The sequence below is a fragment of the Peromyscus eremicus genome, chromosome 22 (genome assembly GCF_949786415.1).
Source record: "Peromyscus eremicus chromosome 22, PerEre_H2_v1, whole genome shotgun sequence".
NCBI classification, from domain to species: domain Eukaryota; kingdom Metazoa; phylum Chordata; class Mammalia; order Rodentia; family Cricetidae; genus Peromyscus; species Peromyscus eremicus.
The window spans coordinates 30,967,886-31,073,033 of NC_081437.1; the positions used below are offsets into that span (position 1 = coordinate 30,967,886).

General features: G+C 39.3%; 2 protein-coding genes across 5 annotated transcripts; one reads left to right on the forward strand and one right to left on the reverse strand.

Moving 5' to 3' along the window:
- Positions 1-9,616: 9,616 nt before the first annotated feature.
- Gen1 (GEN1 Holliday junction 5' flap endonuclease) lies at positions 9,617-37,647 on the reverse strand. The gene is made up of 13 exons (XM_059248273.1): positions 33,243-37,647; positions 31,848-32,034; positions 28,198-28,374; positions 24,858-24,968; positions 24,000-24,073; positions 21,810-21,898; positions 20,560-20,710; positions 19,384-19,420; positions 19,212-19,292; positions 18,299-18,429; positions 15,511-15,572; positions 13,299-13,442; positions 9,617-12,738 (listed from the first exon to the last, which is right to left on the reverse strand). Exons 1-13 carry the CDS (start codon positions 33,401-33,403, stop codon positions 11,405-11,407), a joined length of 2,739 nt encoding a protein of 912 aa, XP_059104256.1. The 5' UTR covers positions 33,404-37,647; the 3' UTR covers positions 9,617-11,404.
- Positions 37,648-38,577: 930 nt separating this feature from the next.
- Smc6 (structural maintenance of chromosomes 6) lies at positions 38,578-97,696 on the forward strand. Of its 4 annotated transcripts, none has more exons than XM_059248613.1 (27): positions 38,578-38,691; positions 44,268-44,410; positions 46,454-46,571; positions 48,519-48,624; positions 53,244-53,380; positions 54,002-54,063; positions 55,850-55,930; positions 56,867-56,968; positions 59,362-59,481; positions 59,575-59,673; positions 63,766-63,912; positions 64,310-64,398; positions 64,573-64,737; positions 65,257-65,435; positions 66,071-66,275; positions 69,107-69,221; positions 69,535-69,695; positions 72,182-72,317; positions 73,591-73,671; positions 74,966-75,136; positions 77,148-77,285; positions 79,871-80,016; positions 81,932-82,057; positions 86,342-86,447; positions 93,591-93,743; positions 96,286-96,383; positions 97,201-97,696. In XM_059248613.1, exons 2-27 carry the CDS (start codon positions 44,273-44,275, stop codon positions 97,313-97,315), a joined length of 3,294 nt encoding a protein of 1,097 aa, XP_059104596.1. In that variant the 5' UTR covers positions 38,578-38,691; positions 44,268-44,272; the 3' UTR covers positions 97,316-97,696. The 4 variants fall into 4 exon arrangements, with proteins under 4 accessions (XP_059104596.1, XP_059104595.1, XP_059104594.1 ...); XM_059248612.1 differs by lacking the exon at positions 38,578-38,691 and adding an exon at positions 38,865-39,293; XM_059248611.1 differs by lacking the exon at positions 38,578-38,691 and adding an exon at positions 38,865-39,174.
- Positions 97,697-105,148: the final 7,452 nt, after the last annotated feature.

Genomic DNA, 105,148 nt, shown 5'->3' on the forward strand with positions numbered 1-105,148 from the left:
CACACAAAAGGATCTAACAAATGCACCAGGCTGGAATTCCTTAAAATGTGCATTATTTATTAGATTCTCCCCTGGATCTGTTTCCTTGACTAAGTTGTACCCAAGAATCAGAGTCTTCCCTTCTCCCTCTCTAAATGACACCTGTCACTCAAGGCTCCTATGGAGTCCCCTCATCTCTAGAAAGCAACCTCTTCCAGCAAGCATTCTGAGGCCATCTAATGCCATTCTTCCCAACCGGCATTTATTATGCTTGCGTTTATTTTTCTTAATTTATTTTTTATGTATATGGGTGTTTTGCATCATATGTATATGTATGTGAATGTCTGTGTACCATGTGTATGTGTGCAGTACCAGGGAGGCTAGAGAAGGCATTGGAGGCCAGAGTTATTGATGGTTGTGAGCTATCATGTGGTTGCTGGGAATTGAACCCAGCCCTTCTAGAAGAACAATCAGAACTCTCAACCACTGAGCCATCCCTCCAGCTCCTGTACTTGTTATTATTAAGAACAAATGAGTCTGGGGCCACAACTATGTTATAAATGGCTCAAAGAGAGACACCAGATATTATTCCTGCATGCTCTACCTGTCGAGCTCAAAATTCAGTCCATTTTAGAATTGTAGTACATTTTTATTTACTTATTTATTTTACATACCAACCTCAGTTTCCCCCTCCTTCCTCTCCTCCCATTCTCCAAAACAAAAGAAACATGTTAACTTTTGTGTTTTATAAATATATGAAATAGAGTCTGCTTATGCATTCTTTAATTATTGTTTGAATTCTTTTAAATTTTGATGTTAATATTTACTTTTAAATTTTCTTAGAAGGCCAGAGCTTGCTATTTAATAGTTTTGTTAGAAGAAAAATACGAAACGGGAGAAATAGTTTATTTATACATGTGTATGTACATGTAGTAAAATTCCATCTCTGTGTACCTATATCTATATGATTCATTTACCTATATTTATATATCTATCTAATATGGTGAAATACATTGGCATTAATATACATACTAATGAAAGCATGTTCTAGAAAACATCTCAATTATTTTTGAAAAAAATAATCCTATAAAACATAAGTTTATAGTGAAAAAAAAGATGGGAGTGTATTGGTGATCGAAGCCTTTGCTTCAGATAGAATTGAGTTCAAAGGTTAATGCACTCATTTGTTCCACAAGTACATATGAACTGGATCCTACCTGTTAGGTACTGAGGAATATAGCAAAAGACAGTTCAAAGCTTTTTCGCTGGTTTAGTTACCACATTGACGGAGGCAAGTGAACACACAACGAAATCTAAAAAGGTACAAAGAAAAGAACAAGATAAGAGGCAAATCTGAAGGAGCGGAGACGGCGGAGGGTGTGGTTGTTCAGTTGACAGAGGTACCCGCTGAAACGCTGGAACTAGCGTGGGAATACGGAGTTTAACGCGGTTTTGAGACATCTTGGGTGAGAGGACAGGAAGTCAAGAGCTGCACTATGGGGTGGGCTCGGCCTTTCAGGTAAAGGGACAAAATGGTGCTGCAGGAGCAAGGGGGGGGGGGAAGTAGAAGATGAGGTGAGGCAGAAAAGCATCCCCGCAGGACCTTACGGGCACCCCCGTAAGGGAGACTGGGGTTTGGGGCTGCCGATGTAGCTTTTGTTGGTAGAGTGTTTGCTCAGCACGCGTTCTATCTTCAACACCAAGCGAATCAGGAGTGCTGATGAATGCCTGTAACCCCAGCACCCTGGAGGTGGAGGAGGCAGGAGGATGTGTTCATGAGACCCTACCACCAAAATAAACCGCGGGGGGGGGGGGGGGGAGGGAGAGTCTGGGATTGATACTGAGTGTGGGGAGGAGCCATGGAAGCAGCTCACACAGAAGGACCTTAAAGTGAGATTTATTTGTAGTAGATTATCTGGCTTGTGCGTGTGCTACAGACTTCAGTGCCTTGAACCAGGAAGATCAAGTTTGAAAGCTATTTTAAAAACCCTACAAGAGAAGAGGACACTTGCCCTTCATAAGTAGATGTACAACCAGGACATTTGCCTCCTACCGATGTGGCCTTGGGCATATCTTTGTTTTGTTGTTGTGGATACATGTATTCTTTATTTTCTCAAAATATTTTTTTGTGCTCCAACAGTATTTTATTTTATCTTTTTATTTATTCTTCTCTCACACATCACACAGTCATATCCTTTTACTCCCTGGGTTGCTTTTAAGATCAGTTAAAAAAAAATCAGTTAAAAGAAAGAGAAGACTTACCATGAACAAAGGGCCCTCTCATCACAGGTCCCATGCAAAGAACATGAAGATGGAAACGGAGATAGTTTTAGCCATTGCTCCATTAGGACCTGACATGTGACCAATGGCACAGGTGGCGGAGATGCGGAGGAGGAAGGGAAGCCGAGGGGATTCGGGATCTCATGCACAGGCCTGTCATCACTCTCCCTCTATTTCCCCTTTACCCCACTCCCCAAAGACTGTGGTCATTATTTTGTTTAATTCTGAGAATTTAAATGAACTTATGAGTTCTTGTTCCTTAAGACTGGGTTTCTGAGCCGGATGGTGGTTGTTGTGCACACCTGTAATCCCAGCACTCAGGAAGCAGAGGCAGGCGGATCTCTGTGAGTTTGAGGCTAGCCTGGTCTACAGAGTGAGATCCAGGACAGGCTCCAAAACTACACAGTAAAGCCCTGTCTCGAAAAACCAAAAAAAAGGGCTGGGTCTCTGAGATTCTGAACTTCTTCTCTGTTAGTCAGTTCGCATATGAATCAGATGGCTACTAACAGTGCCGTCAGTTTACCCATGTGGACTATGGAGAGAACCAGTTCTTGGCTAAGAATCCACAGTGGGGAGAGAGGAAAGAGTGAGCTTTGGACTTGGAGTTGCTTTGAGTTCGAATCCTGCCTGACCGTGCTGTTTGCCAGATGTATAATTTGAATAAGCCCCTCATATGTAAACAGGGGACAGAGGGCCTGTCCCTCAGAGTTGTTGCAGGGCACACACAAGGGACTGGAAGACTGTGTGGCACACTGCAAATGTTTAATGTCTGCTTTCTCTCACTCTGGTGTAACACTTTCCAAACTCCAACCACCTCATGGTACTCGTTTTGCCTAGGTTCTATGTAGAGATGATCGTTGTGTCAAGAAATGCTACACGTTATAACCAGGCACATGTTAAAGAGATTTTTTTTTCCCTAATGCACAGATGTCACAAGTGAAAATCAGTGTGTTTGTCCTTAACATGTGAGAGTGACGAGATCTAATGCTGGCAGATACAGGAAGAGGAGCTGAAGACTTGTCTAGGGATGCTCTTCCACAGCAATGCTAGGGTAATTAATTATTCAGACCACTGCCTCATGGGCCTAAGGAAACGTCCTTTGGTCTGTTTCACAGGATGTAGACCTGCCTGGGCCAAGTCTTTTGACACTTCTCCTGGAACTGCCGCAGCTGTGAAGTGGTGGGGCCCTCAGGAGGCTTAGCCCAGCGACGTCTGGGTTTGAACAGCCCTGTAAAAATCAGCTGCCTGCCCTCAGACAGTTGGTCACCACCACTTCCAGTTGAACTGAAAATGTGAAGGACTTGCTTGCAGTCTAGCTCCGCAGAGGGGGTTTGCAAGCGATTGGTTGTTACATTTGGATTTAGAGTATCTAGGGCATCCCTTCCTGACTTTTTCTCCAGTGTGAAGGTTGGAAATCTATAGTGTATAGGAAGCCTTGAGTTAGAGAGATGGAAAACTTGAGTCTTTCTCTAGGTCTTGGAATGTATAGTTTTTGCCATTTTGAGGCAGCAGCGGGGGTGGGGTGGTAGTCAAGAAATATTAGGTCTTGGCACATAATTGTGCCAAAGACAATCATACACTTAATCCCTACGGAGAGGTTCTGCTTTGGTGTTTATAAAAGCTTCCAAATATTGTAAAAATAATGGTTACAGAAGGGCCAGCCAACTGCTGATGACTCCCCACTGCCAAACAAGCCAATTTTATCCTTCCTGGAGATAAAAACCACTATCCATTGACAAAAACAAAACAAAACAAACAAACAAACAAACAAACAGAAAAACACACAGTTTTTGGACTACTAGCATATCATGCCTTACATATTGACTCTGTAGCAGGTCCCTTTAAGGCAATGTGACAAGTCCTTTGAATGAGGCCAATGCAAGCTGTTAGCTGATAAAAGGTTTTTCTGGCTAAGAAGGGGATAAACACTACTATGTTAATCTGTAGATGAAAGGAAGTGGCCCCAGGGATGTCTTATTTAAACCCTTTTACCCCTATGTGCTACAGAGCAATGGGAGTAGAAGCTGATTTAGTTCCCCAGAAAGCACCTCCCAGGGACACCTTGAAAGAGCTGAAGGTGACTAGTGACCAAGCCAAGGGAGGGAGCCTTTCTTCAGACAGATTGGGTTTGTTCTTTCTTCAGGCATATTGAAGAAGCCAGACTCTGGCTTCACCATCAGTCAGTAATCCAGCACCCACTCACAGAATGCTTTCTGTCCTAGTCCTTCTGTGGATGCTAAAGATTCAGAAATACGAGATGCTTGGTGTAATATGGAAAGGAAAAATGCAAGTAAACCTCAAACCATTGGCAGGTAACACCTCAAAAGTCTGTAAGGAATAGCAACAACCCAGAGAAACAATGTTTTTGTTAGAGTAGATGGTGTTTACGCAGTCTTCCATGAGTCAGCCAGTTGGCGAAGAAGAAAAGGCATAAGGTATCATCAATTCCTGTACAGGGTTCTGAGGGATCCAAAAATCAGGTTTGATTCCAGCATCTGAGAGGGCAAATGGAAACATTTTTAAAAGACAAATATTGTACTTCATGGAGGTGTGGGTCATTATCTTGGAAATACAAAGATCAAAATCTGCTTGGAATGAGAAGTGATTCCACTTGAGCTGATTCTCAAAGGACAGACTCTAACAAGCTCTCAGGGAAGGTATGTTTTTCATGAGCAAAAACATTGATTTTTGCTCAGTAACTGAGTGTTCTTGGGTGGCTAAAGCTGCCGTCTACAGCAGAGCATGCCCCGTGCTGAAACTCTTGTGGCCTTCTGAGTTATGCTGGAGTTCCTAGGCTACATTCTACAAAGAAAGCATACTGCTGATCTAGGCTCCGGTGGCATAGGGAGAGGCCATGCACACACTAACTACTAGTAATTACAAGCAATTTCCCAGTATTCTGTGAACATAAAACTGGAAGTTCTTCCCTTTAGTATGCATTCTAGTTTGGGAAATAGACAATGAGAAGCCACAAGCAAACAACTGCACATTAACATCTGACACTATTATGTGCGAAGGATAACACAGGGCTGAAGACAGCAGCAGAGTGACGCTAAAAAGTCAGGAAAGATGTCCAGGTGAGATCTGAGGCAAGAACTGAGTATAGAAACATACTTACAAATACAGGAATCTCCTTCACTAAGTAGGAAATCTCAGTTCTAGCTTTAGCTTTAGTATTTTTCTAAATTAAAAATAAAATTGTGTGTTTGGGTATTTACTCTGCAAGTCTGGCTATGCACTGTGTGCATGCCTGGTACCCCTGGAGGGCAGAAAAGGGCATTAGGCCCTTTGAAACTGAGGTATAGATGGGTGTGAGCTGCTATATGGGGGCTGGGAGTTGGACCCAAGTCCTCTGGAACAGCAGTCAAGTGACCCTAACCAATGAGTCCTATCTCCTGTCCAGCTTTAGCATTTTCTAACTGAACGGCCTAAAGGAATTCCTTTTAAACTAACAGACACACCATGAGTCGTCACACAAAGTCCAAGAACTCTGCAGGAAGTTGGTGGATAGTAACTACGTTGGGTGACTGGATTAACATTAGTTACCAATGGTATTTCTGTAAGTACATTGTTCACTTTCCAGAATTAGAACCATAGCTCAAATCTTACATTCTTTAGGATCCTTTTTAGAGTGCTAACCCAGTGGGCTCCCCTTTTCCAGGTATTTCTACCTCACACCTCCTAACAGAGGGTTGCAGTGCTCACATTTTACTTAAATGCAGTGTTTGGGCTCAATTTCGCTTGAAATTAAATCTGAAACGTTCTTTCAAATGACAGTACCTGATCTCTATCATTTATTAAGTGTCTCAATGTGCCAATGGTTGCAGTTAATTTATAGATATTAAAACAGCCTCGCAGGATCCATTCATCACTCTATCTCGGGGGCCCAGCAATGTCTGTCACATAGTAGATGTGACAAAAATATTTCAATGAGTCTCTGAAAGGTGAGGAAGTATCTGGGGAAATCTGTAGCAGAAAAGCCCTTGAAACTAGGCATATCTAACCAAAAAGTATTCATCATTGCTACCCCAAATAAAGGAGTCTCCCTTAATGTGAACTGTGGAATGAAAACCCTAAGGACCTCAGAGTGACCTCACAAAGCCTATAATAGATATGTCAGAGCCGGGCTCAGGATGGAGGAAAGAGGAAGAAATCAATTTCCAGGGCCCAAGTTACTAGACACAGATTTTTAGTAGAGTAATTGAGAGACAACACAATGAAGAGACAGACACAAATATAAACAATAATTCATGAGGCCAGTCTATGCACAAGTGTCGTGAGCCTATCAGCAAGGAACTACAACATACAAGAATTTGAGTAATAGCCTGGACAACAAAAGACACCATGAAGAGGAAGTGAAAGCTGGTAGCAGACTGGGTAGACTGACATCCACAGAAGATTTATAAATAATCCAGATGAGCTATTCCTAACCCATCTTGTTGCATTCATTTCATAGTATCTCAAGAACATCTAAGATATTAAGTATTTCCCTGGAATGCCTGGTCCTAAGCTATCAGCCCAGAACAACGGACTAATCAAGATGAACAAGACACTTGGAAATTTTTTTTCTTTTTGGTTTTTCAAGACAGGGTTTCTGTGTTAACAGCCCTGGTTGTCCTGGAATTCACTCTGTAGACTAGGCCGGCCTCAAACTCCAGAGATCCGCCTGCCTCTGCCTCCTGAGAGCTGGGACTAAAGGTGTGCGCAACCACTGCCTGGCAACACTTAGAAATTTTTAATGGATATTTTCTTAAATATTCACAACTTGGCAATACAGTTATTAGGGTTGATAGAAACTGTACAAAACCTAGCTAAGTACTTACCACACCATTGACACACAATGTATGTTAGTTTTCTTCCCTTGGCAACTTGGGTGGTTTCTACTTTGTGGCTAGTGTTAACAGTAATGTTAGGGGCATTTGTACACTGATTTTTTTTTTTTTAATATGGCTGTGTTTTCATTTCCCTTGAGTATATTTCTGGGAGCAGAATTACTCAACAACTGTAATCATTTGAAGAACCGTGAGACTTTTCCAAAGTGCCTTCTTAACTTACACTTCTATCACAGCAGGTTATAAAGTTACAGTTCATGTTCTTAGTACTCTCTTCAGTTTAACCATCCTAGTGACTGAAATGGGAACTGCCTGTGGCTTGGATTTATATTTTCCTAGTTGATATAATGATTGAAAAAATTTTCATATGCTTATTGGCCATTTTTATGTCTTCTTTGGAGCAATGTCTATTTAGGTATTTTGCTTATTTTTAAAACTACCTTTTTACTACTGAATCATAACAGCTCTTTGTACAGGTCCTTTACAGCTATGGTTTTGAATGTTTTCTCTCATTATACTGTCTCATCACTTTCTACGTCATTTGAAACAAGTTTTGATAAAAATCCAGTCATTTTATGCCTATGCTTTAATGTCCTATCTAAGAAGCCTTTGCCTAATGAAATACCAAATGTTTTAGCCTCTTTTCAGAATTTTAAATTATGTATGTATGAGTATGTGCACGTGTGTAGGTATTTGAGAATGGCAGTTTGTTATCCCCTAGGCCTGGAGTTATAAGGGCTTATAAGCCACCCTACATGGGTGCTTGGAACTGGACCCCAGTCCTTCGCAAGACCAAGTACTCTTACTGGCTGAGCCATCTCTCTAGCCTTCAGGCTATTTTCTCTTACAGTTTTAGATCTCAAGTCATTGATTCAGTTTGCATTTAAAAAAAATATGGTATAAGGACAACCATGCCTCCGTAGAGGCCCTAGTCCCAGGGTACTTCACTTTAGTTGTATCTACTTCAAGCACAATAATCATGCTACTCAGTGTGCATTTGCCAGTGTGCTAACTACCTAAGGTCCCTTTGACACAGGCCTGTCGGCCCAGCGGACTGTGGTGTCTTACAAGCAGAGTGAAGGAGCCCAGTGACCTTAAGGCCAAGTTTGTCCTGTGGAAGAATTGCTCTGTCCTCTAACACAAGCCATCAAGAGCTTGCCTTGCTCTTCTTGGTTGACTTGTATTCACTGGAGTCTGTCAGACCTGGCCAATTGGCAGGTGAGATAAGGCCAGCACTACTTAGACAACCAAGTGTTCCAGTCTCCCCTTGGGACAGAGGTGAGAATTGCCTAGAGTAGAGGCATGCTGTCCTCCTACAGAGCAATAGTTAATAGGATTCTACCTCTAGAACACCTGCACCCCTCAACTAATTATCATAAGTTTTCCATAACTTCCTCTCCTCTCTTGAGGTCCCTCATACCTGAGCTTGCTCCTGCTGTATCTCTGATGTGGACCTCTGTAGCATCCATCTAGAATGTCTCTGTGAACCTAAATTCTAGAGTTAACTACTCTACCCAGTCTGCTACAAAAGGGATCATGTTTCCATCTTAGGAAAACATATGGAGCTTCGAGCCCTTGGTCTTAGTCTTTTTCTAACTGATATAGTAATGGATAGGAAAGAAAACCTAACTTGCATGTTCGCTCATTATCTTGCATTACTAACATGCAAATATCACTCTTGTCTAAGGTCTTACAACTACTTCCTCACTATTGGAGACATCTATTGCTCAAGAGTCCACCTGTTCTAAACACCATAGTTTCTGTACCCTTCTTGGTTATGAGAGCAAAATGGGGCAGACTGAATGAACCTGAAACCTGAAAGGGGACAACTCTCATGCTTACCTCTTTGGTCCACCAGTTGCACAGATATTTGGTAATGATCTGGCTTGTGACTTGAGGATATTGCAGGCCTAGTTGTGTGTATTATGTTAGTGTCTAGCAGGTTACAAGTATGACTGTCACCGTCTCCCCATAATTGGCAATCCATGTATGCATCAAGCCCTAGATCTGAAATGTTGCTGGTTACCAATAGGTAGGTGGAGACTTCAAGAATTTATTTACTATGAGCACTCTTTTTTTTTTTTTGGTTTTTCGAGACAGGATTTCTTTGTGTAGCTTTGCGCCTTTTCCTGGAACTCACTTGGTAGCCCAGGCTGGCCTCGAACTCACAAAGATCCGCCTGCCTCTGCCTCCCGAGTGCTGGGATTAAAGGCGTGCGCCACCACCTCCCGGCTTTAAAGTGAGCACTCTTGCTACTGGGTGCACGAAAGAGAGAAAGAGAGAGGGGGGGGGGAGGGAGGGAGGGAAGGAGGGAGGGAGGGAAAGAGGAAAATTAAAGAAAAAAGGTGAGGTAGGGATTAAACGTCATTCTTATGTGAACAGTCAAAAGTTCCAGCAGCATTGAGACTTTCCCCCACTGAATTGTCTTCATAGTGGCTAAAGAGCAATGGACAGTAAATGTGAGGGCACATTTCTAGACTCTTGATTCTATCCAACTGACTTAACATTTATCCACACAACTACACTTATATCAGTACAAGGTATTTCATTTATACAGCTTTGTAGTAAATTATGACATCAGGAAGGATGAATTCTCCAATTTTCCCAAGATGTGCTATTTTGTTAAATTTCTATCTAAACAATGAAATCAGCTTGCCATGTTCTGGGGGAAAAACAAAACAAAGTAAACAAACATGAAATTGATGGGATTGGATTGAAACCATAGTTTATGTATTTGTTTTTCCAGACAGGGTTTCTCTGTGTAGCACTGGCTGTCCTGGAACTCAGGGATTCGCCTGCTTTTGCTGCCTGAGCGCTGGGATTAAAGGCATGTGCCGGCACCACTTGGCAAAACCAAACAGTTTAAACAGTATCGCCATCTTCTGATCCATGAATCTGAGATGTCTTTTTACTTATACTTTCTTTCCTTTCATCCACTGTTTTCCACTGTTAACTCTAAGTTTTGCCATCTTTATTGTGTTCATTTTCTTGATGTTGTAAATGGAGTAATTTTAATCTTCACTTAGTGAAATTTCATGTTCATACAGAGTATAGTTCATACATGTTCATACAGCTTTATAGTTAGTATTTTACAACCTTGCTGAACTCACACTTCACTTTTAATAGGTTTTTCTTTTTTTCTTTTGGTTTACAGATTTTTTTTTCACTAACAGGGTTTCTATGTAGCACTGGCTACTCTGGAACTAGCTCTGCCTACCAGGCTAGCCCTGAACTCAGAGATCCACCTACCTCCGCCTTCCAAGTTCTGGGATTAAAGGCATGTGTCATCACATCCGGCTTGCTTTTAGTAGATTTTTTTAAATGAATTCGTTAGGATTTTCTACTTTCAGGCTCCAGTCATTTACAAACAATTGTACTGTCTCTTTTAGAATCCAGATGCCTCCAGAATTTTTGAGTACAATTTATGCAAGACTTAATGTTTATAGGAATTAAAAACTAATTTTTAAAGCAAAAGGGAACAGTTTCATAGATTAAAAACAAAACAGAAAAATAAAAACACAAGGTCCAAACTAGAAAGCAAAGGTGGAACTCACACCCTTGCCATTACTAACTGTGTGATCCCGAGTAAGCTTCAGTCCCCTTTGGTTTTACACCTGATTTGAAGAACATTTCCCACTTGTGGTGCCTGTGAACTTCTGAATGCACATAAGGAATAACTTTCCTTATCCAGACTTTACAAACACACTTTACTCCACATCACCCTCTTCTTCCATTTTCATTTCTCAAACACGACAATACTAAAGTGGAAGAGCATGCTAATGGTACTTTAACATGAAGAGAAATAGAGCCATTAGGAAGGGCCAATAAAAGGCACTGGATACAATTACAAAGTGTTACCCTCTTGGGAATAAGCTAGATTGTAACAAATGCTTCAGAGGCTTATATAAGAAGAACTAAAAACCGGTAACGCATTTACTCTATCAAAGAATACACTAATATGTTAATGCTAGATACTCAGTAAAGACATTTCAAGAATGGTAAAATAGGTCCTAAAAATACATTATTTGAAGCTGTCATATTTTGTAATCAAAGTTTTAGTTCTTTTTCTTCCTTAGATAAATTAGATTGTCTTGAAACTCTCCATATATCAGAGGATAACCTTGAACTCCTGATCCTCCAGACTCTATCCACCTCCTAAGTGCTGTGATTATAGGCATGATACATGGCTGTTACCATCTTAAGTTACAATTTTGATTAAAATGGCACATAGTCATGTAAATTTTCTACCAAACATGAACTAGACAGCACTGCCTGGCTTCTGCTAATGCTGACAACACCCAAATAAATTAAACTTAAGTATTTTCAAATCTACTTCCAGTGTTCTGGAATCTGAGTTTTAACCTCTGGCTTAAAGGGAGAGGACTTTCCAAGCAGGCAGTGGAGTCCTCATCCTTTTTACGATATTGTAGAAAACTCTGAGTCCTTTTTGCTGGGTCTGAGAACCAGTTTTCTTCACCTCCAGCTGTTGTAGAAGACTTTGTGCACAGTTGGGTTTCTTTGGTGTCTATTTTGGGATTGCTGAGTTTGCTGTGACTACTGTCTCTGACCTGGGCTAGGCTATGCTTCTGAGAACTGTGTTTCATTTTTGGAGCAGCACACTGAGCTTTCCAGGACACTGGAGCACTTTCTTCATCTGAGGAATCTCTCTTGAGGCAAACACTATTCTTCACAAGTTTCTTAGTAGTTCTCTCATCAACTTTTAGATTATGAGGTAGAGCAGTATTTGGGGGCCCAATGTGAAGAGTGGACGTCTTTACCACTTTGTCATCAAACGAATAAGGTATGGAAGTATTCACCGTAGAATTGTCTTGAAGGAGTTGGTTGTCTAGTACTTTCAAGCTTTTGGACTCTTTGTGCAGATTTGTTCCTGGAAATTCCTTTGAGAAGTTTGATAAACAAACAGAACTACTGTCAGTAATACAAGAGCCTTTTACTTTTAGGGGCAAACTTTCCAGGTTAGCATTTGCTTGTACATTATACTGAGGGCGTGAGGATTTTACCTGTATTCGTTCCTTTAGAGGCAAATCATGAAGACATAAACCAGTGACTCCAGGAAGCAGATGTTCTTCAGGACTAATCTTTTGAAGATCTCCACCCAACATTTCATTGTTTGTGGTGCATTGTTCTGATTTGTATGACAATTGTTCTGGGGTATTTTCAAAGCCAGGAAGCATGGCTGATGATTCAAGTTCTGGTTGTAAATCTTGAGACAAAGTGTGTTCTTGAACAGCTGGAGAATTACTAAAAGAAGTCTCTTCCCAGTCAATGGTACTCAACTGAAGATTAGCAATCACAGAACTAGTAGCGGATAAAGAGCCGGGCTGACTACATTCTGAACCTAGAAAATCACTGACATCTTTAGTTTGCTTTCCAGCCAAAGGTCTCGGAGAAGGCATGAAATGTTCTTGCAAATTCAAACAGGGAGCATTTTCTGAGAAAACAAAACTACTCAATGAGGGAGAAGTAGATTCCTGTGGTAAAATAAGATCTGGAGAAATTTCCAAACTAATTTTGGGATTATGCTCAGCGAAAACTTCACATGTAGGTTTTAAAGTCATAAGTGATTGATAACTGATTGTATTATCTGATTCTGGTAAACTGTTTTCTTTAGGCTTAACTTTCACACCTGAAAAGAAAGAAAAACATATAATAACTTGGGTTAAAAAAAAAAAAAAACTCAAGCAAAAATAAAAACAGTACTCTCAACCAAAGACTTAAACCATTAATTTATGTGAGGCTTTTTTCCCCCCATCTCCACCCACTACCTAGGACATTCCTAGAAACACTATAAAGCGTTTTCCTCTGGGAAATGTCATATCGAGTTACTTTCTGTACTGACTTCTGAAGGACAAAGAAAATGCACTTATAACACAAGGTATCTCCGCAGTAGCTGCTCTAAAGTCTGTTAGTGTCAGTGCTACAGCACACTACTACTCTGCACTTAACTTAGTCAAGGTAGTAAACACAGCAGAATGGTGGAGTCCCAGCACTTCAGGTTTAGAAGGAAGTGTGTGGGGCTTGGTATGCAGTGCAGTGGTAGAACAGCTGGCTGGCATCTGGAAGGCCTAAGGTGTGATCCTAGCCCCGCAGCATTGGAAGATAGAGCAGATGAAGACACAGAAACAGCCCCGTTCTTATGCTTGACTTACACAACACTTGTACACAGCACAACCACTCAACACTTACTCTTCTGTTTCTTCCCTTGAGTTTCTAACTGTTGTTTCTGGTAGACAGCAACCACCTCAGGATAGGCTGCTTCAAACAAGGATGCTTCTTCGATGGTAAGGAGATCCAGTGCCCCAGCCTCTGTGTCTTCCACAGCAAAATGTTCTAGAAGATGGAAAATACAGCAAAGCAGACAACTAAAGGTTTAACAACTCAGTTTTCCACGTAGTTACCAGGAAAACTACACTGTTCAAAGTGGGCAGATAATTCACCACAAGTCTGTGCTACAACTGTCATATATCTATTGTTGATTTCTGATAATCATATACATGCACAGAATGTCTCCTGGTCACTATTACCACCTCATCACTCCTGGGGTCTGGCTCTTTTCTCCCTCCTGCCCCCTCATACATTTTGTTTTTGTTGCTGTTTTTAAACTGACTTTATTTTCTTTTCCTAGAAGAGCTGAAAGGGAGATTTCTTTTTATGTTAGAACTTTCAATTCTCTTGTTTCAGAAATAGTAGCATCAGTTGAGAACAGAAAGCTTTCTTTAGATAAAACGTTAAAATTACAGATAAGGAACAGAATAAACAATTCCGTAAGACAAAGGGCTTCCTGTGCACTAGGGAAGCCACACCTCCATACTCTTAGCCCTGGTTATCAACTTGAAGTTACTTGCAGCATTAGAGGACCCACAAACTGCTGAAATGAGAATGTCAATATGGAGGTTTATAACAAAATATACACAGGAAGGCTAAAAGCTGGCATTAGCGTCTGAGAGAACATGTGTTGTTTGTCTTTCTGAGCCTGGGTTGCCTCACTACTGTCTTCTTCCATCCATTTTCTTGAAAATTTCATAATTTTATTTTTCCTTAATACTGAATAAAATGCTACAGTGTATATGTACTAATTTTTTTCATTATCCATTCATTTACTTCCAGATGTTTAGTCTGTTTCCTTTCTAATGTGAATACAGCATCAATAAATATGTATGTGTAAGTATCTCTCTGGAAGGACAGTCCTTTGAGAATCTGCCTAAGGTTGATATAGCTGGGTCCTATGGTGATATTTTATTTGTATTAAAATGTTATTTGTATGTTAATAAATAAAGTTGCCTGTGGTCAGAGCTATTAGCAAGCCATAGGAAAGCAGGGCAGAGGTGGTGTACGCTTGTAATCCCAACACTTGGTAGGCAGAGCTAGGTAAGTCTCTGTGTGTTCAGGGATACAGCCATTACTGGATACACATGCCTTTAATCTCAATACCAACCATACAAGACCTGGAGGTCTATACAGACAGGCCGTGATGAGGCGGTCATGTGGTTGGGTTTACAACCAATGAGAAGGCAGAACAGGAACTCTATATAAAGACTTTAACACAGGGGTAGCTCTGGTTCAGAGAGGTAGGACCACCACAAGAGGAAGGGTAAGGTTTTAGCTCTTAGCTCTGACCTCTTGGCTTTCTTCTTTGCATTGGTTCTGTTTCTTATTTAATAAGAAGGTTGGTTACGCCGGGCGGTGGTGGCGCACACCTTTAATCCCAGCACTCGGGAGGCAGAGCCAGGCGGATCTCTGTGAGTTCAAGGCCAGCCTGGGCTACCAAGTGAGTTCCAGGAAAGGCACAAAGCTACACAGAGAAACCCTGTCTCGAAAAACCAAAAAAAAAAAAAAAAAAAAAAAAAAGAAAAAAGAAGGTTGGTTACATCTACAGGGTCCTGTTTAGTTGTTTTTTTCCTAACTTTTTTGAGAAACCTCTATACTGATTTACATGTGGCTGTACTAATTTATACTCCTCCCAAGAGTCAATAAAGGGTTTTTCTTTCCTACATTCTCACCAGCATTTGGTGTTATTTGCTTGCTTGAAGGTAACCCTTCTGACTGGGATTACATGGAATCTTAAAGTGGTTCTAATTTTTATTGTCAAGGGGCCTATGGCAGAAGGGGAAAGACTTTAAGGAAGTGGGTTGGGGAGAGCAACTGAACACGTGATATGAAAGCTGAAAGGGTAGTACTGGAGGTGGAATAGTATAAACTGGGAGTTGGAGAGGAGAGACTATCCTTGTGTGTGTCTGTGTGAACCAGAAAACAAAGTATGTATGAAAATGCCATGAGGAAACATTAGTTTGTATGTTAGTTGAAAGAAAAAAAAAAGACATATAAAGAGGATGGTGGTATTGCTTTGACAGATCTGACCATCTTGTTTTGGTGAGGACTGTGTATAATGAATACATACCAGGCTTTTCCCATTCTATTTCAAGACAACGAACTCCATTTCTGATTCGAGGCTTAACAATTCTGAAAAATAAATTCATATGCTGAAGTCTAACTGTGCAAGTTATTTGTAAAATTTTAATTTATGTACTTCAATTTCCATCGATATTTATTCTAAGTAAAGATATAAGGAATTACTGCCTAGATATACCTTGGACTCAGTTGAATAATTTCATTGTGAGGTAGAGTTGAAAATTGTTGGATTTACTCAATATATATGTGTATATATATATATATATACATATATATGTTTTCATCATATATATTCATTTTATTTTATTTGTGAGTGTTTTATCTACATGTATCAAGATGCACCAGCTGCATGACTGATGCCCACAGAGGTCAGGAAAGGGACTGAGATGCTCTGGAACTGGACTGACCGATGGCTGTGAACCACCATGTGGGTTCTGGGAATTGAGCTCAGGTCCTCTGCAAGAGTAACAAGTACGCTTAACCTCTAATCCATCTTGCTAGCCCCTCAATATTTTTTCATTATTATGTAGTATTGCTTTTTCTATGATTTCTCTTGTTAAACTACTTTGGTATCTGCCTATTAAATCTTAAATTGTTGTTTCTGAATATTATATACTACTTTGTATTTTCTTATGAAAATTTTTATCTCCATTTACCCAATGCAATATGCGCTTTAATAAATGAATTTAACCCACTTATATTTATTATGACTAGTGAGAGTTGGACTCACTCATAAATTTTATGTTTTGTTAGCAATTTTTTTTCTTTGTACTCACTTCCTCCTTCCTATATACTCTTGGTTTGATAGTTTTCTTTCTTTTTCTTTTTTTTTTTGGTTTTTTGAGACATGGTTTCTCTGTGTAGTTTTGGTGCCTATCCTGGATCTCACTCTGCAGACCAGGCTGGCCTTGAACTCAGAGATCCACCTGGCTCTGCCTCCTGAGTGCTGGGACTAAAGGCTGTGCCACCGCTGCCCAGCTGATTTCTTATTTCAACTGTAATTATTTGAATGTCAGACATTGTATTTCTTTTTTTGTTATTGTTTACAGTGCTATTTATTTTTCTTCTAACATAAATTCTTACTCATTCTTTGATAATTTTATCATACATGTATACAATGTATTTAGGTCATATTAACCCTATTCCCTATTCCATTTTAAGCTCCTTCTATATCCTCCACCATATGCTCCTCCCAATTTCACAGTTTCTTTTCATAGCGTCCAGTCACTGCCCTCTCTATGTGCATGTGTGGACCGTCCATTGAAGCATGGACAGTCTAATAGGGGGCACTTCTCTGAAGAGAACTGACTCCTCTACCTCGGAAACTATCAACTGCCAGAGCTCCCTAGCTAGGAGCGGAAATCATGGTCCCTTCTCTCACCCCACTGCTTGATCTTGTGTAGGTCTTATGTGGCTAACCCTATCCACCGAGTGTGATGGCTCTTACCTGTCTGTCCAGAAGTCAACCTTCCTAAACCTATCTCTTATCTTTCTGTCTTCTCCTTCACAATGTTCCCTGAGCTGTGTGTGTGTGTGTGTGTGTGTGTGTGTGTGTGTGTGTGGTGGGGAGACGATAAAAATATCTTATTTAGGAATGTGTACTCCAACATCACTCATTTTCTGCACTCTGTAGCTGCAGGTCTATGTTAATTTCCATCCTGCTGCAGAATTCAGCTTCTCTGAGGAGGGTTGAGTGCAGCACTACAGATACTGTATTTCTGGTAGAAAAACACATCAATTCACAAATATAAATAATACTCTCAAAGTATTATGTAAAGATTTAAGACTAACACTTGGAATACAATCCAAAATGAAGCTTTAGTTTATCATTTATTAATCATGAAAATTACCTGAGTATAATTACTCAGGTGAATAATTTCACCCAGTTCACTAAATTATTGACAATGTTTAGTCCACATCTTCCTCTGGCTTCACTTTGCTTCCTGATGTGTACTTCTTAATAGCTCTTCGCGGGTATGTGTGTTTGCTTGTTTGGAGACAAGGTCTCACTATGTAGCCCTGGTAGGCCTTACCTCAGAGATCTGCTTGCCTCGGCCTTCAGTGCTGGGATTAAAGGACTGTGCTACTATGCTTGGCTTAATAGTGCTTTTAATGTGAGTCTTGTGTGGTAAAATCTCTTAATTTTCAAGCGTATGAAAGAGCCTTTTGTGTGAACAATGTCTACTCTTCAATGTTGCCAGTCATTTTTACTTTAAAATACTACTCCATCACTTTCTATTTTTCTTCTGGTTCACTGAAATAGTTCTTTGTTAAGCTTGGTTCTTTTTGTATTTTCTGTTTATTTTTGTACTTTTAAGTAGAAAAGTTGAAAGTATGTCACTAACCTGGATTTACTATGTTGTCTTGAGTTTGAGGCCTGAATATGATTTTAATTTCTAGGCTTTCCTCCATCTTTGGAAAACAGCTGTTATACACACGGGAGAAAGACTAACAATTCCAGTCAGCAAATATTGAGGTGGGAACAGTCTTCATCACTAAATTATTTTTTCTAATAGTTTTAAAAAATTATACTTTAGATTTATTTAACTTACATGTATGAGTGTTTTGCCCACATGTATGTGTTACCACAAGCATGCACGATGCCTTACAGAAGTCAGAAGAAGGCATCAAATTCCCAGAACTAAAGTCACAGATGGTTGTGAGTGACCAGATGGCTGCTGAGAAGTGAATCCAGGTCCCCTGCCAGAGCAACAACTGTTCTTAACTGCTCAGCCATCTCTCTAGGCCCAACCACACAATTCCTTAAACTACATTACCTAATTGGCTGTAGTTGACTAGAGTTCTTTCTCCCAAGTTTTCTTTCTGTCATATCATAGCGAGTCAATAGCATCAACAATTTCTCACATGCATAGTGATTGGGCCACTCCATTTTCTGAATGGTAAATCTCTATAAAACACAGTAAAGATAAGTATTAAAACTTTGCAGACAAGAAATGCTCTCAGACATTATCTTTTCTTTAATAGTAATGCTAAAGTAATACTAATGAGACTATTCTGTGCAAAAATGAGCTTCCTAAGGATAAAGTGCCAAAGAGCGACGTGGTTGGGAGGGTTCTCTGTTCGGATTGCCAGCTTATGTCTGAGATGGTGGGCTAAGTGCCTTGACCTCTCTTAGGCCTTTTCTCCATCTTTAAACTCTGAGAATGTAACCCTGTTGACAGATTATGTAGATTAAGTGGGAAGGCATTTAATTCATTCCGTATAATAGCTGTTAACAAGGCAGAGTGTAACTAGATTTACTCAGCCATCCTTTCTCCCTAATTACAACATCAGGGTTTAAAATAATCTCATTTAAAACTCATGGTAACTTTATGAAGTGGTAATATTATTTCTATTTTAAGGATATTTCATATTCAGGGTCATAGTATATTTGACCATAGCACCCCTTGTCCCAAGCCCTTCTTTCCAGACATAGTCCTGGGCTCAATGTGTCTACACATGGTGACTGAGAATCTTCTGAGAAGCAGCCTGTCTTTGCCTTCTGGTCTGGAGAGTATGGATCTTGCATAGCCAAGGGGTAAAGTTTAGAAATGAATGCTAAATAATATAGGGATAGTCAATAGTTATCTGTTTTAGTTTTGAAGTCTCCTCTCATATACTGAAGCTAATATCCTTCCGATCTTCCTCCTATCTACTGTTACTATTAAGTAAGAATTTATTTTCAGATACCTGAAACAATAATAAATCAGGTCTTTGGTACCTGATGGGTTTCAACATTTTATCCTTATTCAAAAGGAATTCTTGGATGACCTAAGTATAAAAAACAAAAACAAAAACAGGAATCAGGACTTTAAAACTCTAACAATTTTAAAAAATAAATAGATAATTGGATTATTATTACCTCGTGGAATGGAAATCCTTTGCAACTGCAAGCTTTCCTAGAGATAAATTATACATATAATCAATACAATCAAATTAGACGGACTGAAATCTCATCCAATTTCATTTTATAACAAATATCTACATACAGTATCTTTCAAGCCTTTCTCTGAAAAACTATTAAACTGCTATCTTCTCAGATAAAATTTTATTTTGACTTTTTTGTAATATTTATTTATGTGTGGGTGAATTTGTGTGGGCACATATGAACAGTGTTATGCCCAAGTCATGAGCTCCCCAGAGATCACTAGTAGTCTGAGTTTGCATGCAAAAGCAAAGAGCCTTTATTGCACGCTTAAGCTTGGGCTTCCCGTCCATTCCCACACAGTGGTTGAATCAGGGAGAGCATTGAGCTCAGTATAGCAGGGTTTTTAAGGAGTAAAGGATGGGGAGGGGGAGTGGTGGTGAGTAAGGGAATTCCAGATTCAGATGGGGGTTGAACTCCTGATTGGACAGGAGTGAGGTAACAGAAGTCTTCTCAAACAGGGATTGTTCTGGAGTTCTGCAAGGAAATTGGGAATCTATATACAGATTATGTAAGCTATCCTTTATGTTCTAGAGCATTTAGTATTGGTTTGTCTCAATTCTGATTGGTTCCCTGCAGGGTACGGTTGGTGGGTTTTCCTGGTTATTGTAATGGTGAGGCCTAGTCCCAGTATTGTTAGTCTGCAGCCTGTCATGGCCGCACTAATGTTGTTAGGCCTCTTTAAACAGCACATGTGTGAGGTCAGAGGACAGCTTGTTGAAGTAGGTTCTCTCCTCTACACGTGTGTTCTGATGACTACACTCAGGTCACTAGGCTTGGCAGCAAGCGCCTTTACCTGCTAAACCACTTTGTCAGCTCCTTAGAGGGATGCTTTTTTTTTTCCCTTTTGGTTTTCTTGAGACAGAGTCTCACTATGTAACTCTGGCTGGCCTGGAGCTTGCTATGTAGAACAGGCTGGTTTCTCTGCCTCCCAAGTGCTGGGATTAAAGGCGTGTGCCACTGTGACTGGACCAGATGGATGAAATTTGCTTTAACAGAAACGAAACACAGTATGTGAGGCATGTGGGGGAAGGTTCTTACTGGGGAAGTAAGTCAACCTCAGGTTTCTATACAGGTCATAGAGAAAACACTAAGTGACTAAAAAGAACTTACCTTTTAATACTGTTTTCTACTTCACTTAGTTGCCTATTATGGTCTGTCTGGTGCCATTCACAAGGACAGCGGTATTCATAATCATGCGGTTCACAGTATCTATCACTTTTACATAATGTGCATCCATTACGCTCATGATCCTTAGGTGAACCTTTGTGGAGACACAAAGATGTGTGATTTTTATTGCTTTGCAGAATTAGCTTCAATATGCACCTTTTCTCACTATCAAAGATTCCAGAATTAATATTGTCTAGTACAGTTGGTTTCAATACACTTAGGTTGAAAGAATAATGTACACCAAAGTGGTAGGACAAATTATAACTTACTATCATGACACTGCTCACAAAGTACTCATTTATTTGAAGTATTAATTAATTTATGTCCAAGAATGGAAAACCTTTTGGTTTATATAGTAGCTACAAGATAAAAAAGTAAAATGTAATTATTAGTAAGATTTCTTAATATAATAATTCATGAAATGGTTTCGTCACTGAGCGCATGAGTCCTCTGGCAATGTGCACTTCCCATTTACCCGAGAGCTGTCTTAGACTATCTTAGAAGAGGAAGACCATCACTGCAGCACAGGTGTGGCTGGGCCTCATTCCTTTGAAAGGAAACACACTCAGTGATACTTTTCGGGTTGTGTGTGGTTGTTTTTTGTGGTTGTTGTTGTTTGAGTCAGGGTCTCATGGAGCCCAGGGTGGACTCAAATGCCTTATGTAATTGAAGATGGCCTTGAACTCTTGATCCTACTGTCTCTATCTCCCAAGTACTGAATTACAAGTGTGTACCACACTCAGCTCATATTCAATGTTATTCTTTTTGAACTAAGACTAATGAAGATTCAACCTATTTTCAACAAGAATGAACTTGTATTGGAAACTAGTTTTAAGTCATTATTTATAGAGCCAGTAAATTAGGTTGATAATTAAACATATAAACATAAAACATTGATTAAAAAATGAATAGTTTTAGTTCCATTTTCCTTTAAGACTTATATTTTGTTATAAAAATAGATTCATATATCAAAACATGACAACACTAAAATCTAGATAATTTGGTAACAGAGTATGAAATTTTACTCATTCCATATTGCTTATTGCATGCTCACGATGTCTGTGTAACTCAGCCTCTGACTCTAAGGCATTTCCAAGCAGGGTCTTGATAACGGATAAGAACATATGAGGAGCAGGACTGTAAATATGCACTCAGGCTCCAATACTCTGTGGGAGTTTCCTATGCCTGCTTACCTGGATGGGAACACACAGAGCAGTGAGCCACTTTTTTAGCTGCTGGTTGTGGAATAGAGGAGCAAGGTTCTTCAATCCACTGGTTAAACCTTTATTAGAAAATTGTTTTTAAAAAAAACAGAAAAAATTGAGGTCATAAAAATACGTTCTTAAATGTCAGTTTATCCTATTCCCTTTAATTTGTCAAATTATTTTCTCTTTTCTGGTTATAAAGCCAGTTGCCTGGCCTGGAAAAATGCTTAGTTTTCTATAAGCTTTACATGTGGTCCCAGGTGGAGAATAATTGCAAGGGGGCAGAGTGTGCATATGTGTCCGTCTGTACAGATGTATATCTAACCACAGCCATTCAGCCCTCTTTTTTTTTTTTTTTTATGAGTTTGCTTAGGGAGCAATACATGGGGAGAATAATTTGTGTATGCCTTTTCCCATATCTTTTCTGTGTGCCAGAGTATAAAACAAGCAAAATTATATGCAGGATCATTATTTTTAATCAGAAATAAGGGTAAAGAGTAATGTTTATATTCAAATAAAACGTTAAGTTTTTAGATAAAATTTTAAAAAATGCGGACGATTTAAAATGTTAATTGTTTTATTTTTTTCTTAATCTGTTGTATGCAAATGGCAAAACATTCTTTGTATAATGCAAGGTTTTAAGAAACATGTATGTAACTGTTAAGATTTTGAGTAATAAAAAGGTTCACATAATACCATCAAGAACACCTAGATATTACTCATCAAACTTTGAGTTCACAGGGGAATGTGTAGTACTAAGGTAATTAATCAACTGTTGAAAATTTTGACTCATTTACTGTCAAGAATAACTGTAAAGTATACTAAAAATCCACATTAATAGCTTTTGGATAAATCACAGAGCTTCAAAGATTAAAAAATAGGGAAAAATAATATAAATTATTAAAATTAGAATTGATAATTATTTTAAGAAATCTGATCATTTTCAAGTGTACAGACCATGTTTAAATGTTGCCAAAAAATACTTATTTGCTGACACTATTTCAATGAGAGTAGCTTAGAGTTAGAAAAGTACCATAATTACTTGTGTTTCATTCTTTACTTTATTGTAAAGACAATTCTGAGACAGTTCCTTTATTCATTCTCATGCCAAATTAAACCATTTCTTCCCTGTTTTGGCACAATAACCACAGAAGTCCACCAGGAACTTAGTGAAGACTTAGGTCTACCAACAGCTTTACAGCTAAAAGAGAAGCACTGTTGAAAGGGTAGAGTGATTTGCAAGATTTTTCAGTCACTTCTTATTTCTGTCCCCCTTAGAGCTTCTTTTGAGGCACATACCATCTCAGACATACTGAGGGTTGGTCAAGACTATGTTTAGATTCTCAGCTCTCTTTTCTTTCTTATTTTGTATCTTATTGTTATTAATTTTAATTTTTATAAACTATTGCTTACATCAAGCACATATAATTCACAAACTTTTAAGAGAATAAGTAGTTTGTAAATTTCAATATAATCTGTATCTTAATTGGATCCTCAACTTGTACAGCTCAAATTAGAATTAATATATTACTAAATATATAACAGCAAGACAAAGAATAAAGTCAAAGTTTTTTGATATTAAGTTTTAACTTATTGTATTGTGTGCATATGCCTATACAGTGTGTGGGTATGTGCGCGTGTGAGTTTAGGCAACATGTATATGCCACAGTGCACATGTGGCAGTCAGGACAATTTTTATGTGTCAGTTCTCTCCTTCCATTGTGGTTTCTAGCAATCAAATGAACTCAGGTGGTCAGGCTTGTACTGTGAGTCCTGTTACATGCTGAGCCACGTAGCTGGCCCAAATTAAAAGTCCTTTATCCAATGTTACTTATTAAATATTTTCAACACATTATAAAGTACTTTATTTATAGAAATATAATACCAAAGCATGAAATACAAACTTATTTTAATGTTATATTCATCTTAACTGATACTAACAATCTAACACAGCCTATGGAAAAATGCCCATGGCTATAAGTTACTACATTTGACATTGTACTATGTGTATTCAAACAGAAATACATACTTCATAGTATGCTTTGAACATATATTCATTTCCTTCCTTTGGAAGAGTTCAAGATAAGCAAGAATTAATTACTGAAAATGAAAACACCAAGTAGTTCAGAGTCTAGCAAGAGTGTGTCCAGCATGGAGGAAAAAGCAACACTTAGTTACCTCTGAAGCAAACTTTGACCTTTTAAAATCCGCACAAGTTTTAATGCTTGTTCTTTTCCAACGCCAGGCACTCCCTTTCATAAAGTGGAAAAACAAATGTTAATCTGGAATGATGGGGACATGTATAAAGAGTTATAATAGTGATCATGTGCATTTTTACACAGCGTATTTAAGAAAAGGTTGTCCTCATAATTCTTATCACTCTGTCAAGAAAATCTAATTCAATGCTGAGAGGCAGGGAGGTATGGACGGCTACCTCAGTAATGACGCTGCTCAGCAGCAGCGACAAGAGCATTGCACATGTGTGCAGCTGGACAGCTCCGATGAGAACAGAGAGCTAAAACATAGATGAGGCCGTAACAGAAACTAGCATTGGTATAAAACAGGCGAATCCTGAAACTTCTCTGATAGGCTGGTCAAGCACGCTTGTCAATCCCCTGAGGCTGTGGGACCACTTACAGGATTTGCTTTTGTACATTTGTTGTCACAAGGTAGCTCTTTAGGATTATGAGTTGCTGATTGTCTTTAGATTTATTTACTCATGATTTCATGTGTGAGTGCATGATGTGTGTGAGCATATGAGCCATGGCACTTGTGGAAGGTCAGAGGACAATTCCATGGACTTAGTTTTTTTCCTTTCATCGTTACGTGCATCCCAGGTACAGACCTCAGGATGTAAGGCCTGCATAGCCGTACTTTCCCCAGTCAATCATCTCATCAGTCCTGCTGATTATCTATGTTAGTGAATGGACTATACTTCAAGTGAATTCATAGTTATATACCTATACAATGTACATACACACACAAACCATGTGAAGCATCCAAAATACTTAAAAAGACATGATGAGCTCAGCTTGCCTTTGGAAGATAATCACACCCAAGAAGCACCGCCAGTCCAACCAGGGCATCGCGATCCAAGCCCAGCTTACTCTTGATAGATGATACTGTGTAACAGTCAACATGTGGATCCTAAAAAGAGCACAGAGGTTTCATCTTCAAAGTGTTTTATGTTAAACAGTAGAAAGAATGAGTTGTCATTTAAAGTCTTTTTCTAAAAACTTGGAACAAGAAAATCATCCTGATCACAACAATATCTACAGAACGTGACATTTCAATAGATGAATAAAGTGATACTGAAATTTCTTCCTTATTGGCTGTGTTTCAAAGTACCAGAAGGTGCTGTGCCTGCTGCTGTGGAGAAGGAAAAGTCATCAACAATCTAACTCAGCTGTGAACCCTGTGAGCTAAAATAATGACCAGCATGGCAAGATTTGCCCTGGGTTCAATAGTGGAATGACTGTCATAGGTTATGAGTGTAAAAAACTGCTTTATGATTGGATTTAAGGACCACTCTACAAGAGGCAATGCATGCTTAGTACTGGATATCTGGCCAAGAACCCATGCTTGGGGAGCTCATAGGCCCCAGGGGTGAACCTACTACTATTATTTTGCTAAATGGACATAGCATCAAACTGCCCTCTAAATTTGCATCTCTATACCCATAGATTACAGTTCTCAGACGTCATTAGAGAAGCAGTGGGTGTTATGTGCAGAGAGTAAGTATATGAACAGTGTTCAGACATGCACATCACATTTCCTTTCCCCAGGGCTCAGGGATCATGGTGGAAGAGTGGGCAGAAAGATTGTAAAGCTAAAGGCTGGGAGGACAGGAGCCAAAGTGTGACTTCTGGACATGACTGAACCACTGCATTCATGAACTCATAGCAGCTGTGTGTGCCTGCCAAAGATCAAGGCAGTTAAGATTTCAGCACTGAGCAGGAAGAGGTTTAGGAGCCCCCCAGCCCTAGCTGAGGAACTGTTGACAGCTGATGGCTTCTATGGGTGGAGAGTCAATTTTCTTTAAGGGGGTTAACTCTAGTGGGTTGCCCATGCTGTAAGTGGATAGCCTCATATCCAATAGTATATGGGCGTTACAAATTGGAACCATAGACTATAAAAAATAATAAAATAAAATAAAGAATGTGAATTTGGGAGGGTGTGCTGGATTTTTGTTGTTTTGTTTTTGTTTTTTGTCAACGACACAAGCTAGAGGCATCTAGAAAGAGGGGTTCTCAATCAAGAAAATATTTCCATAAGATTGGTATGTAGGCAAGTCATTAGGGGCACTTTCTTGATTAATGACTGATGTTGGAGGACCCAGCCCACTGTGCGTAGTGCCATCTCTGTGCAAGTTTTCCTGGGTTGTACAAAAAAGCAAGCTGAGCAAGCCAGAAAACAGCACTCCTCCATGCCCTCCGCATCAGCTCTTGCCTCCAGATTTCTGTATTGCCTTCCTTCAGTGATGACAGTGACCTGGAAGTGTAAGTCAATCAACCCTTTCCTCCCCAGTCGCTTTCGGTTGTGTTGTTTATTATAGCAACAGAAAGCACACTGGGTGGGGCTGGAAATTAGATCTGCAAGGAGTAGGTGGGAAATATGATGGAAATACATTGAACTCATATATAAAGTTCTCAAAAATTGCCAAAAATACTACATTTAAATTAGAAAAAACCTTCATGGTGGGCAATTTCTTTTTCTCTCTGTTGTTTTTGGTGTCTAAAAAGTACAATGTATGGTGTATACTGTTGAAAATAAACATTCACTATAATTGTATTACTTAAAGTTAATTATTAGTACCTTAGTATACATTCTTCTAAAAATAATCCTTTTCTCTGACATTCATTATTAATATTTACTATTAACAATTTTTTTTTTTGAGACAGAGTTTATTTGTGTAACAGCCCTGGCTGCCCTGGAACTCCCTGTGTAGACCAGGCTGGCCTCGAATTCACTGAGATCCACCTGCCTCTCTCTCCCGAGTGTTGGGATTAAAGATGGGCACCACCACCTGGCTATTAACTTTATTTTTAATAAAGGCAGAGATATATAAAAATACTGTTTTGCAACGTTTCCCCCAGTAATGTGCCTGGGTATCTTTTTTATGTCAGTAACACATCTTCCCCAACAGGGTTTCACTGAATTTGCTATGTAAACTAGGCTGACTGCAGCTCACAGAGATCCTCCTGCCCTGCATACACTGTGCTGGGATTAAAGGTGTGCACCATTAGCTCTAAGACACACTTTTACATGACTGCTTCGTATTGCACCACACAAACTCTGTGACAGCACTTCTTGTAGGAACCTCCTAGTGTTTGGAGAGAAATGGCATGAAGCTTAGCCTTGCTGGTACTAACATACCAAATGCTGAGGTGGAGACTACCTAGTCTCCTTCCCCGTGATTGCTGCAATAAAAATGTTTTTATTGGCAAGAATCCCCAACTAGGAATCATAACTGGGAAACATTTAAACATTCCCCTACAAGCGTTTGGTTTGCTAATTTTCATAGTTACTAATACCACAACAAAGAATTTCCTGTCCTCTCCTCGTACACTTGGAGGTGTTTTGAGTATTAAATACCAAAACTAGAAGTTCTGGGACAAAACAATGCATTCACACATAATTCTGTGCTACGTTAGTGAGAAATTCACATTTTGAAGAGAATAAACTATTTGGCAATGCTTTAATTAAAAAATTAATTATCTCATTCATTGGTACGGGTATGTGTATGCCGTGGTGTGTGAGTGGAACTCAAAGAACAACTTGTGGAAGTCTCTTCTTCCACGATGTGGGTTCTGGGACTCAAACTCCAGTGAAAAGCCTTTATTCATTAAGCCACTTTGCTGGATCACGATGCTTTTTAAAACTGTTTTTTATTTTTTAATAGATAATCAGCTTTATTATCGCCATCACCTCTAAATCCTTATTTACAGGATTGGAAAGATAGCTTAGTGGTTACTCATACTACTCTTGAAGAGCATCTGAGTTTCATTCCACGCACCACGTCAGGCGGCTCACAGACGCCTGTAACTCCAGCTTCAGGTGGATTCAGCGCTTACACTTGTAACTGCACATACTCCCCACCCCATACATACAAATCATTAAAAAATTTAAATCTAAATACACACACACACACACACACACACACACACACACACACACACACATTTATGGTGAAAACTTTCAAAATGTTTTCTCGCTCCTTTAAATATATAGCAATGATATTTTTAATTAGTAAACATTTTATGTAGCAGTAACCATTTGTCAGGCATCATGGGAGCATTTTTCACATATTATTTCAGTCCTGCTCTTTAAAAATGTACTGTATAAACAGAGACCAAGAGAGAAAGAGAAGAAGTACCTTTGCGTTCATAGTGAAATTCCTGTAAACAGTCTGGGCTCCATACAGGAAAGCGTCACCATCGTTGGTGAGGCAACCATCCACATGGCCACTGGCATTAAGGTAAGCACACATGGCTTCAGCTTCCCCAGCAGCCTGGACCCAGGGGATTCCTAGGCACTCTAGCATTGTTAGGCACTGAAACAAAGAGCAGGTGCAAGACACTGAATTTCCAGTTTTTACGTTACTTCTACATTCAAAATATCAGTAGTCTTTTGGGTATTTAAAAAAATATGGTATTGAAGAAACACTTGGAAATTTGGACACTGAGTAATTGATGGTATTAAGAAAGGATTGTTCGCCTTTTAGGTGAGATAATTAAAATAACAATATGGTTATGCCTATTTCAGTTTTAAAGTGTTACCTTGCAGAAAGCAACACTAAAATACTGAGACTTCTACAGTATTACGGTTGGGATGACACAGTATGTTTTAGAGGGAGTGAAAACATTCTTTCTCGCAGGGAAGATCAACAAGCTCAGATCAGCAAATAAACACCTCTGAGGGTTCAGGAAGTCCCTCACCTGACCACTGACACTAGGCCCCTCCCTTCCAAGCATAGGTAAGTAGTAAGGACTACTGAACAACCTTCTTAGATCAGCCAAGACACTCAAAAATGACAGAGACACACACAGAGACAGAGTGCTTGGCCACCTGGAAGCAGACCCTGCTGAACTACCTCCAGGACACTCAGAAACTGAGCCACCTGGAGAGGACACTCTCACACCTCCTGAACTGCAGCAGGTTGTGCAGTGCACTCTGGGTTCCAGCTTTCACCAGCTGCTGCCTATGTGGGATGGAGTTTTGGTGACACAGTTGTGCCTGCTCCTCCAAGTGCCCCCATACCCATGTTCCTGCAAGTAATCCCAACAAAAGTCTGGCTCATAAACTGGGTTCTGGTGGTATGCTTAGGCTGTCATAGTCCCTACCTGGTAGCATTTCCCAAGGAAGAGTGTCATACAACAGTATGAAAACTCTCACAAAGCTACGTACAGTCTCCTAGGAAATCAGATACCTGTGCAAGGTGATTTTATCCTTTCATGATGCATAAATAACCCACTGTGAGTTTTCTTTGGGTTATAGCTTTGATTTCGTGAGCAGCCTACAGTTTAGCCACACGAACTATAGCAGTTCACGTTCCTTGCCATTTATGGTTCTTTCCAAATCGAGGAATGCTGAATATGGAGACAAGAGGCTCTGCAATGCACTTTCGACAGACTGACAGAAATAACACCTCTTACCCAGAATCTTTAATCTTGAATCATTTGCTGCCAGATGTAGCCTGAAGCCAACAGTCGCAAGACTCTGGTGCAGTGACTAGGGGAAAACATTTTTGCAACAAGCATGTCTTCTCTTTTTACCCTAGTTAGGGATGATCTTTTCACACTAGGCAAAGTTATTTCAGCTTTGTGTGCCACTTACATTCACAACTCCTTTCGTAGCAGCGGCACACAAGCTATGATATGGCTGGTTGCAATTTTCCTCTACTTCTATTGGATGGGTTTGGTGTTGAAGGAGGATTAATTTGTATTTTTTGACCTACTGGGAGTGCAGAAATATGAAAATGGGTGATAGGTAAGCAACGCTGAATCGACACGAAATGCCTATAGGCACCATAGTGATTGTGATACAGAAGTAGGAATAGAGCAATTCCCTTAAAAAGGCATAGATAAAGATACAGTCTTTTTAATGTTCTAAGGATGAGACTCATAGATATTTCCAGGAACTAATTTTACAGGAAACTGTTAGACCCCAGTACAGGTGTTTACTTCAACTACTAAGTCATTAAATTTGACTACTCAGAAATTGGAAATTATTTAAAACACTTAAGATCCGAAAATGGCAGTTCAGGAATCATTATCTTATGCACTGTCTTCTAAAATACATCATCACATTAAATACCCAACTTTCATGATTTTTAAACACAAGGTTTCACTATGTAGCCCTGGTTGGCCTTAAACTTGTAGACATCCTCCTGCCTCCCAAGTGCTAGGACTAACCATGATTGGATTATATGAAATATTTTTGCTTCTATGTAAGAAAACATCCAGAGTTCTTTTGTGAGCATCAAGATTGCTCTCACACCTGTAGGAAAGTATTTCCAAGAGTTAAAAAAAAATCATTCTAGAACTTTAATTTGTCAATTCTAGTTTGAATAATTTTATTTAAAATCTCAAATGGTAAGAAAAAGTTACACAGTGAGAAAGTTCATAATTTCATGTATAATGAAGGAAAGTTAAAATGTGATGATATACACTCATAAGAATAATTCACAGCCCCATACATGTTACATAAACACTCTAAGTTATAATTTTGAATGGAAAGCAACAACAGGGAACCATGTCTGTGATGTGTTGTGAAATGTCAACAATAAAATTATTTATACACTACAACTCCTTAAAAATATACCAGGAAGTTGGCTGTAAAAGCGCCTCCTAGGAATGGCAGCATAAACCAGACTGGAACATTGACACTATCAATAGACATGTTAACTCAAATGGGGGGAACCTTATGGGTCCCACGCCTAGACAAAGAACTACAGGCAACTAATGACTGACCAGAGAGGGAGAATTAGCCTCTTCCAGAGATGAGTTCTCTAGTTGGCTATCTCATACAAAGTAGTCAGCCCTAAAGCTGTGCTCGTGTACACACAGACAGACAGACAGATAGACAGACAGACAGACACACACACACACACACACACACACACACACACACACACACACTAATAAAGTAAAAGAGGCTATCAATATGAGAAGAGTGTATGGAAGGAGTTGGAGAGAGAGGACTTGGAGGGAGAAAGTAATGTAATTACATTTTAATTAAAATAAAAAAAAAATCTAACGTGATGAGGGAGGATCATGAATTTAGGACCACTCTAAGCTATCTAGCTAGTTCTAGGGCAGCCTAGGCTATATAGCAAGATACCGTAAGAAACGAAATCCCCTAAGTCCTGCTGGGTAGCCTTCAAGTGCCAGGAGTGCCCATGCATACAGCTGGGGGATAAAGCCCACCTGTTACAGTCTTCCTTAGACTTTGCATGCTACAATACCAACTTGTAGGCAAGAGGTACTTACTGGTACAATAGTGACTCTTAGTGACTGCTAAGAGGACAATGATTTCTGATGAATTTGAGGTCCTTTCCATAAAAGCTTCTGGTACTGTAGTTCTGGTAGAGGCCCATAACTAGAGAGGTCACTGGCACAGAACCTACTTTATTAAATGGACACGTTATCAAGCTGCCTCCTATTTATGTTTATACCCATAACCTTGATCAAAGCAGCCAACAACTTATGGCTCTCATGCATTCTAAAACCACTGGAGTTAAAAGGAAAGACAGTTCAGTTCCTACCATGGATTATTTACTGTAGACACATTTTTAAAGCATTTAAAATCACTGCAGAGTATTACTATTCCTATTTCACTCAGAATTAAAATGCAAATTAAGTTATCTCATAATTTCTAAATGCTCATGCTAAAACTTGGTTTCAGGTCTGTTTTACTCTAACATAAACTCTGCCCCTGTGACCATTAACATGGTTAACAAGCGTAAGTTTATAAAATTTACTCTTTAATTCAAACAAGAATTACTCGTTGAATCCAAATGCTCACCTCTCGTAAGACTGACTTAAAATGTGATCTCCCTGTTTTCTGAGAGCATGTTTTTCCAGAAGGCCCATAACGAGTCTGAGTCCTCTTGCTCATGACATCAGCTTTGAGCTTTGGTGGCTCCCCTTCCATTACAAACACCAGTTTGACATTCATTTGAGTTAAATATGAAATTCGAAAAAACAGGTTTCTGAAATATAAAAATGAGTGATGTATTAATCATCATATTGATAACAAGTCCAAATAGCAGTATGAAAAAAGGTTTAACACCAGGCTAATACAAAAAAATGTTATGTACAATAACATTTTCAAACACATGCGTGTGCGCACACGCATTCATGAGTGGTATATTTGAGTGGGCACGAGAACACCTCCATACTTGCATGGAGGTTAAAGGACAACTTGCAGGAAGTGGTTCTACTGTCCCACCATGTGGGTTCTAAGGATCACACTAGGGCTGTCAGGCCTGGTAGCAAGTGTATTTACTTACTGAACCGTTTCACCGGCTATATTAAGATCTTATTTTAAGGAAAATGGGCAAGTACTTGACATTTTTAAGCATGGGTGATTTCTCACTATCCATACTGCCAACTGGTTTGGAGAGAAAGGCTACGAGCAGGCGAAGGGTATAAAAATGCCATTCCAGCAGCAGATACAGATAAGACATGAGGTTGGCACAGGCTGATGTGGTGTCCCTGGACATCAAGAGAAATTTGTGAACACATAGGTATTTTGAAAGCTGAATGAACAAGAATTACTGATGGACTACAGATGAGAGATAAAAGAGGAAGATAATGGCCTCTCAGTTTCTGGCTTTTAGTACCTGAAGCATGTAGTGAAGATAGTTATGTGAGCTTGAAGCTTGGAGTAGGAGATGCATATTTAGGTCATTGCTATAAAATGGTAGACTGTAAATGGACGTTTCCTGTCCCAAATAACCGACTCAGAGGTTAAATGTAAATTATAAATGCTCAGCTGATAGCTCAGGCTTGTTACCAGCTAACTCTTACACTTAACCCATATTTCTATTTATGCTTTGTCATGTGACTCATGGCTTGTTACCTCATTTTTTACATGTCTCGCTTGCTTGGTGGCTGGCTAGGTAACTGGCTGGCTGGCTGGTGTCTCCCTGGACTCCACCCTGCTTCTTCCCATCATTCTTTGTTTGGCTTTCCCACATAACTTCGTGCCCAGCTACCAGTCTGTCAGCTTTTTATTAACCAATGAAAGTAATAGATTCATAGTGTAGAAAAGGATTATTCCACAGCAGTAGATCAAGATGTTAAATATATCTTAAAATCTCAAATAAAAGACAATTAAACAAAGGTGGAAACAAAGCCAGGATGCCAAGACTGGCTACACAATCACTCATCTACAGTCACAGACCCTTTACCATACCTGAGGTGGGGCTTCATGACAGTTCCCATCATTTTCTTCACTGTCTGTGCCTCGCACACCCAGAGACTCAAGTCAACCGCAATGGTTTTCCCACTGAGGTCCTGCAAGTGGATATGCTGCTTTATAGGCTCCAAAACCTGCCACAGGTCATTCACTCCCATCCTGGCGATTATCTGCTGTTATCCGAAACACACTTAATCAAGGAACATGGGAGCAGGCAAACAGCTAAAGAAACAAACAAAACAAAAACCCTCAATGACCTTAATCCAGCCTAAAAACCCAAGGTAGAAGGCAAAAGTATATTAAACCAAAAGGCCATTATTTATATGCAGAAACCTTATGAATAAAAATTCCAGTCTTTTCTTCTAAAAGTACATTCAGAAAGTCTACTCTATCAAATTTCACACAGAGGCAAAGAAAACCATTGCTGGAAAGGCTGTTGTATATAATTATCTGTTTTCTGAATCTTGATTTTATAATGTGGCCAGTCCTACCACGAGTGTTATTTTGTGCACTCATTTTTGTGAAGTGCATAAACATACACGGTTAGATTACTTTACAAAGATAAACACACAGAGTGAACACAAAGTATTAAGAAGTTAATAGTAGGCCAGCGCTAATTTTACTATACCTCAACAAATTCTACTGGCTGTAACACTGTGGCAACAGACTGAGTTAATGTGAAAAGTTGTACCTAATCCTGGAAAGAGCAGAGGCATATATATTTCCTAAGACATTATTATGAAGGTAAATGAGATTTGTCGAGTATTAGCCATCAGAACACATTAACACCAAATAATAATTTGAGGATGAAATTCTCTATATTTTTGCTTTTATTTGTGACTCACACTGGATATCTGAAAAGACTCATTTTAAAAGGAGGAATAAAAAACACTAAAGATGTCTTAAATAATGATAAGGAATCATTTTGTGGCTACTTAAAATTACATATGAAATATAATGCATATGTTTACATATATATGTATTAATTAAAGTCACACCAATTGGAGTGAGTGTCCCCCCATAAAACAGGCTCACAAAAATCCTACTGCCAGACCTTGTTGGTCAGGAGAGTCCAAGAGGTCCCCAAAACAATATAGACTATAACTGTCACCCTTGGTGCCTCTTAGGAACTTACAATAAATTTCTATTAGAGCTTCTTGAATTTCCTATAAAGCCATCAAGCATCCACTAGATAAAACTACAAAAAGTATAGATCAGAACTACACTAAGGGATATTAAAAGAACTAGAAGTAGCCACAAGAATTAGAACTTTTATTTGCTAGCCTGACCTCTAACATTATTAACCCCTATCATTAGCTATATTCTTTGAAGTGACTACTCAGCCTACTTATTTCCTTCTTGCTGGATGTATGGTACCCACCTGTCTTCTCTGTTTGTTTCTGACAGGGTCTGGCTGGGTACACTGGTCTGCAACCTGTGCTTTTGGCTCAGCTCCCAGGTACTGGAATTGTCTGGTTTTTACCAAACTCTTTAATCCCATCTTTAATCGCTGTGGGATGGTCTGTATGTCAAATTGCTCTGATTGGTCAATAAATAAAACACTGATTGGCCAGTGGCTAGGCAGGAAGTATAGGTGGGACTAACAGAGAAGAGAAAAGAAAGAACAGGAAGGCGGAAGGAGACACTGCCAGCCGCCGCCATGACAAATAGCATGTGAAGATGCCGGTAAGCCACGAGCCACGTGGCAAGGTATAGATTTATAGAAATGGATTAATTTAAGATATAAGAACAGTTAGCAAGAAGCCTGCCACAGCCATACAGTTCGTAAATAATATAAGTGTCTATGTGTTTACTTGGTTGGGTCTGAGCGGCTGTGGGACTGGCAGGTGACAGAGATTTGTCCTGACTGTAGGCCAGGCAGGAAAACTCCAGCTACATTTAATCTTTAAACCTCTCCTTAAAACTGTCTCAGTCTTAGTGTTTACCTAGTATGCTTGCTTAAGCTTTGTTCTCCAACAGCCAAGTGATCAGTACATTTTGTGTCTACAAAATGCCTTCTTAATCCCCCATTTCTAACAACACTTCACTAATTCTGCTATATACAGTTTTAAGTCTGTAATAAGATTCCCAGCTTCTTTTTATTTCTTCCCATTTGTATACAGTTTTTCTCTCCATTACAGCCTGAGTAATCACATTGAAAAAACCAAATCATTAAAATACTGTTTTCATCCATTTATGGTGGCTATTTTATAAGGAAATATAAACATTGAGTTATTGCAAAATTATGTATTGCAAGTGTAACATCTATATGCGCAATTACATTTATAATATGTTTATATCTACTATACACATGTATACATATTTTTTTGATTTTGAGACAGGGTCTCACTATGTAGCTCTAGTTGTCCTGAACTCAGTATGTAGACCAGACTGGCCTTGAACTCACAGAGATCTGCTTGGCTCTGCCTCCAGAGTGCTGGGATTAAAGTCATGTGCTATTATTGGCTATATTTTAAAAATACTATTTTAGGATTTTCTCTAATTCTACAATCTAAGTTTAAAAATCCATATTGTCTATGAAGAACGCCCATTATAGTGTATTAAAAAGTACACACAACCTGTTTTAAGAAAGCTGTTAATTCAGAATCATTAAATTAAGCCACCATACATTGTGCTCTCACTCTCTATGTGCTCTTAGTACCAGTACCACCATCTCTGAGGTGATATTACATGAAAATAGTTAAAGATTCTAAAAGCTTGTGAAACTCCAAAAACAGACCAAATGGAAGTGTTCAAGATATATAACTACACTAAAAGACAGTAAAGACAGTTCTTGATTAGGTCATATTCCATCCTTGAAGAAAGATTAGCATTAAGTAAAACTTAAAAATACTACATCTATTAAATCCTCCAAAACTATATAAATTCATGAGTCTCTATTCAAACCTCTTATAATGTTATAACTACTGCTGTCCTCTCATGATGCGATCAACATAAATGTGTCTCCTAACATATTTCTAATTTTTAAGAGTTAGTTGTGTAACAAGGAAAGAGTCAACAAAGTCAGAATAAATAGCAAATAGTTGTATAACTTATAATAGCTTCAATGTATCTTGTTTGGTGGAAAGAGCACTGAATTTGGAGTCCATAAGGCTAGGATTCGGGTTTTGGATATACTAGTGATCAACTGTATAACCTTAGAGAGACAATGAGCCTTTCTAGAAAATGAAACACATTAAACCAGATAAATGACGAGATTCTAACATCCTTTGACTCTCAAGATCAATTTTAGTAGCAGGAATATCCAGATTATGGCTTGCTAGAAAAGTTTCTTCATTAACAAAGGGCTGAAGAATCTACTTCAAGTTAAAACAAAAAACCAGATCCTTTGAAGTAACCATATGGTGCCCATAAATCCATTTATGCTCCTAAAGCTTCCTTAAAAGCTATTAAGTTTCTATTGGTTAATTATAAAACTGAACGAGGTGAGAAAAACACAGACCCTTGCTAATTCCACTAATGAATCAAATGTAAAGAACATAAAAAAGAAGTCAATAGCTTGATTTATGCAAAAACACGTCGTATTAAGACAAAATTTCTGCTCTGTCAAAGCTTAAAGAAGGGACAGGAAGTGGTTAAATTTCCAAATTCCCATTTAGTCAACTAAGTTTTCGTATAAAGTTTGGCAAACAGTATAAACTTTCATCGTGTGGGACTGTATCTGCATGGGATGTAACATAATTTCACCAAGTCGTGCTGTTCGAAATTTCTTTCCGTTATCCTGCCATATGAATTTAATTTGATGAGTTTAAGACCCATATTTAATTTACCCACTAGCATTTATTAGGAATGTGCTTGGGTGCTGTAGATACGATAGCGATGAGGTTGTGGATTTAAATATCTTGGTAGAGTGAGGTTGTAGAGGGACAAAGTCAGCATTTTAATAGGACGATAGCACTGCCAGAGGATGTTTCTCAGTTACTAACGGGGATGATTCGGTCCCACATTTCAGTCTTCGGCTAAGTCACACTTTTCACTAGTCCGTGATAAAGGACACAACATATGACTATGAAGTGAACGGTGACTTTGAACGAAGGAATTCACTTCATTAAGCGGAGACCTGAGGTTGTACACCAAGGTTGGGCATGGGCAAACCGAGACTGGGGTGACAGTCAATGCCATTTCCCGCCCCCCCGATACAGGAGGGAAAGCTGTGGCACAGCGAGTTTCCTTGGCCAGGCGGGCATACGGATGTGAAGTTGTGTAAAGACGGGACGGATGGCTAACATCGGGTCGAGACGTGAATGGAGAAGGCCCAAGAACAACTCTAACTGCCGTTGATTTAAGGCGATGTCCACCCTCTAGGGTGGAGCGGCGAGGGGGAGAGAGGATCACACGCACAACCCCAGAGGCACACGGAAGTGCCTGCGGCAAGAAAACTTTTTCCAGTTGCAACCCTTAATGCAGAGCGGTGTGTAAAAGGGCACCGGGGAAGGTCACCCGGACAGCGTGGGGGCGTCCTCGGGAAGGGCCGCGGGGGAGCCTGCAGGGCGGCTGCGGACGGGCTCGCCCTCCCGCCCCTGTTCTAGAAGCCTGTGCGAGCACCGGGCAGGCGGGCGGGCGGCCGCAGCCGGTCCCGCGGGACTTACCGGGACAGCCCCTCCTCGCGGCTGGGGAGGGAACACTCCTGGTCATTGACCAGTCTGGCCTGGAGTCTACTAAGTACCGCCGCCCTCGAGCCCCCGATCCCCTCAAGTCAACGTTAAAACGAAGAAAACAAAACAAAAACCCAGAAACAAAACAAAAACAAAACAAACAGCCTCTCGCGGCCTTCCCCGGCACTAAGCCACGGGCCTCAATTTCGAATCCAGCGCCCTTGACACTAGTCCCGCCCCTTCCGGGAAACCGTTTCCTTTCCTCCCCATCGACCGTCCTCCCCGCCCCTCCCTTTCTCGCGGTTTCTCTCCCCCCGCTCCCCCCCCAACCTCTTGCCAGCGGCCCGGCGGACGCATGCGTAGACCTGTTGCCAGGGCGCCGGGAGCTCTTCCCACCCTCCTCCCCCTCCGTCTAGCTCCGCCGCTGAGGGATCGCGTGCCTCTCCGCTTCCTCTGCTCTTCGCCGCCCCCCCCACACCCTCCCCCCCCCCCCCCGCCCCAACCTCCCGCCCGCTGAGCGCACTTCCGGTTCCCTCTGGCCCACCAGAGCGGCGCGAGAGGCCGGCGGCGCGCAGGCGCGGGCGGAGTCCCGGGGGCGGGGAGGGGCGGGGCGCAGGCGCGGACCGTCCCGCGGCGGGCGCCTGGCTGCGGGGCTCCCGCCTCCTGCTTCTCGGGCGCGGGTGCGCCCAGCTTGGCGGTGCGGGCCGGGCGGGGCGGGGAGGGCGGCGGGGCTGGCGAGCGGGAGCCGAGGTCGGACGCCGTGAGGTTGGCCTTCGCGTCGTGACAGCCGCGCCGACTCCTTTCCCCGGGGCGACCGCGACTTGTTGGAGGTAGAGTGAGGGCGCGCGCTTCCTCGCTCCACGCCCCGGCAGCCCCCCGTGCCTCGGCCGCCCGCTCGCCTGGCCGCCCGCCCTCGGCCCTCCTGGAAGCTGCGGGCTGCGGGTGCTGAGGGGTCGGGCCTGCGCGCGCGCGGGCCGCAGGGGAGTGGGGTGGGGGTGGGGGACCTTCGCGCCCTCGGCCGGGGGACACCCGCTCTCCGCATCGGGGAAACTTGGCCGTGGGCGCCCGGCCCGCCCTCGCGCGTCCCCAGGCGGCCCGGGCGTTGGCGGGCAGCCGCAGAGGTCGGGTCGGGGCTGATCAGGGCCGGCGTCGGAGCTTGGGGGACTCCATGCGCAGGCACCACCGTGTTGGGGGGTGGGGTGGGGTGGGGGCGACTGGAAATGCCGCCGAGATCTGAACTGGTCGTTAAATCCAGTTTCCCCTAAACGCCCCGGGGATGGTCCAGGCGAAGAGTAGATCGTCGCGTTTGAAAGGTTTGGGTGGCGTTTCTTGCCCTTCGTGACTGTGGAAATTGGAGGGAAATCTCGATTGGCAGCGCTAGAAAACAGGACCTCAGGGGTAGAGAAAGGACTCCAGGAGAATAGGGCGTGAGGTAAGACTCCTGATCCCTAGAAAGAACAGCGAATTGACATTTAAAAGCCTGAAGACAAGTTACGTGAGCACTTACCTTATACTTGCTTTACTTATTAACTTTATAGTTAATGAGTAAAAAGAAGACCAAGCTTGCGTCTCGAGCTCTTCTGAGATGTCTATTCTAAGTTAGAAAAGGCCATATTCCCTGACTCTTAGAAGGCTGCTGGATTCTTTAAAAATGTCTGATATGCAGTGGCCAGCAGCTAGTTTTAGGGGAGGTGTGGATGATGAACTCTTAGACTCATCCAGTTAGCATGTGAAAATGATCTTTTTCTTCATGTCGAAATCTGTACTCGTAATTATTTTCCTGGGAACTGAGGCAGGTAGTGCTGATGGTAGGTTGCTTGCCTAGCAAGCCCAGAACCCCTGAGTTCAGTCCTCAGCAACACGTAAAATTCTGTCGTGGTGCAGGCATGTAATCCTAGCATCCAGGAGGTGGAGGCAGGAGCATGGAAAGGTCCTGTGCTGCATTGCAAGCTTGAAGGCAGCTTGGGTTACACGAGGCCCTGTCTCAAAGAAAAAATTATTTTTCTGAGCTGGGCATGGCCTGTCTCAGTTCTTAGTAGGAGCTGAGGTGAGATGGAGACTTAGAGGAAAATTTGGTATATATAGTGAGTTCCAGGCTAGCTCAGGCTACAGAGGAAGACTGTCCAAAAACAGAAATCATTTTCCGAGTGTGTGTAGTAAGTTTAGAGACCACTTGTAATTGCTTAAAAACATGTTTTTGTTCCACACAAGGCAGGTAATAAGACTTTTTGAAAAGTAATTCCACCTCTTTACCTCTCAGTTCTAAGTCACAAGATTCCTGAGAGATTAATTCAGTATGAAGTGTTCAATAAAAAGTGTTCAGTATAAAGAGCTCAGTAAAAAGCCAGTATAAGCAGCATATTGAATGCTAGTGTAAAGGAAGTTTTATTCCCCAAAGTTTTGTTTTACTAAGTGCCCAAACTAGAATTTTATGTAAAAGTTGCCTGAATCTTGACTACCATTTTAATTGTTAGGACAGTTAATCAAGATGTAGTAGATAGTCTAGGAGTACCCTTTAGTGGTAGATTGCTACTTTAACATGGAGGGACCCTGGATCCAATCTTCAGTGACTCCCCAAAAAGTAGTTGACTACTTTCAAGAAATAATAACTAAAAAGTTTACTGTAATACTATATGCATTATATTAGAAATACTTAAATTTTTTATTATTTATACGTATGGGTGTTTTGCTGGCATGTATGTCTGTGCACCACATACATACCTGGTGCCCACCGAGGTGTTAGATCCCCTAGTATTGGGGTTAAAGACAGTTGGAAGCTTCCATGTGGGTGCTGGGAGAAGAGTCAGTGCTCTTCACCTCTGAGCCACCTTTCCAGCCCGTTTTACATACTTAAATGTCACCAGCAAATCCAGGTGACTTGAGGGTCTAGTGTGGTCAGTTGTACTCTGTGTGTGTGTGTTTTGCAAGTTAAATTAGTTCTGTCCTTTCCCAATCTACATGCTTTTCTTGGTCACCAAATTCAAACTACTTGATGTAATTTTCTTTCCTCCACTTGTAGATTGATTTCTATTGCAGAGTATCTTAGAGTCTACCCTTGGAACCCTTCAAACTGAAGTGTTTGCAAACCAAACAAATACATCATCCTTTCCTCTTGACAGATCGACTGTCTGTTTATAGTGTTGGATAGCGTTAAGTGAGAAAATGAAACTTCATGAAGCAAGCTGGAAGGAACATTTAGAGGAACACTTTAGGATAGAATTCTTTTTCTCGTGTTTTGGGAGGCACACAAGAAGACAGCGGATTGTCAGTAACTGAGTGTGATGCAAGTGTTGGCTAAACTCAGTTTATGCCGGTAGGAACCTGGACATAGCGGTTTGACTTTCATTTGGGAAACCTGCATTGGAGTCTGCACTGCCAGCATCTGTCTGCATCTAGTGACTAAGTTGGCGTTACATAAGTTGAAGTCTTACATTCGAGCCTCAGTTTCCCATGTTGTAAAATAAGGGCATGATTTATATGATAAGGAGATGAAAGTATATAGTTCAATCTAGGATTAACCATAGGTTACTCAACAAATGTTAATTCTACTCAATTGGACTTAAGTCTTTTTAACTGTTTGGTTTGACCACCACTCATTAATCCCTGATCCTGCTCTAGTTTTTGTTTAGAATTTTATTAGAAACTGTCTGCTTCGGCATTATTAGTGTATCCCAGATTATGATATGGTTTCAACTCAAATTTGAGTTTTCAAATTGTACTATCTGGAATACCAAAAGTAGAGGGCTTCCCAGTTTCTGCTGGTCTTGGATTTGTTGGTGTTTGGACTTAAAATGTTTTACTGTATTATCTAGTTAGCCTCATTTGATTTTGTAATATGTTCCAAACACTGTGCTAAATTAATTCAATACATTCAGATTGTTTAATGTAGAGTGAATGTGTTTTGTAGATGGGAAGAGTACAATTAGGGATGTGGTAAACACAGTTCAGACCAGATACCTGAATCCATCACTTCTGCCTCAGAGTAGTGGTATTTATGTTTACTTAAAAATGTTTAGGTCTAATAGTTATAGAATTAAGTAAGTCTAATTCTGTTATGCTGGACACTGCTTTAGCATTAATTGGAAGTATGAGTTATATATAAAAGCTCAAGAGTCAAAATTTTATAATCCTGCTAAAACTTGTAGGATCCCATTAAAATTTCTATGTATCTATATGCTGCATTAAGCCCTTAGTTACTGATTTTTCTTTTAAACTTACTTTCTTTTGGATGTTCTTCATTGTTCCTGCTTTGAAATTTACTTCGTAAAAGAGGTAATACTATTCTGTATTTTTTTTTTTTTTTTTTAAAGCCTGTGGCACAGACCTATAATCCCAGCACTCAAGTTCCAGGACAGCCTGGGCTATATCGCTAGGCCTTGTTTTAAACAAACACACAAACAAATCAAAACAATCAAAATTTTAAAAATTGTTTATAATGAAGTAAAATGAACTATACTGCTCTTTCAGTATACTCAAGCTCTCAGAGGAACCTTTCCCTTTCTTGTATCTGTTGTACCTTTTATCTTGTTAGTAATAATGGTTTTAATATTTATTGCCTATGTCTCACACTCAGGACATTCATACATGTTTTTTGAAAGTCTGTCATCTTTAAATCTCAAAATGATTCCTATTTAAAAGTTAGGAGGATCCTTCTGTATCTCTCAGATGCAAGTTGCCTTGACAACCTAGCAGACTCCAAATCCCACGCTATACCCAGCAAATAAAAAGCAGCTTCATTATGAAGTATTGAGTGTATGTAGTATCTTTTGTGTAGTGTAGACTAGCATACATTGTGAGTTCATCACACTTAGCCTCATGTATGTAGTATCTTTTGTGTAGTGTAGACTAGCATACATTGTGAGTTCATCACACTTAGCCTCATGTACCTGCCTCACCCCAGTTTTATTTGCCAAACTGCTTTCTAATGATGAAGTACTAAAGTCAACCAGGCTATTTCTGAGTGCTTTCTGTCAGATCGTGTATTAATCATTAATAAAAACAATGCCTCTCTTTCTGTAGTAATTTATAAATTATTACTAAGTAATTGGTAAAGGAATAGAAAGTGGAGGAGACAGAAAGTGTTGCCGGGAAATAATGACCTGGTGGTATTTGGGGAATTTAAATTAGCCACAAACTAAAACCAACATAAATTGATTCTTGTGATTAAGTGATTAGAAAAAAAGGTATTTGGTTTTGAAGTTTTGGCTTCTATAAGAGATTTGAGATGAATAGTAAACTATTTGTGCCAGACAGTGGTGGCATACACCTTTAATCCCAGCACTTGAGAGGGAGAGGCAGGCGGATCTCAGTGAGTTCAAGGTCAGCCTGGTCTACAAAGAGAGTTGCAGGACAGTTAAAACTGTTACATGAAGAAACCCTGTCTCGAAAAAACAAAACAAAGAAACCGAAAAAATTAAACTATTTCAGATAAAGATGCTAATATGATACAGTTGTGATTAATGATAATATTCCCTGGAAAGGTATTAGTTTAGGTTAAATGTCCTTTGGATGCTAATATGTCTTTTATTAAAGATACATGATGTCAGAGTGGCACAGAGTCCAAGTCCTTTAGAAGTGTGATTTACCAGTTCTCAAATTGTATAAAACTGCTTTTGTGTCACCTGAAATCTTACTAAGGGTCTTACTCACATGCTCTGACATGCAGCCCAGGACTGGGGATATTTGTGCAGTTCCCAAGGTACATAGACACTGCTTTCTGATCTTTGGACTGCGTGCTGAACATCAAGTCTACAAATCTTATGTATGTCTCCACTGCTCTAACTTTGTTTTTTACAGTTCATGACTTTAGCGAGGGCAGTGTCCAGTGTATTTTTTAATACTTGGTTTATGACAATTGGAATGCACTATCTAGGGAACAGGGAAACTACTAGTGTGAGGTATCGCTGCTTCAAAATGTGTTCCTTTGGGAAATAATGTAAAAATTAGCTTATTTGATTAATATTACTTTATAAGTTATAAAAGTTGAATGTTGTAATAGTTTCAGGAGGGAGTGTGTCCTGTCTACTAATAGGAAACCAGGAGACACCATTTTACCAATAAAATGTTTTCTCTTCAGTGCGTTTGGGAAGAAGATATTCAGCTAGGCTCTTAACGATTTATAGCCATGAATAATTATGAGGTAAAAATCAGCCGATACGTATGATCCTGGTGATGGTGGCTTTGTTCTCTAAGACACTGTAAAATTACTTTCTTACCTGTCTGGAAACTAGAGGTCTAGCTCAGGTCTTGAGGGACTAACAGCATCAGTAGGGGTGCCTTTCTTTCTGAATGTTCTTTTTCCTTAAAATTAAAGGAGTTTTCTGTGATTTATTTTGTTCATTGTTTATTGAATAGTTTTTATATGCTATCATTGGCTTATATTATGTTACTGTAAATATTTGTTCAGATCTGATGGCCAAAAGAAAGGAAGAAAATTTCTGCTCTCCTGAAAATGCTAAAAGGCCAAGACAAGAAGAACTGGAAGATTTTGATAAAGACGGAGATGAGGATGAATGTACAATATCTTTCACTAATGGAACCTCTACTTTGGTAAGCACAGAATTCCAAAATATTGCATTTCAATTGGTTTGTTTCTCATGGCCATTTTGTATATAATATTTAATGATAATTTGTAGCCTGGTCATAATTTGTAGCCTGGAGAAAGCATAAGCATTTTAAAGAGCTGGGTAAAAATAGCTTCGGATTTTGAAGTTGTTAATAATTAGAAAACTTAAAGAAAATAACAGGACAAATAACTAAATCTTTAAATAAAATGAACAAACCTGTAGTAAGACCAATAGGGAAACAAGACATAAATTACCAATGTCGTGAATAGAATAGAGGCCACAGTTACTGACTTGACCCCCTGTGAGCTTTAAAAGAATAAGGAGATATAATTGTCCTTCACATTTATATCTGAGATATTGTATACTCATCAGAATGATAAAGTATAAAATAGTGATATCACCAGATGGTAAGAATGCATTGAATTGGCCAGGCGGTGGTGGCACACGCCTTTAATCCCAGCACTCCGGAGGCAGAGGCAGGCAGATCTCTGTGAGTTCGAGGCCAGCCTGGGCTACAGAGTGAGCTCCAGGAAAGGTGCAAAAGCTACACAGAGAAACCCTGTCTCAAAAAACCAAAAAAAAAAAAAAAAAATTGCATTGAATCATTTATACGTTGCTGATGGGAATGTTAAGTTGTTACCACCACTATGGAAAGTTTGTTTCTGTGAAAAGCAACATAAAATTGCAATATAACCTAGCATTTGTTCCCAAGAAATGAAGATTTATTTTAGTACAAAGCATAGTATATTTTTAGTAGCTTTCTTCACAACAAGTTAAATTAAAATAAGTCCACATGTGATTTGCTGAGTATCCTGTGGTACATCCATTCCATGAAATAATGCTTAGCTGTGACAGAGTCAAAAGCAGACAATTAAGCTGAGTGAAAAAGCCAGTCTCCAAAGATTATGTTTTGCCTAAGTCCATTTATTTGACATTCTTGGAATAATATTTACAAAAATAAAGAGCAGATTAGTGGACAAATGGTTGATGTGGGTTGAAAGGAATGTGATGGTGATTATGATCCTTACAACATAAGGGATTGCTTGTGAGGGTAACACAGTGTATCTAGACTGTCAGTGTTGGTGTCTTACCTTAGATATCATGCTTTATTAAAATGTTTGAATTGGCAGAAGCTGGGGGAAGAGTACATAGGGTCTCATTTCTTAATAATTGCATGTGACTCTTCAGTTACCAAAAAGTAAAAATTTGTAGAAATTCTTGAATCATAATACCTGATAATCTACTTGTACAATGATGTAAATATTTTCTGCTTTTTAATAAGGTATGTGGCTAGAATTGAGATGGAGTTTCTAAAGAACCCATTAAAATTGCTGATCACATTAAAATGGTCTCTAAAATGTTAGGACTGACAAAAATCTGCTTGGTTTATTCTAGTACTTAATATCTATGGGGTGCAGGTGAGTACTATTGGCCAAATACCGATTAAACCATTTAATAATATTAATCCTGACGTTATTTATAATATGGGAGCTTTTTCTGCTTACGGATTTGGGAATCCTACTTTTTCCTCTAGAGACAGGGTTTCTTTATATAGCCCTGGCTGTCCTGGAAGTTGCTCTGTAGACCAGGCTGGCCTTGAACTCACAGAGATTGACTGCCTCTGTCCTTAGTGCTGGGATTAAAGTTGTGCAGCACCACTCCTGAGCAAATCCTATATTCTTTCTACATTGCTAAAAGTCATTTGACTCTTGTAAGTGCCTGAGACAGACTGTCAGAAGAAAGGCATCTGTACAATGCTCTTTGAGTTCTTTATTATGAAAATGGAGTGCCATGGCAGAGAGTGAATTCCATGGTCAAACCTTGGGCAGATAGTGTGTAGAATGACTGATAACCTAAAAAAAATTTCCATTTTATTTACTGATTCTCATTAAAGTTATTGTTGCTCACTTGATACAGCTTTTCATTGATAAATACTACTAGTCTGTCAGATGCTTGGGTATTTGTAATCATTGGATTAGAGAGATTGATTTTTTTTTTTAATCCTCAATTTCTTTGTTGTTAATAGACTGCAGCAGAAGTTGGAATAATTGAGAGCATTCAGCTAAGAAACTTCATGTGCCATTCAATGCTTGGACCTTTTAAATTTGGTTCTAATGTCAACTTCGTTGTTGGCAATAATGGAAGTAAGTGCCTTTGCCCTCTTTATACTCTGCTTTGTGATGACAGTGCATGAGCTTTTTGAAATAGGTGACTATTAATGCTGATAAATATTTGGGTCTAAACTTTGTGGCTTCCCAATATATTCTCAGTTTACACTTCAAGGAAATACTGAATTAATTTCAGATATGTTATTTAGTAGGTATAAACATTTCCTTCCATAGGTCCATACATCATTCCTTTCTGCTTCCTTTTTTTTTTTTTTTCCTTCTTTTTCTTTCCATGTTCTTAAGATAGAATCTCAGTTATTTTGCTCAGGCTGTCCTCAAACTGCTGGGCCCAAGGAGCCTCCTATCTCCTCAGTATAAAGGCACCACAGCAACCTGGTGTAAACACTAGATAGGGCACAGATGAAGTGCCTTAGAAATCCAAAAAATGGAACTGACAATCCATTGTTGTGATCAGTGGTTTTTATGAGATTGAATTTTTGCTGGTACTTGGATGAAATTTAGAGATTTCTTAAGACTCATTTTGGCAAGAAGCTGAGATATTCTAGGCACAGTTGGCTCATTCTCAGATGTTCAGAGGATAGAAGATGTATATGGAGAATGGGGCTTAACTTTATGTTGTATCATATGGAACATGGTGGGAAAGGGCAGAGTATGATGGAGAGTTATTTTGTATATAGTATTGTTGAGGGTCTTAAAGGCTTGATAAAGATTTTAGAGTTTTATTCAGTTGACAGTGGGTAGTCAGTTAAAAATTTTTGAGTGATGGGTTGACATGGGCAAGATTGTTGTGACAGACTAGCTCCATTGTGGCAGTTGATGGTAGACAAGCCAGGTGTTGGGTGACTGAGATAGTGTACAGTCTACCACCTAGTGACAGTACTAGGCAAGGAAGTTAGATCTATGTAGCTCCATAATCCCTTTCTTTATTGTTGCTGCCTCTGTCTGAAGCAGGAGAATGAACGGAGAAAAGGATCATTGTACAGGGAGGGTGCAAAGTACAAGAAGTAAGGAAAGAATCATGGATTCTCAAGATGTGAGAAATTTGAATGGTTTCTTTTATAAAACTTAATAAAGGTGAATTAACTAAAGCGTTTTACCTGGTAGTAAAGAAAAAAGAGTAAGAACTTGAAAGGCATTCCAGGAACTAAATTAAGATAATCATTAATTTCTGTTGGCTAATTTGGTGGTATGTTGTAGAAGGTAACAAACTGTTGTTGTTAATTGATTGGTGGATGATGAAATTCAGAAAATGCTTACTGTATCTGTGAATTGCTAAGAGATTTTCAAAGTGGAGTTTTTGATGTTTTATATCTTTTAGAGTAAAAATAATTATACTTCAAAAATTAAACATAAAAGAGCTAGAAAAATGAATATTAAAATTAAAGGTCAAATACTAAAATTTAAAAATATTGAATTAAAAATTGCCAAAATATTAAATTACAAATATATGATTTTCCTTTTTTTTCTATTTAATATGTTCAATGAAGACATGTGCTGATTCCAGGATGCATCATATAGTGAGACAACATGCCTTCCCATGTGGAATTTCTTCCATTTGAGAGCTATTTTAAAGTTTCTGTGCCTAAAAATTTATGATGAAAGGAGTAGCCATAATTAAATTAGAATGTAATGGCAAATTATGAAAATTAATTACATATGTAAATGCAATTGGTAGTTGATGCACCAAGATGATAGACTGAGTTTCCGGTTGAAAGGGTAGTGACCATTTCTTCCTTCCTTATTGTGGGTACAGATTTGGTAACGGTAATGTCGAGGTTTTCCTACTGGTGATAGTGAGGTAGTCCTTGATGTGAAACTTTTCTTGATTTACCACCTTAGCACTGGAAGAGAATGATAATTGAATTTGTAACAGTTCACTTCAGGTTGGGACAAATTCAGCATCTTTTTGAATAACGTTGTCAAGTCAGCATTTCTCTTCATGAGTTTTCACTGTTTCTTTAGGTGGAAAGAGTGCTGTACTCACCGCTCTCATAGTTGGTCTTGGTGGAAAAGCAGTTGCTACTAACAGAGGATCCTCTTTGAAAGGTTTTGTGAAAGCTGGACAGAAGTAAGTGTTGTGCGCCGAGCTCTTACTCTCTAGTACGAAGCATGCTTTAGAGCCCTGGAGAGCGGGGCTCTCCAAGGAGAGGTTTCATACGGTAGGCCTTTGTCCTGCCTTGTTGCCAACATGGCCTTCCGCTTCTGTTATCATCTAGGCAGATAGCCTGTGTTACCGGTACTGTGCACTGCCCGCTTAAACTTGTTACTTGTATGGAAAAATGGCAGTGGCAAATTTATATATTTTTTAAACAAATATTTATAAATATTATACCTTTGTGGGTTTTGGCCTAAACTTAGTATCAGCAGTCATACTATCGGGTAGGGATGAGAGCAAAGTCAGTGATGGCCAACTTGTTCGCTGAGAATTTCTTTAGGCTTTGTGACTTCTAGAAAAGTGTGCTATCTCTGGCTCTGTTTCTCTTATTCAGTGAATGGGATTTTAGGACCACAGTCACAAGTCTACTGTCTGGACCCTTGATGAGCAGTCATAATACTGCTTGGTGGTTTAACATTCATTCTTCTGTTTTTAAAATTTTTTTTATTGAAACAGGATACTTTGTAGCATAGGCTGTCCTTTAACTTGTTATGTAGCAGAGGCTGGTCTTGAACTTCTATCCTTTCACCTCTGCGGTCCCAGAGCTGGAATTGTAGATATGTTCAGTTGTGTCTGGCTACATTCATATTTCTGTCAGACGTTGCTTTCATATAAATAGCTATATCAGTGGTCTAATTTCAGATCATTGCTGTTGGAGCCCTTTGCCCGCTAACAGCCCTTTTTTGGGGGAGTCAGGTTGGGGCTGTCCTCCCTCTTCCTGCTCTTCCTTCCCTTGCTTACCGTCTGTTAGGCAAGGACTGTCCGCTGAGCAGCACTCCCGGTTCCTCTTGTTTTTGACACTACCCAAGATACCCTCTACAGGAGTCTTAGTTTTTCCTAATAATGCCCAACTTTGTTACATTCTCTTACAGTGTGTAGATGTTGATTCTGTCTGTTGAAAACGTGGATAGTTGATACTAATACATGACAGAACATGAGACAGATTTTTTTTCAGTTTGGTGTTCTCTCCATTTTTCTCTTTATTTTAATACTTAAAAGTAGAGGAGGAATACGATACAAATGAAGAATGCTAGTTTCTTGCATATTGCTGAGGAACTTAGAAATCTTAATCTTAATCCAGGATTCCCAGTTGCTACAAGAGAAGAAAAGTTACACAGGAAGTCATTTCTCATACTTGGCTTAGAAAATAACTATTTGAAGACAGTTTTCTAGTATAGTTTTTGTTTTTACTTATCTTACTGGAATTCTGTCCCAACAAATATTTCACCTGGCCTTCTTCTCTAAACATGTTGTCTTTTGGACAACCTCAAGATCATGCCGGATTGACGGACCAGGCTATTATGGGACAAGTGTATAGATTTCAGCTATAGATATAGTAAGGTAGACTTGAAATCCTCAGTGGAGCAACCCATTCTGAAGAAATAAGAGTCATTAAAAAGCAAAGACAGTTTTATGGGTACTAAATGTTTCAGAGGGGGAGGAAGACAAGGAGAACTCTTCGTGAGGTTGTTTGTTTTTGAGACAGGGTCTCACTGTGTAGCCCTGGCTAGAATTTGCTGTGTAGCCCAGACAAGCCTCAAATTCACAGACTATGTGCCAACAGTTCTGCCCAGCAACTTGGTGTTAGAGGCTCTTCTTTTAGCTCTATTTAAAGAAAGATTACTAAAGCTACATTGTGGCCCATACCTGTAATCTTGGCACTGGGGAGACAAGAGAGGGGATGTTTGCTGTATTTCCAAACCAGCCTGGACTGGTGGTGATTCCAGGCCAGCTAGGGCTGTGTAGTTAAGACTTGGTCTCCCAAAACAAATTATCATTTGCTGTTATTACCTCCGCTTTAGTGCTTTAAGATATATACATATTCTTTTTTAAGGCAATTATCCTTGAAAATCAGCTATTGTGTAAGCGATTAGTTTTTCAGCTGTAGTCAAGACATGTCTCAGAAATTTATGCTTGGGTCCCAGTACTTCCCAAATTGGGAGGAGAGGTTGGAGTATTTAATGAGACATAAAACATTGCATGGCTAGTTGAAGGAAGCCAGTCAAACACTCAGTCACAAATTCTATACAGTTTTATGACTCTATGTAGTTAGAATGGCTGTTCTAAAGCATTGGAGTTCTGCTTAGGGTTTTGTACTTAAACTAATAAAACTTACTTTTTTTTCTAGTTTCAGTTTTGCTTTTTTCCTTTTGTAGTGGCAGGTAAGTGAAAAAAATGTAATTGATATTGAAAGTGTAAGAGCATGGTACATTAAAAATTTTGATTGAACTTTTATTATATCAGTCCTTAACCTGTGGGTTGAGACCACTTTGGGGGTCGAACAGCCCTTTCACGGAGGTCACCTAAGACCATTGGAAATAGATCTTTACAATTCGTGACAGTAGCAAAATTACAGTTATGAAGTAGCAATGAAAATAATTGTATGGTATTAAAGGGTCCCAGTGTTAGGAAGGTTGAGAACCACTGCTCTATTAGAAGATGCTGGTGTATTACCTGGGCAGGCAGGTAGAGCAGTCCTTGAGAAGTAGATAGCTAAGAGTAATGAAACAGTTGGGCCATTAATTTAGAAGTACACATGGTTATTTCAGACATAGTTTCCATTTTGTCTGGCTGTTTCTTTGTGTGTGTCTTTGTAGTTCCTTCTTTGGTTCTCCTCTGCCACCTTTCCTGTCCTTGCTTGTTTGTTTTTGAGACAGGGCTTCTCTGTGTAGCTCTGGCTTTCCTGGAACTCGCTTTGTTGACCAGGCTGGCCTCGAACTCAGAGATCTGCCTGTCTCTGCTTTCTGAGTGCCAGGATTAAAGGTGCGCCACCACCGCCAGTCAGCCAGTCCCTTCTCTTGGTTGGTTCTGTTTCACTGTGTGCGAGCTTCCTTCCCTGTTTCTTTGTGTTGACTTGCGTATATTTAGCCTAATTTTTGGAGATGGAAATGTGGACTGATAGGTGGCTAAGTCCATCTTGCGAAGAGGAGGATGGGGAGTAAATACAGCAAATGCTGAGGTATATCTCCTGTCACATCTGTGGTGTACAGAGAAGCTCATCTTGAATATTTTCCTGCATTTCCTGTAAATGTCTTGTGGATTTGTCAATAATTTCATTTTATTAAAATAGTTTTATATGAGAAGGCATTAGTATTTTATCAGATGCTCACATGAATCAGGAAACACTGCCTGCTTTTATGTGTCAATTACAAATATAATGTCTTTTTACCAACATGTTTTTCTGCCAACTTTTATTTTAATGGCAAATAAGATTGATTTTAATGTATATCTTTTTATACACACATGCACACACGTGTCTTAGTTATTCTTTACTGTTGTAATAAAACACCATGACTGTCAGGTGGTGGTACATGTCTTTAATCCCAGCACTCAGGAGACAGACACAGGCAAATCGCTTTGAGATCAAGGCCTGGTCTACAAAGTGAGTTCCAGGACAGCCAGAGCTACACAGAGAAATCCTGTCTCAAAAAACCAAAAACCAAACGAACAAAAAACCCACCATGACAAGGCAACTTATAAAAGAAAGCATTTAGTGGCTGTGGTTTCAGAGGGTGGAGCATAATGGTCGAGCAAAGGCATGGTGGCACCAAGAGCTGAGAGCTCCTCATATCTTGATCCCGGATAGGAGGCCGAGATAGCACCAGGAACCACACAAATCATTTAACACCTCAGTGCTTTCTTCAGTGACACACTTCCTCCAACAAGGCCATACTGTGTAATCCTTCCCAGACAGTTCCTCAAACTGGGGACCAAGTATTCAGACATGAGTTTGGGGGTCATTCTCATTCAGAACACCAAATTCTACTCTCTGGCCCCTATAGGCTCATAGCCATATCAGTGCAAAACACATTTAGTGCAACTTAAAAATGAGGAGCAAGCTAGTAAGCAGCACCCCTGCATGGCCTCTGCATCAGCTCTTGTCTCTAGGTTCCTGTCCTGTTTGAGTTCCTGCCCTGACTTCTGCAATGAAGGACTACATTGTGGAAGTACTTAATCATAACTTAATCAGCTGCTTTCTTATAGAACCCATTACTACCAGTTTAGGAATGGTACCACCCACAATTTCCTGGGCCCTTTCCCATCAATCGCTAATTAATTAAGAAAATGCTGTACAGCTGGATCTTATGGAGGTTTCAGAGGGGAATAGCAATAGGAGCCTTTATAGCAGGTTGCGGGCCAGCCAAGGGTTACATGCTGAGACCTTGTCTCAGATGGTAAAAAACCCCTTTTGTTAGTGTGATCTCTGATTATGTAATTCACAGTTGTCAGGAAGTATAATGCCAATTATATATGATTCTTGTGCTAAACTATAAAATGTAACTTGAAATAAAACTTCAATGTTTTCTACAAATAACGGTATTAGTGTTATGCATACAGTAGTCAATTTTTGATGAAGCTTCTCAGCTTTATTTTTCTGTCTGACACAGTGTCTTTAACATTATGTGATAGACTATGACCGTTAGTTAATCTTCTAACACATTAAGCAGATTGCTTAAGGGATTTGAAAATTGCTGTAATCTAACGTGTTGTATTGTGCCATCATGTAACTCAGGTTAACCTCATTGTTTCAGCTCAGCAGACATCTCAATAACATTAAGGAACAGAGGAGATGATGCCTTCAGGGCAAATGTGTACGGTGACTCAATAGTTGTACAGCAACACATTAGCGTGGACGGAAGTCGATCTTACAAACTAAAAAGTGAAAAAGGTTTGTTGATTTTTCTCATTTCTTATAAAATATTAGTCAATAGTTGAAAGTTCTTGTGATTGTCCCTGTGATATCCTCCTAGTCTCTTGAAACCTCACTTTGTAACCTGCTTGGTTGTACAGGTAGACACACACACACACACACACACACACACACACACACACACACACGAGAGCGCGCGCGCGTGTATATAGGTATGTGTGTATATTACACTTAGTTGTTGCAATAGAACATAAAGTCAACACCATGTTCAACACTTAATTTGAAGTAGACTGTGTCATTTTGTTTTCAGCTGTAGGTTTCCTTTCTTTCCCTTGATTTCTACAGCTTAGAGCTAGCAGAAGGTAGGAAAGGGCATGAAGGAGGAGCTAAGTGTGCAGTTATTGAGAAGATGCTGACTGGCACTCATAGGAAGACACATGCACTGTTACTGCTTGTGGAGTTTTTCTTACTCTCTATTTGTGTAATGACTTATGTGTTACCCTGAAACTACAAGAATTTACTGGTATTTTGTTGTTGTTGTTGGCCTGACAATAGCTGCTTAATATTTGCATTTTATAGATAATTGTACATTTCCCCTGTATTTCATGAGGAGTCTGGTCTTTGTATTTTTATAACCAGGCACTGTGGTTTCTACTAAGAAAGAAGAACTGATTGCAATTCTTGATCATTTTAACATCCAGGTAATTGCTAAATTTGTTTTTCAGATTAATTAATGAAAGTATTATTTTATTGGTGTGATTTTTTTTTTTTTTTTGCCTGTGGCATGTGTATAAGTAAATAAGATGGCTTCATAGTAAATTGATAAGTGGAGTATGTGTGCTCCATTTTTAGTTGCATTGGTTTTTTAGCATAGTCAAGAATATCTTGTTAAAATGTATTTTAATAATGGTATAAAATTTCCATGCTGTATAGGGAATCACAGGCCCATTTCATAACTAATCAATGATATGAACTTTGGTGGTGCTGCTAATCTGAGGTTGGTGGCCAAGTGTCTGACAGTATTACCAGGTCTTATTTTCAAGAAGGCAGATATAATTAAGGTCTAGGGAAGCGTTGTGAAACATATTTCTTGCTCCCTTCCTCTTTTTCTTCTTTCCCTTTGAAGTAAGGACTCACTGTGTAGCTCTGGCTGGCCTGGAACTTGCTATGTAGATCAGGCTGTCTGAGATCCTTCTGCCTGCCTTCCCTCCCAAGTGCTGGAGTTAAAGATGAACACCACCACACTGAACTGTAAACACTTTTTAAAGCAATAAAAAGCACCAGCATTTACTTAAAGGGGGTGTTTTTAAAAACGTTGTTTTACTTAAAAATTTAATAGTTGTCATTTTAATGTTAAAAATGAAAAGTTTAGTGTCTTTGTTATACTAGTCGTGTATAATTAATCTGTGAGTATTTAGCATCATAAATTGCTTTGTTTGTAGTACCATAGTTGTTATTAAATAATAAGCACCCAGAATCTTTTAAAGCAGAATATGTATTTAAAACCTTTTCACCTTATACATTCTGGCCGCCAGTTGTACTTTTGTTTAAGCTATAGCTTATTTAAAATGACTTGTGCTCCAAATGTTAAACAAGATTATGTTTCCATTGGTTTTTCTATTATCTTCACAAAGTTATAAAGACATGAGAAATCTTAAAGCACTGGTGTGAAAAATAAGTATTGCTGTCATGGTTCTGAAAACAGGTAACTGGGCTGAACTTTGTGTACTGAAAAAGCTCACTGACTTGCCCAACGCTGCATAATAGTTGTAAGGACAGAGTTCAAGTAAGAATGCAGGAAAGCTGACTCACATGCAATGTATTTACCTATATTGTCCTTTGATGTTGGTGACATTAAGTGGTAATCTATATGAAAGTGAAAAGCCTATTTTTCCTTTTTTTTTTTTTTTTTGTGTGTGTGTGTGTGTGTGTGTGTGTTTGTGGTATATATGTACACGTGTGTGAGTGCTTGTTTGTGTGGGGGGCTAAAGTTGACATTGGGTATCTTCAATTGTTTGTCACTATTGAATCAGGTTCTCTCACTGTGCCTGGAGCTCACCAATTGCTAATCTAGCTAGCCAGCTCGTCCTGGGGATCCTTTGTGTCTGTCCCCTAAATTCTAGGGCTAAAATTGACTGCCATTCCTGACTAGGGGTCTGAACTTGAGTTGTCATGCATGCATAGCAAGTGTTTTACTCAGCCATTTCCCTAGCTCCTGAAAAACCTAATAAAAGCACGTAAGAGGCTTCTTGAGTACCTTCTGTAGGAGAATGCTAACTGTGGCTACAATGTATTTTGGTATTCTATTTTGAAGCATTATCTTGTGTAAATGTATAATATTGCTTTTTGTATTTTAGTCCTAATGCTATAAGCTTTGACTAAAGCTTAACTTTCTTGATCGACCACTGGTCATTTATAATGTATAGTTTGGTTTAAAGCATTAAAATAAAATACTTTTTAATGCCTTTTAAAAAAAATTTGTTTCAGGTGGACAATCCAGTTTCTGTTTTAACACAAGAGATGAGCAAGCAATTCTTACAGTCCAAAAATGAGGGCGACAAATACAAAGTAAGAGAATAAACTAAATATAAGCCTAAGGTCATGCTTTCAGATACATAGAAACTTACTCAGATAATGGGTACTGAGATTTTTTTTTCCCCTTCAGAATCACCCACTTAAAGTAATATTGTAAAGTAGATTTAATTAAACATTGCCAAGTAAGCTGTAAGTACAGTTTTTGGTAGTTCTTCATTTTTTTCATTTTAAGAGAATACATTATTATTTTTTCAAATAACCTTCAAGAAAATACAGTGAGCCAGGCGGTGGTGGCGCACGCCTTTAATCCCAGCACTCGGGAGGCAGAGCCAGGCGGATCTCTGTGAGTTCGAGGCCAGCCTGGACTACCAAGTGAGTCCCAGGAAAGGCGCAAAGCTACACAGAGAAACCCTGTCTCGAAAAACCAAAAAAAAAAAAAAAGAAAGAAAGAAAATACAGTGGAATGAACAATTGGCCACATATAACCTAATACAAACTTTAAACCATTTAAAACTTTAAAGCTAAGGAATTATTTCATTACTTCTAAAACTTAGTAGTATGTAGTCTTCTGAATGAGTTTTGATTCTTCCTAGTTTAGAAATTTTAGATGCATTAAGATCAAAGGTAGGAATGCAATGCCATATTTACTTTGAAAATAGAATTTGTGAAAAACGAAGGAATTTTTTAAATTTCTAAGTTGTATTATTTTCATGATTAGAGGTATTTCTTTCATGGGATATTAAGAGCTTTTGCAGTTGACTGTGTAGATATGGATATAGCATGTTCAGTAATTTTAGTGTAAAATAAGGTTTGTTCCCTGTGTTTATATATATGTGCTTACATTTTTAATGCCTTTTATATAATTGGTTTAAAAGTTTTGGGAGCTAAAATTGCCCCTCTCCTCCCCTTTTTTTTTTGCACAGAAAAGCCTACAAAGTCCTAAGTATATTTTTCTTTTTGTTGATGTAGTTCTTCATGAAAGCAACCCAGCTTGAGCAGATGAAGGAAGATTATTCATATATTATGGAAACAAAAGAAAGAACAAAGGAGCAGATAAATCAAGGAGAAGAGGTTTGTAAATACTGTAAATCTTTTTGAGATGAGCTCAGCCCCTAGATTACTTAAGGTAAAAGTATCAAAATTACATTCCTGTGTATAATAAATATGTCTTCTTTAAACAAATGGTATTTTTTTCTAGCACACTGAATTATATGACATTTAATTAATGTGAGGATTTAACAAGGCAACTCCTTGTAGTTAAAAAGAGGTTTATTTTGGGGTAACTTACAGCCAGTAAAGGGGTTGGTTACAGGATCCAGAACAGGTGAGGTGCAGTCCAGCGGGGTTCTCTGGAGAACTCTGACTTGGTCTGCCATCCAGCATCCAGGATCATGAGGAACCACGAGGGCCAGCAGGGATGAATCTCAGGTCTTAAGGGCTCCCATCTTGGCCACGCCCCAGGGGCAGGTCATAGGTGGTAGGCATGGCAGTTACTGGCTGCCTCACTGAGGCAGTGCTTCAAGGTCAAAGCTGGAACAGCTACCCACTAAATTAAATTTCTATAATTAGGCATTTAATAACTGTAATTTTGTTTTGTAATAAGGGATATGTATGTCTTTTTCCTCTGTTAGACTAAATGAGAAGATAAGGGTGTATCTTATTTCATATCCCTTGTATAACTAATTGGTTGTACAAGGTATCATCGATTCTCACTATAAGTAGTTTAAAATGTTAATATAACATTTATTTTGTTGGGTACAAAACGCAAGGTGATGTTAAATATAGTATGCGTTTATAGTAGATGTTTCATCATATCAGCAAGATATTAACATTTTTTTTAAGCAGACAGTGGCTTCTTAGCTGCTGTCAAATCATACGTTAACATTTTGGCCACCTGGCAAATTACTTGAATCTTTAATTTTTAAATAACTTCTACCAGTCATGCCCGGTTTCATTCTGTTTTAAACAAAATTTTGAGTGGCTTTTATGTTGTCTTAATAGGGTTATCAAATAGGAAGTTGGTTATATGAATTAGAAATATAGGAGTAAAATCGGGTCTTGATAAAATATTGAGTCCAAATATGTAAAATATTTTATGTAGATCACTAGGAGAGCAGGAAAGGCAGACCCAAGCCTGAACTATGAGAAGAGGTCACGGGAGCCATATAAGACAAGGGAAGAGAGATTTGAAAAGGAAGTGGTCATGGCTGAGAGATGTAAAAATTGACAGAACTTCTCTCTCTGTTAAGTTGCAGAGTCTTCACGGATGTTTATGGCAGGGGCAGGTTTCAGTAGTGAGAAAAACAGGAGTTAGGAAATGGAGCAGACATAGTTAGTTTTCTTGAAACTTGGTGAGAAAGGAGAAATGAAACTGTAGGGTCGGAGACGACCTATTAGATAACCAGGCCACCTCCTCTCTTCTGCAGCAGTCCGTGCAGATACCTTCTTTAGGTTTGTAGTAAGAATGTTGAGAATTGTTGAGTGTGTCCATCTGCTGACTGGTACAGGTTCTGAAGGCAAAGGCAGGGAGGAGAATCGAGGAGGCAGGGAAAGTAGTAAGTTGGAAGGATTTGGTAATAGATTGAAAGAATTTTAGCAAAGGGAAGGTAAATTGGATTGGATAGGGAGTCAAAGTAAGATTACAGTGGGGCTTGGTTAAATACAGAAAATGACTGAAGGGGACTGTCCACACAGGTGTAAAGAACATGAGGTCTGGGAGTCCTGTAATAACGTATTCTAATGACATGATCTTTTTTATTTGTTTCATTTATTAGTAAAAGAGAATTAGGACTTGTTTGATTTGGGGGAATCAATTCCTTCTCTTTCTGGTATCTTGAATAGTTCTTGGGTAGTTGTTATGCTTTGTCTGAAGATTAGGGGAATTAAGAGATAGGGATATTTAGATAGGAAATTAAGCGGGAAATGAAAAGGAAGCTTGAAGACTTGTGTGGTCTTGAGCCTATAATCCTTTGCTCGTAATATTTGATCATTTTTATAGTGCAGAGATTAGCAAAATTATTGTACTTAGCACCACTGTAACAAAAGACTAAAGTATTGTGTGGTATTTGATCATGTTCTGACAAGTAAAACTTGCTTGTAGTCAGAGGGTGTTGCTATCCACTAGCTGACCAAAATTAACCACAGAGGTTTTGGAGGACTAGATAGATAGAACAGGAAGTAGTAAGGCAGAGCGAACTGAGATCTTGGCCTTTTTGGAGGAAAGAATGGAGCAGGTAGGGAGGACTGGTGGCTTCTCTGATCTTTTGTGCTCTTACCCTGATACCTGGCTCCTGAATTTTTATTGATAAGAATAATTAGAATAACCCGTCACTAAAGTCTTTTACTTTAATGAAGTCATTTTCTAACAAGCTTTTGTGTAGTACCATTTTAGGCCTTGTTTTAAATAACATATTCACAAAATGTTTCCTTCTGTTGTTTGTAAAATTATCTGTTTTTCTTTTAAGCGACTTACTGAACTAAAGCGCCAGTGTTTGGAGAAAGAGGAACGTTTTCAAAATATTGCTGGTTTAAGTACAATGAAGACTAATTTAGAGTATTTGAAACATGAAATGGCTTGGGCAGTGGTAATTTTCACTTTATTCATCTATATTCATTTGTCACTTTCACAGACTTCATAACTGTTCTTTATAATAATTTTGTATATGATTGTATTTCAGGTCAATGAAATTGAAAAACAATTGAATGCTATTCGAGATAACATCAAAATTGGTGAAGAACGTGCTGCCAAACTTGACAGGAAGATGGAAGAACAGCAGGTACTTAGGGGCTCTTCTTACAAGGATGTAGTTAGTTAGGTCATGAGATTGCTGGTGCTGGTTTTGACCCACAAACCACCTGTGTATTATCCGTACTTAAATCTGTTAAACTTGAACCAGATCTGTACTTTTCCAAAGACTGTGTAGCAGCTGCAACTGTTTGAAATTGAATTGTATTTGTCTGTAATAATCCTGTCTGAGACTTGGCTCCTGACTTTTCATGCATGTGGACAATAGGACTTTGTTAAGGAATTGAAACATAGAGCCCTTGAGAAATAGGGAGGTCCCGAAATAACTGTCAAGTAGATTCGCCTTCAAGTTAAGTATTAGTAAACTGAAGAAGTTAGAAGTGAGAACTGCCTAGAGAAACTTTAGGGTCCTATGACTCATGATCTAGAATCTACATTTCCTATTGGTAGCGTTTGTATTAGATAACTTGTTAGGCCTGGTCAAGTGTAGTTCAGTGGTTCTAGTATATTCACAGGCTGTGCAGCTGCTCCATAGAGCTTCCTGCATTGTCATGCTCAAGGTGGAACTCAGCTCCTTTGATCTTTATAGGGAGAGCTTCTTAAAACCTCTCCACTCCCACCCCTTTATCACCTGCATGTAGGTACATAAATATGTTTGTAAATCAAACATTTACTGATACTAAATCATAAAGGAATTTCAGTTTGTCTTTTGAGACAGGGTTTCTCTCTGTAGGGCTGTCCTAGAACTAGACCAGACTGGCCTTACACTCAGAGATCCTCTTGTCTCTGCCTCCTGAGGGCTGGGATTAAAGGAATGCACCATCACTGCCTGACAAAGGAATTTATTTTAACATAATTCTTTGGTGAACATATAATTTTACTTTAAAGACTAATGCAAATTTATATACTAATAAGATGGGTGTACATTTTTTTAACATAAAGAATTAAATCTTTAGCTCAGTATTTGATACTGTGTGACATACAATGTCTTTAATGTCTTTTTCAGAGCTGATGTTTTTAGTTTTATAATCGTCAGTGTTGAGAATGCCACTTTATATAAATACGTAGTACAAAGTACACTATGAGTACCAAGTAACAGAAGGCTTTTAGGCTAATTTCAGAAATTGTTGGAAATTCTATTTTAATCTCAAGGAAGAATTTTTTGTTGTTGTTGTTTTTTTGTTTTTTGTTTTTTCGAGACAGGGTTTCTCTGTGTAGCTTTGCGCCTTTCCTGGATCTCGCTCTGTAGACCAGGCTGGCCTCGAACTCACAGAGATCTGCCTGCCTCTGCCTCCCAAGTGCTGGGATTAAAGGCATGCGCCACCACCGCCCGGCTTCAAGGAAGAATTTTTTAAGCATTATTTTGCTTTTGGAAACAGGAGGATTTCTCTGTGTATCCCTGGCTATCCTGGAACTCGCTCTGTAGACCAGGCTGCCCTTAGAAATTCTCCTGCCTCTGTCTCCCGAGTGCTAGGATTAAAGGTGTGTGCCACCATGCCGGGTTTAAGTAATGTTTTGATGTTTTTTTGTTTTTATGAAACTGGAGTTAGAAACTCAGAGCAGTTTTTAAAAGCAAACATCCTAACACAGTAATAATCCAGAGATAGAATAATTTGATACAAGCTATGGAATGATGGTAGGAAAATATTAAAAGTCCTTGTTCTTCTTAATTAAACCATTATGTTACTCTAACTTTATATATGTAATAAAAATAGTGCAGTTCATAACATAAAACTCTCAGACCTGAGCAGAGGTGTGTTTTAGGCAGGTTTGTGATTGTTATGTGACATAATGGTGTATATATAGTGCAGAATGCTCATACTCATACTGTGTTCACAACCAAGGCTGCATGCAGTGAAGGTGCATGATACAGCATGGGCAAGTACTCCAGGAACACCTTGAATTCATTATGAATTTGATTTTCCTTTCATTTTTCGTCATTCCATTGCATGCTATCACATGGGTACAGTTCACTTTAAGAAGCAGTGCTTTATAAGATGGCCTTACTCATCTTACTCTGTGCGTCATTGTGGATTACTTATGTCTTAGTATTTTATTCTCCTTTGCTTAAGGAATTTCTGCCCCCAAGCATAGTGATAGTTTAGGATGTGATCTTCCCCAGCTTACTGCTTCTTGTCTGTCTTTAAGACAACAGATGTCTTTACTTTTAAGGCTTCTGTTGTTAATCTATCTATGGAAGCAAATAGCATATTTGCTTTGTGATCTCTAGGCAAGGTTTCTCACTCCCTCTTCAGGTAATAAATGGAAATTTAACCCTTGCCACCACTTGTAGGTGGAGTTTTCTTTCCTGGCCACCAGTTCCAAGTACCCTCACAGAGGCTTATATTAATTACAAATGCTCGGCCGATAGCTCAACCTTATTACTAACTAGCTCTTATAACTTAACCTATTTCTGTTCTATGTGCTGCCCCTGAGGCTTTTACCACTGTTCCATTTTGTGTGTCCAGCTCATTCTGTGTCTGGCTAGCGACCCTCTGACTCTGCCTTCTTCACCCCAACATCCTTAGTTTGGTTGTCCTGCCTATACTTCCTGCCTGGCTAGTGGCCAATCAGCTTTTTATTAAACCAATCCAAGTAACAAATCTCCACAGTGTACAAAAGGATTATTTCACAGCAACCACTCTCAACTCAAATTTTATTTCTGACATAATAGTCTATGTTTTTTTCTCCAAATATGTTTATCCTCTTAGCCTTATTTCTCAGCTTGTTGTAGAGGAAGTTTTTAAGAACTTTCCTTCAGAGGTATTTCCCAGTCTAATAATGAAACCCAATTTGAGTAATAGATGCTCACCTCTTTTTCAAAAGTAGTTGTTATGAAGAAAGCTGTAGGGCTTTCTTCTGTGTAAGCATTTTGGTATTTCTGTAGTAAATTATAAACTTTTGGAGGGTAAGGACTATCTTACAGTTACAGTTATATCCTTCCTACCATTTATCTTTTTAATTTTTAAATTTATTTGTATGAGTGTTTTTCTTACATACATGCTTGGTGCCCATAGATGCCTAAGAAGTTGTTGGATCCCCCTGAACTGAAGTTACAGAAGGTTTGAGCTGCCATGTTTCTGTTGGAAATTAAACCTGGGCCCTCTGTAAGAGTAGCAAGTGTTCTTAAACTGCTGAGCCATCTGTCCAGTCCCGTTCCTACCATTTTTTATGCAGCACTTTTGACACGACTTTATTATTGTTTGTAGACTGACATTTGAATAGGTCTCTGAAGAATTAGTATATTATACAAACTTTAAATTTTTGTTTGCTTGAAAACCATTTTTAGCCAGCCAATGGTAGTGCATGCCTATGTCCAGGCACACTTTACCTTTTCTGTTGCCAGCACAAATGCTTCTTTCTCTTTGAACCACCCTGATGTTTCCTGGCATACCTTTAGTTTCTTTTTCTATGTTTTCATAATTATACGTAGATATATTCTACCTAGTATCCAGTTTGTGTGTATTCTCTGTTACATTGTGTCTTTTTTTAATCTTTTTCATTTAAAGACATTGTTTGTATACTCAGAGGATATCATCTATTGGGTAATTAAATGGGTCAAAATTAGTATTTTATGTAACTGTTTGATTGCCTAATAGCTTTCCTTTTAACTTCAAAGGCTTCATCTCATTTATTTACTTGTTTTGTGTGTGTGTGTGTGTGTGTGTGTGTGTTTGTGCGCGCGCACATATGTAAGCTTTGGCATCCATACATGCCTTGGGTCATGCCAAGAGGTCAAACAGCTTAAGAGAGTCAGTTCTTGCTGGGTGGCTGTGGCACACGCCTTTAATCCCAACACTTGGGAGGTAGAGCCAGGTAGATCTCTCTGAGTTTGACGCCAGCCTGGTCTACAGCGCAAGATCCAGGACAGGCACCAAAACTTCACAGAGAAACCCTGCCTCGAAAAACTAAAGGGGGGAAAAAGTCAGTTCTCTTCAGCATGCTGATTCTCAGGTTGAACTTCGGTTGTCAGGATTGGCAGTGGGTGCCCTACCTGTTGGGCCATCTCACTTAGCCCTTACCTGATGTCTTAAAATTAATTTTGTTGGAATGTGACCAGTCCATATAATTTTTGTTTTTCTTGTTGAAGAAAAATAACTAAAGTGATGTTTTTTTCTTAAAGGTCAGACTTAATGATGCAGAAAAAAAGTACAAAGATATTCAAGATAAACTAGAAAAAATTAGTGAAGAGACAAACGCACGAGCACCAGAATGTATGGCATTGAAGACAGATGTCATCGCAAGGACAAGAGCCTTTAATGATGCTGAGGTGGGGGAATCTATTAACTTAGAATATCAAAAAACTCTGCTGAGCATAATGACTGTTTTTGTTGTCTGTTAACTATTTTTTAAAGTTTTTAAAGTTTTCCTATCTGGATCAAAATAAAAATGTTGTGTTCACTCATTAAAAAATGTTGTTTCAACTGGGCGGTGATGGTGTATGCCTTTAATCCCAGTACTCTGGAGGCAGAGGCAGGTGGATCTCTGTGAGTTTGAGGCCAGCCTGGTCTACAGAGTGAGTTCCAGGACAGCCAGGGCTACGCAGAGAAACCCTGTCTCAAAAAACAAAACAAAACAAAATGTTGTTTCAAATGGTCATGGGTGTGCTTTGATGGAGTGTGTATGCATTTCTACATGTTACTAATATATATTTAATTTTTTGTTAGGTTTTGTATAACCGCTCCTTAAATGAATATAAAGCATTAAAGAAAGATGATGAACAGCTTTGTAAAAGAATTGAAGAGCTGAAGAAAAGGTAGTGTAGTAACATGGCATTTCCATAGTCACCTCACTGTGTAATGATGACGCACTGGGAGTGGTGCATCTTCTATGTTGGTGTTAATGAAAGTTCATTACAGTGGCTTATGCCTTTTAAATGTTAGATTTTATTTAACCTATTTTTGTACTTTTGTTTTATTACTCTCCTTAGCACCGATCAGTCTTTGGAACCAGAGCGCTTGGAAAGGCAGAGAAGGATATGTTGGTTGAAAGAGAAAGTCCAGGCCTTACAGGACCAGGAAAGTGCCGTCAATCAGGAGGCTGCACAGTTTGAGCAAGCTATAGAGAAGGACAAACAAGAACATGTCCGAATTAAGTGAGTTCACACCTTCGACTTACTCGAATATTATGTAGTTTTGCTGTTAGTGTGAAGAGAAAATAGCTTTTTCTGTGATAGGAGTAAAGAGCCTTTTGACTTCATCTTTTTTGAGTCGGGGCCTCACTAAGTAATCCTGAATGGCCTGGAAAGCTCAGTGTAGCCCAGCTTGACCTCCATCTCACAGATCCACTGCCTCCTGAGTGCTGGGATTAAAGACCTGTGCCACCATCGTGAACTGATGAAAATGTATTAAACTTCTTTTTCTAACACTTTACTCATACATTTTGACAATCTGGGGGATTCTCATTCCATTCCTGTTGAATCATTTTTAATGTGTGTTTTGAGGACTGCTGGCTATTTTTGTCTGTTAACTCAGTTATTTGTAAATTTTAAAAAATTACATTTTTAGCATAGTAGGGTTATTATTGGTTAACATGGAAATATATGGAAAAAGCCCTAGTATTTCTGTATAACTTAGCACATAATGTGTTTCCTTTCTCTGCTTTTATATTTTAGGAGAGAAGATTTAGATGTGAGGCATACACTGAACTATAATCAGAGACAATTGAAAGAACTGAAAGATAGTAAAACTGATCGCCTAAAAAGATTTGGTCCTCATGTTCCAGCTCTTCTGGAAGCAATAGATGATGCTTACAGACGGAGACAGTTTACTCATAAACCTATCGGCCCTTTAGGTATTTGCCACTGTTATTGAGAACATCATTAACTTGAGTGCTTAGTTCGAGGAAGTAGTCTATTTAAACTAGCTGTCTAGTTATGTATAAACTTGAATCACACTAAGCGGTTTGGGCAGTGGTGTGGGACAGACAGTCTTATGTATCTAGTCCTAAGCTCTTCATCCTGCTCTTCCTGTCTCTGCCTCCTGAGTCCTGGGATTACAGGCATGTGCCACCACCCCTGGCTCACATTCTTCAACATAATGAGAAAATCCTTTAAATGTCTACCTTTCCTTTTGTTCTTTTAAAACAAACTGAGAAGAGAAAGATAATTGGGGGTAAGAATGTTAATTGATTAGCCAGTCTGTTGACATGACAATGTAATACAGAGACAAAACAGAAGTGGCGTTCCTCTCAGATCCGTGGGCTCCTTATAAAGTGTCTTTCTTCTCATTTGTTACTTGATTTAAACAGTATGATTTCAAAGTTTGTGCTAATGTTCATTTGTTTCTACTTAGGGCTTCAGAAACATTTTAATCATGTTCTTCTAGGGACTGATCTCTCTGTAGAACTATATTGCTTAAATATTTATGAATCTTATAATTTTTTTTTTGGTGTGTGTGTGTGTGTGTGTGTGTGTGTGTAACTTATAGGTGCTTGCATTCATCTGCGGGACCCGGAGCTTGCTTTGGCCATTGAATCTTGCTTGAAAGGACTTCTGCAAGCCTATTGTTGCCATAACCATGCCGATGAGAGAGTGCTTCAGTCATTGATGAAAAAATTTTATCCACCAGGGACCTCTCGGCCACAGATAATCGTTTCTGAATTTCGGAATGAGGTATATGATGTGAGACTCAGGTAATCAGATAACTACACTGTCTCTGGTTTTGCTTAATTATGTGCACGATTAAAAAGATATTTCATAGGATGCTAAAAGAACTGTGTTTTCCTCTCAAGGGGACAGTAGCCAGAATTCTTTTACTTTCTCTGGTTAATCATTCCACTCAATAATAGAGGAATTTGAGCTTGGCACAGTGGTATACACCTGTAATTCCAATTATTCAAGAGATATTTTGAACCTAGGATTTAGAAACTCACTGCAAAATTTTAAAAAAAGGTGAAACAAAATAAATGTATTGAGTTCCAAGATTGAATTTTGAAATTTCCTTTCCATGTTCACTTTCATCATAAATCCTATTTCTGATTGTTTTGTAAGTCTAACGCTACCTGATTTCATTTTTGAGTAAATTTGTATACAAACACATAATTGCCTTTGGTTTTTCTAAGCATTACTAAAATTAGATCATAAAATACAGGGATATTTCTGAAGCTTGATCCTAATTACTCGTACCAAATAAAACCAGGAATCAGATATTGGGTTAAAAGCTGAAAATCCAGAGAAGCAAAGGAGCAGCCATGGTCCCTTCTTACTTACCTCTGCGAGTCCTCCGACCGAATGGGCATCTCCACCCCTTATATTGTTGTCTCTGCCTCCCTAGTGCAGGGAGTAAAGGTGTGCACCATTACTGTTTCTCCTTTAGACTGGTGGCCTTGAACTCCTTCCTGATCTTCCTGCTTCCTCCTCTCAAGTGCTGGGATGAAAGATGTGTGCCATCACTGCCTGGCCTCTATGGTTAACTAGTGATTAGCTCTACACTCTGATCTCCAGGCAAGCTTTATTTGTCAGAACACAAAATATCACACAAAATAGTTCAAATGAGGGATTCATTAAGTCATTTGTTATGTGAGACAGAGGAGATAATAAAGTCCTTTAATGAATTTGTCTAAGGATAGAAACGCTTAGTTGCTTATGTTGAAAATGACCCAGTGGACTCCCACACCTAAGCTGGTGACCTGCCTGCTCAGTGGGTGCCATATGGGGAAGTTGGAAGCTGTTCTGTAAAGTTGTGTGAGGGAGAGCGGCTCTTGAACCTGTTTTGTTGTTTGTTTTAATTAAGGATTTACTTCATTTTTAACTATAATGGGGTAGAGTGTCTTGTGGTTTGTACAGAAGAGTTCCCACAGAACCAAAAAAGGGCGTTTGATTTTCTGGTGCTGGAGTTAAAGGTAGTTGTGAGGCACTTGATGTTGGTGCTGGAGTCCTCTAAGAACAGCAAGCACTGAGCTGTCTCTCTAGCCCCCATTAGTCCTGAACAGTTACGTGGACTGCTCTGTGATCTGCCATGGGGCCTGGTGAAGGGGAATGCTTATCACTGCCCAGCTGGCATGTTGTTTCCCAGCCTATGTGTTTCCAGAGACTTAGCAATATATAGCAACTCTGACTTACAGTGTACTGTGGAAGGGTATGAAGGTAAGCTAAGTTTGTGCAGTGTACTGCTAATCTTGGATAAAATGAGTTCATGAGCTGAGAATGAGGACATCGAACTGGAGTTGTAGGAGGCATGGAAATTATGCTGTTGAAAAGTCTCAACCAGCTCCTGAGAATCTCTGAGGAAGTTGAATGATACTCCACTTAAGATAGAAAACTTTGTTAGCTGCAGGGGTTTTTTGTTAGTAATACTTCTCTATAGGTGTCAGTAAGAATGTCTTTATTTTTATTAAGACTGAAGTAGAATGTGTGGGTGTGATGAGGAGAGAAGCAGTTGAGAATACTGCTGAGAAATTATTTCAAAGAAAATGGAGCCTGGGAGAAAAAGCAGACCTGCCTGGCTTTGTGAAATATTCAGGCTTAACAGGTGTAGCCTGGGAGGAACAGTTTTGGTAAGACTGAGAAATACAGAAGTTGTAGTTTAATCAAAAAGGTCGGGGTGATGGCAAAGTAGTGTTTTAGTTGGCATCAACTCCAATGTGCTAAAGTACAGGGTTGCTGAAGTAGTGGAAAGATTTTAATTTTAGTATTTTTATTGTTGACCGGCTGTTGATAAGAGCCGGTTTGATATGATAGGAGTAGGTTTAGTAATCTTTAGCCGACTTAAATGTTCTGAAGGGGATGTGTGCATATGTGTGTTGAAAAACTTTGGTTGAAAATTAAATATAACTGATATATTTTAATGTAAAAAAGCAATTATTAGAATGTCGACTATATCAGATACTTAAGATGCATTTTATTCATTTATGAAAGGATTGTTGGTTAGTGAGTTCTCAGGACCTGCTTGCCTCAGTGATGGGCTTGCATCCGTGTCCAGGTTTTTGTGTGGATTTCTGAGGATTTGAACTCAGGTCCTCCTGCTTGCAAATCAGACATTCTTGATGAGCCATCTCTGTGAGATAGTTACTCAGCTATTTAAAATGTGTTTTTGTCAACTAGTTTTTATCTTTGTGTACAGTTCTAGTAGAAATTATACCTGTTATAATCAAGTTTGAGTATGATGGCTGTGAGTCTGGGTTCCAAATCTGTATTGCCTACTTTAAATTCTAACTTGGCCACTTAACTATCTTTAGGATGTTGAGGAACTTGTTAAGCTCTCTGGAGCATCCTCATCAGAAAAAAGAGAGAGGATATGTTATAGTGGTTGTTATGAGATTACATGAGCTTGTATTTTTTTATGTACTCAGAACAGTGTCTTCACACACTGTTTAGTGTAATTGTGCAGTAAATAAATGAATCTCTTACAGACATATCTTCAGATATTTCATATTCTCTATAGTCTACTTAATCATTAAATTACATAGTTTTTCTTTTTTTGTGTTTAAAGTTTGTTAAGTTGCCCTCTCCCTCTGTCTCCTAGAGCTGCTTACCATCCAGAGTTTCCGACTGTTCTGACAGCTTTAGAAATAGACAATGCTGTTGTTGCAAATAGCCTGATTGACATGCGGAGCATAGAGACCGTGCTGCTGATCAAAGTAAGGCCAGTGGTTGATAGTCTTTATGCCGTCTAAAAAAATCTTCATAGTCAGTTTTGTTTGTCCTGCTGTTATCTCATGGGAAAATCTATGGGGTGATATAGAGTTGGTTGGTTTGTGCAATTTGTTCCTAAGGGACCTGTCACTTTTGGCTATTTATAAAGTATTTCATAAATACATTATTATTTTGAGAATTATTGCAATGTTTAAATAAAAATACTTGAATTTTCTTACCAGTAGATAAAATTTTTAAGTATATCCATCAGAAATACTTTGGCAGTGTTTTAAAAATGTACTTTCTTTTGTATTCTAGAATAATTCTGTAGCTCGTGCAGTCATGCAGTCCCAAAAGCCACCCAAAAACTGTAGAGAAGCTTTTACTGCTGATGGTGATCAGGTTTTTGCAGGACGTTATTATTCATCGGAAAGCACAAGACCCAAGTTTCTAAGCAGAGATGTGGATTCTGAAATCAGGTTTGAATTAAGTTAGCTTCACTGTATTATTCCCACTGTCTCCTTTGGATTCCATTTTCTTTAGTAGCGTTCCCTTAGGTGTTACTTCACAGAAGAATTGAGATTGATCTCAGTGTTTGGTCTTAAAAGTTGATTTAACTAGATGTGGAATTCAGCATTCATTTTGACAACAGTATTGAGGACTAACTACACAGAGTGTCCTCAAGAGCTGATCTACATAGTGTCACCTGTTCACAAGCTGTAAGGACACTGTACTGAGAGCGTAACTAGTGCTTGCTTGGGTAGCACATGTACTAAACCACACTAGTACAGAGAAGACTAGTGTGGTTCCTGTTAAAGGGTGGATGGCAGATTTGAAGCATTCCATGTTGAAGAAATAGAGCTGTGTCACTGCTCACTATTGAGTCACAATGATTGTTTTTCCTTAGCAAGAGTCCAGCATGCTAAGCTACATTCAGACATAGTCTTCCTTATTTGTCTCATATATAGAGTTATATTGTTTGAGAGAGCAAAAAAGAAAGTTGGTTAACACAATGAAAACATAGGCCTAGAGCCAGGCGGTGGTGGTGCACACCTTTAATCCCAGCACTCGGGAGGCAGAGGCAGGCAGGTATCTGTGAGTTCAAGACCAGCCTGGACTACAGAGTGAGTTCCAGGAAAGGTGCAAAGCTACACAGAGAAACCCTGTTTTGAAACAAACAAACAAACAAACAAACAAAACCCATAGGCCTAGGAAAATAGGGCTGGTAGAGAAGATAAATTGAGAAGTTACACCAGGAGGTGGTAGCACATACCTTTAGCCCAGGAAATGGTGGGGTGGGACAGAGGCAGGTGGATTTCTGTGAGTTAAAGGCCAGCCTGGTCTACAGAGCTAGTTCCAGGACAGCCAGGACTACACAGAGAAACCTGTCTCCCAACAGAAAAACAACAAAAGAAAAAATTGAGAAGGTACAAAAAAGATTCATGTCCTTAATTACATAGAGAGGTTTGCAAAAATGAATTTTTGGTACCATTGGTATCTTGAGTTCCCAACTAAAATAATTCTGATTGGTGAAGTGATGGCTTAGGCTTGAGTTAATGACTTAGAGTATGTGTAAAATAAGTTATCTTAAGATAAAGATTTAGTGCTGGTGCCATCCTTGCTGCTTGGGAGACTGTGACAGAAGGATCATTAGTAGAGTCCTGCCTACTATGTGTGAGGTCTTAGATTCATCCTCCAGCACCACTACAAAAGAAAGCAAGTTCTTGACAGGAGAAAGAAAGGGTGTCTAAGAAAGTTGAGCCAAAGGAAAAGGAGTCTAAGTTACTTGCATGTTTAAGGAAAGGAGGGTTGTTGTTTCTCATTATCAGATGTTGAATAGTTTTCATGTGACTATTAAAGTAGTATGAAGTTACTACAAGGTTTTGGTTAAATAAAATTTCTTGATTAGCAGTAGAAAAAGGTTGGGAAAAAACCCACCAAATGAATATTGTGGCTCTCGGTTTAGTTTTTCATCCCCAAACAGTCCTGTTAGGAAAGCATGCATGATGGTTGAGCAGGCTCTCAGGGTGATCACCTGTGTGGTGTGGAACTGCATGATGAAACAGTTTGATAGACTTCGCTGAAGTCTACTGCCGAGTGTATGTTTTCATTTGTTCCTTCAGACAACCAATACTTAGTGTTAGCCAGAGATGCTCAGAAGGGATGGGTAGTTTATACAGGAACGGTGCTATGGAAACCAACAAACTGCAGTCCAGAACTAGGGATTAATCACTAGTTTGGAATACACTCATCTCCCACAAGCAACTTGTAGCCTTAGCTCATGCTTGGTGTCTCTTATTGGGTAACGTCTTTTTCGTGTGTAAACTAGTAAAGCAGAACACTGACTGCAGCTTGTGCTACATTGCTGCGGAGACCCTAATGATTTGGGCATCTGCCATCCTTGTTTTCCATCTCTTGGTTCTCTTTTCCCTCCAGTCTCTGCACACTCTCAGTATTTTTTCTTAAATAAGAATTGTTAAGCTAATCTTGAAATCTGCTCTCTCCACCATGTGTGTGCGCACATGCACCCATGCATCACCCAGTTGACCTAGCTGGTAAAAACGTTCTTCCAGAACCACATTTGCATTACTGTAGTTGTGAGGACATAAAGTATCTTGTCCTATTCATATTTAATGTTGCATATAGTCTGGTTGTCTTCTTTTGAGGGGTTGAGTCTTTGTCCTGTTTCTGGCTCCATTTATGTATGTGCATAATTTCTGGAGAATAGAATTCATATTATAATATTTGCTAATCAAATAAATAAAACTTAAGTTTAGATGATCTTTTGACATTTCTACTAGTATTCACTAATAACTTGGTAACTTCTTAATAATTTAATAGGATTATAGAACTGGTTCGATGGAATAGGGTTTTGTAAATAAGTTACTACAAATAAACTTTTCTTGTAAGGGAGCAAGATATCTAATATAAGAGTTAATTTATTGTTTTTTTCTTCTCTATCAAGTGATTTGGAGACTGAAATTGAAAATAGAAAGACCCACATAATAAATCTTCAGCACCATCTGTCTGCCCTTGAGAAGTCTATTAAACGAAATGAAGAACTTCTTAAAAGGTGCCAGCTACATTATAAAGAAATAAAGGTAAAAATAATTAATAGCCTTTGGTTATCCTAACTTAACCATTTCAAAGTTAGTTGTATAATTTTGTTATTCATGTTCTTCAGTATTTTGGCCTCAATTCCCTTTGTTTTCTTAGGAATTACTATATTATATGTTATATTAATTAGCGTTTCTTTTGCTGTGATAAAATATCATGACCAAAAGCAACTTGGGGAGGAAAGGTTTTGTTTCCAGCTTAAAGTTGCACATCACAGTCCATCATTGAAGGAAGTCAGAAGGAACACGAGGCAAGAACGTAGAAGCAGGAGCTGATGCAGCAGTCGTGGAGAGGTGCTGCTTACTGTCTCTCCTCATGACTTGCTCAGACTGCTTTCTTAGAGCACCCAGGACCTCCAGCCCAATGTAGCACTGCCTGTGGTGAGCCGGCTCCTTTGACATCAGTGACCAATCAAGGAACTGCGCTACAGACTAGCCTACAGGCCAGTCTCGTGGGCGGGTTTCTTAATTAAGATTTCTTCCAGATGGTCCTAGCTTGAGTCAAGTTGATGTAAAACTAGCCAGCACAAGTGTGTTGTGTCTTATCAGTACTTAAAGTTTGCTGTTGGGTTTTCTGTTTTGTTTTATTTTGGCTTTTGGTGGTTTTTTTGGAGACAGAATTTCTCTGTATTACCCTGGCTGTCATGGAACTCACTCTGTAGACCTGGCTGGCCTCAAATTTACAGAGATCTACCTCCCTCTGCTACCCAAGTGCCTGGATTGAAGGCATGTGCCAGCACTGCCTGGCAGTACTTAGAGTTTTTAGAAATGAAAATAAAATTTTGTTGTTTTGATATGTTAGGTACAGTTGTAAGCTACCTATAAATTTGAAAGAAAGCATTAGTAAAAATGATGGATAATATTACAGTGGTTTTTCAGAAAATAGTTTTGACTACGTGGACTTCTAGACCTCCCAAGGAATTATTTGGGCTTTTGGGAAACACTGGACTTTTAATCTTTCAATAATTTGAAACATTCGATACTTTATAGAGTATTTTCTCTTATTGACTCAATAGTGTGGTTATTTTGAATGCTAAAGTGGATTTCTTGTATCTTCTTTGCATAGACACGGATTAGTAGTGAGAGTGATCATGGTGGAATGCACGTGCACACTCACCCCTTTGGTTCATTTTATACCAATATATCCCTTTGGATGATGTTAGATCCTGCTACATTATAAGCATAATAGAGCTTTGTGGTTTAATATCTTCTTCCAAGGACTTTGGTTTTTATTAAATTTTATATACTTCCTTTTTAGATGAAAATAAGAAAAAATATTTCTGAAATTCGGGAACTTGAGAATATAGAAGAACACCAATCTGTAGATATTGCAACCTTGGTAAAGTACTTTGCTTCCGTTTAAATGTTAAAGGGTAAAACTGTAAGTTAGCTTCTTGGCTCGCAGGTCTCACTTTTTCAAAGATCTTCTAATTGCAACTATTCTTAGTGATCACCCTTACCATTCATAGAATATATCAGAGTCTACCTGGACTGTGGCCTTAAGAGTTCTCAGTGTTCTGCGTATGTGACTGCATGCACAGTAGAGTTTTCTTCTACCGCATACTGGCAAACATTAGCAAAGTGTGCGTCTCAACAGCATACCGAGAGCACCTGGCATTCCCTGACTTTGGGGCCAGAGGTCAGGACTACCTTTCCTGTCAAGGTTCATCTTGGATTTCTTTCTCTAGGTTCCATCTCTCTCTCTTTTTTTTTTTTTTTTTTTTTTTTTGAGACAGGTTTTCTCCGTGTAGTTTTGGTCCCTCTCCTGGAAATCACTCTGTAGTCCAGGCTGGCCTCAAACTCACAGAGATCCATGTGGCTCTGCCTCCTGAGTGCTGGGATTAAAGGTGCACACCACCACCACCCGGCTTCCATCTCATTTTTTGCATGTTTTTCTGTATTTAGATTTTTTTTTTTTTTTTGGTTTTTCGAGACAGAGTTTCTCTGTGTAGCTTTGCGCCTTTCCTGGAACTCACTTGGTAGCCCAGGCTGGCCTCGAACTCACAGAGATCCGCCTGGCTCTGCCTCCCGAGTGCTGGGATTAAAGGCGTGCGCCACCACCGCCCGGCTTGTATTTAGATTTTTTTAGCTATCTGTTTGATAACTTTTTCTGGAGTACAACGAAGAATCACATCATTCACGTCCTACGTAATGAGTGGCAGCGTGTTCTGTACAGTAAGCACTGAACAGAACAGGAGCGGTTCCTGGACTGTAGAGCTGCCTAATGAGGTTGTTGAGTTTTAGTAGTAGTCTTGTTTTCTGCTTTTTATTGACTGATTGATTGATAAACTACCTTTTATAAAGGCATAAGTTATGTCTTAATTTCCTTTTACTTAGCCTACACCACATTGTTGCAGAATACATACTCATGAACACTAAGTACGTTTTGAAAGTAAGCGAGTTGTTATAGTTTCAAACCGAATATTGTTTTACTTGACTGCTAGATACCATTCCTTCTTTTGAATCTTTTTGCCCTACTTTATACATTCCCATTTAAGTATGAAAACATTTCATTGTTTGTTTGTTTTTATCTGAGCTCTGATTTTTCCTGTTGTCCTTTCCTCCGCAGAATTGCTCCTTTCTGTTTGTTGTTGGGTATCTTGTTTTTCACTGTGTTCTTTAAATGTCACCAGGAGGATGAAGCTGAAGAAAACAAGGTCAAAATGCAGACGGTTGAGAGAAACATGGAGCAGCAGAAAGAGAACATGGAGAATCTCAGGAGTCTAAAACTGGAAGCCGAAAACAAGTACGACACAATTAAATTGAAAATTAATCAACTGTCAGAGCTGGCAGATCCACTTAAGGTATGTATGTAATTGTTAGTCTTTGTGTTACATCTTAGTATCCAGCAAACTCATTGAATCTTGTCTTAAAGAGCCTCACTGGTTAGTTGTAAAAAAACCATGTAAATTGTTGAATTAGGTCAGTTTATACAAAATATTCTGCTCTTGTCTTTAGAACAATAAACAATTGGATCAGAACCTGTTTGTCCACAGAAGCAGCAGAATCTTTCCTGGAGTTGCTCTTGGATTAGCAGCTGTGAACGGTGTGACTCAATCTGTTGGTCAGCAGTTAGATTTGAGGCTGATTTTTTTGATGTTATGAAACAGGGTCTCACTGTGTAACGCTGGATGGTCTTGTACTAACAGGCTAGTCCTCCTCTGCCTGCTGAGTGGTGGGATTAAAGACATGTGCCACCATGATGTCTTTGACTTTTATTTTTAGCATATACGGCTTGTGACTAGATTTAGGGAAATAAAATGAACTGAATTAAATTATCTATTTATAAAGAAATTAATAAACTGAATTTCAGACTTTGTTTGGTAGTTGTGGTATCCTGTATCCTACTGTCAATGCCAATTGAATGAATAATTTCTATTTCCAGAATTTGAAATTTTATTGATAAAGCATGGTTCATTGGTGAATGAACTGATTGTTAGGGATGTACAATTTAAACATTAAGGTAGAAGAAAGACAAAAAATAATATTGACTAAGATAAATGAAAAAATAGATCCTACAGAATACATACAAAAAACCCCCAAGAATGAAAAATAAGATAGTTGCCGGGTGGTGGTGGCGCACACCTTTAATCCCAGCACTCGGGAGGCAGAGGCAGTTGGATCTCTGTGAGTTCGAGGCCAGCCTGGTCTACAGAGTGAGTTCCAGGACAGGCTCCAAAACTACACAGAGATACCCAGTCTCAAAAACATAAACAAACAAACAAAAAAGGAAAAGGAAAAGAAAAATAAGACAGTTAATATTTTGTTTTAAAATGAGAAAAGAAATGAAACTTGTAAATGTCAAAATTTGAAGAATAGATAAAATAGAATTTTGGTCTTAAGAATTGCAACAGTGAAACTACAATAAAAGTAAGGAAACATTTAAAATCTTACACACATAAAGACGTGAACAGTGTCCCTTAAAATATTAAATGGCATGCTAAAGCAGAGTAAAGAAGAAAAGTTAGCTAGCAGATGCACTATTTACCCGGGAGACTAAAATTAGGAGAGCACGGAGAGCGAGCTGTGTTTGAGGCCTGTTTGTCTGTTCTTGTTGTGCTTTGTCTGTGGTGCAGGGCTTCCTGTGTGCTAGCCGTGCAAGCACCATACCCTGAGCTTTCGCTCTGCTTCCAACGTACTCTCTTGTGCTCTGAGTTCTGTTTTGAGTTCTTGGTGCTTAATAGCTAAGATCAAGGGAGCCCAGGACTTGGGAGTTCTTCAGCAAGCTCAATAAAAGGCAATAAGAATTTTTTTGTTTTTTTCTTGTTTTTCAAGACAGGGTTTCTCTGTGTAGCTTTGCATCTTTCCTGGAACTCACTCTGTAGCCCAGGCTGGCCTCGAACTCACAGAGATCCGCCTGGCTCTGCCTCCCGAGTGCTAGGATTAAAGGTGTGCGCCACCACCGCCCGGCAAGAATTTTTTATCTTAGCTCTTTTCCTTGCCTTCAAATCATTGAAAGGTAGGAGCTGAGTTCTTTGGTAAACCTACTTGTAATCAAGTATTAGCCGGAAGTTTTTCCTCCTCCTCAGAATGTTACCCTAGCTATCAGTAACAAAACCAAGATGATTTTTGAATGAAGTAATTGAATTCCTAAGGTTTCCACTGTAATATGTTAGGAGTTGCCAAATAAAGTGTACTTGGGAGTATACTCGGTGTTAGAGGTGTGGTGGGGAGATTGTGGGTATAGTCATTGAGATCTTGGCAGATAGATTCTTTTCCCTCGCTAAAAAGTGCACTGGGTCCAAAAGCCCCAGAGCATCTACCCTACTGTTAATGATCCTTTCTTTATAGAGTATGTTATCTTTATTGAAACAGGATGAATTAAATCTTGCTGACTCTGAAGTGGATAGCCAAAAACGAGGAAAGCAGCATTATGAAGATAAGCAGAAAGAACATTTGGATACCTTAAATAAAAAGAGAAGAGAACTTGACATGAAGGAAAAGGAGCTACAGGTTAGCCAGTGGTTTGGTTTGCTTTTCCCTTTCAAATTATTTTATCTACAGCTTTAATCATTAAAATTTTTGTAATTTTTTTAGCTTTTATTATTTTTACTTTTTCACTGAAAATAACTTTTTTTTTTTTCCATACAATATACTTTGATTGTGGTTTCCCCTTTGCTAACTCCTCCCAGGTCTTCCCTACTTCTCCCACCCGGTTCTACACATTTTTTTTTAATTATTAGAAAACAGACATCTAAAAATAATAATAAAAACAAACGACTCAGAATAGGACAAAACAAAAAAATAGAAAAAAACACAAGAAACACGTACAGATGCTGAGACATACATTCTCACACACAGAAAACCCATAAAGATCTGTTTGGTGTTGACCATCTGCTGCTGGGCATGAGACCTGCTCTTAAGTGTGGTTTATATACCAAGTGAAAGTCCATTGGAGATTTTCATTTGTGGTTAGTTATCATTTCGAGATAGCTTCTGGGTTAGGGATGGGGCCTTATGTCTCAGCACTGGATCCTATCCAGCTTAGATCTTTGCAGGCCCTGTGCATGTTACCAAGTCTCTTGAGTTCATGTGTGTGTGAATTCTGTTGTGTCTGGAAGGCCTTGCTTTTTTGGTGTTCTCTAGCCCCTGTGGCTCTTAGAATCTTTTTGCCTCTTCTGCAGTTCCTGAACCCTGAAGGGAGGGGTTTGATGAAGACATCCCATTTAGAATGGAGTGTTTGAAGGTCTCTCTCTGTCTCTCTCTCTCTCTCTGTCTCTCTGTCTCTGTCTCTGTCTCTCTCTCTCTCTGCACATTGTCCAGTTGTGGGTCTCTATTTGTTCCCATCTGCTTCAGGAGGAAGCTTCTCTGATGATGGCTGAGCAAGGCACTGATCTATGAATATAGCAGAATGTTGTTAGGAGTCATTTTATTGCTGTATTCCTTTAGCATAACAATAGTATTTGATTTTTCCCCTAGGACTACGTCATGTCTAGTCTCAGGTGCTTGGCCACTGGGCAGTGCAGAGTGTGGGTTCCTTCTCATGGAGTGGGCCTAAATTCCAATCAGATACTGATTAGTTAAGTTCCACTTTTGTGCCGCCATTTTACTGGTGTATCTTTCATGAGGGTCACTGTTGTGGATTGAAGGGTCTGTAGTGTTTACGTCGGTGCTTACCTTTCTCCTCTGATAGTGTGCAGAGTGTCTTCCATTACCATGAACACTAGATAGTTGTGGTGAAGATGAAGACTCTGGGTTAGACTTTCCATGTTCGATGATTTATTTATTTATTTTAAGGTACTGTCTTCAGCAGTAGGTCCTTACCATCAGTTCGTGGAGAGCAGCCAGTAGCCTTGTCAGTAGCCTGGGTTTGGAGGTTTAAACCAAGGGACCTCTTTGGCCAGCAGTTTGATTAGATGTAACTCATTGCTGGAATTCGAGGTTTCATTTGGTGGCAGGCAGTGTCTAGCTGGGGCTTGTCTCCTCTGTTACTTAGTGATTGCATGTAGGTCTTTGATATATATGTATATTTTAAGAAGTGTCTATTGGATGAACTGTGAAGTACTAGCCTTCGATAGGAGGTTTCCATCCTGTTTCCTTTTGGTTGGTTCTTGTTCCCCTCTTCTCCCTCATCTCTGCTCTCCTGTACTTACCGTACTCTGCTTCCGTCCTTCCTCCCACTGTGCTGTGTTGTCTTTCCCACTTCCTAAGAGCCCTTTTCTTCAGTGTCCCATTTCTAGAAAAAAACAAATTGTCTTGAGTTTTTGTTTCCTACAGAGAAACAGGGGCTTCTGTGAATTGGCAGGGGAAACTTAGTGTCCCTCAGAATGTGAGGACTTAACTAGACCAGGTTGTCTGCTGTTGTGTCTCAGCAGTTGAGAAAGTGGCTCTCTCAGTTGAGGGCATGCCACTACTTAATGTCAGGACTGTGCCTCTGTGTCACTACGGGGTGTGCTGGCTGTGCCTGTTCACAGCTGAGCAGCCACTGTTTGAGAGAGTAAATTGAAGACAGTCTTGTAGCCAGAAGAGGTGGACTCCATCTTTGCTTTATGTCATAAGGAAAATGAGTGGAACTCTTAGTCTGTTTCCATATATGTTCCAAGCATAATACAGCACATTATGGTATAAAATAGATATTACATGAGAAAATACTTAGCATTTTTTCATTGCATATAAATAAGATGGTCTCTTTGTATTTTCCATCCCTCTGTTCTTCAGAGTACATCCTAAAGAGCACATTTCTAAGGACACTTAAGTTTATTTCTTCAACATAAAACATGGATAAAAACATGATTAGTGTGGGTTGGAGAGCTGGTTGAGCAGCTAAGAGCATATATACGATTCTTCTGCAGGACCTGAATGTCATAGTGTTCACAGCTGCTTGTAACTCCAGCCCCAGGGAATCAAACATCTCTGGCCTCCACAGACATCTATACTTACGTGTATATAGATACATACATAATTAAATATAATAAATTTTAACACTGGTAGTAAACACATGTCGTAAATTTAAGTTCATTTTATTTTGCATATTTTGGCAGAATTAGTATAATGAGTTATAACAAAGAAGATTTTTAAGATCTAAATATCTTTCTTAGGAGAAAATGTCACAAGCAAGACAGATCTGCCCAGAACGGATAGAAGTAAAAAAATCTGCATCAATTCTAGACAAAGAAATTAATCGATTAAGACAAAAAATACAGGCAGAACATGCTAGTCATGGAGATCGGGAAGAAATAATGAAGTAAGTGGTCATTAATTTTCTACTTTAGAGTATTATCCACAGCTGTTACTAAGAATCATTTTATATGTAAATTGAATTTGGATGAAGGGGGGGTAGTATCAGTATGTAATTGTACTAAGTAGTCTCTTAGATGGGCATTATTAACAATGAACAATTCCTCATTACTAAATTATGGAAGGACATCTTAACATACATGCACTCTGTGTTACAATGATTATATGGACAGGAGAATACTGAGCTTCACTAGTGGTCAAGAACCACAGTCAGGATAGTCAGAAGAAGCCTTTCCGTATGCATGAAAACAGATGCAGTGAGGTTAGTCACTGACAGTCTAGGTCATTGAGGTCTTGGTGAAAAGGGTGGTCTTACATTACTGATGAGAAGGAAGGCTCTACGAGAAGTAGAGGACCTTATGGTTTGGCTGCTGTCTACTACCAAGACTGGCCAGCCAGTCATGGAATCTTCTTTAGCCTTCATTTCTCCCTTTACATAGAGTACAATTAGGATAACTTAGGGTTTGTTAGGAACATCAAATGAAAGAATCTGTGGTAAACAGAATCTGGAGGAAACCTAGCTTATAGTTGTTAAAACTCTTGAAAAGCCTTTCATCAGTATGAATCAAAATGCTTTAAGGAATATTTGTTGCAATTTTAAATGAGTCACTACTTTTAAATTGTAACATAGTCTAAAGTGCGAAAATACTATACCAAGCCCCTTATATAGGTATTATTTTTTTTTAAATGTAGTGTTAACAATAGTATGCAGTTCAGAAGAATGGTTAAGGAATAGTAAAATTATAGCTTTTCTAAAAAACCCTTTTTTATGTTACAAAAGGCTAAGAAGGGGTTCAGTAAGATATCTCAACAAGTAAAGGCACCTGCCGCCAAGCCTGGTGGCATGAGTTCAATCCCTGGGACCTATATCATGTAAGGAGAGAACTGAAAACATAGATTATCCACTAATCTCCACATGTGCTGTGGTATACATGCGGATACACACAATAAGTAATTAATTTAAAAAGCAAGATTGAGAAAGTAAGTGATCTCAGCTTCATTTTCAAAACAATGGGGAGCAGGGATCAGACTATTAAGTTTCTGAAGGCAGTACGTCACACTTTAAAAAGTTTATAAACTCCGTAATTTGGCTGTATACTCAATAGTAGTATACTTGCCTGTCATACCCAAGGCTGAGGGTTTGGTTCTCTGTACTGCAGTTATGTATATGTGTATGTATGAATGAGTTGGTGAGGGAGAGTGACTCGGTATAACATTCTTGATGTGCAGTCACAGTGTCTTGAATTTGGATTTCCTGTACTTTTGTAAACCTGGTAGGGGGTGGCTATCTGTAACCAAGCACCTGGGCCAGGTGGGTCTCCAGTGGGCCAGCCATCTAGACAAATAGGTAAGCTTCAGATTTAGTGAGAGGATCAGGCTATTGGTTTCCCTTCCATTGTGGCCTTTTTTGAGAGCCATGCCTTCCTTCCTTCCTTCCTTCACAGATCTCTCTTGTTTAGGGTGGAGGTGTTCCAGTACTGAGCTTGTAGCCCTTTGTTCCCTTGTTGACATCTGTTACTAAGAAAACCTTCTGATGTGAACCTTTTAGTTTGAGAAAGTGTCAGTTTACTAGTTTTTTCTGAGATGGGTCACCCCTGAGCCTTACCTGGCTTCGTAGGCGCATTCTTTTTCCATCTCACTGCATTTTCTAAGGCTTGGGTTTTATTCTTTCCCTTCATGGTTGCACTGTCTCTCTTCTGAAGCATTCATTCTTTGTGGGGATGTACTTTGATAGAAATTCATGGAGTCAGCTGTTCTTAGGCCCTCTCAACACTACTTTCCCCTCTCTCTCCAGGAAAATGTATTTGAGACTTTACTTGTGTGTTTGTATTTATTCACTGAACATTTTATTCACAAAATAGGCAGTACCAGGAAGCAAGAGAAACCTATCTTGATCTGGATAATAAAGTAAGGACTTTAAGAAGGTTCATTAAGTTACTAGAAGAAATAATGACTCATAGGTACAAAACATATCAACAGTTTAGAAGGTAAGTGCATTTTAAAGATATATCTCTTTTTGTATGCTTTCACATTATTCTATATGAATAATAAAATCCTTAGATCTTTCCTCAGTCCAGCTGTATGAGATCCTGTGGGTACATGATCCACATTTAGAATCTGTAGTTGAATCAGAATGCTGATTTGAAAGGACCTGAACAGCAAACTCACCCAGCTTTTCCACTGTTAGGTAGCCTTTACTAGATAGCTCTCAGACACTGTTTATTGCTTAGTAGGTCATTTGAGTGGGAACTTAGTGGTACTGAAGCAATTGATTTTACTCTTGGACATTGTATGTTACTAAGGGAGATTGGAAGGGCCTCTTAAGACAGTATCTCAATTACTTTACCATGATATAGCTCCATGATTACAAACTTTGTTTTATTTACTGCACTATCCAGTGTTTATAAGTGTGCTTGAAATGTAGCTGGTGCTTGATATACATTGGTTGAATAAATAATCAAGGAGATAAGCTATTAATAACATACCTGTGGTGTTTTGAAAGAAAATGCCTCTCAGAGGAAGTGGCACTATTAGATGTCTGGCTTTGTTGGAGGAGTGTGTCACTATGGAAGTGTGTTAGTGTGGGCTTTGAGGTCTCATATATGCTCAAGCTACACCTAGTGCTCAGACCACTTCCTCTTGCCTGTGAGTCAAGATGTTAAGGACTCTCAGCACCTTCTCTAGCACTGTGTCTGCTTGTGTGCTGCCTTGCTTCCCTGACATGATGATAGTGGACTGAACCTCAGAAGTGTAAGCAAGCCACCACAATTCAATGTTTTCCTTTATAAGAGATGCCATGGTCATGGGGTCTCTTCACAGCAATAGAAACCCTCACTAAGACAATACTCAAAGATGCACGATCTTTGATAGATAGATCCCCCACTTATACTACAAGAAGCAGAAAAAAAGCTGGAAGACAATGATAGGGGATATAGCTCTTAATATCCTTATTCCTGAGCAGCTATAGTTCTTTTGTTTACCTCTTTTCCACATGCAGTCCCTCAGTAATGCTTTTTACTTGTCTTTATATCCCAGCTTCTACAATTGTTGTTTGTGTATAGTACGTGTACATTGTGTGTGTGTGTGTGTGTGTGTGTGTGTGTGTGTGTGTGTGTGTGTGTGGCCTAAGGTTGATAACACGTGTTTCCCTAAACTGCCCCCGCCACCCACCCAAGTTTTTTAAATTTCCATACAGCATCTCTTGCTGAACCTGAAGCTCCTCCTCAGTTTGGCTAGGTCTCCTAGTTAATGAGCTTCAGGGAATCTGCCTCACTCCCAGTGCTGGGGTTACAGGAGCATGAGGCTATGGGGGGCTTTTTATATGGCTTCTAGAGATCTTCATACTACAGTGGGCACTTCAGCAATGGAGCCGTCATCTTCCTAGCCCCGAATTTCTCTAATTTAAGGCAATAGAAAGAAATGAAAATATACCTAGCTAGTGTATAGATGGAGAAATTCAGAGGTGGCCTAAAGGTTTTTTATATTTATTTGTTTGGATTGTGTGCTGTAGCCTAGCATGTGGAGATCAGGACAGTTTGCAAGAGTCAGTCTTTTCCTTTCACCACATGTCAGGATTGAACTCAGGAGTCAGGTTTACCCATGTTGCTGGCCAGTAGGTAAGGTTTTAAAGGTAAAATGTTCCATCATAGTCTTGAACTATAGTAAACTTTGAAATGCATGTTTGTAGTTGTTGAATTTTTAAAATAAGGTGTTTATAATGGACAATTTAATTGTGCACATTTGTGGGGTATAGTGTGACATTTCAGTACGTGTCCAAGGAAGATAGTATGCCAAGATCAAATCAGGGTAATTAGCACAGCCCTGGTACATCCTCTGCAGTTTTTCTTCTGTGCAGCCCTCTGCCCTCCAGACCTTTTTCCACCCTCAAATGCTAGGTTGCATGTTAAGTGTACACTTGCTCTAGTCTTGAGTAGTAATTTGGGGGTTATTTGTAGGACTCATCAGTTCATTTGTTTCCCATTTTTCAGAGACCATTTTGACTGGACCTTCCTTTGCTATTTGGTATCCAGACTGAAAACACTTATTTCATATATTTTGTCTGGGTTTTGAAGAGTTTAAGAAAAATAAAATACTACCTATTTATTTATCTATCTATTTATTTATTTTCTAGATTTTAAATTAAAATAAAATGAATTTAACTTTCTGTTATGTACATGTTCTCCAGATGTAGTGTAGTTTGTTTCTCTGTTGTTAAATGGAAACTAGCATTTAAATAGTCTGTAAAGTACTGCTTTCTTGGTGTATGTCTGAATTCATTTTCCTGTTGCTGTGATAAGCACTCTGAGAAAAGCAGCCTCAAGAGAGGAAGAAGGGTTTGATTCTGTTCACAGTTCAAGGTAGAGTTCGTCAAGGCAGTAGGAGGAATTCGAAAGTAAAGACGCAGAGAGTGAAGTGTGAATGCATGCTGGTCTGCTCCCTTCTTACATTCCTGTGCCCAAGGAGTGGTCCTACCTGCTTTTAGGCTGGCCTTAATTGGCCCAATAAAGATAATCCATCACAGGTATGCTCAGGCCCATTGCCCACGTTATTCTGTATTGTCACCTTGACAACAATAACCATCGTAGTGCATTACCTTAATAGAGACTTTAACACTGACATGTTTTTCTATATTGTTTACTCAGTTGTGGGATGAGAACAAAAATGACCAACTTGTTAGAATCATTTTCTCTCTACTTTCTAACCTTATTTTCAGACAGTTTATGATAGAAGTCCTGTGAATGGAAGCAGCCAATACATTGGAGTATTGAAGGATGTTAAGAGAGAGTTCTGGAATCTAATTACCAGTGCTGAGGCAGCAAAAGAAACTAAGAAAACCCAGGTTTCTTTGTCTTTTAGTATAGAGAGTTAATGTAATTTAGGACAGGAAACAGTGAGGAAGAAGTCATGGTTTTGTTGAGGAAATAAAGCTTCAACTAATCAAGGAGTAGAGATGATAAGAAAAATTGCCATTTTTCTCTTACCCAGATCTTATTTTCTAAATACTGTGCTCTCATTAAAAGTAACTAGGGTCTCATGGAAAGAAAGAGCTGATAGCAAATCTGTGTAAGTCTCTTGTTAGGGCTCACACCCCAGCCCTAGCCACCCCTCAAAGTGATGACAGAAAGACTTAGGAGACAGCTTAAAAGGCTTTCATTTGACAGTCACAGCAACTCCCTCTGGTTAAAGAGAAAGGTAGATAAGTAACGAATTGACGGCTGGGGCATGGCTCAGCCAGTACAGTACTTGCTGTGTGAGCATGAGGACCTGAGTTTGAACCCCTGCTTTGTGCCCCACAGAAAAGCTGGGCTCAGAGGAGTCAGGCACAGTGGTACATGTTTATAATTTTGTTACTGGAGAGGTGGAAATAGGAGGATCTCTGGGGCTCACTAGTAAAACAGCTAGCTAAATAGGCAAGCAACGAGAGACTCTCAGAAATAAGGTGGACAGAGTTGGAGAGATGACTCAGCATCTAAAAGTACTGGTTCCTCTTCTGGGGTTCAAGTTCTAACACCCACATAGCAGCTTATAACCATCTCCAACTCTAGTCATGGGGTATCCATTGCTTTCTGGCCTCTGTGGATACTGCATGTATGTCGTGCACAGACAAACATACAGGCAAACACACAAACACAAAACCCTAAAAGCATATGCATACAAGAAAACCAAGGTGGATAGCACCAAAGGATGACGGGTGAGGTTGTTCTCTGGTACACGCACATGTGCGTACACACAAAAATGGGAAAAGGGAATTAAGGCAGCAGAAGTTTCCGTACAGTATAGTCCAGTGTCATCTGACAATAGAGAAGAAGTGATTGCACTTGCATTGTACCAGCAAGGGATAAAGCATTGTTACCTTTACCTTTTTTCCATTATGAAGTTGGGGAAACAGGCAGATAAATGAGATGAATATTTACCTTGGTGTCTCTAAAGCTTAATTTTTTTAAGGACGAGATTTGTCTTATGCCTGAGAGTAATAATGCCTTGAATAAATTATTTGGGTGACTAATACATTCATATGGACTGGCTGTCATAATGGGGTATAGTAAATGTGGAATGATACCTTTATCATTTTATAAATATTGGTATAAAAGTAAAGAAATTAAAATCCAGGATACAAATAAATATTAGAAACACGGGGAAAATCCTCTTAAATCCACCTGTTAATAGAGGTGTCCAAGCTGCTGTCCACGCATTGGTATAGTTGTCTGTGCTTAAACCGTGTTGAACATGCTGTTCTATATTACAATGTGCCAAATTAATTTTATTTAAAGGTGTTTGACATTGCGATGCAAATTATACTTTGACAACTTACTATCTCAGCGGGCTTACTGTGGCAAAATGAATTTCGACCACAAGAATGAAACTCTGAGTATTTCAGTGAGTATCTTGACGTCATCTTTGTCAGAGTTGTTTCTGTTCTTTTGATGGACTGTTGATCAACCTGTCCTGTTACCTTTAGAAAACAGGAACTTCCTTCTAAGTGAAAGGTCATCTTTGCTAGTGTGTTTAACATTAAGTTGATCTTAATATAAAGCTAGTAGCTTAGATTTTTTTTCCAGTCACATTGTTTTCTTAGGATGCTAAGTACGGTTTTATTTTCAGTCTTAACAAGTGTTCATCTTGTCTGTCCACTCATGTTTTAAGTTTTTGCACAGCACCATGTAGGACATTATAGAAAATCCATTGTCTGTAGTCTCACTGTGGGAAACCAAGAAGTATCTGCTGTATTCACCTTTGTAGATTCTATGGTTGTGGAAATGTGCACAAAGCGTGTGGTGTGGGAATATGGATTAACAACTATATAGGAAGATAAAAAACACTGCCCACTTTAAATAGTAACTGCCGCTCTTGTTATCATAATTTTATCCTTCTATCCTAATATTCACAGAAAAATATTTGATATTTGGGATGCCCTCGTCATTTAGAACCTCTGCACTTTAACCGAAATAGGAAGTTAGTTTTGCCTTTTCTTTGTTTAGATTTCCACTGGTAAATTATGTTCACCATCTCTCTACCCACCATTTATTTTTGAGATCCAGTTATTTACAGATACAGATGTAAAAGTACTGGGAGGAATTAGGCCTGTGGTCGGGAGGGTAGTATGTCATGATAACCCATTGTTTTTACTGCAAAAGTACAAGAAATCCAAGGAAATTACAAAAATTCTATTTTTAAAGACATTGGAAAGCTGTGGAAGCAACAGCGACTAGATGAATTGAAATTCCAAGAAGTGGGAGAGCCTGTCCAAAGTAAGCTAACATTGCTGGATGTTTTCTTTCCTGAGGCATTTGCTGATCTCAGAATTTTGGTGGTTATGAGGGCTACTGACAAGACAGCAGGGCTTGTGAAATATTAGGCACATACATGACTAGTATTTCAGTTCATTCTTGAGGGCTGGAGTGGTGCATGGCTGTCCAAAGGCACCAGTTTCTAAGACTGCAAATCTATTCCAGGCTAGCTTTCTCCCAGATGAACTGAACTGTCAGTCAGCCTTAGCACATATACATCCTAGTCAAATGGAAACTTGCTCCACCTTGGTGGGCTGTTGTGTTGCCTAGAATATCTTTTCCTACACAAAACATCAAGCATAAAGTAAAAGGATTTGGGTCTCTACCCTACAGTTAGGAGCCACGCAGGTTGTCCATGCTCACCATTTACTCATCAGTATACCAGTGACTTTAGCCAAAAATCAAGGAATAAAAGATAGGGATGATAAAGGAAGTCAAATTCCTTATATTTATAATTAACAGGGTCATCTATACAAAAAATCTGATGAAATCTACAAAACAAACAACTAAAAAGTTAAATGCAACTAGCAGAGTTACATAACCACATTAAAAAGTGAATTGTATTTTTATGTATTAGCAACATGATTAAAACCTGAAAATTTAAAATACCATTTATAACAGCATTAAGGTATAAAATACATAGAAATCTGACACAAAGTGCCCAAGACTCTGAAAAGCCAAAAGAAGTAGTGAGAAATTAATGAAGAACTAAATGAGAAATCTATTGTTGTCAAGGCTCAAGAGACTCAGCAGGGTCTGGGGAGATGTCCCATTCAGTAAAGTGTTTATTGTGCAAACGTTAGGACTTGAGTTTGGATCTCCAGCATTGCATAAAACTCCACACACTAATCCCAGAGCCAATTCATAGGGCTCCTGGCCAGCTAGTCTAGCTGAATCAGCTCAAAGAAATAAAGGTGACAGTGATTGAGGAAAACACATATGCACACACATACTGCATATACTTGTGCATATATAAGCATGTATATGTACAATACATACATACAATTCAGCATGTCAAAATTTTAGTTCTTAAATTGACTTATACACTCAACACCATTTGTATCAAAATAGCCACAGGCTTTTTTTGTAGAAATTGATAAGCTGGTTCTAAAATGTATATGGAAATTGAAAAGAAAGAATATTTGAAAACTTCCATTAACTGAAGGCTAAAGTAATAGACAGTAAGGTTCTGTTACATCAGTGGCTCTCAACCTTCCTGATGCTGTGACCCTTTAATACAGTTCCTCATGTTGTGGTGACCCCCAACCATAAAATTCTTTTCATTGCTACTTCATAACTCTAATTTTGCTACTGTTGTGAATAGTAATGTAAATCTCTGTTTTCCAGTGTTCTTAGATGACCCCTGTGAAAGGGTCATTTGAGGCCTCCCAAGGAGTTGAAACCCACAGATTGAAATACAGAACCATCCAGATAACATGGAAACTAAGTGGAGATTACAAGGAGCATGAGGGACTTACAGAATGATAGATATGTTCTTTATTTTGAATTTCAGTTTCATACATGAACATATTTGCTAAAGCTTAATTAAATTGTGCATTTTAAATATGTACAATTTGCTGGATCTTATTAAAAGTAGAAAGGTTTTGTTACATTTATTTGAGATTTCATGCCACAGTGTCAGTATGGAGGCCCAAGGACAACTTGAAGGTGTTTATTCTTTTTCTTCTACTGTGTGAATTCCTAAGACTAAAACTCAGATGCTCAGGTGTGGCCCCAAGCACCCTAACCTGATAAACCACCCTGCTGGCCCTGTTGGTTTTTGTTTTTCTTTTTACCTCAAAAAGCAGTAAAAATTACCAGAGAAATAAGGCTTGGAAATGTGACTATCTGGTATTAAAAGGGAAAGCAAGAATAGAACCAAACTCATGATGATAGTTACAAGAGATAGTAGACTAGTGTCTTACCACAAGTGATACATGTCATGAAATAAAAGTTAGTTATAGCAAAGTACAATTTCAGTACAGATTTGTAATCCACACAAAACATGACTCTAAAACTTTGAAAATGTAGTTAGTACTTGATATGAAGAACTCATTGATTGGCTTAGTTTAATAGCCAGCTGAATGTAGCTAAAGATAAATTTAATTGAGTTCATGTAAGTCAGAAAGAAATATCTTGCGTGAGTAACATAAAAAGAAAACAGAAAACCCTGAACAGAGCTGAAGAGACAGGAAGGATACAGTTAGCTGCTTTTGTGAGGACGTAGTTGGAGTTCCACTAAGAACAGAAGGAGCAAAGAACAGAATAATGTTCAGGACCAAAATACTTAGAGTCAAGAGCATCGAACTTAACCTGTTCTGAGATTCTCTCACATTTCGGGAAGTCTCTTAATTCTGATAAACCAAGAAGACATCAGGGCTACACTGAGACCGCTAGAACAGTCACTCTAAAGAATGTCAAGTGAATGCACACTAAGGACCAAGTAAAACACTAGAAAAAGCAGCTACTTAGTGAGAAACCAGGTATGTCTAATCACCTTTGGAATGCGTTGGCAGGAGGATTAACACAATTAGAGGCCACTCCAGACTACAGAGTGAGACCCAAAATAATCAAGAGAGAGGACAACAAAGAACATGGGGGAAAACACAAATTAGTGAGACATAAAACTTAGTTACCAGTAATTACATTAGCCTTTGTGGACCAAGAAGGTGCATTAAAAGTAAAGATTGCCTTGTATTTATAAATTGTGAGTCAGTTCTGATATAGGGAGACTTTAAATACTAACATAAGGACAAGGAGGATCCTAAGTGAAATCATGGAGCAAAGGTATGTCATGCAGTAGACCAGAAAGCTTACACATGGCTGCTAACAACAAAATCAGGTTTATTCAGACTCAAGGCCAAAAGGAGTGCTTCATAGTACTAGAAAGTTAACTTTAAAAATATTTGAATTTATATATTCAGAAAAATTGAGAGAACTAAAAGGCAAAATAAGAGTTAAATATAGGTGGAAATTTTTGAACTCTCAGTAATTAATGGAAAAGTCAGTAAAGTTATACAAGCCTTACTGTATTTACCAAATTGACCTAGTAGCATAAATGTAGAACCCTGTGGTAGATTATAATTTCTGTGAATTGTCTATGGAACATTTACCAGCGTAAACCATTTTCTTGTCCTCAGTTAAAAATCTCAGTAAGTTTCAAAGAATTAAAGCTATACAAAATATATTTCAAAATTAAATGAAATTAAATACCTAAAAATTCCCTAATTTATAAAATTACATAGCAAATTTCTAAATGATTAAGGAATCATAATAAATTACATGGAAACTAGAAGATAATTTCCAGCAACAATCAAAAACTAAAACAGCAAAACTTGAAGGAGACAGTATAACACTTTTCAGAAAGGAACTTTTAGCGCTCTATATGTATTTTTTATTTTTATTTTTTTAAAGATTTATTTATTATGTATACAGCATGTATGACTGCAGGCCAGAAGAGGGCACCAGATCTCATTACAGATGGTTGTGAGCCACCATGTGGTTGCTGGGAATTGAACTCAGGACCTCTGGAAGAGCAATCAGTGCTCTTATCCTCCGAGCCATCTCTCCAGCCCCCTCTATATGTATTTAAGGAGGAAAGATCCAACGTTAGTAGTCTATCTCAGGAAGCTAGAAGACAATTAGGAATTCAGACACAGAGATCTCATAAAACTGTGAGAACAGAAGATGAGAGGAGCCGGGGGGGGGGGGGGGGTTGGTGGTGGTGGTGGTGGTGGTGGTGGCTCACACCTTTAATCCCAGCACTCGGGAGGCAGAGCCAGGCGGATCTCTGTGAGTTCGAGGCCAGCCTGGGCTACCAAGTGAGTTCCAGGAAAAGGCGCAAAGCTACACAGAGAAACCCTGTCTTGAAAAACCAAAAAAAAAAAAAAGAAGATGAGAGGAGAAAGCAAGTGTCCAAACAGTGGAGAGTGCAAAGCAGACCGAACACATGGCTCACTCATCTAGACAGAGACACTACTGTAAACCTACGAGTAAGGGGTGATCCTTTCATGAATTATACTGGATTCAAATTATTGGGTGCCCTTTGGTAAAACAAAACAAAATAGACTTTGGCCATTTATCACACATTTAGTATAAAAATTGATAAATGTAAAATGTAGAACAATAAAACTTTAGGGTACCTATCAGTGGATGAACAGATAAAGAAAATATGGTAGATATACATAATGGAATGATACTCAACCTTTAAGAAGAATGAAGTCCTGTGGTTTGCATCAAAGTGGATAAAACTAGAGGATGTGATCTGAAATGAAATAAGCCAGGCACAGAGAACAAAAAGCACATAATTCTCATGGGAAGTTGAGGAGTTAATCTGAACACAGAATAATGATTAGTGCAAGTTAGGGAGGGAGAGGGAGAATTTGAATAGTAAGTACCAAAACACTGTTCAATGGGAGTAAGTCCTGGTGCTTCCCAGCAGCACATCCACTGCAGTTCACAGGAACATTAGATATATAAGGAAAACTAGAATGCTGGCCAGGTGGTGTGTCACACGCCTTTAATCCCAGCACTCAGGAGGCAGAGGCAGGTGGATCTCTGAGTTCAAGGCCAGTCTGGTCTACAGAGCAAGTTCCAGGACAGCCAGGGCTATACAGAGAAACCATTTCCAAAACCAAAGAAGAGAGAGATAGAAAAACCAAAGAAGAGAGATGCTCAAAGGCTCCAATCACAAGTAAGGGGATAGAAATGCTAATTATTCTGACTTGACCGGTGTATACTTCATATGTGTGGAAATAAGCACACCATGCTCCATTAACATGTGCCACCCTCTCCTGTAAACAAAAAATAAAGTACTTTCATGAAGATTTGAAAAACAGGACACAAAAGGCAATTTTAAAAAGCACCAGCAGTAAAGGAGGCTATTGCCTGGGGAAAAATTTTTTGGTACATAATAAAGAATAATAAAAGAAAAAAAGACTTGAACCCGTTTTAAAATCACCAAAGACTTAAACGAGTAAATGGGAGTTACCCAAATGGAGGATAAGCAAGCACATGGACAGTGCTCAGGATTGTTAGTCATCAGAGAAATACAAATGTATGCCTCACTAGCCACTGTCGTGCCCTAGTGAGAAGGACTCACATGAGCAAGCCTGGAAACTTGGTTGGTAAGGAAACAGTCAGAGCTACTGCATTGCTGGTGGGAGGAAGGTGGCCTTAGTTTGAAAACCCATCTACTTTTGGATGTGAATTCAAGGAAAGTGAATGCTTATGTCCTCAGAAGATACTTTTCCTGTAGGGGCATTGTGTCTTCCAAAAATGATACACAATATACATTTAAATTTTCAGACTTTTAAGCCTTTTAGAAAGTAAAAAAAAAAATGAATCTGTGGTCATTTGAGAGCAGCATATGTCTGACACTTATATAAAACTGGCCTTTTCACTTATACATAGTGTGTCTGCAGTTTTGCCAAAATAAAATAGAATGCCTCTTTATAGTACTTTGTATTTTCTCAGGAGATTATGCAGAAGGAATGCTGTAAATATTATTTATTGATTTTTTTGTTATTGTTGTTGTTACCATAGAGAATTTTAAAAAGTATTGTTTTAAATGTCTTTCAATCCATTCCCACCATTTTCTAGGGTAAGCCTTTTCAAGTGGGTCTGTTTTGATGATTTTAATTATTAAAACTGTGTAACCACTAGATGTCACTATAATTCTAGGATTGAAAAATTATCTCAGTGCTTTAAATGTTTAATGTGGTAACAGTTTTAGAAGAACTAGTTTAAATTGTTTATTTTAGTAAATAATGTTTGGTTAAATATTGGATTTGTTGTCATAGCTTTGGAATTTTGGTATGTTAGGTTTTGTTAAAATGACAAAAAGTGTTCACTTTTAATTTATTTTCTGTGTATGGATGTTTGGTATGCATGTATGTCTGTGCACCCAGTGCATGGCAAGTGCCTGAGGAGGCCAGAAGAAGGCATCAGATCCCTCAAACTGGACTCATACATGGGCATGAGCCACATTGTGGGTGCTGGGACATCAATCTGGGTCCTCTGTAAGAGCATCTTGACTCTGAGCCATCTCTCTAGCCCCTCAGTTTAATTCTTTTAAAGTGAAACAAAAATTGGATAGCTTGCTGTTATAGTATAAAATATTTTGAATGGAGTAGATTCTTTCAAACTCCTAAATGACCTTAGCTTTACCCCTTCTCTCTCTCTCTCTTTTTTTTTTAAACTATAAACCTCTTCCTTGTGATCACCCTTCAAGGTTCAGCCTGGAGAGGGAAATAAAGCTTCCTTCAATGACATGCGTGCTTTGTCCGGCGGTGAACGTTCTTTCTCCACAGTGTGCTTCATTCTTTCCCTGTGGTCCATTGCCGAATCACCTTTCAGATGCCTGGATGAGTTTGATGTCTACATGGTATTGTTGAATTTTAAGTTCTCTAATTTTTATTTGGTTGGAATGTTTTGAAAGGAAGAGTCTTCTGTTTCTCTACAGTAGTGAAGGTGTGCCTTGCCACATTAGTTTGTGATGTTAGTGGTTGGGAAGACCCTATAGTTGAGTTCACTCCATGGCTACTGTGTGGTTCTCTAGAGACCCTGCCACACTCCAGCATTTCTCTTACCTCTCTCTCATTCAGCCTTTCCCCTAGCTTATTTCCGTCAACCTAAAGACATCCTAAAGCTTTTGCTTCTTAACACGGCTTTTGTAGAGTGGCTCCTTTGGTTATGGCCAAGCTTTTGAAAACAATAACATGAGAGCAAAAAAGGTAACAAAGATATAAGAGCATTTGACCTTAAGGGTTAAAAAAAAAAAAATTAAAGGTTTTGAAACCTAGGTGTGCTACAGTTTTTCAAATGGCTTAGATTTATCTCCAAGGGTCTCACTCAGTTCTCCATGTAATAGATGTAGCTGGAAGTTTTCCTGTGTCCCAGCTGGCCTGCAGTCATGACAGATCTCTCCCACTCTTGTCCCCCAAGTAAACACACAGAGGCTTATATTAATTCTGCTCAGCCATTAGCTCAGGCTTATCACTGACTAGCTCTTACCCTTAAATTAACCCATAATTCTTATTTATATTTAGCCATGTCTCTTGGTACTTTTTCTTAATTCTGCCTTGACATCTTGCTTGCTCTTTGTCTGGCTGGTGACTCCTGACTCAGCCTTCCTCTTCCCAGACTTCTGCTTGTCTGCTTATCCCACCTATACTTCTGCCTGGCTATTGGCCAATCTGCGTTTTATTTATCAACCAATCAGAGCAACACATTCACAACATACAGAACAATATTCCACAGCACTTGTCAAGTTATATCTAATTAAATGAAAAGCATTTGTTAGTTATATAAGTTAATTTAAGTTAGCTGATGATGTTGGTTGATGAACTATCACCTCTTCTAATTAAGAGGTCTCTCTTGTTCAAATTGAACCTTTATCAATTTTGATGGTATCCATAGCTTTTCTTCTCCTATAGAAACAAAAGCAAAACCTTGTCCCCAACGTAATACATATTCTGGTTTCCATTGTGAAGTCAGCACATCCTTAAAGTATATAGGCTGTTTTAGTTCTGTAGTTTGCTCCTTCATTGGGCTACTGTGAGGCTCAGCTGAGATTCTGTGTCTAACAGACATCCTTCTTACTCATGCATTGTAGTCTGGGTTCAGACTTTCCAGCAGCATCCGTTTATCAGATGTCGTCTGTGAGCTTGGTCTTCCTTGTAGTACTTTGCACCTCTCTTCCCTCCCTTGGGATGTGTTTTCTTACAGCCTCTACACTCTTTCTGGATTTATATTTTCTGTGTCTTCTTTTTAGTCTGACTTTCTGCCTCCCAATTTTGATGTCGTTGAGCATTTGAAGTTTTTTGTTTGCTTTTTACAGCATTGCTATTTTTCTGGTTACATGTGTAGATGTGATGTAACACAGGCCCCAAAGCCACTACCTGCTTATAGACCTACCTGATGGATGTTTCCCATCCTGATATCTCATTTGCAGTCTAGACTTGTGTGCCTGCTGCCCTTTCCACCATCCAGTAAACTGCCAGCATTCCGAGCTCAGTGTGTCTGAGACTGAGTGGGTCTTTCTCTCAAAACGTCTTTCTTTTCTCCCATTTTTTGCCTTGTTCATGACAAATTTTCATCACTACCCTCGTCACCTAGCTTCAAAACCTATATATATCTGATGAATTGTTCCCTTTTACTTACATGCTGCTGGGCCTTGTTTGCTCTTCTTCTGAAGGTTCTACCCTTTTTTCCTTCCTCATGTGGCTCTGCTACCTCTTGTCCTTTACCTCCAGCTGCTGTGATTATCACTTGCTAGGCTTTCAGACTATATCTTGCTGCTTCGGCAGCTCATTCTCCACATTTTAGGGGAGTTGATTTGTAAAAATAGGTCTGATTGTGGTCACCCTTTTAAAGCCCCTAGGTGGATATATCTAAAGTATTTAATTTTGTAAGGTAACATTGAGACCCTTAATGGTGTAGTCTCTGCCATTTTACAATTTTAGTTATACTAAGCTGTTTATAATTTCCCAAGCACACTGCCCCATCTAGTGTTTTCATGATTTGTGTATTCAAGTCTGCTTATCTTCCGATGATGATGACTTTAATGATGCCTTGTGAGGGCCATACTTTTTAAATTCCGAGAAACTTGATAAATTTGAAACTAAACATGTTTTATCTTTATCTTGGGTAATGAACTACTGCTGTACTTATGAATTCATTCTGTAATAGTTGTGTTACTGGTATATTTTCTTACTTTTTTAGTTGTGTTGAGAGAGGAGGCCATCATATATCTATTCAGTTACTTTCCCCTTAGAGTTTCTGGTACTATTTTTCCATTGATGAGCTTGGCATTGTACATAAAGTAATAGATCAAACTCTAGAAGTTTGTTTCAGCCAAAAGAATATGCTTTTATAGAAATAGCTTATGCAAAACCAATCCTAACTTTTTATTTTTTCTTCTTCAGGATATGGTTAATAGGAGAATTGCGATGGACATGATACTTAAGATGGCAGACTCCCAGCGCTTTAGACAATTTATCTTGCTTACCCCTCAAAGCATGAGGTAACTTCTTAAAACTCTCTGTGAGCACACACACACGCAGTGTGTGTGTATACATATATGTGTATATGTATATATATATATGTTTTTCTGATCACATGTAGAAGTGAGTACATAACTTACATCCCTACCAGATGGAAGTATCTCATTCTGTAGGTATAGACCTGTGTGCCCTGATACCCACTATGTTACCCAGCAAACAGCCAGCATTCAGTGTGTCTGAGACTCAATCCTCTCAAAGCATCTTTCTTTTCTAAATACATGTACCATATGACAAGGGGAAAGAAATTTATATGGAACCTCACAGATACACACACACGAAAATCCCAGCCAGCCAAAGCAGCCCTGAGTGACCTGAGTGAAAGCAGTATGGGGCTGGTATGGTTTTAAATGCAGAAATGACCGAGGTGAGGGGACATTAATCCTTTTTCCTGCTAGGCAGACTTAAGATGTCATCTGCTTTCCTAGGTGCATACTTTTATTCATGCCCTTACCCCTTTAAGAAATAAATGGACTCAAAGGTAATTTTGACTGCTTATGTTTTGAATTTGCTCCTTTGTGGTTTTCTTGATCCTCTGTTCTAAATAGTCCCATGATTGTGGGGCAGTTTGATTTGGAATATCCAGGCAACTCTAGAAAAGAACAAGAGTGTAAAATAGCTGACATAAAATTTTTTATTTTCTGTTCATCCAAATTGAAAATACTGGGATCTAGCGGAAGTTTTTTATTCATTGATTGGTCATATTGTTGGGGTTTGAACCTCGGGTGGGTGCAGGTATTTAATGAGTAAAAACTTCATTGGAAATTTTGCTTCCTTTAGCTCACTTCCTTCAAGTAAACTGATTAGAATTCTTCGAATGTCTGATCCTGAAAGAGGGCAAACCACATTGCCTTTCCGACCTGTGACTCAAGAGGAAGATGACAATACCAGCTGACAACTTAGTGCCTTGCCCTCGTGCTGGAAGGTTGTGAGGGGATCTGGACTGTCGGATGGAATAGATGAGACTAGAGAGATTCTGGAACAGAAGAGGCTCCTGGAATCTGACCACCGATTGTGTGCAGCCTAGACAACCAGCCGCTGCCAACAGTTAAAATCACTACTGCTTTTTTTGTGAAAACCAGTTTCATAATACTGCTTTTAAATCTTTTACGTTGGTTTGCTTTGGAGTTTCTGTATTTTGTTTGTTTTTATCATCTACTTTTATAAATTTTTTCAGGAGTAAAATTTTGTACATATGCACATGTACATATCTGTTCAGTTTGGGTTCATTTCTATAGTATTTTGTAAGAATTAAAATAAAAGTTTGAGCACCCGATGTTTAGTTTTGCTTTTCCAGGTTGTTACAGTCTAATTTTAAAAATTAACAAATGTCTGTGGAAAGAGGGATTTCTCGGTGTGGAATAGGGGGATGCAGTGGACAAGACTAGTTACACGGGACATACTGATGTTTAAGTATTAGAGACCTACGTAAGACTTAATATACTGGGCAAAATCTGTGCTTGCCATTGATTTTTAACCCTAGGGTACAACTATAGATTTGGGATACAATTCTGAAATCACTGCATTTCATCAATTTGAAGTTGGTTTTTACTAGATACTTCATGCAGCACTGAAGCACTGCCAACCCCATAATGCTTTCTCCTTTGTCCTTGAACTCTCCTCTACCCAAGGAAGAATGTGCCAGGACTGTGTGCTAGAGCATGCTGGCCTAGTGTAAAAGCCCTCGGTTTTTTGCTGGTGCAGCCACTAGGGAGGCGGATACAAGAGGATCACAAGTTCTAGGCTTGCCTGGGCTATAGTGTGAGTTCAAGGCCAACCTGGGCAGCTCAGCCTGTCTTAAAATGAAAGTGAAATCGAGGGCTGAGAGTATAACTTAATAATAGAGCAGGATTAGAAGGACTGGGAGGTGAGTGCCTATTGTCAGAGTAGCTAGTGGCTATGTGAGTCAGTCTACACTTGATGGTGAGATGACATGAGACACATCCTGATTTTAGAGACATTAAAGTGTTTCTACAATGATCAGTTTACTGTAAAAATTGGTATTTATGACTTAAAAAAAAAAACATGAGCATACTAGTGCCTGTGTTCTGTTAGCTACTAAGGTTAGGGCTAACCTTTAAACAAATATTGAATAGCAGCAAGAAGCACTCCCTATATTACCAGCAATAAGAATTAGAATACATATTTATGAACTTGGAAAGGAAGTATTTTGAGAAAAGTATTATTTTTAAAAGCAAGCATACTTCTATAGTTATTGAGAAAAACTGAATTTTGTTTTGGTGGGGAAGAGAATATATTCTTAGAATAGTTGCCAAAAATCCAAAAACATTTCTAGTCTAAGAATATAGAAAGGAAACTGCTGCGTGTTCTGAACTTTCCTCACCAGCCATAAGCAGTATAACTCATTTGTATCAGAACTATTTTAACATACTTTTTTTTTCAAATAAAAAGCGAAGTGGAATTTATCAGTATGTTAATTTTAATTAGGTAAAGAGTTTCAGTGTTTTGAGTTTTTGTGGTAGTTTTAAATGTGCTTCTACAGAATGAAAAATGCAACCCTCAGATCCTGACCATCTACTGAAGACCATGCATTATGAGAAATATAGCCCTCGGATCCTGAGCATCTGCTGAAGGCAGTGTATTATGGGATATGCAGCCCTCAGATCCTGAGCATCTCCTGCTGAAGGCAGTACATTCTGGGAAATGCAGCCCTCAGATCCTGAGCATCCTCTGCTGAAGACAGTGCACTATGGGAAATGTAGCACTCGGATCCTGAGCATCTCCCACTGAAGATAATGCATTCTGGGAAATTCCACCCTCACATCCTGAGCATCTCCTGCTGAAGACAGTGCAAAAGTTTTAGTTTCAATCATAAGTGAAGACATCCAGTGTTCTAAGTAGTAATAACATCCATTGGAAAATTTAAGAAGCTATTGTTCTTTTAAAGTATGTGTAATTTCCAAAAATAAAACTTAAAATTTATATGTACTAAAGTCATGCTTTTGTGAACTGAACAAAGAATAATTGGCTAACTTGGGCCTCTTCATGAATAGTGATTTCTTTATACATGTCATTCTGGTAGATCTAAAGTCCCTAGAAGTCCTAAGACAGCTTTGGATTATACACTCAGTGTTCTTCCTCAGGAAATGTCAGAATCGTTCACAAAACAAGTGTGAGTTTTAGCCAAAGTATGAGTATGATTATTAAAATTAATAAGCGACTTATTTTGAATATTTTCCAAGTTTTCATTTCTCCCATTCCCTTTTCATGTATGGGAGGACTGACTTTATGATGTTCAGAGTATTCGTATATGGAGACAACTGCTTCAATTCTGTGTAAGAAATTGGGTACTGGCGCATGTATTGTCCCAGGAAGTGCTGTGAGGAAAAGAAAGTGTCCCAAAATGCCTGGAAGTTAAGGATCATGAGTTCCAAGAAGAGCTACGTAGCAAGACCCTGTCTACCCCCAACAATTTTTTTTTTTTTCTGGATACACATTAGGTGTAGAAATGAAGATTAAATGTTTATAATGCCCCGAGGCAGTATTCGAGTCATATTCATAACTTGTTAATGCATCTCCACAGCTATTACTGTAGTGTTCCCAGAAGTCCCGTGTGTTAAATACTTGGTTTCCAGCTTGTGGTGCTGCTGGGTAGTGGTGGAACATCAGGAGGTGGAGCCTACTGGGAGGAAGTTAGGGGTTGGGGGATGGGAGTTGTATCCTTGAAGCTGCCAACTTGGCCCTTTCTGAAGTAACCGCTATGATCTGAAGGAAGTCAGTGAGGATCCTGGTTGCTGAGATATGACTGCTTTAGTAGGACTCAATTGCAGAGGGCTAAGTCCACATCTCAGCTCCTGGGCTTGCTTTCAGCGTTATTTGTACACTGCTCCATTTCCGCTTCACCCCCTCTAGCAGATTCTACCTTCCACAGATGGCCACCACAGTAAATCCCTCCCGTGTTCCAGGACCTTGCTTTGTGGAAACTCTCCTTGCTCTTGGTAGACGGTAACCCGCAACGAATGGAATCTGGTAGAATCCTGTCGTTTCTCAGGCTAGATCTGAATAGACAATGAGAAGAGGTGAAACTCCTGCCTTGATCTCTAAAGACTCAAGGGCTCTTAAATGGATCCCCAATGCTCAACAGGAGCGAGCTACTGAGCTTTCTTCCTCAAGGTTGCTAGGGGAGGAAGCTGGGATTGCTTGTGTGAGAGGCCTTTGGACTGCTGGAAGAGGTATGGTCCTTTTCCCCTACAGCTGTGCAAAGCCTCCAGTATCTCCCAACAGTAGGAGAGATTCCAAGCCAGAATAAGCCAAATGAGTTGTGGAATGAAGGGACATTGGAGTGTGGAGTGGTTGGTTTATAGCTAAAGGGACAGATCTTCATGCTTGAAGGTGAATGTTACAAAGTAGAACTAAAGCTAATCCATACAGTACCGGGTATGAAATGTCACAAATCTAAGTGGCCTTGGGAAAGCAGCAGAAACCCACCTAGTCTTTACGGATACCTTTGGCGAGAACACTGAATCGGAGGTGCTGAGATTAGGACCCATCTTAGATAGTGGGAATTGAACTAAAACTATGCAGAGGAACCTGGGGAACAGGAGACGGCACACGATAAAGGAGAATTGAAGTATGAAAAGTACCCTCAGGCCACACCCTGGTGCCTGTAATAAAATGGGAGAGCAACAAGGACTAGCCAACCACACCTAAGGAAGCAAGCTCGCATCTCCTTCCTGTATGCCTGATGCTGACTGCTTCAAATTCAGAAAAAGGCTTCAGTGCAAAAACAAAACAAAACAAACAACAACAAAAAACCCCGAATCCCTCATTGTCAGGCCTCAAAAGGAACAAAAACTGGCCTCAGGGCCCCCAAAGGCCTAAGCCCTGTACTGAAAGTTAGCTATTAATCAAATGGCACCTTGCTTTCAACTTGGAAAAGAAAAAAACACAAGGTCAGACAATTCAATCCTCTTGTTAGGGCATCAGTGTCAGGAAGATTGAAGGTGGGTGCTTAAGACTTTGGCCTACAAAATGTCTCCTTCTGGCTGGGCAGTGATGGTGCATGCCTTTAGGATCTCTGTGAGTTCGACGCCAGAGCTAGTTCCAGGACAGGCAGAGCTACACAAAGAAACCCTGTCTTGACCACCCCTTCTCCCAAATAAAAGCTTTCTTCTAACTGTTCCCTGGATCTTTACCTTAAATGGTAGGACTTTTAATACTGTTAAGGTTTCATCCCATACCAGTGTCACAGTGAACCTCTTCCAAGACAGTGGAGTTTGTAAGTTGTTAGTAAACACAGTGGGGCAGGAGAGGTGGCTCCATAGTTAAGAGGACCTGAGTTCAATTCCTGGCTCCCTCATAACAGCTCACAACTGCCTGTAACTCCAGTTCCAGGGGACTCAACACCTGGCCTCCATGGGCACCAGGCATACACAGAATATATATATATATACACAGATATAGATAGATATAGATAGATATAGATAGATAGATAGATAGATATAGATCCATCATACATAGAAAAACAATATAAAAGAGTTTTGAAAAGAATTGTATCTACTTAAAGTCTTGGTAGTTCTAAGATTTCACATGTAGACAATAGGCTGAGGCCCCATCAAAAAGCTTACAAGATAGACCTAGCTGGGCTTTAGAGTTACCATTGATTAGAACAGCTGTGTGCTCTTCCTTCTTCAGTCTATATGTTTATTGCAATGATTCTAAGCCTAGATCGCTATTTTACATTGTATGTGAGGGGAGATAATTATCCCATTGGTACAAAGGACTTAATCCTAGCACTTGAGAAGCAGAGGCAGGGAGATCTCTGAGTTCGAGGCCAGTCCGGTCTACAGAGTGATTTCCAGAATAGCCAGGGCTACACAGAGACCCAGTCTCAGGGAGAAAAAAAAAAGAATGGTACTTGTGGTAGTTGGAATGTAATTGGTCCCATAAATTCATAGGGAATGGCAATATTGAGAGGTGTGGCTTTATTGGAATAGGTGTGACCTTGTTGGAGGAAGTGTGTCACTGTGGAGGTGGGCTTTGAGGTCTCATATATGCTTAAGCCATGCCCAGTATCTCAGTTCACTTCCTATTGCCTTTGGATCAAGATGTAGAATTCTCAGCTCCTTCTCCAGCACCATGTCTACCTGCATGATACCATACTTCCAGCTGCCTTGCCCCCACCATGATAATGAACTAAACCTCTGAACTGTAAGCCACCCCAATTAAATGTTTTCCTTTATAAGAGTTGCCATAGTCATGGTGTCTCTTCACGGCAATAAAACCATAACTAAGATGGTACTCAGTGTGCTGTACCTAAAGAGCCTTTAGGTCATGAGATACCTGGCCTCAAGCCTGAACCCAAAGTCATTATGACATGAAGCTCTTACAGAATCTTGGGAGGCATGTTTCACACAGGATCTGGGATGTGAACTATGGCCACAGGTTAGACTGGCATGTTGTATTCTAAAGATGATGAAATCCCTTGTGATGTGTGTTCTCCAAGAACTTTGCTCACCTAACAGGAGATAGCATGTGGCTCTCTTGGAACCAGTAACTCCAGCGGAGGTGACACAGAAAAGACGTCTTTTGTGCTGGAGCAGAGATCATTGTGCAAATAGTATTAGCTGCTGCCAGGCTACCATGGTGTAAAGAAGCACAGACCAGCCTGGGAAGAGAAGTCTTTAGGTTCAGCCATCCCTGTCCCCAGGGCCCATTTCCTCCCCAGCCATTAAATAAGTGCAAGTCTACCATAGACCCCAAGCCAGTGTCATCCAGCTCAACAGTCAACACATGAGGTGATAATATGCTTCTGTTTCAAGTTACTAGATTCGGGGGTTATTATGGAGTAGTAGTAATGAAACCACCTCCACTACCACCCACTGTTCACCTAATGTGACCCTAGTCATTGTGTGGCTTGCCTTCCATTTGTATATATACTGTACTGTGTAGTGGCTTTTGTTCTTTTTCTCCCACTTAGCATTTAAGACGTTTGTCCATGCTGTGCATACCCAGTCTCCTCTCCGGCAGGTGTATAGGATGCCAACCTGAGGCGTCGTCCATATTCTACTTACCTGATCCTCTAATGATAAGCTAGTACATTGACTCTACTACCTATGCCACAAACAGCCATCTAGGGTGTCCTGGGACATGTCCTCATAGGTCCTTCTATGAGTGTATTTTTGTTATTGTTGTTTTTTGGCAGGGAGGAAAATATGACCAGGAATAGAAATGCTAACCCAAAGAGCATATGCCTTTTCTTCAGGGTCAACTGTGCTAGTCCGTCTACACTAATCAATCATAACAATGAGGACTAAACAGGCAAATAGGATTTGTATTTGTTCACCCAGCTTCTATATTTTACTTACATATAACAAACAAACAAAACAAAACAAAAACTAGTGAGCCCTCAGAAGAATTTAATTTCTATACGTTACTGATATCTGTCCCTCATTTCCCTCCACTGTGGTCCTTCTGGATGGCCTTAATTCAAATGTCACCTCACCACCCTTGTGGAAAGAGCCACCACCATATGCCACCCCTCTCCCTTGCTCTTATCTTGCTGGCTTTGGATTCAGTCCCTTGGAGTTGAGCATTCATGAGCATGTACGGACTGTCTCCGCACACACGTACCTAAGAATGGCGTTGGGTGCACCACAGGCAGTTAGACAGCAAAGATTTGCTGTGAATGGTTCGCCAGAGCGTAGTGTAACCAGGTGGCACCCCCAGTTTACCCATGCTACCCTCACTAAGTGAGGGGAAACAGTAGTGGGAGGTGCAGAATCCCACAGACCTCCCTGCCCACGCTCCTTCACCCTCACCACGCACAGGGGTTATGCATGCACCCAAGCGTAAGGGTGCACGGGCTTCTCTTCACTCACGGAAGTGTCCTTTCTTGGAGCAGAATTTAGGTCCCCTGGTGCCCTGAGTAAATAGTAAGCTTTGCTTGGTCACAATTACTTGTGAAATGAGGGGGATGGATGGACTCATTATATCCTGGACTCTAGTGCTGTTTAGTGGTCCTAAGACAAAGGAAAAAGTTAGGGAGAAAAGAGGCACCTGATAAAAAGTACTTTGAGTCAAGGAAAGAGGGTCGCAGTGATTGATAAAAGTAGGTGCAGACTCTACAGAAGTTATTTCAATTAAAATAAAATTTGTGGGGTTTTGTTTTTTTTGTTTTGTTTTTTGTTTTCTGGTCACAATGGCTGTCCACAATTGATAGCTAATGTGCAATGCAAATCTAGAGGTTCCCTTCACAGGAAACACAAGTGGACTGCACTGTGTGAAGAAACCGAACTCCAGGCATGGTCTGAAAATGCCAACCCGATTTAGAGTTGGAGATGAGATTTCTTCCCCTCAGGGTCAGAAGGATCAGTTGTGTTCCATCATGAAAAATAAAAAGTAGCACGCTTTCTACTTCTGACTAACCTTGGAGCCTCTCCCCAGTTGCCCACTAACTGTGCCTCCGGAGCTGCATATAATATGTTCTCGGCACCAAAGTCACACTGAGATAAAGTTTATTGTTACATAGTGAACATTTTTTTTTTCCAGAATGAACAAATCTTCTGTTTTCTTTAAATGTTACATGCCATATTAATAGTCCTCTTTGGGGGGGGGAGGGGCTGGATGAGAAGTTGGAAAATGACTCAGTCCCCTTTCATTCATTCTTCAAATTCCAAAGACATATGCTTAAGGGTAGACTGAGTAAGCCATTGCTAGCTGACCCTGACTATTACGAACATCAAGCTGAAAATTATAAATTAAGAAT

What these genes read in the sequence shown, in the direction of transcription:
- Gen1 (XM_059248273.1), bottom strand. Translation starts at nt 33,403, where the DNA reads ATGGGAGTGAATGACCTGTGGCAGGTTTTGGAGCCTATAAAGCAGCAT. An exon ending in TTAAGTCAGTCTTACGAGAG is followed by an intron (nt 28,375 to 31,847) that starts GTGAGCATTTGG and finishes TCTTTGTTTCAG; the next exon opens with TGCCTAACAATGCTAGAGTG. An exon ending in ATTTCACTATGAACGCAAAG is followed by an intron (nt 24,969 to 28,197) that starts GTACTTCTTCTC and finishes TGCTCTTTTTAG; the next exon opens with GATCCACATGTTGACTGTTA.
- Smc6 (XM_059248611.1), top strand. Translation starts at nt 39,138, where the DNA reads ATGGTCCAGGCGAAGAGTAGATCGTCGCGTTTGAAAG. An exon ending in GTATATGATGTGAGACTCAG is followed by an intron (nt 66,276 to 69,106) that starts GTAATCAGATAA and finishes TCTGTCTCCTAG; the next exon opens with AGCTGCTTACCATCCAGAGT. An exon ending in ATGAAACTCTGAGTATTTCA is followed by an intron (nt 86,448 to 93,590) that starts GTGAGTATCTTG and finishes TCACCCTTCAAG; the next exon opens with GTTCAGCCTGGAGAGGGAAA.